The sequence below is a fragment of the Acomys russatus genome, chromosome 2 (assembly GCF_903995435.1).
Source record: "Acomys russatus chromosome 2, mAcoRus1.1, whole genome shotgun sequence".
NCBI lineage: Eukaryota > Metazoa > Chordata > Mammalia > Rodentia > Muridae > Acomys > Acomys russatus.
Genome location: NC_067138.1, coordinates 89,395,163 through 89,525,594, shown reverse-complemented (window position 1 = coordinate 89,525,594; position 130,432 = coordinate 89,395,163). Strand labels below are relative to the sequence as shown.

Below are 130,432 nucleotides of genomic sequence, written 5' to 3'. Positions count from 1 at the left end.
TGGAGAATTATAAATTCAAAATTTTTCACTTCTCTTTCTTTCTTTTTTCTTTTTCTGAGACAGGGTTTCTCTGTGTAACATTGGCTATCCTGGACTCACTTTGTAGACCAGGCTGGCCTCGACTCACAGCGATCTGCTTGCCTCTGCCTCCTGAGTGCTGGGATTACAGGCGTGTACCACCACTCCTGGCTCCTGTTTCACTTTTCAACTGAAGGTGCTACCTAGAAAGGGACAATTCTCTTTCAAATATATACATACAACTTTTAAAAAATATTCATTTTGGTTGTTCAAGGTCCTTTTTGATTGGAAAAGAACTTTAGGTAACTTTTCCATTTCTAAAAAAAAAAAAAAAATCATTGAGACTTTTGTAGAGACGCTGCTGAATCTGTAGATCACTGTGAGAGACTATTAAAATCTTAACATGTGATACAAATAGTCAAACACTAAGAATGTAACATTTATATAATTCTTGACTGTGTCATGGTTCTTCTTGCTATAGGTAATTTATTGTATATATGTGTAATAATATAAATGTCTATAAAAAATTTAAAAATATAATAAAAAATAAAATAGAGACCTTAACCTTTTTTTTTTCTTTTTTTGGTTTTTTGAGACAAGGTTTCTCTGTGTAGCCTTGGCTGTCCTAGACTCGCTTTGTAGACCAGTTTGGCTTCAAACTTACAGCAATCCACCTGTCTCTGCCTCCCAAGTGCTGGGATTAAAGGCATGCGCCACCACTGCCTGGCAAGCCTTAACCTTTTTAAACTTGTTAAAAAAAAAGCTTAATATGTTAAGTCTTCTAAATCATAAAAAATGGATTACCTTTCCATTTACCTAGAGTTTTAAAAATTATTTTCAGTAGTAGTTTTTAGTGTATGAGCCTTATATCTTCTTGTTAACTTTGTTCTAAGAAGCTTTTACTTTTTGGTTATTATAATAAAATTATTTTCATAACTTCCTTTTCAGATTGCTCATTGCCAATATATAAAGTTACAACTGAGATTGGGCTAGAGAGATGATTCAGCAGTTAAGAGCACTGGCTATTCTTGCATAGTACCTGGGTTCGGTTCCTACAACTATTCCTTTTGCTTTGTTTTACAAGTTTTTCTTTTAAAATTTTAAAATCCACACCTTTAATCCCAGCACTTGGGAGACAGAGGCAGGCAGCTCCCTGTGAGTCTGAGTTCGAGGCCAGCCTGGTCTACAAAGTAAGTCCAGGACAGCCAAGGCTGTACAGAGAAACCCTGTCTCAAAAAACAAACACAACACACACAATTTTTTTTTTTTTAAGAATCTGCTTTTCGCATGTTGATGTTTTTCGTTGTTGTTTTTGGGTTTTGTTTTGTTTTGTTTTTTGAGACAGGATTTCTCTGTGTAATAGCCCTGGCTGTCCTGAACTCATTTTATAGACCAGGCTGGCCTTGAACTCACAGAGACCCACTTGCCTCTGCCTCCCAAGTGCTGGGGTTAAAGGCGTGCGCCACCATGCCTGGCTGCCTGTTGATCTTATATTTTGTATTTTTACTGAACTTGATTACTAGCTCTCATAGGGTTTTTTTTTGTGGCTTCTTTGGTTGTTTTCTGTGTCTGATTGTGCCACCTATGGCTATATATGGCTTTCTCCTCTTTTGATTTGTGGGGCAGTATGTTTTCTTTTATTGCCCTGCCTAGAATTCCCAGCACAGCACTGAGAAGCCCTGCTGAAAGACAACACCCTGTTTGCTGAGTGTTTAATTTTTATATCACAAAAAGAGATTGGATTCTGTCAGATATCTCCCCTGTATTGAGATAATCATATACATGTGTGCTTCATCTCAACTCTTACTAGTGTTTTCGTGCCATGTAAATTGACCTCTGTGTAATGACCCAACTTTGAATCCATGCAGCCAACCCCAGCTTGCTGCTTTGGTTTGCTAGCGCTTCATTGAGAGGCTTTGCACTCATAAACACTAAATAAAATATTTATAAACATTATATCATACATATAAATAAAACTATTTATCTTCTACAAATAAAGGATTGTTAGCTGATGATAATAAAACGCAGATCTCTTCTCCCTGTTCGCCTGAAGACAAGACAGTGATTCACAAAGTCCAAGAGCCTTGTTCCGTCCCTCCCTCCTTTTCGTGCCTTAAGCCTGGATATAAATCCTGCTCTGCAGTGTTTGTTCATCAGCTCAGACAGAACGGCACCAACTTTAAGGCTCACCTTCCCGCAGTTTCCCATCTCTGATGTCTGGGACTGCTCTTGCTGGGTCCTGTCACTTCTTTAGCATATACTATTTGTTGGAATACACACCATGTAAGGTGGGCCTTTCAGGCCAGGCTGGAGTGACCTTTCTCTCAGGCATGTGAATAATCTTGACTTTTTTTCTCATTAACTGCCATGCCTTACAGGACTCTATCTCAACTACATGTTTATGAAGGTTGAGTATGGTGGAAGTTTTGGCTTCTTAAATAATGCTTTTGGGGCCAGGTGTGGTGGCACATGCCTTTAATCCCAGCACTCAGGAGGCAGAGGCAGGTGGGTCATTGTGAGTCTGAGACCAGCCTGGTCTACAAAGCTAGTCCAGGACTCCCAAGGCTACACAGAGAGACCCTGTGTCGAAAGACCAAAATGAAAACAAAACAAAACATGCTTTTGTGTTAGTCCCAAGTGTGAGATAGAGGGCTGCTTTTAGTTTGTCCACAGTTGATAATCACCTGTGTGGCTCGGAAAGGGACATGGTCTTTGCCAGCTGCAATTAGTTTAAATTCTGAGCACTCTGAGAGGGTATAAATACCAGAACCCTGGGGGAGGGAGGGAGAGAGAGAGAGAGAGAGAGAGAGAGAGAGAGAGAGAGAGAGAGAGAGAGAAGACATTTTGAGGGATACTTCCAGAAGATGGTCTGAAAGAGAGAAAGAAAAAAAATGTGAGGAGACAGGGGGTTGGATAAGACACTTTGAGGGAGGGAGGAGGCTTTGAGAAGGCCATCACAGGAGGAAGAAAGCTGTTGCATTTGCTGTTGCTGGACTGATGGACACCATGACCAAGGCAACTCTTATAAAAGAAAGCCTTTAACTGGAGGCTTGCGTACAGCTTTAGAGGGCTGGTGTTCATCATTGGGGCTGGACAGGATGGAAGTAGTAAAGAGACCTACATCTCCTTTCCCTTCTCACCTTCTTTCTCTCCTACCTCGTGTTTCGGGGGTTGGAAGGCAGGTAGAGGCATTAGGAACCCCAAATAAGAGATTATAAAGGGCGCTGCAGTTGAGGATGAATTAGGTCCCTCCCTGGATAAACTACTTTTCTACTGATGTGATAGAGCACCACAGCCCAGGCAGTGCATAGAAGGGAGTGTTGATTTGGGTTTACAGTTTGAGAGGGTGGAGTCCATGACGGCAGAGCTAAAGGCCTGGCAGAAAGAAGAGCTGAAACTGTCTCAAAACTGCAAGCAGGAGCCGGGCGTGGTGGTGCTCACCTTTAATCCCAGCACTTGGGAGGCAGAGGCAGGCGTATCGCTGTGAGTTCGAGACTGGCCTGGTCTACAAAGTGAGTCCAGTATAGCCAAGGCTACACAGAGAAACCTTGTCTCGAAAAACCAAAACCAAACCAAAACAAACAAACAAAAAAAACAAAAAACAAAAAACAAAAAAAAAAAAAAAAATGCAAGCAGGCAGAGGCTGCACCGGGGACAGCACGAGGCTTTTGAAACATCAAGCTTTCCATCCCCAACCTTAGTGACGCACCTCCCTCACAAGGCCACGCCTCCTAATCAGTCCTAAACAGTACTCTGGGACTAAGTACTCAAACACAGGAGCTTGTGTGGGCCGTTGTCATGTTGTCATGCAAACCATCACATTCCCCTTCAGCCAGAAGGCACAATGGTCTTCATTTCCTTTTTTTGGCTAAGGTATCAGGGCGATGCTTCTATGCCCACTTTTCCTTTTCACTGTGTGTTTTGCCACCACACCTGGTTTATTCACTGTGATTTTTGACTACTTAAAAAATCCAGACCCTGTCTCAAAAACCAAAAGCAAAAAAAAATCAGTAAGCTGGGAGTGGTGGCGAATGCAGGTAGATTGAGGCCAGCCTGGTCTACAAAGCTAGTCCAGGTCAGCCAAGGCTACACAGAGAAACTGTCTCAAAAAACCAAAACAACAACAATAATAAAAATTCAGCCAAAGTATCTTTTTTGTTGTTTTTATTTTGAGTGATGTTTACTCTGTAGACCAGGTTTGCTTTGAATTTACTAGACAGCTCAGGCTGACTCCTCTGTTTATTGCCTGGAATTACAGGCTACAACAATTATCTTACAGGTGTTTCTTATAATATTAGTGAAATTTTTGACTTATTAATTGGTAGTTTTAACTTACAAATACACACATACATACACACATTTGCATACGGGCCAGATAAAATACAATAGAATACAAAAATAAAGAAGTAATTAATTAAAACCAGAAAACAACTCTTTAAAAGCGATTGCTAAGGTGTTCTCTGGCTGCAGTGACCCATAGAAACAGGTGAAGACCTGTTCCTGGCTTCTGAACTTGGTAGGGAGTTTTGTTTTTCTTGGCACTCCAGCTAAAATAGGGAAAGAAAGACTTCAAAACAGCCCAGCATGTTTGCTCACACTGTAGTGGAACACAGACATATACATATTCACATATATATACAAACACACACACACACATTCAAAAGCAATAACTTCATGTGTGTCGTTTTTCTTTAATAAGTCTTTGATTATTTAACAACATTTAATGATAAAGTAATTTATAAGGGAGCCAGGAGTGGTGGTGGCGGCATTGGTACACGCCTTTAATCCCAGTGCTCGGGAGGCAGAGGCAGGTGGATCTCTGTGAGTTTGAGGCCAGCCTGGTCTACAAAGTGAGTCTAAGACAGCCAGAGCTATTACACAGAGAAACCCTGTCTCAAAAAAACCTAAAAATAAATAAATAAATAAATAAATAATTTATAAGTTGATTTTTTTTTCTACATTTTTGTGATGCCCTACATTTGCGTTTAAAGTCTTTTAATCACTATTCTGGTTAAATAAATGCTATTCCACAGTAGTTTTCAAATTTTTTAAAATCACATTTTAGTGTGTGTGTGTGTGTGTGTGTATGTGTGTGTGTGTATGTGTGTGTGTGTGTATGTGTATGTGTGTGTGTGTGTGTGTAAAATCTGTGAGAATTGGTTCTCTTCTTCCACCATGTGGGTCCCAGGGACTGAACTCAGGCTCTCAGGCTTGGGAAAGGCCTTAGCCCTTGAACCATTTCATATGCTCCCACAGTAACCTTTTTCTCAAGGGTCTTAACTGTTTGGTTTATTTGACAAATTTTCTCAAATAAAATTCTAATTTTTTTTAAAATTTGGGGTTTTCATTGGGCTCCAGGAATCTAGAAAGGATATGTTAAGCCAACTAGGCTTATTTGAAATGTTAACTTTTTTGCTTTTTTGGTGACACATTACCAAATGAGACATAATACTTAACTTTGAGTCATAGTTATATGAACATCTTAGACATATGTGTTTTAAATGTGAACGAGATACATAGCCGTCCAGAACATCTTGGTGCACATTGCCAGTCACAATTCCTGGTTAATGTGCACAGTGTGTGTCACAGAAACACTAGGATGTTCTCTCTAGTTGCTGATTGTATCAGACTACCACCGGACTGCCTGGCCCATGTTGCTCTAAGGTTTGGCCATCCACAGACAGTGATTTTATTTCAATTGTTACTATTGTGTTGTTGTAAAGAGACATCATGACCAAGGCAACTCTTATAAAAGAAAACCTTTAACTGGAGGCTTGCGTACAGCTTTAGCGGGTCAGCGTTCATCATTGGGGCTCAGACCACCACGCCCCGAAGACTAAGCATCCAGACAGACCAGCCTATGGGGGCCACTCCCATCCATGTGGGGCGGGACTAATGCAGTCTTAGGATCTTTATCAACTAGTTTTTTGTTTGGAACATTGATTTTGCTTGTTTAGTTTCCCAGGCTCAAGGAGACTTTACTGTTCTGAAAACTGTCAACAGTTTACAGCTATTCTGTAAGCATTAGAGTTTGGTGAGCAGAATCCAAATATTTGCTCCTCTCCTGCAGATTTTTGGTAATATTTTCAGTTTATGAAAATATTATTTACACAAATGAAGTAAGTACCTGTTATTTTGTTTGTTTGTTTGGTTGGTTTTGCTTTGTTTTTTCTAACAAGAGCCAGTTGGAAAAGCTGGCTGTCCCGCCTGAGCTTGACTAGCAGCTATGGTCTCAGATGTGACTAGATAACTTTAAGGAACTGAATTTAACTTCATGGTGCCAGTTTTAAAAAATCCCTTGGAACAATCTGCTTTGTAACCCTGCATACTTAGTTCATATAGTTGCCTTGTGATAAAGAATGTCACCTCATGCTTCAAAATATTTTAAAAACCCCAAGAAGATAGGGATTCAGCCAGGTATTGTAGATGAAATGTGATGGAGAGCCGTTGGCTTGGTTTTCTACTGTCTCTGTAGACCAGGCTGGCCTCGAACTCACAGCCATCTGCCTGCCTCTGTCTCCCAAGTGCTGGGATTAAAGGCGTGCACCACTGCCACCCTGCTTCAAAAGGCTTTGAAAGGCAACTCCAAGCTTCCTGATGGAAGGTTCTAGCAAAGCAGATTGTAGACAGTCTCCACCAATCACTCCTTCTAGATAAGCTTATGTAAATTCTCAGGCCAAGTTTAATGAAACATATTTGCAAATGATTATCTTGCTTTGATTATCTTTAATAAAAAAGGCAAATTGTCGTGTGTGTTTGGAAACAATTAAAGTGTTAGTTTCCTCACTCCCATCACTGTATATCAGACATTGCTGTGGAAGAGAAGCCAGGTAGGTCACCTATGCTTGAAGGGCACAGATTTCTTGCTATGCTTGAGAGCAGTGACTTTCAAAGGGTAATTCTGGAATTGACAGTGGCAGCAGCAGGAAACGGCTCTCGCCCCACACGTATCTAATCAGAAACTGTGGGCCTTGGGCTGTGGCTTGTGATGTGTTTTAACAGGCTCTTCAGGTACAGGCTCAAACTTGAGAACACTCACTTTAGAGACACTTGGGGCTTATCATTGGAGTGCTGAGCCAAAACTGATGTTTCTATATGCTTGTCTTGAAAAGAAGGCTCATATTACCGGACTCTTCTAGGATATTGTAGAAACTGCAGCCCAGAAAGATGTGTGGTTAATGCTATGCCTGAAAGATGCTAAATCCCAAAGATACAGTAGTCACACTTTTCTTAGGCAAGGGAGTGGAGGTTTATGAGGTAGGTACATGTGCATGTGACCGCTCTCTGGGTCAATGACACAGTCACTTCTGTGGTTGTGATTGGCCAGTGCCATGCTCTAAGATGACCAGTCTCAATTGAGAATGACCTTAGTAGCCAGTTTTGGCTGTAACTCCCTCATCCCCTTAGAAGCCACTGGACAAGGTGTTCCTGGTATTCCTCCGTTGGAACATCCCCTTTGGACAACTCTTACTTTTTTCTTTATGTCTACAGTCACACTTCTCACTCTTGTCCACATTTCCTCATTCTTCTTGGGAATGAGAGAGAGAGAACTCCAAGGCCAATGGCTTTGGTGGCTTGGGTAACCATTGGTTGCCTGGCACCCTGACTGCTGTGTTAAACTCGCTGAAAGCTGTGACTGTTGCTCTTGGGCCATATCCCTAACATCTGGGAAGTAAAGCAAAAGGGGTCCTGAGTCTGTGGCTACCCTGACTTCAAAGCAAGGTCCTACATCAAAGAATCAAACAAAAGGGCTGGAGAGATGGCTCAAGGGTGAAGAGCACTTGTGGCTCCTGCAGACAGCCTGGGTTCAGTTCCCAGGACCCACAAAATAGTTCACAAGCATCAGTAACTTCGGGGGACCCGAAGTTCCAGGGGACCCGACTGCTCTGAACTCCTTAGGCACCAGCATGCACACATACAGGCAGTCAGGCAAAGGACCAGACAAATAGCATAAATAAATTTAAAAGAAAGAAAGGCAGACAGACAGACATAATGAAAAAGAGATAATCAGAGGAAATTATTGGCTTATTATAACTATGCATACCACCGGGCATGGTGGCGCACACCTTTAATCCCAGCACTTGGGACGCAGAGGCAGGTGGATCGCTGTGAGTTTGAGGCCAGCCTGGTCTACAAAGTGAGTCTAGGACAGCCAAGGTTACATGGAGAAACCCTGTCTCGAAAAACCAAACTAAACAAACAAACAAAAAAACCCCAAATAACTATGCACACCATGCTACAAGATGCCTTTAAAGAATGTGGGAAATATTTGGAGTTGGGGACAGTAAGAGACCCTAGCATTTGTGGGCTCAGATATCAGAGTAGTCATAATAGAACAGAGAAAATCACATATTACCAAAGTGAATCTTTGGGTTGTTACTTTCTTCTTCTCTTCCTCCTCCTCCCCTTCTTCCTTCTCCTCCTCCTCTTCTTTCTTCTTTGGTTTTTTTCAAGACAAGGTTTCTCTGTGTAGCCTTGACTGTCCTGGACTCACTTTGTAGACCGGGCTGGCCTCAAACTCACAGAGATTCACCTGCCTCTGCCTCCCTGAGTGCTAGGATTGCCGTGTGAGCCACCATACCTGGCACTTTCTTCTTCTAAGGGTCTTCTCTAAGTCGGCAGGTGATTGGGAGGATGGGAAGGGAGGGAGGAGGAGGAGATGAGGTTGAGGAGGGGGAGGTAGAAAACAAACTGCAGTTAAGCAGGGCAAAATGTATGCTTACTGTTAAGTTCCAAACCCCAAAACATCTGCGGAGGTGCCTATTAACATATCAAAGCTGACCTGGCCTCTAGGTTCTCCCAGCATCCCTCAGTGCCTATGTGAACTCTCCAGCCCAGGAGCTGAGAAGCCCTTCCCTATGTAATCCAGACATTTTGGTTACCGTTGGTCTCTCTTGCTCCTTTTGGTCCCTCTCTTTGCCCTTTCCCTCTCCCCACATGGCTCAGATGTGTCTGCCTCTGCCTATGCTCTCCCCCATATCTGTAGTAAACTTTCTCTTCCACCATACCTAGGAGCAGCCATGTCCCTTCCCTTTTTTATTTCTTTTCTTCATTCACTTACCTTATGCCAAATCCTAAGTGTCTCACTTTTCATAATTTTTGGGGAAAAAAAACAAGTAGATGTTAAGGACAGTCATTCTGTTGGTCACATTGCCTTAGGAAACATCATCTTCTTTCCTTCAATTCCAGAGTGCTGGAATTATAGGTGCGTGCCGCCATGCCCATCCATAACCACGATTCACCACAAGCACTTGCATGGATTTGAGCTTTTCTTACACAAGGGAAGATGTAATTTTTATTTAAATCAAGCATCAACAAAACCCCTACACCAGCCAAGGGTAAAGAGTCCATGAAGACTAAGGATGAAGCTGTCCTCAGTATTAGATTCATTTTGAAACAAAGACTTTTTTTTTTTTTTTTCTAAGACAGGGTTTCTCTGTGTAGCCTTGGCTGTCCTGGACTTTGTAGACCAGGCTGGCCTGGAACTCACAAAGATCCACCTGCCTCTGCCTCCCAAGTGCTGGGATTAAAGGCGTGGCGACACGATGCCTGGCTAAGACTTCTTGAAGTATGTTTAGCTTTAAAGTGGACTAATTCCTACAGCATTCTTGCTTAATCCCTTGCTAGGTAAGACAGGAAATGGAGTGTCTGGGTAATCACACTTGCCTATGAGAGCGTATAACTCCTGGCAAGGAGAGCTCTGTTTACCAAATGAACCCACTCTAATTGTTCACGGCAAAGAACTGCTTTGTATGTATCACCCATGATCTTCTACAGCTGCTCTTGTGCTGCGAAAGAAAGCTGACAGCTGCTAAGAGCAAAACACCAGAGACTAGATATTTCAGGGGCTGCAACACATTTGTTACTTACAACTGAAGCACAAATAAATGACGTAAACTGATGGCACATAGGGCTTCAGACTTAATCACTGGTCTATACATTCAGCAAACCTGCACCCAAACCCAGCTTATAAGTTGAACATTTTTGAAAAAAATTGATCTTCATTATAACATAATTTTGTCACTAATTAGAGCCACATATTTTGAAGTCTCTAGAAAACTGGAGGAGTTGAAATTCACATGAAAATAACAAAGCATATGGGAAAGGGAGTCACCAATAAGATAATTTCCCATCAAAACATATTACATTAATTTAGGAAGCAATGAACTTTAAAGAGTGGTTTCGGACATGAGTAATAGTGTCGAGTCAGGTCCCAGACAGGAAATCTAGCCTTCAGAAAGTGAAACATGAACAGGAGGTAGAGGTAGGGTGAAATGCCTAAGAGGGGTGTCAGAAAATTTCGTAGGCATTAGATGACATCTAGCTCCACACGTCTGTTTCTAAGCAACTTAAGAATGTTTTTCTGATACCAGCTTCATATGTGTGTGTGTGTGTGTGTGTGTGTGTGTGTGTGTATAATCTGTACATATGTCTATATATAATTATAAAATTCACCCATTCTAAGAGTACAATGCAATAATTTCTTTTTGAGTCAAGGATCTATGTAGCTCGGGGTGGCCTCTAACTTGGATATATAGTGGAAGGTGACCTTGAACTTCTTTTTTTTGTTTTTTGTTTGTTTTTGTTTTTCGAGATAGGGTTTCTCTGTGTAGCCTTGGCCATCCTGGACTCACTTTGTAGACCAGGCTGGCCTCGAACTCACAGCGATCCACCTGCCTCTGCCTCCCGAGTGCTGGGATTAAAGGCGTGCGCCACCACGCCTGGCGACCTTGAACTTCTGATCCTTGTGTGTCTACATTCAGAGTTGAGATAAGAGGCCTGCCGTCATAGCCAGGCATGCTGGCACACACCTTTAGTCCCAGCACTCGGGAGGCAGAGGCAGGCAGATCTCTGTGAGTTCGAGGCCAGCCTGGTCTACAAAGCAAGTCCAGGACACCAAGGCTACACAGAGAAACCCTGTCTGGGTCTCAGCGGTACTAGGATACACCCAGGCTAGCTGTACTAGGATAGTCCTTTGTGCTAGTTGAGCATTTTCTTGGCTGAGCTACATCTCCAGGCAGCCAGAGTGCTTAACTAGTGTCTGTCACCTCAGTCAAGCCAATTCTTTTTGTGTTATTTCTGGGTTGGAGCTGCAACCAGCCCTAAGTCGTGACCTGCATCCCAGCAAGCCAAGTTCAATCACCTGGATTTTTCTAAGCCAAATGAATAATGAAAAGCAGAAAAAGGAGGTTAATTCAATGTGGCCGTGTTGAAAAGAGGGACAAAGAGATTCAGAGACGCCGCCAGGTCTGTCTTTGGCAGGGAGCTCCTGAGATGCAGTTAAAATTTCAGTAGAACAGCGCGCCAGAGCTATGTGAACCTGGGCAGTCCAGGTCAAGGTGTGGTCCTGCCCATCCTTGCTTTTGCAAAGCGCTGACTCCATGTAAATCTCTTTCTGAGAAAAGTTTCCCTTCGGGCTGGCTCCTGCTTTAGGTCAGTGGTTCTCGACCTTCCTAACGCTGCAACCCTTTAATACAGTTCCTCGTGTTGTGGTGACTCCCCAGCCATAAAATCATTTTTGTTGCTACTTCACAACTGTAATTTTGGTGCTGTTTTGATTCGTAATGTAAACACCTGTGTTTTCTGATGGTTGAGAATTGCTGTGTTAGGCTTTCTCTCCTTCCAAGATGAGATTCCTGACGGGAGTTCTGCTTTCTTGAGATCCATTGCTTTGATAGTCCGAGAAACAATGAGAGGGACACTTGTCGTCGTTTTTTTTTGTTTTAGCTGATTATCATCCCTGCCAGCAGTCTGGTTACAAAAAAACAAAAACAACAACAACAACAAAAACAATTTTTTTTAGTACCTAGGTGATACTAGAGTTTTGGGGAGTCCCTTCATTGTATCTAACCTATACTGAGGAAATCAAGGGGCTTCTTAGTTTCATCGATAAAATCAGTTAAGAATGGACTCAATCAGAAGTTAGAGGACACTTTTATGAGAGTTTAAAAGAAAAACCTCCAGGGCAGGTGAGTTGTAAATCTCAGCAGCTGCCTAGAGGAGGAAAATGGAAAGGATAAAGAAAAAAAAAAAAAAAAAAACAAAAACAAAAAAAACTAACCCACCATGGGGAGGAGCCACACTTAGAAAACATGGGTTTAGAAAGGAGAAAGGAAACGTGTTGCTTTTCTGAGTAATTTAGAAAAGTGGGCAGACTCAGGAAGCTGCACGTCTACTGCTCTGTAAGAAACTGTGGCGTGTGTTTGTGTGTGTGGTGTGTGTGTGTGTGTGTGTGTGTGTGTGTGTGTGTGTGTGTATTCTGGGAAGGAAAAGTGAATTATCTCACTAAAGAAAGAAGCATTCCACTTACTCCACTTACCTCTTTAACAGGGCTTCAGGTGAGCCCCGCCTTCCAAGGGGTGGGGTCTTACCCAGGTGGTTGCCACGCCTCCCAGAACTGTCAGCTCTCCAACCCTGCTAGAGATTGTATTCTTTTGGCCAGAAGTCTTTCCTTAAGAGGCCTTTACTGCTGCTGTGTCAAAGGTGCTTGGAGACAATAACATCATTAAGCTGGTATCAAGGATGTCATAGTGATTCACGGGAAATGTGTGTTAACAGGCATTCTCTCAGCTAGTCTGCTGAAACCCACAGGGAGCGAGAGAGGCTTGCTTACAGGCACAGAGAGACAGGCTAGCAGCCAGGTGCTGCAGCCAGACTGCCGCATCACTGTTTTACTTAGCTGTTTGTCCCTAGAAAAGGGGCTTAAACTCTGAGTTTCCGTTTACCCATCAGTGTCCCTCTTAGGGTTATAGAGAACGAGTGAGATAAAATAGGCAAGGACCCCAGCGTAGTTCTAGTGCACGATTAATTCTCAATGTAAAGTAGCTTGCTGTTTATATGTTTACAAACTGATGCACAGTATTTCATAAACCAGATACTGAATATGCAAATGACCTTATATAACAAGGGGGGGGGATAGTGTTAGAAGTTTGGTGTCTGTTGGACACCTTAGAACAGGGGATAGGAAATTTTGGAAATGCTCTATATGAATGGGATGTTTTGTAACAGTTGTCATCAAATTACACCCTTTGGGGAATTTAAAACAAAACTGACTGTCAACCCTAACATATGCAATTTTAACTTTTCCAACTAGATTGCTCAATTATTTTGCAAGCAGGAATCAATATCTAAACACAGTCAACAGATACTGGAAAAGGCACACGAGGGGCTTGGAGATACAGCCTTGAAGAAGAGAGCATCTCCTATCCTTATGGTTAATTCAAGCACGAATTATATCTATTCGGATTTACAAAAGGATTGAGTGAGATAGGTTGTAGGAAGGACCTTGTTCAGGCCTCTGAACTACACCGAAGCCGTTGCTTTGCAAGCACAGAAGCAAAAAGAGTTTCTATCTCTTGAAGAGGATGCTCTTGACACAGCGACTTGGGCATGTGATGTGTCAGATGTCTAGGTGACCAGTGACCCGTGGCTGTCCTCTAGCTGCATCTGCCAGAGGCTCGGCCCTCTGGGCGAAGTAAGCGCACTGGTTGCAGACCAAGGACCAGGTGGACCACTAGCCACAGATGGAGCGCAGCCACGACCTTGGGTTGTCAGCTCCGGGCACTTCAGTCTGGGTGCTAGGCTCCTGCCAACCCTCCAGGGAGGCGGGTACCCTAGAGGTCCTTTCCCGTAGCGCCCGCTGACTCTTCCGCCCCACCGAACCTGGTTGGTTGCTCTCTAAGGGGCCGCGTGCGGGGGCGGGGCTCTCCGGAGAGGGGGCGGGGCATTAGCCCGGCATCCGCTTGGGGACTGGGTGCGCAGTGGAGACCGCGGCGCCGGGGGGCGGGGACAGCTCGGTCGGGTTGCGCGGGGCGGCCCGGTGCCTCCTCCGTCGGCGCTGGGCTGAACCCAGAGCCGAGAAAGGAGTCGGTTCTGAGTTCCCTGTGGGTGAGCGGCCGCCGCGGAGGGGAACATGGCGCTCGTGGGCAGCCGAGTGGAACTGGACGCGGACGAGGTGCGAGGACAGGCAGAGCGGGCTGGTCCGGGCGCCGGCGGGCGTGGGAGGGATGCGGAGCCCCGCGGGGTCCCGGCTGTCCCGGAGGGTGGGCAGGGCTGTCCTCCACGCCAAGGAGCGTCCCGCGGGGCCGGGCAGCGCAGCCTGGAGCTGGCCTGAGCCTCCTTGGACCCTCCGGGCTTTTGCGGAACCATTCTGGACCCGATTGTCTCCTTCTGTGGAAGTTCCGCGGGTATCCGCCGGGCGAGCGGGCGGGCGGGCGAGCGGGGCAGGCTGCCTAGTCACCCCGGGGCCCAGGGCCGGAGCCTTAGCTCCGCGGCTGGGAAAGGTCCCTTCTGGTCCAGAATCGCCGGCGGCCTCGCCTGTCTAGGCTACCGAAGTGACCCTCCGGGTCTTCGCGCGGCGCCGGGGTCTGAAGTCTACCGGACGGGGGCGCCGGACCTGTTGATTCGAGCGCTTCCTTCAGTACTCCGCCGCTGCTGGGAGCGCTCTCAATGCTCTCAAGTAGAGGGTCAGGCTCCTGCCTCTGCTGCTGCTGCTGCTGCCATTTTACCTGACTTGAATTTTACGCTTTGTGGCCCGAGAAAGCTTTGGTTTCAACTGATGCAATAGATGGATGATTAGAGGAGGCGAGTTAGGATTCTGTTTTCACTGCCAGAAGATCCTGGTAACGAATAAGTGTGCTTTCAATGTTGGCCTTAAGAACCGACCCAAAGCTGAAGGACTTACGGCACTGACAGTTAAGGCGAGCCACAGCTTTCTTAGGACCTGCCTTGCAGTGAGGGCCCTAGACCACACACCAGGGAACTAGCGAATACCCAGGGCATGGGTATGTTGCAGGACCTTCTAACCACACACAAGTCAAACAACGAGAGAGCATATTTGTTATTATTTTCTTCTATGACGACTTTTATTTATAGCTTTAGGCTGTCTCTTTGGTATGACCTGTTGCCTGCCCTTTTTAATTTCTTAGCCCTAGAGCTTTTCTGGAATCCAGGTAACAACACCTTTACAGTTCCTTGACCACCATCACTTCCTCAAAAGTTTCTGCAGCTACCTTTTGTGGGCACGGTGCACTCTCTACAGTGTGGTCTCAGTTGTGTATCCCAGGCTTGTCTCCAGTTGCTTCCTTGTCTCTAATCACTTAATTTATTTATGTTGTAAACCAAGGAACAGACTCGAGCCTGGCGATGAAGGTCTGTAACCTCAACACTCAGGTGGCCGAGGCAGGAGAGTTCAAATTGAAGGCTACCCAAGACTACATGGTGCATTCAGGCCAGACTGGATGGCATAGAGAGACCCTGACACTCTCATCCACTAGCATGGATAGTTTCCTCCCTAATAAAGAAAAAAGAAAACCCAAGACTCAGAGCAGCTCATAACTGTGCAGTGGTATCTCTGCCCTTTCCTCATTGTTGGGGAAATGCACACATGGGTGTCAACTAGGATTGTCTTGGCATATCGAGACAAAGGTCACTCAGTGTCAACTGCCAATAAAACAAACTCAAGAGGAGATGATCGCTGGTGATAAAGGCTCAGCTCCTGGGGAAGTTAGGTGTCGGGCAGCAGGCAGCCTGTTACAGAGACTTGAATACATGTTTGTCAAGTGAATGCACGACTGCAGAAAATGTGTGGCTTGATCAGGCCTCAGTTTTTGCCTTTATCATCGATTGAATAGTTAAGCTCCTATCTCATGCTAGGTAGTCTTAGGTGATGGACAAGGCACAGAGAAACTCTTTGTTCATGCTATGTCTGCTTTTATCCCTCATGGAGTACAGGTATGTTGGCATAAATTTATCCCCCCTTTACTGAGTGCTTAAATACTCTGGGCCTAAATTTGGCACCTTAGAAAGAGAAGATACAGCTTTGGTGTTTAGGTCTCTCAGAGTGGGCGATGAGGTAAGGTAAGTCATGTGTGAAACAACAATTCAGGGAACAGTTTAGGGCAGAGAAGCAGGTGTGCATTAATGTGTGCATTTGGTAGTATTCTTGGCATACTTGTAAAAAGTCCTTCATTGTAAGTGGACTAAAGAAGTTGACCCTGCTGGGCTGCGGTGGCACAGGCCTCTTTAATCCTAGCACCTGGGAGTCAAAGGCAGGCAGATCTCTTGAGTTCAAGGCCAGCCTGGTCTACAGAGCCTGTTCCAGGACAGCCAGGGCTACACAGAGAAACCTTGTCTTACAGAAACCAACCAACCAACCACCAACCAACCATACTCAAAACTCAGCCGGGCGTGGTGGCGCACGTCTTTAATCCCAGCACTCTGGAGGCAGAGGCAGGTGGATCGCTGTGAGTTCAAGGCCAGCCTGGTCTACAAAGTGAGTCCAGGATGGCCAAGGCTACACAGAGAAACCCTGTCTCAAAAAACCAAAAAAAAAAAAACCCCAAAAAAAAACCCCCAAAAAACCAAAAACAAAACAACAACAACAACAAAAAAAACCAAACTCAAAACTCCTCAGGTGTGTAGCCAGAAGCAGCTTGTCCCAGGTTCCATATGCTTGACCACACTTGGCTCTCTTCTCGCCATTATTTGATGCTGGTGGGAAGGGAAGAGGGGCAAAGCAGCGCAGCCCAGAAAGCACCAGTCTCTTTGCCTCACCCGTGTGTGTATGTTTGGGATTAACTTGCCCGTGGTCATTCAGTCGTTGAAGTGGCAAATATCTGATTATCTTAGGTGCCAAGCTAGTGCTGATTGGGAGATCAGCAGAGCATAAGACAGAGGGGCCTTGTCCGTGACTGGTGACTTTGATTGACAAGTCACTCAGCCTTTGTGAGGAGTTAGGACTATGGACGTCTAAACGTTCTAGTGTTTTTGTTTTGTTTTGTTTTGGGTTATTTAAGACAGGGTTTCTCTGTGTAGCCTTGGCTGTCCTGGAACTCACTCTGTAGACCAGGCTGACCTCAAACTCAGAGATCCTTTGCCTCTGCCTCTGGAGTGCTGGGATTAAAAGTATGTGTCACCACTCCAGGCTGAGGTGTTGTTGGGGAGCTAGGGGGCAGGGCAGGGGAAGGGAGATCCTTTTTGAGGTCATGGCTAGTACTATGGGAATCCTTTCCTTCCTAAGTACCCACTACCATGGTAGTGGTGAGGACACTTTTATAGTATCCCTTGGGTGGATTTTTTTTTTGAAACAGATTTTTTTTTTTTTTTTTTTTAAGACAGGGTTTCTCTGTGTAGCCTTGACTATGCTGGACTTGCTTTGTAGACCAGACTGGCCTCGAACTCACAGTGATCTGCCTGCCTCTGCTTCTCAAGTGCTGGGATTAAAGGCGTGTGCCACCACTGCCTGGCTGAAACAGATTTTTAAACAAGATTGGAGATATTGTTCAGAGGTTAAGAGTACTGGCTGCTCTTCTAGAGGGCCCAGGTTCAATTCCCAGCACCCATATGGCATCTCACTGTGTTTCTCCGGTTGGTCGTAACCTCTTAGGCCTTAGTGATCCCCCTGCGTTAGCCTCCTAAGTAGTTGGGACAAGAGCCCTGGCTTCATTTTTATGATTTGGTTCTGATCTAGAAAATCCTCTCTTAATTGTTTTAAGATGGAGTAACAGGTGTGTGCTCTGCCAATGACATTTTAGTAAAACTGATTGCCACAGTTTTCTTAGAATGATGCTTGAAATGCATCCCTGGAGGAGAGAACTGCTGTCGTAGAAGAACACGTGGCTCAGTAAATGATGGTTAGTTACCCAGGTAACCAGGCCGCCTGTGGGTCAGGTGGGATTCAGGTAGAAGGACTCCATAAACGTAGGCTCCAGAGCAAGTGTAGTAAGACTCGGGTGCAGCTGGGTGTGGTGGTGCACACCTTTAATCCCAGCACTCAGGAGGCAGAGCCAGGCCCCGATCGCTGTGAGTTCGAGGCCAGCTTGGTCTACAAAGCTAGTCCAAGACAGACAAGGCTCCACAGAGAAACCTTGTCTCATAAAAACAAACAAAAAACAAACAAACAAACCCAAACAACAACAAACTGGGGTGCATTCAGTACAAGGAACAGTGAGTGTTGGGGACTAGGGTTAAAGAGGAGGTGTATTGGGGCTGATCAGAACTTGGCTTGGGTGGAAGTTGGTGTGGACTGGATTAGAAGCAAAGTCTTGGGGGCTGACACAGCAAAGGCAGGCTCAGATCCCATGAGATCTGTCTGCAGTGTTATACCAAGGAGCCTGGGTTCTGTCCTCTAAATAATGGACGCCCAAAGGTTTTTAACCAGGCAAGTACTGTTAGCAGCTCCACGCTCTCCTGCAGCAGCCCGAGGGGTCCCTCAGATTTTTAGGGACCTTAACTCAGGATTCTTGGCTTTGGCATGAGCCAGTGTGAAGTAGAGATGGGGTTTGTCAAAAGCAGAAAGATGCTGGAGGAGGAGAGCATGGCTCTGGCTTCTCAGAGGGGTGCAGCAAATTAAAAGATGTTTAGCATAGATTTAAGTGTGAGGATTAAGAGAGAGAGCCACTCAAGTTACTTTTAGGAGGTGGCAAAGAAACCCCTCCTGGTTTTATGAATGACACTGGGGTATCTCTGGAGATGCCCTGGATGCACTTGTAATCTGATAAAGTGTAATCTGATACATGGGGGTTGGCATGTATCTTTCCCTCCCTTCTTCTCCCCTCCCCTCCCCTCCCCTCCCCTCCCCTCCCCTCCCCTCCTCTTTCCTTCTTCCCTTTCTTTTTTATGAGACAAGGTCTCCCTATGTGGCCTTGGCTACCTTGGAACTTGCTATGTAGACCAGATTGGTCTCCTACTTACAGAAATCCACCTGTCTGCCTAGGAATTAAAGGCCCCTACCAAGCCTGGTGTGGTGGCCCATGCCTTTAATCCCAGCACTCCTGGAGGCAGAGACAGGCTGTGAGTTCAAGGCCAGCCTTATCTACAAAGTGAGTCAGGACAGCCAGGGCTACACAGAAAAACCCTGTTTCGAAAAACAAGCACACAAACAATAAAGAATAGAAAATAAAGCCTGTTGTCACCATACCTGGCAACACACCTCTTTATTTTTTTAATTACATTTAACTAATTAACTAGCTGATTAATTAATTTTGTTTTGGTTTTTCGAGACAGGGTTTCTCTGTGTAACAGCTCTGTCTGTCCTGGAACCCCCTCTCTAGTCCAGGCTGGCCTCGAACTCTAATTAATTTTGTTTTGGTTTTTCGAGACAGGGTTTCTCTGTGTAACAGCTCTGTCTGTCCTGGAACCCCCCTCTCTAGTCCAGGCTGGCCTCGAACTCATGGAGATCTGCTTGCCTCTGCCTCCCAAGTGTTGAGATCAAAGACTTGTGCCACCACTGCCTGGATCACATCTCCTTTTTTTTTTTTTTTTTAATTATAAATAGAGTTACTGGTACGATTTGTAGAAAATAGCAAGTATAAAACTATGGAAAGAGAAAGGCCTGATGCAAATGCTAATTGTGCAGAGTTCTTGGTTCTCAACCAGTGACAGGCTTCGACCACACTCTGAAGTGAAGACGCCTGTCCTTCCCACAAATTCTGTCTGTCTCTCCAGCCACAGGAAGATGAGGTTGGAGGCGGGAGGGGCAGGAGAGGAGGAGGTTAGGAAGAGGCCTGAAGTAGAACAGAGGTGTGCGGTTGGGGAGGGGAGGCTGAATCGTATGGCCTGATCTGGGAGAGCAAGGAGGAGGACTTGGCTTGAGGTAGAGGTGTGGGAGAAGGTGCCATGCAGTGGTAATTCTGGTTCCTGTGTAAGCTCAGGGTGGGTGGAGGTGGTGGCACCTAAGCAGAAGGGCTCACCCCCATTCCTATTGGATGGGGCATATGCAGGGAAGGAGGCAGGCAGGGTAAACACTGGGGCTCAGGAAGGGTTCCTTTACTGGGGGAAGCCTAGGCTTATAAGAAGGTTGCTTGTAAACTAGTGTTGCAGGTGTGTGGAAGGAAACAGCATCAGATACCATCAGTCAGCTCAGGTTAGCAAGCTGCCGTTTTGCTGAGATGTTGGGTGTAGAGTGTCTTGGAAGCCTAGCTAGTTTTGGAGTGCTACTTTCTCAGCAGAACTTTCCTTAGTGTCCCCTCTCCTCCACAGACTTGGGTACTTCCCTTCCCCGTTTCAGGTTGGTAGCACAGCGAGGATGATGTGGGCAGGTGTCAGCTCTTCGTAGATCTCTGCTCATGGGTCTGTTGCTGACATCTACAGCAAGAACCGGATGTTGGGAATCCCTCAACTCCTGGTTTCTCTCTTGCGGTCTTTGGACAGTTCCCTTGAACCTGCTCCTGGGGCCCGGATAGTGAATTGTGTGGAGTCTTCCGGAGTCACTTCATGTTCCCTGCCACACTTGTGAAGGTCAAGCAGGCCAGGCAGGGAGGAAGACAGGAGGGAGGAAGTCAACAGTTCTATCAGAACCCCCTTTCCATCCCTGGCTCCCTCTGAATGCACTAGACCTCTGCATCACTGTGGCAAGACAGCTGTGTTGGTGAGGTCATCACAGCTCTCTGAAGGGACTCTTGAGGGGTGTGTGTGTGTGTGTGTGTGTGTGTGTGTGTGTGTGTGTGTGTGTGTTGGTGGTGGTGCTTGGGAGTTCATAATGCTATTGTGAATCCTTAAACTCTTTACTTAAAGACCTAAACCCCTGTGCATGTGGGGTGTGTGTGTGTGTGTGTGTGTGTGTGTGTGTGTGTGTGTGTGTGTGTGTGTGTGTGTAGGACAAGTATCTTGGCCTTGATCATATTATACTGACACTTGTATAGGGTCTACATATTTACAAATATTTCAGTAAACGATACGCTGAGTATGTTCGTTGGATCGTATGGTAAGGGGTGAGTGGTGCAATCTGTCTTGGATGGGAAGTGCTAGGGATATGAAACTCCTTCTCTGGGTGGGGCTCTGGAGGGTGGGTGTGGGCGTGCTAAGAACCACACTGGGCAGGATGCCAGAGGCACTGGGGACACTAGGGGCACAGAGACGGCATGTCTCTGGGAGAAGGACATAGTTCTTATTTACAGGGTTGAGAAAGGGTGACTGTAGCCAGGACTGGGTGCGAAGGGAGTTCAGTATAGATGGTCAGCTGGGTTTGGTAGAAGGTGTGTCCTCACCCCAAGGGAAGGGAAGTCAAGACTTGGGTTCCAGACTGAGACCTTGTGGAAGGGTGGTGACTTAATCCCTTGGGCCTTGTCGTTGTTGTTTTTTTTGAGGGGGGTAAGGTGGGGGTGAGTGGGTTAGGGGGCTTGGTTTTTAATGGGCAGCAAGCAATTTGAAATGCATGCTGTGTCTGTAAATTCTTGCTAGTTTTGACATCTGTCATCTAGAAGGTGACATTTGAACAGGGCCTCTTCAGAGATGGAATTTCAGTAGCCAGTGTGGGAGCCGAGAGCCGGGAGGAGAGGTGCGGTGGAAATGAAGGAGTAGGTGGTGTGTGTCTGTCTGTGGCAGAGAGCGCTGGAGAACTGAGCTTAGGGCTGGGACTGTGTTTGGCCAGGTTTTGATAGGCCTTGAATAGCCTCGCTGAGCTTTTTCTTGTAGTTTCCTCCTTCCTTATCCCACCCACCCCCATGCTCTATGGGGCCTTTTAAAAATTTATTTTATTTTATTTTTGGTTTTTGAGACAAGGTTTCTCTATGTAGCCTTGGCTGTTCTGGTCTCTGTAGATCAGGCTGGTCTTGAACTCACACACGATCTACCTGCCTCTGCCTCCTGAGTGCTGGGATTAAAGGCGTGCACCACCACTGCCCAGTTCTATGGGGCCTTTTACTTTTGAGTCGTTTCTTTTGAGTCGATACTCCTGTAGAGTACTCTTCAGTGGGGAGATGTGCGAATCTTCCTCTAGCTGAGGACTGTTTTTCTTTTTACCTTTTCGGGGTAGAGTATACAGGACATTTTACTTTTTTGAGACAGGGTTTTTCTGTGTAGCTCTGGCTGCCCTGAAACTCTGGAACTTCATAGACCAGGCTGCCCTGAACTCAAGAGATCCTCCTGCCTCCGCCTCCTGTGTGCTGGGGTTAAAGCTGTGACGTGCACCACCGCCGCCCTGTCTGTGCAGCTTTATGTTTGTTTTGAGCCAGTGCTCCTGTGGATACTGTCTTGTCAGCCATCTACAGCATTATTTCAGAATGTGTTTTTCTGTACCAAACCTCTACCCGAAGATTCTTGATAAAATCCACAAATAATGAGCAGCAGTGGCTCTGTAGGACAGCAAGTTAGCGCGGTGGGAGGACCACTTGGAGTCTCATGGCTTCATCTCTATTGAAGGGATGTCAGTAAGGTGCTCAAGGTCTGACCCAAGGGGAAGCCAGGCCCAGAGCCCAGCTGCTTAACTGCTCCTCAGGGTTAGGGGCCTCACTACTCACATGGACGCCAGCCAGCGGGTGGCAGTCAGGGAGCAGCTACTGGACGGCCCTGCACTGAGTGGTCAATGGGCTTCTGGGGTAGGGCCTTGAAATCAGCCCTCAGCATCTTCCTTCAGGACTCACCCTTTCCTGACCAGCCTCCTTGCCTACTATGTGAGACCCTGAGGGTAGTTTCCTAGGTGCTCAGTGGCCTGTGACAGAGTGGGAGGAAAGGGAAACCTTGGCAGCAGGGACTCATGCTGGCCCTGTCCCAGAGACCGAGGCAGTCTGTGTAATTCCTCAGACGTGTCTGACCCTGCCAGGGTCCTGGCTCCCTAACCCCACCCAGGTTGCGTAGTCTTGAGCTCCGTCTTGTCTGTTCCTAGGAAATGGGATTGAGGACTGGGAAAGTGAAAGTAAAGGACACAGCAGGCTTTGTTGCTTCCTGTTTTAAAGACAGAACAAAAAAACTCCTCAAGGGGACAGCACAGGAGTATGGAGGTGGTCCTCAGTGTCAAAAAAAAAAAAAAAAAAAAAAGCTTTAGCTCTCACAGTAGGTCATAGCTGTAGTCCTAGCTACTTGGAAGGCTGAGGTGGGAGAATCACTTGTGCCCACAATTCCCAGGCCAGCTTAGCCCGGGCAGCATACTGAGTCCCTGTGCCCTATGGAAACTTAAGGGAAATGACTGAAGCACAGTAACACAGCTGTTGGCTGCAGAGAAAGTTAACTCTAAATTCAGTGCCCTTTCCAGTCAGTCGGGGGCCTGAGAACGCCCCTGGGAGGCCTGACGCAGGTGTTCACCTGCCCCTCTCTTGCCTGTTCTTGTATGTGAAGTTTTATGGGATTGCCACTGGGGCTGTCAGTTTACATACTGCCTGTGGCTACTTTTGCTCTACACCTGAGTAGCAGGGACATAGGTCTTTTGGTAATCAGTGCTTAAGGACTTGTAGGTCCTCTGCTGACCCTTGTACAGGGTGACTTCTAGGTATAAAGTTCATTTATATATGTTGTAAAGCCTGTGGATGGTCTGCTTACTTCCTTATTATTTTAGATGTCAAAACCTGGGAAAAACTAGTCTGTTTGCCACATCCTGTAAAGTGCTGTGTATAGATCTGGAAGTGTGTGTGTGTGTGTTTGGGTGGTTTCTTTTTTTTTTTTTTTTTTTTTTGAGACAAGGTTTCTCTGTGTAGCCCTGGCTGTCCTAGACTCGCTTTGTAGACCAGGCTGGCCTCGAACTCACAGCAATCGGCCTCCCTCTGCCTCCCGAGTGCTGGGATTAAAGGCGTGCGCCACCATACCCGGCCCCATGGAAGTGGGTGGTTTTGAATCCCTGCTTCCTGTAAGGCAGCAGCTAGGTTACTTAACCTCTGTTTCTTCATCTTAATGAGAAGAGTTCATCCCACCTCCTGAGATTACCATGAAGGTGTGAGGTCTAAGCAGAGCCAGAAAGCTGGGCATCAGCGCTGGCCTAATGCTGGTTCTTGGCGCTGTCCTCAAGAGCAGCTGGTAGGCATTGTTCCCCCAGACCCTGCGGGGCAGTCGTCTACAGAGGGAGTCCATTAGGACAATGCAGTTTCCTGTTAGGTTAGTTCCCAGGACTGCAGCTGGGTAACTGGTGCAGATTTATAGTCCTTAAGCTTTTCTGAGGGGGAAGAGTGAACTCAAAGGGCCATCTGTGCTAGCTCGGTCTGGTCCGCCATGGAACAGTGTTAGCATTTGTCTGCGGGGGAAGTGTCATGTCGGTGACTTGGAAGTGGCATCCACTCTTGCCCTGATATAGATAGATGCATGGCAGTGGTTTTAACCTCCCGGTGTTCTGGACATTGTGTTGTGCAGTCCCACTTCCACTGGTGGGTGTCAGGGTTCTTCCAGGGTTTTCCTGCAGAGCCCACCCCCAATGCCACACTTCCTCTAACAAGGCCACACCTCCTAATCCTTCCCGAACATTCGAACATTCCCTTGACTGGGGACCAAGCATGGAAACCTAAGCCCGTGGGAGCCGTTCTCATTCAAACCACCACAGTCCTCATGCTGTAATCGCTTCCTAAAGGCCCCACCTCTCGGGACAGTTGCGGAAGAGACTAGTGGTGTGTGCACTCTGAAGGGCCACCCCCCCAGGGTTTCTCTGTGTAGCCCTGGCTGTCTGGGACTCCCTTTGTAGACCAGGCTGGTGTCAGACTCAGAGATCCGCCTGCCTCTGCCTCCCCGAGTGCTGGGATCACAGGTGTGAGCCACCACGCCATGGCTTGGAGGGCCATTTTAATCACTGGCAGTTAAAGTGTAAGAGCCCAAAGGGCAAAGGAGGTGACAGTGTGTAAGGACTCTCAGGCCCTGGAGGGCAGTCTGGGCTCTCACCTTCTGAAAAGTCTTGTCTGGCCTTCTCATTGCCTTTGAGGTAAAGTGCGGTCATTTTGTCAGTGTGGCTCAGTGGTTTCCACACTTGAATATATGTAAAAGTTTCCTTGATGGGGAGCCTGTGGCTTGTGAAGGTGAGGGTGCCTGGGTTTTCCCACCAGGGATTCTTCTTACTCAGTGGCTCTGGGGTGAGTCCTAGGAACTTGGGTTGCTCACGTGGACTTTTTGCATTGGCCATTCCAGAGTGCTTATTGCTCCTTGTCTCATGGCCAAAGGTGGTCCTTCCTCAGAGCCACTTGCTTCCTCCGCTCTTCCCACCCGGGCGGAGCAAGTCTTTCATCATCATCATCATCACCATCACCATCATCATCATCCTTCAACCCCTGCAGATGCTAGCCTTCCCATAGCTTCCCCGGCTGACCACCCAGCTATCTAGCAAAGAGAGGGAGTGTGTGTGTGTGTATGTGTGTGTGTATCTGGAGGTATCCTGGGGTTCAGCAGGAACTCTGGCCTTTCTTCCCAGAAAAATGTAGCCCTTCCTAACAGCATGGTGTCTCCTCTCATCCAGGAGAGAGACTTTCCTTCCTGGAGTCAGTCAGATTTTTCTGTTGCTGCCCTAAAGGCACCTGACACAGCCTAAGGGAGGAAGGGCTGCTTCGGCTGTCTGCTGTCTGACAGGGTTCCTTTTGTCACCTGGCTTTGGGTCTCCGGGCCTGTAGTGAGGCAGCATGCTGTGGCTGTGGGAAAGTGCTGCAGAGTCTTTGGTATTCAGGAAACAGAGACAAGGTGATAGGGACACCTTGACAGAGAAAGGGTCTAGGTCAGTGACTTCGTCTATGTCCTGTCTTTTACTTTTCGTCACCTCCCAGTAATGCCTCCTTATATGAGATCACAAAGGATTAACCCTTTGATTAGGTCTGGGTCCATAGGAGCCAAACACTTCCTGAATGCTCAGCGGCCAGTGGCCAAGCCCCTGAAAATGAGCCTCTGGGGGGGACAGTTCACATTCGGACCCTAATGCCTACATGACCATTAGTGTTAATTTAGTCCAGGCTATCCCACCCCAGCTTCCCATTTACGAGACATGTCTGCAGTCTCAGCACTGCAGCTGGGGAGATGGGAGGATTGGCAGTACACAGTCATCCTCGCTCGGCGACGTAGACCTAGGGACAGCCTGGGCTACGTGAGGCCTCGTCTCAAGAACAGACAAGCAGACAAGCAAGCAAACCAGCCAACCAGCTAGCTTTACTGAGCTGTGATTTACATGCCATCGCCTCCCTTCCTCTTCCAGTGCCAGGACTCACCTGAGCAGTGACACACTCCTTTTGTGTGTGCACAGTGACTTTTGTCTTAGTTGTGTGGCTGTTACCCCAATAAGGAAATTTCTTGTCACCTCATAAAGATTGTGTTGTATTCCCATTTCTTCTTATCTCAGCTTGTTTGTTTTTGCTTTTGGTTTGGGTTTTGGTGTTTGGTTTTCCAAGACAGTGTTTCTCTATTTTCTTCCTGGCTGTCCTGGACGTGACTTTGTAGACCAGGCCTCGAACTCACAGTGAATCGCCCGCCTCCTAAGTGCCTCCCGTTTGAAAGTACACAAGCCCAGTCCACATGAGAATTAGGGTCTGTGTATCACGTGACAGTAGGTTAGATGTGGACATTTCAAGGTTGTTTAAAGAACCTTTGTCATGTGCCAAAGACCACAAAGCCCTGGTTTTCAGCTGAGGCCACTGGAAACCGTCATCTTTTTGTAATCTTCTGAAGCAAACAGAGCGCGTTGCTGATGGGTTGAAAATAGCACCACAAACCCAAAGGGAGCCTGACGTCAGCCTTCATCCTCCTTTTCCACCTCTTAGTTTGCCCTTTCTCAGCCATCAGCCACTGCTGTGGAGTGGCTCCATTCTCTTTGCTGTCACTGTGGCCCCCAACACAGTCCTATACAGCGGTCTCACATGTCCGTCCCCGGCCCCCAGAACACCCTGTTGATGTCCTTGTCTCTTCATTGTTCTCTGTGATCTGCTCTCCACTCTATGTCCCCACCAATCTTTTTCAGACACTGATTACATGTTTCTTCCTAGTTTATCGACTTTTAGTGACTGTCCATAGTAATTAGAAGAAAACCTTGTCACCAGAATAGAATAGTCCGGGTTTTTGTCCTCCCCCAGCTGTCTCCTGCCCTTCTCTGTCTCTTTTCCCTCTCACACCCCAGCTCCCATTCAGTTTCTTGGACATACTAAGTTATTCCCAACCTCAGTGCTCTTATGTAAGCGCTTCCTGGTTTGGCTGACTCAGCCCTGGCCAATTCCTGAACTTCCTATCCTTACCACAGAGTTCAAATTTCCAAAGAGGCTGTGCTGGCTAGTTTTATGTCAACATGACACAAGCTAGAGTCATCAGAGAACAGAGTGTCTCAATTGAGGAAATGTCTCCACAAGATCAGGCTATAGTCAAGGCTGTAGAGCATTTTCTTACCAACTGAAAGCCACTTCATTGTGGCTAGGGCCACCCCTTTGCTGGAGGCCCTGGGTTCTGTAAGGAAGCAGGCTGAGTAAGCCTCAGAGAGCAAGCCAGAAAGCAGCACTCCTTCGTGGCCTCTGCATCATCCCCTGCCCAGTTTGAATTCCTGTCCTGACTTCCTTCAGTGATTGACTATAATGTAGACGCGGAAGCAGAGTAAACTCTCCCATCTCTCCTTTTGGTCATGGGGTTTAGCACCGTACTGACTACGACCCTAAGATAGAAGCTTTGCTTGCTTCCGACTGTCAAACCAGCTGGGTCTTTACTGCCGAGCCCATTGCTTTCTCTTAGCTGTGGTTATTATCTGCATAATCTTGTTTGTTTATATCCTTTTCGTTATCTGTCTCTTCTATCTAATTTTCATTCAGGAAACAGCAGTTGCTTTAGGCAGTTTAAGGAGGAAATGAGGTACTTGGAAGGGTCACCAGAGTGGTCTAGGCTCTTGTTTATAAATGACCTCCAGTTCTAGTGAGAAGTGACCTACTTAGGAACACCCGGGTGCTCTGAGCTATGCTGTTCAGCTTTCCATTGCTGTGACAAGATTCCTGCAATAAACTACTTATGAGAGGAACTGTTTATTTTTGTTTCAGCCTGTGGTCAGCTATCCATTGCTCTTTGGGCCCCAGGTGAGACAGAACATTCTAGTGGGAAGATAGGATGGAGCGATACTGCTGCTCCAGACCAGGTGGTGGCCAGGAAGAGAGAGAAGTTCCAATATCCCCTGCAAGGGCATGCTCTCTCCACAAGTCTCCACCTCTCACCGGCTCCACCACAGCCCAGGAGGACTTCAGTACTAGCACAGTCCTGTCAGCGAGGACCAAGCCTTCAACATAGGAGCCTCTGGGGATATTTAAGACACAAACCATGCCTGGGGCTAAGCCTTCATGGCACTCTGCAGTGAGCCTGAGGAAATGCCCACATACTGCTATTGACGTAGCTTGTTCTCACGTCTGCTGGGCAGCAGGAAGAGCCAGAAAGGGAGGACTCTGTGTTTTGTGTTTTCACTACCTATTCCTGGCTAGCCTAGAAACTTAGGTTCCTTTATCCTCTAGTCCTCACCTTCAGAGTCTTGGGTTACAGGTGTGTGCCGCTATGCCCAGTATGCACAGGTGTATCTTAGCAGGTGGAACCTAATCCACACCTGGGCATTTGGAAGAGTTGAGAGATTAGCTACTGGCTGGTGACGAAGTCAACTTCAGATAGCAGCAAGCCAAACACACTCTCAAAGTCCATTTGAGAAGTATATTACTGAGTCAGATATGAGAGTCAGTGGCTGCGTACCTCAGTGAACATTAAGATGACTGGGAAAGTAATTGTAAAGTTCAGATATACCTCAGATTGACAGGGCTAAGAATTCTGACATAGGAATTCTTATGACGAGAAAGTACTAAGCACTAGAGTTTTCTCCTGAGGGAAGATTGTGAGAACTTACACGTCATCTGGGCCATATTTCGGACAGTTTGAGCACCACAGTGGTTAAAGACACTAGATGTATTGTAGAACACTGGAAACTGGAGGGACCTTTGAGTCCATGCTGACATGGAAGATAAACAAAAGCTAGGTCTGTAGGGGAAGGAGAAGAGGTTGGCTGTGGTAGAATAACCTAGGAAGGTTGGAGCAGGGGCTGCTGCAGTGCTCAGGGGCTGTTTGTTGTTAGATTGCGTCAGGAGTCTGCTGTGGAGGCCAAAGGTTGCTTGTGATCTCAGAGCTTCAGAGGCCAGGTCAGGATGGCACATTTGGGCGAGGACTGTGGTAGGCACAGGAGCTTACGTGCTCTTCTTCCAACAAACTTTTAAAATTGATTAATTAACTAACTAAATAAATCATTGTGCGAATATGTGTGGCACTCAGAGGACAGCTTGTGGGAGTCAGTTCCGTCCTTTCACCGTGTGGATTTCAGGGGTTGAACTCAGATCTGCAGGTGTGATGGCAAGCACCCTTATTTGCTGAGCCAAATAAAAAAACAAAAAAGCAAGCAAACAAAAAAAAAAAAACCCACCCCAAAATAAATAATAATGAAAAATGCAGATAATGGTATAAAAATTCCAGAGTAGTGAAGGCAGGAGAGGCATGACAGCCGAGTGCAATAGCCGGCTCTATCCCAGAGCCTGTACTGCAGGATTAGAACGTGCTGTGAAGATGTTATTGGGTCAGCTGACACATAGTAACACAGCTGGGCAGTGGCATGAAGTAGTCTAGTTTACAGCACCGGGCTGTGTAAGAGGTGAGCACACGCTGCAGGATGTAGACCACGCTTACCTGTAGGTATGCCACACCTGGCTCTCAGATGTGGGTAGCTAGGCAGGAAGCAAAGGAAGGAGTGGGGGAGAAGGAGGAGCAAGTTATGAAACCACTGTGGCAAAGTGCCAAAGGTAGGAGACGTTGGGTGACGCACAGGTGTGCCCTGTGCTAGTAACCTGGTGACTAGTGTGTAAATTTGCAATTCTTTTCAAATAACATTTTTTTAAAAGTTGCCAGAGTGAAAAGGAACAGGGTGAGCCGGGCGTGGTGGCGCACGCCTTTAATCCCAGCACTCGGGAGGCAGAGGCAGGCGGATCGTTGTGAGTTCGAGGCCAGCTTGGTCTACAAAGTGAGTCCAGGATGGCCAAGGCTACACAGAGAAACCCTGTCTCGAAAAACCAAAAAAAAAAAAAAAAAGAAAAGAAAAGGAACAGGGTGAATGGCAGTGTCCTCTGGCCTTACTGTGCCCGTGCTTTCTCCTGGCATGCTGGATCTACTCCTTAAAAAACAGTGTCCCCTTTTATAGGTGTGGTCCAGTTTCTCCCTGGAAGCCCAGGTGCCACCTGGCCGGAAGTGAGCACTCCTCCCACAGGAGGGCCCGCATGCTCTCCGCTTCCTGGTGGAAAAGGGTGAAGCGCAGGGTCAAAGGTTCTGTCTCGCCCGGGTTTGTTTGGGAATCTCACATCAGGCATCCTAGTCAAAATCACTTCCCAGTCCTCCTCTCTCCATCCCCCCTTAAAAAAAAGGGGGGGGGGAAGGAGGAGAAGAAGAAGATTCATTTTGTGTTGGCCATATACTCACTGGACTGTGGCCAGTGGCCAGCTCCCCCTAGGGAGGGTGAGTCTTCTCTGCCTGCATCCACACCTGACCATGGACTGAGGAGAGCAGTGGGCAGCCAGAGGGGCAGGGATAGCTCTCCCATCCCACGCCCAGCTCACTTCATCTGTTTTTTTCTCCTAAGACTACGCATACTGAGGGATCCGTGTGTATGAATATTTTTATTATATTTATTTACTGTGTATGTGTTTGCATGTGTGTGTGTGTGCAGTTGTACATGTGCGTGAGCGTGTGAACACCTTCATGCCATGGCATGAGTATGGAGGTGACAGGGCAACTTACAGAAGTCTCTCTTTCTACCATATGGGGCCTGGGAACTGAACATTAGCCTTGGCAGCAAATCGCCTCTACCCACTGAACCATATTTTAGTAGTATGAAGTTGAAACATTATTGTGGTTGAGTTCTGTTGTTTAATTTTAAAATATTCCCTTTAGTGGTAGTTTCAAACCAGATAGTTTAAAACACTGAAACTAAGTCTTTTGGTTCTGCTTGTTCTTTTTGTGTAAAATTATTCCTCTGCCCCCTCCCCGCTCAATGCGCACTCAAAATAGTCAGCCCTAGCTGTTGTATGAACTGTGGGTAGGCAAGGTATTGGTTGATATAATAAGTAGTTTGCAAGGTTTACTTTACAACCATAAAAATGTTAGCCAAGCAATAACAATGTAATCCCAGCCCTTTGGAGGCAGAGGCAGGATCTCTGTGAGGTTCTTACAGAGAAACCCTGTCTTGAAAAACCTAAAAAAAGAAAGAAAGTGAAATAGTTTGCTCATGTATGCTAAATAAATTCAGTATATACAATTGTAAAAGACTTATGCACCTTTTGCAAAGGTACTTTACTATACTCTATATACTGCAGTGCACATCTTTTGGAGCGTCTTTTATATATTCTTTAGCAATTTTAAACATGGCCATAATGGATCTTGATCATATCCTCTCCTAAATGTAGAACACATTTTATAGATACACATTATAGCACATAATATATTACACATAATAAACATTACAATATATATGTTATATATATTTTTATAGCACATCTTATATGTACTCATTGCTGTGTGGAGTCACTGTATGAGTTTTGTTTTGGCAATTTAGATTATTTGTTTTGTGGTAATTTTGATTGTGAGTGTTTTTTTTTTTTTTTTTTTTTTAAGTGCTGCCCTTAGAACTTCTCCCTTGTGTTGCAACATCTCCTTATAAAGTTAACTTTCACTTTTAAAATCATGTTAATCTGTGGGTGATGGAAGCTAAAGCCTTGCTGTCCCACTCTTTTCATGAGAGCGACATCTGGTGGTTGGTTTATAATCTCTTACCGCCCCTCTGCGTGTTGGAAATGCCAAAGAATCTTTGCTGGGTAGTCACACCAGGCGCCATGCAGGGTCAGACTGGTGGCGCTGACACCCGTACACTCCCAGAAGCCCGGTGCTCCATCTGGATGCATCACTGAGATTTGATTGTATGTTTGAGAAGGTTTCTTTCTGAAATGTAATCCAAAGAGTTTATGTCTTTGAATCTGTGCCAGCCTGTGTTTTACTCCTGAGGAGGCTGGGCCTCAAAAAGGTTGGGTGTGTCTGCCAAGGCCATACTGCTCCCTGGGGCGCTGAGGTCACATGAGTCACTGTTTCCATGCTGGGAAGTCAGCTGTATAAGAAGGGAATGGACCGGAAAGATGCTGAGGCAAAGGCATTTAAGAAGGAGGAAGAGAAGGCAGTTAACATTTGGGAGTATCTCTTTGCTACAGATATACCTCCCCCCTGATTTTTCCCCTCCTTCTCGGGACAGGCTCAGAATCGTGGGTACGAAGTATGATGAGGGATTCTCGCTGTCTCCAGGAGTGACCTGACTCGTCTCATTTCTGAGGACGAATGTCTCATGTAACTATTGCTGGAGCCTGGTTTGAGTCAGGCCTGTTCTGTATGCATCAACGCACCAGAATCCATACAGAACTCCTGGGAGGGGCTTGGCGTTCCCATCATAGCAGCAGGAAATGGGGGATTAAAGGGCCAGACTAGCTTCAGGTCAAACCTAGAATGAAGGTGCACACCCAGACAGTCTGCCTCCCAAGCTAAGTTGTATTTTCTACCATCCTCTACTGGCAGTGCAATTAAGTCACTAATGCATATTTACTATAGTGCTGTGGTCAGAGACAAACTTGCCCCTTAGACGTTAGAGCATGTGACCCATGGACTTTCCACAGAGCCCTGTACAAACTTGCAGGAGCGCACTTTGCTAGGGAGTTTGGGCAAAGGGGGGGGGGGCGAGTCGCTCATGCGATTGTCTTGTGATCACACCAGCAGGCACTGACTGTCCTTGACTCTGATCACTCTGTCCTGATAACCGTCTCCTGTAGGTATGTGAGTGAGCCTTTCCCTCCAGGTCACAATGCTAATGGTGGAATGGGTGGAAAAGTTTGCTCTGATGAAGGAAAAGGGAAAAGAAGAGAGTGTCAGATAGCCAACCTGAGTGTGCTTGGTGTCCCGTCCCGAGGGGCAAGTCGAGCAGGGTCCCTGAAGGAGGGAGTGGGGGATTGAGGGGACAGAGACACAAAGAATGGAGCCAAGACAGGTCCTGATGAAGGCTCAACTTTAGTTAAGCAAGCACGGCTTATATAGCAAAACACCACAAGCTCTTACACCTGCGTTTGGAACATTGCTGGTTTTGTGAAAAACAACTTTGGCTCAACTGTCAGCCATGGCTATAAGCGCAGTGATGTCTACTAGCATGGCTCTCCACAGTTTGGCTTGTGTCTCATCCTTCTGTCCGGAAATGATGGACCATCGTGCAGTAGGGTGCACTTGACCCACACCTCCAGGCTCAGTAGGACCTCCATGCCACTCTAGAAGGGCCATTTTATACCATCATCAAGTGTCCTATTCAGTTACCTTTGCACATTTCTTCCGTGCTCCTGATAGGAACAGTTAAGCTCAAGGTGGAAGGCTCTTCTGCATGTTAGCGCCATTCCCCTTCTTGGTGGGTGAAGTGCCAGCTCCATGCTGTTGACAGGGCTGCACGGGTTCTACATATGTGAAGGGAGCTCATGACGTCGTGTGGGAGTCATGTCTGGGCCGCTTTAGTAGATGACTGAATCACCCAAACATAACCAAAATGAAGCAGCTGCCTAGGAAAAGTGTATACATTTATCTGATTATTTTTATTTATTCATTTTTACATCTCCACCACTCAATTTATTATGTATTTCTTAATAATATCATCTTTTGCCAGGTGGTGGTGGCGCACGCCTTTAATCCTAGCACTGGGGAGGCAGAGGCAGGTGGATCGTTGTGAGTTCCAGGCCAGCCTGGTCTACAAACCAAGTCTACGACAGCCAAGGCTACACAGAGAAACTCTGTCTCAAAAAACAAAACAAAAATAATATCATCTTTTATATATTTTTATTTTTATATGTTTAAAAATATAATTTCATCACTTAAAAATTTTTTATTTGAGTAATTTATTCAGATTTCAATCTAATTTGTTATCCCTACTTGATTTTTTAAAATAGTCTTTTTTTTTTCTCTTGGTAAAGCTTTTTTAAGACAGGTTCTCTTTACAGAGATTGGCTGTCCTCTCTGTGTAGATCAGGCTGGTCTTGAACTTATGAAGATCCAACTGGCTCTGCCTCCCAAGTGCTAGGATTAAATGCATGTGCTACAATGCCTGGCTATAGTTTCTGTATTTATAGAAAGTGACCACTCTCATCATTTCCATCGGAATGATTTTGTACTAGACTTTTACTATCATATTTGCGATTTTAAAAACTTATTTTATTATGTTATTTGTAAAAATGAAGCTTAAAGCACTTAGGAGGCTGAAGGGGTGGGCCTGGCGGGCAGATCCGTTGAGCTCCAGTGTTCAAATCTGCCTAGAAAATGCAGTCAAAGGTTGTCTGAAGGAAAAGAAAGAAGCTGGACACTGTAGCTTTTAATTTCTGAGTTGGAGGCCAGCCTGGTCTACACAGTAAATTTTAGGTCAGCTAGGGTGAAACTTTGTCTCAAAATCAAACCAACCCCAGAGAACTTGCCCTCCTTTCTGGACGGTAGCTAGAGAGCAGGGCATTGTAAGGTGACCTTTGCAGAGTGTGCGCGTTCAGTCACAAAACTGTCCAAGCCGCGCTTTGTCTTCAGGTAGGTGATGTTGCTATTCCGCGATCAGCATTTTGTTGTAAAGAACGTTTCTGTGTTTTGAGATAGGGTCTTGCTGCTTACTTAGTTCTTGAATCTTCAGTCTTCCTGCCTCGTTCTCTTTAGTGCTGAGATTAGAAGCGTCTGCCACCACATGTGATTGAAATTTTTTTCTGAAGCCTGTTTCTCTTAGCTGAAAGCTTTCAATATTTTCCCCTTCATAATTGTCAGATTTGCAGACTTGTGGGTCAGAGGCTCCACTGTGCTGCCTGCTTTTCTTCCTTTTAGTCTGCTCTAGTTGAGTTGAGTCTGTAGCCTTTGAAACCTTGAGAAGGTGGCATTTTTCTCCACTGTCAGAGCTAGGAGCAGTGACAGATGGTGGTCTGGAGGCTTTGATGAAGAGCTCTGTGGTTCGCTTCAGGCTTACCAAAGACTTCCTTTCATTTATTTTCTTTCCATTTTGGGGGGGGGGGATAGAATTTTGCTATTGGCTGGCCTGGAACACACTTATCTAATAATGTTCTTACATTAGATAATAGAATTTAAAATGACTCAGAAACCAATTTTGAAGTTTAAGAGGGAAAACAAACAGACAGACAAAGAAACAACAAAAAACAGGGCTAGCAAGCTGCCAGGCCAGGGTGGGTAAGGAGAAAGTCAAGTCCTTTAAGTTACAGGCCAGAGAAGCTGGCAGGCTCATTAATGGAAGTTTGAAAGCAGCTTAATAGAGTTTGGTGTGTTTATTGAGAGAGGAGATGCTCAGGGCATCAGTCAAGCTGATTTAGGACTTTGGCTGGTATCTGGAAAGGAGATGGAAAGAAAAAGCCATGATTGTGAGTTAGGATTTGGAGCCTCAGGCAGGCTTAGCAAGCGAGCAGTGCAGGTCCTCTGCAGCTGAGGTCCACTGCAGCTGCATCCAGATGGTGCTCCTGGCTGGAAAAGTGCATATCTCACTGAGGGGACAGTTGCTACTCCCATTAAAAAAAACTTTTTTTTAAAAGAAAAGATTTATTTTCATTTATGTATATCTCTGTGTGTGCACATGGGTTCAAGGTGCCCACAAAGTCTCAAAGAGAGTGTTGGAGCCTTGGAGCTGGAGTTGCAGGTGGTTGTGAGCGCCCTGAAGTAGATGCTGAGACCCAAACCCAGGCAGGAGTTCCGCGCTTTCCTGGCACCTGAGCATCTCTGCAGCCTCACACTTATCTTTTAATATCTTTCAGGTAATGCACAGACTTCCCGAAGGGTTTTTCCTTGTCCAAGTGATTGACAGGCCCACATGGGTTAACCCTTAAAGGGAAGGGAGTGATCTTATAATATTTTGGGCAGTTTAGAATAGCGTGTTTAAAAAAAAAAAAAAAAAAAAAAAGAATAGCGTGTCACCACTCAGGGCTAGAGATACAATTCAGGTCCCATTCTTTTGACCAAAAGTCACAAAACAGAGCTGATTAAAAAGCATGAAAACAAAACAAAACACAGAGTGCTTTACCTAGAGGAAGTTGCCTTCTTTCTCTCTCTCTCTCTCTCTCTCTCTCTCTCTCTCTCTCACTCAGATTTATTTATTTAATTTATGTATACAAGTGCTCTATCTGCACGTACACCTGCAAGCCAGAAGAGGGCATCAGATCACATAATAGATGATTGTGAGCCACCATGTGGTTGCCGGGAATTGAACTCAGGTTACGAGGCCCTGGTGTTTCCGACCTTAATGCAGGCAGTTGTGGTGCTTCCTGCTTTCCCATAGTATTTTAAATCCCAAGGAGTGCAATTGTGCTATTTTCTCTTTCTTATAAATAGTTATTTGCCAAGTGAACAAGGAAGATGATTATAGATTATAAGTATCGTGGATAAAATAAGTCAGATGATGACAAATTATAAGTTGCTATTCTTGGTAATTTTAGTTAGTGTGATCAAAGACGTAACCTTGAGGAAATAACTTTCTGAGCTGAGAGTCAGCCCTGGGCCCTCGAGGTACACGGGAGGGAGATAGAACTGAGCACTGCTTGTTAGAGGGGCAGAGAAGAACGATCTGCACCCACAGTACTGTGCTGTAGGCAAGCCTGTGGAGCATTGTCTTAATTAGTGATCGATGGGGGAGGGCCTGGACCATTGTGGGTGGTGCCATCCCTCAGCATGTGGTCTTGGGTTCTATGGGAAAGCAGGCTGAGCAAGCCACAGTGAGTAAGCTGATAAGCAGCACCCCTCCAGGGCCTCTCTATCAGCTCCTGCCTCCAGGTACCTACCCAGCTTGAGTTCCTATCCTGACTTCCTTCAGTGTTGAACAGTGATGTTAGAAGTGTAAGCCAAATAAATAAATCCTTTCCTCCCCAAGTCTCATCACAATGATAGCAACTGTAACCAGGACAGAGCATGTTGATGCTTTTGAGCAGGCTACTGGCATGCAGCCAAGCCTGGTGGTGGTGAGAAGCCTAGCTCAGGATCAGAGGATTGGCAGGTGGGTCTGAGATGAAGGCCTGGAGGAAGCTAACGTGGCTACTCATGGAGAAAGTGAAGACTGTTTTGGGCATGTCTTCTAGTTACTCATGGAATGTTCTACATTTGGGGTGAGTGGAACTGAGGAGTACAAGCAACTGTATGAAAGAAGCCACACTCTTGAATCAGGAGACTTTGACTGTGGCTGAGTATTTTTTACCAGTCTCAGTGACAGTAAAAGCAGAAAGAAAGAAATCTCATTCAAATTCACAGTGGTTTCTGTTGATGGGATTCCGCTAGGAGTTGTCGCCCCACGCCTGTCCATCCTTCTCCTGCCCCCCACCCGATGCAGACTCATTTCTTTTCACATTTGAAATTCTTCATTTTTGAGAAACTCACTGTATTTTTTACTTCTTTCCAGGACATCTTTGAAGATGCCTTGGAGACCATCTCCAGGTAAGTAATAATATAATTAAAAAAAAAAAAAAAAAAAAGGTGAAGCCAGGTGGTGGTTGCTCATGCCCCTTTATTTCCAACACTCGGGAGGCAGAGGCACAGAGGTCTCTGGGAGTTTGAGACCAGCCTGGTCTACAGAACAAGTTCCAGGACAGCCAAGGGCTACACAGAGAAACCCTGTCTTGAAACAGAGAAGCAAAGAGCAAACAAAAAAGTGTATTGCAGTGAGAAATTGGTGGTTCTTGTGTATAAAATGTCAGTATTCCCTTCTCAGTTTTTTGAGAGTAGTGACCACTGTCTGGAAGAAGTCACCAACGAAAGAGGTTAGGATGTGATTCCATGTAAGGATCTACCTAACATTCCCAACTCTATGTTACTTCTTGCATTGCTAAGTAAAAGAATGCTTTCTAGCAGATTTTTGTTTATAGCTAATGTTCTAAACATTTGTCCTTATTGTTTACACAATTAGATTTATTATAGGGTGTTGCTTTTGGTTAATATGTAATTTTAACTACATGTTTAAGCCTGGGTTGTTTTTGTAATGTGTTTTAAAATGATTAAATAAAATTAGATGAAGTAGGACACTGTAGTTAGCCACCTCTCTATTGTTAGACATTTAAGCTGTTACTAGTTTTAAAACTTACTATTATTTTTTAGCCAGGTGGTAGTGGTGCACACTTTTAATCCCAGCACTTGGGAGGCAGAGGCAGGTAGATCTCTGAGTTTAAGGCAAGCCTGATCTACAGAGTGAGTTCCAGGATGGACAGGGCTACACAGAGACACTTCTCAATTCCTGGAACTTTCAAAAGCAGAAACTGTCACCGAGGCCGTGGGAGGGTACTGCTTATTGAGTCAGTCCCCATGGCTAGCTCAGCCTGCTTTGTACTTGAACCCAGGGATGGCCCCACCCACAGTGGGCTGGGCCTTCTCCATCAATTACTAATTAAGAAAATGCTCTACAGGCCTACCTACAGCCCAATATTATGGAGGCATTTTCTCAGTTCTTCCTTTTAAATAACGCTAGTCTGTGCCGAATTGACATACGATTAGCTATTATACACTTCTTAAATGATACTGTTTTAGTGCTTAAAGCATTTTTGTTCTCATTTTTTTTTTTTTTTTATTATAAGACATTTGTATAACTTCTTAGAATCTGTTTAAAGACAGGGCCTCTAACACTTTATCTTCCTGTCTCAGCCTCTAGACTAGTGTGAGGATTGCAGCTAAGTGCGCCCAGCCTGGTCTTCTCTTGTGTTCTTGTTTATAAGAACTTTAAATTATATGCATCTTAATCTTTCATTTGCTATAGTGTACTCAATACTTTTATGTTAGAATTTTTACTTTGTCCACCATTTTTAATGTTTTTGTTGTTGATTGGCTATGAGACTAAAAATCAAACAAACTAACCACTTCAGTCATAGTGAGGATCGTGACAAGTGCACAGAGAGCTCCCATGCACCCTGTGCTGACTTCCTCATTATTCATTTCTCAACTAGCACATTACATTTGCCACACTGAGTCAACATGGGCCGTGCTAGAATTCGGATCTGGCATGTCCCCTACATGGCTCATGTTGTGGGCTCTGTCCTCAGCCTGCTGCTCTTGCAAAGTACTGGGAAATTTTAAGATATGGGGCATGCTAATGGAGGAAATTATGGTTCCCCTGACTTCCCCTTCCCTTTTTGCCTCCTGGCTACCATAAGTGAATGGCTGTCTTTTGTCCTGTACCTCTACCAAGATGTATTGCCTTGCCACAGACCCAGAAGTAGGACCTGTGAAGTAAGCCTCCATAGTGTGAGCCGAAACAAACCTTTCATCATCATCATCATCATTATTATTATTAATTTATTTTTTGGTGTTTTTGTTTTTTTTTTTTATTTAGACGGGGTTTCTCTGTGTAGCCTTGGCTGTCCTGGACTCACTTTGTAGACTAGGCTGGTCTTGAACTCATAGTGATCTACCTGCCTCTGTCTCCCAAGAGCTGGGATTATAGGTGTGCGCCACTGCACCTGGCTAACCTTTCCTTATTTTAAGTTGACTGATTTCCAGCACTTGTTACAGTAACAGAAAGCCAGTACTGATCGTTTTTAGTTACTATCGTCTGTTCATTGTTTTTATTTCTTTAGGTTTCACTTAGTGTCCCCTTTTCTCTTGTCATTCCAACCATCATTTCATGCTACATTTAGTCAGCATTTCTCCTTACTTAGGCTATTTATTATTGTTGTTGTTGTTGTTGTTGTTATTATTTGTTTTTTTTTAAAAAGACCTCACTCTGTAGTCTTGGCTTGCCTGATGAAAAGTAGAGGCATATAGAGTGTATCCTTTAAAGAAATTTAAATTATTCATGAGTTTTGTGACTTGTGTAGATTAGGAATCACACTCTTAGGGATATATGGTCAGTTCAGTCCATCTCATAACATGTATTGATCTGCCACATGCATTACACACGGCTCTCTACTCACTCTCATATAGGATTCTGGTTCTTGGTTGAGCCATTTGATGCTGGCATGTGTTCCTTTGTGTACTCACGACAGGCTATTCTTTCCCAGTGATTGTACATACTGTTTATGGTGGTACATGAAATAGTTCGTTCACAAATCACTTTGACACGGCATGGGAAGAGCACATAAAATGCTTTGTCTAGGAATGTGTGATACAAAGTGTGCTGAGGCTATGTAAAGGCTTGAGCTACCTCCTCAGTAGACAGGTGTGGCGGTACAAACTTGTAATTTCAGTACTCAAGTGGGTTAAGTTCACGATCATCCTTGGGCACAAAGCAAGCTTGAGGCTAGCCTAGGCTGTGTGAGAACCTGACTTGAAAAGAAAGTCTTTGGGGCTAGAGAGATGGTTGTGGATAAAGACCAAAAAAATTGTCCAGGCGTGGTGGTGCACATCTTTAATCCCAGCACTCGGGGAGGCAGAGGCAGGTGGATCGCTGTGAGTTCAAGGCCAGCCTGGTCTACAAAGCAAGTCCAGGACAGCCAAGGCTACACAGAGAAACCCTGTCTCGAAAAAACAAGAAAGCAAAAACAACAACAACAACTCAAAAATTGATTAATCCACTTTTTCTTTTCATGGTAGTTAAAAGGAGTCTGGAGGACGTAGTATATTTATGTTCAAAGACTGTTAGAACAGTCTTTGGGTTTAATGTGTTCTCAGCAGTGGCTTCTTAGGCCATAGAACCCTATTAAAAGTTAGAATTAGCTGTGTGGTGGTGGTGATGCTTTTAATCCCAATTCTTAGGAGGCAGAGGCAGGTGGAGCTCTGTGAGTTTCAGGACATCTAGGGCTTCACAGAGAAACCCTCCCTGTCTTGTGGGAAAAATTTTGAGTTACCTCCAAGTAGGAGTTTTTAGGTGTTTAATGGGCCACGGAGGGTATATGAATAAGTGATGGATGTACGGATGTGCAAGAGCTTCTGAGAACTTCCCATACTGGAGGGGGTGAAATAGGCAGGTATTTTTAGATAGGCAATTAGAAGCTTACAATGGAAATAAAAATATTTCGTGGACATCTTTCCTTTCACACACCTATTCATTTTATAATAAAATGTTAAAGTTTTTGGTTTTTCAAGACAGGGTTTTTCTGTGTAACAGTCCTGGCTGTCCTGAGCTCCCTTTGTAGACCAGACTGGCCTCAAACTCACAGAGATCTGCCTACTTCTGCCTCCCAAGTGCTGGATACACTTGTTCTTTTCAACCATAAGTTGTAGATTAGTATGGAATAACATAGGGCCGCCACCCCGCCCCCATCCCGTCCCATCCCATCCCATCCCATTTAGTTTGAACGGTTGGTGGTAATGTGTTGTGAGTGTCTATTTTAAGTTCTTAATGGTAAATGTTGGCAAATAATTGTTAGAAAATAGTTGTCTTTTTCATATTGGCTTGGTTCATCACACACTTCTTCAGGGATGACCATGGCACTGCAGAGGAGAGCAGTGACCTGAAGTAAAGGTGGCACATGCTGCCAGCGCTTCACAGTGCCTTGCGTTACCTTGTGGTTCCAAGCGAGGAGCAAAAGCCTGTCTCTTTGTCTTTATTTCCATGGTAGAGGAGGCAAACCCATCAAATGCACTTTCTTTCGTAAGAGCATGAGAGTGGAGTCCTTCTGAGCTAATTGCCCTCCAGAAGCCCTGCCTCCTACCCTGGCACCTGGGGATTAGGCTCTGCATAGGAATTTTGGAAGTCCACACATATTCAGGCTAAAGCATGCATTCTTGAGGAAGTGTACTCAAAGGATACTATAGTGTAAGGATTTGCACTATATTTAAAAAAAAAAAAAATCCAGTCAAGAGATGGTTAAATGGTTAAAAGAGTAAACTGCTCTTCCAGAGGACCTGGGTTTGCTTCCTAGCATCTACACAGCACTCGTAACCATCAGTGACTCCAGCGCCAGGTGCTCTAATAGCCCCTCTGGCTCCTGAGAGTACCAGCCACACCCGTGGAGCACAGACACACACGGAGGCAAAACACTAAGCCATGTAAGATGGCAATCCTGCCAGCACGGGGCACTTACCAAGAACGACTAACGTGGTCTTTTAAAATGTATACTTTTCACAAAATGATGGTTTTTGGCTGGCTATGTTTGTCTGCCCTCATAGATAATGCCATAGTGTCGAGTGCTAAGGTATCATTTGTGCCATTTCCCAGCCATTGGCTGACTTGATTTTTATTTGAGCTTTATGTAAATGGCCTGTTAATTCTTAAGTGATAAGATGAGCTCATTGCCTTTCAACTTCTACTGTCTTCTCGCTGTCTTTCCCCGACTCTTCATTCCCTTTCTACCTTTGATAAAATAGTCACTTAAAATGACTACTAAAACATCTAAAAGTAGATACTTGAGAATTTCATTGTTTGAAATGTGTCACCACTGCTGCTTTGAAAATTAACCACCATCTCTCTAACTCTTCCTATCTCTGCCTTCTTCTCTCACTATGCCTATAGAACAACACACGCAGAACTCCTTAACGACTTAGAGATACTTGGCTAAGCATCATTTTATATGTGTAGTTTAATATTGTTTATCATACACATTTAATAACCGGTAACGAATTAGAAGGACTCACAGTCGATGGAGGCTGAAGAGGCGTTAGGGGACTTATATGACTTTCATTATTGTGCAAAGTAATTTCCATGCTATTTATTTTATTTTTGTTGTCCAGAATGGAAGTGTTTAAGGCAGCAAGGGGGTCTTCTTTTACCTGTAATCAGAATGTTCTGACTACGTGCACCCGCAGCTCTGATAGGCGCTCTTCAGGGTTGTGTCCTACAGACATTTCAGGTAGAAGATTTTGGCTTCTGTCTGCTTTGGCAGCCTTACCTTTGCTTTTGTGTAACTAACTGTTTCGCACATCAGCTCTCCCATTGATTTAAGGGGTTGTTTGGCATTTAAGAATTGTGGTCCGATCTAAAAGAAATAAGTCCAGAAGAATGTATGATTTGGGTCATTTCCTTTCTTAGCTGTTTGAAGCAACATCTGTGCTTTAAATGAGCCCCATTGAGGCTTCAGTACAGTGGGATTCTTTACAGATAGATCTGTCCTGTACTGTCATTGTCGTCTCCGCCTCCTCCTCCTTCTCGTTCTTCTTCTTCCTCTTCTTTGTCTTCTCTTCCTCTGCCTCTACCACCTCCTCCTTCTCCTTCTTTTTTTTTTTTTTTAAAGGCAGGGTTTCTCTGTGTAGCCTTGGCTGTCCTGGATTAACTTTGTAGACCAGGCTGGCCTCGAACTCACAGAGATCCTCCTGCTTCTGCCTCCTGAGTGCTGGGATTACAGGTGCGTGCCACTGTGCCTGGCTTGATCCTAAATTTATAACTTAGTAACTAAAACAGTATATGATGCTCTTGCATAATTCCATGTAAGAACTATTTTGTAGTACATACCTTTAACCTATGAAATAGTTGATTTGAAAGCATTTTGTTAACTTAGATATAAAAAAGTTGCACAAATAAATGCCAATCAATGTGTAATACATACTGAGAAAGCACGTCTGTTTTTATTGACCCATTATACCACTGGAGATGTGAGACATTTTGATTATTTTAGTGTAGCTTCATAATGGTTCTAAAATGAAAAAAATTTTTTTTCATAAACAGAAAAAATGTTCTTCTAGATTTAACAAACAAGAGAACTTAATTTTGCATGTTTCCCCGTTTCTGAGATTGACCCCATCAGACCATGGGTAAGAGAATGCCTGCTTTGTGAGATGGTACATGGTCTCCTCTTCCTCCTTCTGCTCCTCTTCCTCCTGTTCTTCCTCCTGCACCACCTAGTATTCTCCCACTACTAATTTTATGAAATTTGTGTAGCCTTGGCTGTCCTGGACTCGCTTTGTAGACCAGGCTGGCCTCGAACTCACAGCGATCCACCTGCCTCTGCCTCCCAAGGGCTGGGATTAAAGGTGTGCGCCACCACCGCCAGGCTAATTTTATGAATTTATAAGACACTAGGCTTAGCAGACATCAGTCTAGCACATTCTCTACTTCATAGGGCGTTTATAGTTTGGGGAACAAAGCTGACTGTATATGGATAAAGGTTCTAGGAAGTTCTGTCTCCCTTGGTTGTTTTTTGTTGTGGTGGTAAAATACACACTATAGCAACTTAGAGAAGAGTCTGTTTTGGCTCACACTTCCACAGGGGAAGTGCATGTGGTGTAAAAGGTGCGCCAACTGGAGCAGGAAGCTACCAGATCACATCTCCAAACACATGCAAAAAGCAAAGAGAGTGAACCAGGCGTGGGGACAGGCTGTAAACTCTCAAAGCCCACCCCAGTGACCTACTTCCTCCAGCAAGGCTCCTAATCTTTCCAAACAGTGCCACCACTTGGGGACCAGGTGTTTAGTACTGAGCCTGTGGGGGACAGTCTCCTTCAAACTGCCACACCCTCCTTGACATCTTCCTTCAACCAAGCCTCAGTGTCAGCACTCCTGGGGTGAATGCACAAACACATGTGGGTTGGGTGGCTTATAATACTAGAGAGCATATTGGGAAGTCTATAGTAACTTTTTTTTTTTTTTTCTGAGGCAGTCTTATGTAGCCTAGGTTGGCCTGGAACTCACCGTGTAGCTGAGACTACCCTTAAAAATCTTAATTCTCCTGCCTCCATCTCCCACATTCTGGGGTTGCAGCTGTGTGACACCACATCCAGCTACACTGGGTCCCCTAAGTTCTACATGAGCAGGAGGCCTCGTTAGAGGGAAGCAAAGCCACGGAAGGCCTGGCTTCCTGAGAGCCTTCGCTCCTCAGACTGAGACATTGCAGGCCAACTTCCGAAGCTTGCTTATTTAGGGTCTCTGGACTGGAGTTCTTTAAGCATGATGCTTTTGGTACTGTCTTAGCCAAATCTGCCTCAAGAGCTGGGCTTAGGAACACACAGGAAGAGGAGGCAGAAGGATTGGGAGTTCCAGGCTAGCGTGGGCTACAGAGTAGGGCTCCATCTCAACAATCAGAACAGAAGAGACACCCGCAACAACCGAACCACAACTCTGAACTCAAGCCCACTTGAAATAATATTTATTAAATGCCAATTTGAAATTGACCTTTTCAGCAAACATATGACTGTCATGTGATATGTACTTGTCACTAAAATAGACCGCTACACTGAAAACTGTAGAGAAACCGATTTTCCCTTAGTCCGTGTCCCTCAAGTGTGTTTTTAAAAAGTCCATGGATAGAAAATGTAACTCAATCCTAGGAATAACAACCTGTTCTTACAGTTTTCTTAAAACAAGAAAGTAATTCATGTTATTTCTTGATAGATGGAGAAATGCTCAGGTTAGGTGAAACTCACTGGAAGAGCCTGTGGTTTTTTATAAACCCAGTCCCTCTGTACCTGTCTTGCCTGTTCCTGTAGGATAACTAAACAGTGATGGATTAGGACTAGGCTGCAGCAGGGATTGGGAAAAAAAAAAATCTCCCAGCATCCCTTCCTGCGGAAGCAGCCTCCACAGCAGCGAGTGTAGCTGCCACCGAAGCTGACAGGTCTAAATTCACCCTGCAGTGCTTTGGGAGGCTGTCGGGGTCTGGCAATTAAAAGTCTCTTTGGAGCCCGGGAAATGAAGGAGATGTTGAAGATTTCTGTTGTTTTTTATAGAGAGGAATGACTCTTAGGGTTGGCTTTTAAAAAGATCTTGCAGAAGAGAGGGAAGGACATCTTCATAGTGGAACCGTGTTCTTTCCTCCGAAGTTACAGTGGCCGTGAGCCCGTGAGTATGTTATATTTATTTAGTGGTTCCAGGGGGATGTGATTGCAAGGTTCTCTAAGTCTGTGAGGATTTGTTAAAAGAAAGCTTTGGAGGAAAAAAACCAAAGAGTTCAGTTTCACTAGAGACCTGCAGGTTTTGTTAGATGACATTGTCCTCTTAGCGGCTTCCTGTCTGCTTGCTGAGGCTTCCCACGCCCCCTCCCCCTTTTGAATCTTCTGAGGGCGAGTGCCGTAATTGCTGAAAGCAGCACGCCCCTGTCTGTGCGCCCGCTCGCCCGCATGCCCGGCCCGTGCTGCAGAGGCTGTGGTCTTTCTGGGTGCCACGGCTGGCTGACCGGGTGCTGCAAGGTGTGCCCTGGGGCTCCCGGGAGACTCACAGCGGAACAAAGGCAGCAGGCGGGGGTTCACTTGTGGTGTCTGTGTTTGCCTTCCGTCCTCTGCTGCCTTCTTCCTAGCATTTTGTTTTTTCTTGCTATGGTAATTAAGACCTTAATGATGAGTAAAGTGCTGTTCATTGAGAAGCAGCCGCATCAGTTATCCTAGACCTCCGCCTGGGTGGTGCTGGCCTCAGCCAGTCTCTGTGGCAGCTGGTAGTGAGTGTAAAGCGAGCTCTGCTTCATGACCTTTCTAGGTTGTGCATTGGAGTCACTGCTGATCTGTGTGTGTGACGCAGATCTTGAACTCAGGACATCTGTCCTGAGTCATCGCGTCCCACTTTCCCCTCTCCCGTCACCAGAGGCTACACTGCTTCTTTGCTGGACTGGCGAATGCACCTGAGCATTTTGTTAGCACAGAGGTTGATTTTGGATTCCTCCTTTGACCCTCATGTGTTCTTGATTGGCCTTTGTGAACTGATTTCATATCATTTGGCCATCGATCGGATCCTCCCTGTATCGTAAAACCACATTAAAGTGATTGTTAAAAGTGATACAGTCAGAGGTTGGTGGTCAAAATACTTTTAAATTCCAACTGGTAGCATCGTCTTTGCACATGGAACAAAGATTGACTGAGGCTGATGTGTATATGGACTTTCTGGTGCTGGTATTTGGTTGATTTCCTGCAGAGTAAAAATAAATGAGGGATTTTTCTAAAACAGAAAAAAAAAAAAAAATCCCTGCCACCTAGAGATCAAACATCTGCTGTTTTTATTTTTAAACATTTTGTCATACCTAAGTACAGTGACTTGAATTTAATTAGGAAGGCTTGCTAAATTTAGGACACCCCGACTTTAAGCTTACAAAAGAACATTCATTCATTCATTCAGAAATATTCACATTTGTTGCAAAGCTTTCTCCAAGCTCTGGGGATATGATGCTGAAGAAAATACTGTATTTGGACTCCTGGAACAGATATTTTTAGCAGGTTAAGGAGGCAGTTAAAAACTAATTACCAAGTTATTTCATTAGAGTGGTGGTGAGCTCTTCAGCTATATAACTAAAGGCTACTTTATGAGCAGCCTTATATGGGACACATAAATGCTTGAAACTAGTGCTGCCCCAGAGCTCCAGTCATGGAGCCTTTGGGTGCGTAGCTGGAGGGGGATGCTAGAAATATTTTTATTAGTCCAACAAGCATGAAATAGGCACTGTTTTCTTTTCATTTTTTCCAGAGACAGGGTTTCTCTGTGTAGTCATGGCTGTCTTGGACTCACTCTGTAGATCAGGCTGGCCTCCAACTCACAGAGATCCGCCTGCCTCTGCCTCTTGAGTGCTGGGATTAAAGGCGTGCACCACCACGTCAGCTGTAATAGGCACTGTTAACTAGAGGCTTTACATTAGAAAGAACTGGTTTCTGCTTTGGTTGGTTCACCGGGGAAGGGAGGGAAATTGGTTGTTATGTCCATTCTGTGCCACCATTTCCTATCTTAGGGGAGATGATAGAACTAGATCCTTCTTCAGATGTTTTCAGGGCGAGGCCTCCGCCATCACCTCCTCCTCCTCTTCTTCTCCTTTCTTAAAAGTATAGCAACTGTTCTGTCACTGTACATCACCAATGAGGAAAATGAGGTACACAAAGGTCAGACCCACTGCTCAGGGTCATTCAGAGTGTGATTACAATGACGTGGTCAGCCCCATTGACCCTGGGTCATTCCAAGTGCTGACTGTAATGGCATGGCTTATAAGCTGGCAAACTGGTGCTCCTTGGGGTGATGGCGTTGTGTCTCTTAGCTGGAAGTTGAGTGGAGGAAACGTCCCACAATTCTTTCTTCTGGTAGACACACTCTACTGTGTTTCTGGATATCATGCATCATGAAAAATAATAGAAGTTATTATTTCCTTTGGCTCCAAGCCCAGCTCTTCCTATCATTTGCACTCGTGTTCCTCTACCTGACATATGCTTACATCCTCGGCTCCTTTTAGAAAGGTGAAACCTGGGTGCGGACAGGCTGAGCTTCAGTGGCAGGCCACTGCTAGACATGGGAGAGGCTCACCCGAGAAAATGAGTGGGAGTGGGAGGCGGGAGCAGCCAACATTTCTTGTGCTTTATGTTCAGATTGCTGTCTGCCAAGTCCTGAGAGCTGGCACCCTTAGCAGTGCTCCCAGAGACCCCAGCAGGACGTCAGTTTCTGCAGTGTAGTGCTGAGGGTGGCTTTTCAACAGAGGCATTCGAGCAGGTCTTCCTTGACCTGCCTGCCAATTTCTAGATGGTGACACTGCTTCTTGGTGGGAACTATGACAAAGACCTTGGGAGCCTATGGCCTCTGTTAACACCACACTCCACACATCGGTTGCCTTTGTGGTTCCAGCTGGTCACACACCTCAAACCCTGCAGTTTTGGCTAGGCTGTCTCTCACCCTGCAGGCAGGCAGTTCTTGCTTTACCTGTTAACACTTTGTGTTTCCAGGCTTCCTCCTGGCTTTGCTCTTTTAAAGCTTCTTTGAATCTTGACTGCTGGGTTCATCCTAGGACTTGCCCACACAAGTGTTAACTGCCTTTGCCCTGAAGACGTCAACATGTTGGACAGGACAGGCCTGTGGGTGTTCGAGACCCCTCTCCAGACTAATGGTCTACTGGAGACCTAGTGCTCGGCATGTGGATTTCTGGGAGTGTCATGTGCAGTTTCCCCTTCTTTTGACATTTCATTAGCCCACAGGTCTGGACAGCTCTTAGTGCCAATCACATGGCACGAATGGATTTCTTTACTGATTATTTTACATTAGTGCACTATAGAACGCTTGTAGAATCATCTCAGGTGGCTGCATTTTAGAAAGAGAAAAGCATGGGGCTAAGACTTGAATTTCACCTGTGGTTGGGGCTGTGGTCATTATCTTCTTAGACAGAGAGTCAGGCAGCTGTTGAGCCTTTCAATTATCCAGGATGTAACATAACACATTTACCTGCTGCTCACCTCCTTAATAGCTCTGGTCTCCCTCCACCTCTTAAAGCGATAGCATCTGGTTACGGAAGCCATTCCATCTTTGTATCACAAGCTAGGAGAGTGAATGTTGGGGCTTAATCTCTCATGCATTTATATGCCTCTTTCCACGCTAATTTACCCACCAGCATCTCTGCACTAATCCGCTCCTGCGTTTACTTCATCACCGCTCACCGCAACTGAAATACAAGTCACAGGGCAGAGACACAAGATAGGCTGAGAAAATGGCTTTTGGATGGCCGCCGCTTTTTTTTCCTCTCTCTCCGGAATTACGGGGTGAATGAAAGGAAAACGTGTCTGTGCAATTGCTGCTTAAAGACGTCTAGTTATTCTTTGTTTCAGTTGTGAGTTTTTTCTTTTTTTAAAGACTGAACAACTTCTCCCAGACCTTGCCACACTGAAAGCCTGCATTTGCTGTGCACCGTGCAAATATTTGCTTCTGTGCTGGGAAGGACACAGTCATTGGCCAAACACTGCTTTTCACAGCCTCTGCCCAGGAACTGCTGAGTGGCAGGAACGTCCTGGGCCATGTAATGGGGAGCTCTTGGTTCTCCTCACCTCAAGTGGCCTAATAGCATCCCCACCGTGTGCAGCCCCTTAACTGTATTTATGTGATGTCTCAGTTTAAAAGTTTACAAGCGGAGCAAGTGCATCTCTTCGTGGGAGCCTGTCCCGCCCCCCCCCCCCCCCCCAGCAGACTGAGCCTGTTCTTCCCTGCTCTTGATGAGGCCCACCATCAAAATTGCTGACGCACCTGGGGTGACAATCCAGTTTTGCGTGTGTCACAGCACACCGTGGCCTCCTCTGTCTTGGAGGTATTCTGGTGAGAAAGGACAAGTCAGAGATGAAGGAAATTTACTGCTAGGAGTGATTATTTTTTCTTCAATTTGCCTTTAACTTATAAGAATGAGCCACGGGACCTGGAAGACAAACCAGGAGCTGTGTACATCGGCCAATCTGCCACCCCGTTGTTGATTTTTCAAATGACATAGGAAATTAGATTTTCTGTGTAAGGACAGAGTTGGGAAGGTCTAGGTTCCTGCTCTTGGGTGTTTGCAGCTTCTTCGGGGGAGGAAAACAGCACTCCGTGGGGGATAGTTTCTGTTCCCTTAGTGAGTCAGGTCTGAACGGGTTTATGCTCTATGTGGAAATGAGCTTGTGTTCTTTTCAGACCGTCTCGCTTTGCTGTAAAGCCCCCGTTCCCATTCCCACCAGGAACAGAAAACAGGGGCACTGAGCTGGCAGCTAAGTTGAAGGAAGGATGGTGGCGAGCAAGGGTGACTGCCAGGTGAAGTGGGAACTGAAACTCTGCAGCTGAATCTACCTCCTTCTCCTTCCAGGGAGAAGCTGAGGCGGTGTAGGGAGGAGCCCCCGCTTAGCCACTGCTGTGCAGCCTTCACACAGCCAGGCTGCCTGTGTGGCTGTGGGTGACTGTGGAGGGCAGTGGCTGAGGGGGACTGTGGAGGGCAGTGGCTGTGGGGGACTGTGGAGGGCAGTGGCTGAGGGGGACTGTGGAGGACAGTGGCTGAGGGGGACTGTGGAGGGCAGTGGCTGAGGGGGACTGTGGAGGGCAGTGGCTGAGGGGGACTGTGGAGGGCAGTGGCTGAGGGGGACTGTGGAGGGCAGTGGCTGAGGGGGACTGTGGAGGGCAGTGGCTGAGGGGGACTGTGGAGGGCAGTGGCTGTGGGGGACTGTGGAGGGCAGTGGCTGTGGGGGACTGTGGACGTGGTGGCTGAGGGGGACTGTGGAGGGCGGTGGCTGTGGGGGACTGTGGAGGCAGTGGCTGAGGGGGACTGTGGAGGCAGTGGCTGAGGGGGACTGTGGAGGGCGGTGGCTGTGGCAGCTGTAGGTACCTTTGGAGCTTATGAGTGGATGCAGCCCTGATCCTGGGGTTTAGCGCCTTCTCTTGGTATTGGTTGGTTGGCCCACAAGGATCCTGGATCCTAAAGAGCTTTCCCTGCTTTGTTACTGAAGTTTTTTATGTGCTTTTGTTTTCTCAGGTTTTTTTTTTTTTTTTTGCCTATGCGTCTTGCTGCTCTGAAGTTAAAAACTTTATGTCCTTGGGAACCAGCCTTGCCTGTTGGGTTTTGACTGAATTTCCAATAGTTGGTCTAAACACAGTGAGTGTGTTAGGTTGGTGGGTAGACTTGGGTGGCTGGTCTGCTCAGAGGAGGGTAGTGTCACCCTTCACTTGTCCCCTGGTTTCTTTATCCAGTCAGCATAATGCCAGTTGAAGGTTCCTACTTGCAAAGCCCAGGGCTAGGTGCTGAGACGCCACTCTTCTTCTAGATGTTTGCTGTCCCAGGAAGAGACAGTTACTTAGGACTTATTTCATTTTGTTCATCCTAGATGTTCTGTCTCTGTTAACACGGCTTAAGTGGTGTGAGCAGCATTTCACTACCATGTTGCTAAATCACATCTTTCTTTGAAATTATTTTATTTATTACCATCATGTATGTGTGTGTGAGTGCGTGTGTGGGTCAGAGAACCATTTTGGGAGTCTGTATTCTCCTTCCACTGTACCATGGGCTCCAGGGATAAAATTCAGGTTGTCATGCAGTGTGTTGAGCACTCTTACCTGCTGAGCCATCTCTATGGATGACAAATCATTGCTTCTTTATACAGCATTTATCATTTGGATTTTGTTTTGTGTGTTTTCAGGCAGTGTATCTCTATAGAGTCTGGGCCAGCCTCAAATTCAAACCTTGCTGACTTTTATGTAGTCTCAGTGTACAAGGTGTTCTGGTCTCCAAACAGGAAATTAAGGCTGATAGTGCACCGTTATTTACTGTCCCTCCAGGGCTACTTCCTTCAGTAAAGAGTAGGTTCAGCTGCGCCCCGCCCACCCCCTTGGGAAGTCTGGTCTTGGGAGGCTGAGGCTGGAAGAAGACTGAGAGTTCAAAGGCCTGACTGGGTAATTTAGTGAAACCTGTCTTGGAATTTATAGCCTGAGGATATAGCTCAGTGTAGAGTGCGAAGTGCAGCCCAATCCCCAGCATCAGTAAAAGGGGAATAAATCATAATTCATTTTCAGCAAAGGCAGTCAACGGTAAGAAACCACACTGAAGTGGTAAATTAATAAAATTGAAAACAGTTCAGAAGGATAAAAACAAACTGTTTTAGTTTAATTCTTAAAATAGTGAAGAAGTACGTTATAGTGGAGGAAACAGAAAAGATCAAATTAGAAAAACAAACAAACAAACAAACAAACCCACACCATTTCTGAATTGTCTGAACTGATGTGGAAGAAACATTCGGCAGAGACGCACCCTGTCCTCACCTGGAAGAGCTAAAGCAATACATTATGCCGTGCTTGCCCATTTTTAAGCTCCATTTTGAGCTGTGTGCGCGATAGGCATGGGATGTTTAGAGTTTATTTTCTTAAATTAATACTTGAATGTTTCTTTAGTGATTTGAGTTCAAACATTCCCTTTCCTGATTATGAAAACAATGTATGATCATGTCTGAAAATTTGGACAAGACAGACACAGGTACAAGGAACGCAGCCTAGCTAAGTCCCAGTGATAACCTTAAGAATTTTAGTTTGGGTCTAGGAGATTTGTAGTAAGTCGTAGAGGAAGGGTATCTCGGTTATCAACACTTTACTCTCGCATCTATTGTTTTCTTATTTCAGGATATAACAACTATGTTCTAATCACCCTGTGGCTTTATCGATTTTATTTTTATGTAAAGCGTCAGGGTGAGAAGGAGGGGGAAAGCTGGAGTGAGGGTTTTCTGATTCTGATGGCAGTGCTGATAGGCCAGGTGGAGAGTGGTGAAGGCTGAGGGTAAAGCACTGTTGATTGACATTCTGAGTTCTGGGCTGTTGGTGTTCTTGCTCCTCCCCATCTTCCCAGCCGGGTATCTTTGCTTCTGATTTAAAAGGGAGGATTTGTTTTCATTTGTATGTATTCTCTGTGTCTGTGGTGTAAGCATGGGTGCAGGTGCTAACAGAGGCAAGGAGAGGGTGTCAGGTCCCTGGGAGCTGCAGTTACAGGCAGTTGTGGAATCTGAGAATGGAGTTAGGTCTCTGAAAATGCAGTAAGTGTTTTGAACCACCGAGCGGTCTCTCCAGCCTCTCTCTCTCTGTCTCTTTCTCTCTCTGTGTGTGTGTGTGTGTGTGTGTGTGTGTCTCCCTCCTGCCCTCCTCCCCCTCTGCTTTTTTGAGACAGGGTTTCTCTGTGTAGCCTTGGCTGTCCTGGACTCACTTTGTAGACCAGGCTGGCCTTGAACTCCCAAGAGATCCACTTGCCTCTGCCCCCCCCCCCCCCCCCCCCCCCCGAGTGCTGGGATTAAAGGCATGCACCACCACAGCCTGTCTTTTCGATTAAAAGAAATTATTTGTGTGCCTGTGTGTGCATCACACCTGCTATGACATATGTGGTGGTTCGAGGACAACTTTTGGAAGCCAGTTTTCTCCTTTCACTGGCTTGGTTCTGTGGATGGAATTCAGGTCATCAGGCCTGGTGGCAGCACCTTTAACCACTGAGCCTTCTTTGATATTTTTGAGATTGAGTCTCATGTGTCCCAGGCTGGCACTTTGTAGCTGAGGCTATCCTAACTCCTGATCTTCCAGCCTTTACCTCCCAGCCACCAGGATAACAGGTCTGTGCCACCATGCCTGGCTTTGCTCTTCCTTTCTCGTCCTCATCATCAGCACCCCATGTTTCATTAATCACTGGCCATGAGCTTGGCTATTGGAAGAACCCACCTGTTGGGCTGACCTTGGCTTGTGAGCAGTTTTAGCTGTTTGTATGGTCAGTAATAAGAAGCAGTGGATGCCCAGGGCAAGGGTGGGCCTGTCAGGGTCCTATGTATCATATCTCCAGAGGGCGTTGTAGTGTATATTGGTCTTTCCTACAACCTATCAGGTGGCCTCTCCTGAGGAGAAGCTGAACACTGATGAAAAAGCTCAAAGAATGTTAGATGCATTGTATTAATTTTTGAAATGTTATTGTTTTCTTTTTAAAATGGTCTAGCTTTTATTTCATTTTTTTTTTCTAGGAATGTAGCATATTGTTTTGGATTTGGGAGCAAGTTAAATTTAAATTGGTCCTGCTAATTATAATTTAAGAGGAAAGCATAAAAATAATAGCTGTGAACTTTTGAAATAGTTCTATGTAGTATTAGAGTGGCTGGGTGGTGGTGATGCACGCCTTTAATCCCAGCACTTGGGAGGCAGAGGCAGGCAGATCACTGTGAGTTTGAGGCCAGCATGGTCTACAAAGCGAGTCTAGGACAGCCAAGGATACACAGAGAAACCCTGTCTTGAAAAACAAAACAAAACAAAAACAAACAAACAAACAAAAAACAAAAAAAAGAAAGAAAAAAGAAAAATAGAGTGATACTGAAATCAATAATAAGACAGATAACTCAATTAGAAGTATGAAAATTATCTGGATAGTTCTCAAAGACGATACGCAGCTGGCCAAGTAAGTGCCTGAATAGATTCTCCATGTCACCAGCCATTAGGCAAATGCAAGTCAGAAGCACAGGACAAGGGCCTGGCTCAGTAGTGTTTGCTGCATAAGCCTACGGTTTGCGTCCTGAGCACCCCAGTGCTCATTACCAAAATCCCCAACTCACAAGCAGTTACCACAGTTACCAAAATGACAACTATCAGCCAAACTGTAAAGAAACTGAAGCTGTTTTCCCCCAAAAGACAGGGTCTCTCTGAGTAGCCCTGGCTGTCCTGGAACTCGCTCTGTAGACCAGGCTGGCCTCGAACTCAGCAGTCCACTTCCTCTGCCTCCCAAGTGCTGGGATTAAAAGTGTGCACCACCATTGCCAGGCATGAGCTGTCATACTTTATGGGTTAGGTTATAAAATCATACAGTTACTTTGGGTATCAATTCTTCAGTGTCAGATGCGGAATTATCATATGATCCAGTTTATTCTATTCACATAAAACTCGTACATGAATATTAATGACAGCAGTCTCCATGATATATAAAAAAAAAAGTCCCATACATTATGAACAAATGGAATGACAACCAAATTTGGCGTGCCTTTGCAGTGACACTATTATTGGATATGACGGAGTATTGCTACCTGTACATACAACGGGAATGGGTCTTGGAAACAAGGAAAGTGAAAAAAAAAAAAAAAGCCAGTCATCCAAAACAACATGTATGATAGTTGATATTCACCCAGAAAAGTCAAGTGCAGATGCAAAAAGATTAGTGTTTGCTTTGAATTAGAGCTCACGTGGGACATGGAGAATGACAGTGAACAGGTGGGCACCTTTGGGTGACCGGATGTTGTAAGTCAGATTGTTTGATAGTTAGATACCTTTGGGAATTATATCTCAAAAATCTGTTAACAACATTTAGAAAAAATTACAGTGTCTAAAACAATGCAAAATAAAGGCATATTTTCCTTCCATATTAATACTTGTAGTTAGAACATAATGTGTCACCTTCTTTAGTCTCTGTCAATCAAATGAGAGTGGTTCCCCCCCACTATTTGATTTAAGAAAAAAAGAAAAAAAGAAAAAAAAAAAAGAGAAAGCGTTCAGGTAAAATTTAAAAGTTGAACTACTTACAGATTTTTAAATAGAGCAACATAAATTTTAGTGTTGCTCTTTTACAATACATGGACATCAGCACAGTGTTAATATACTGCTAGCCTTTATTGAAGGAAATAAGCAAAGACTTGAATAAGTCTCTGTATTAGTCAGTTTTACATTATTTCAACAAAACACCCGAGTTAGCTAATTCATATAGAGAAAAAGGTCACTTAGTTCAAGGTCCTAGATCAGAAGTCCCATTAGTCTTGACCTGTGGCCATGTAGCAGATGGACAGAATATTATGGTGGTAGTTTGTATGGGAACATAGTCACATCCTCAACAGGGGTAGAGAAGGGATGGGCCCACTAGGCTTGTTCCTTTTGTAACATTGTTCCCGAGAAACTCAAAGGTTACAGTAGAACTGCCTGACACCTCCAGTGATCAGTGCTGTTCCTCTGGATCCTACCTCCCAAGGGCCCACCATTTCCCAGCTGGGACTAGTTCTTTAATTACAATGGACTTTGGAGAGGGCAGAGCCGACTTGAACATACCAATGTATATAGACAGAAGAAGCGCAATATTATAAAGAACATTTTGGCAGATTTCTGTAATAATATAATGAAATCTGAATAAAAAACACAGCAAGACTTTTTTGTATAACTTTATAATAATTATGGCTGTCAAAATCGCAGCAATGAGAATGACAATATAATAAAAAGATCCCAAATACCAGTTAACAAAGCAGATGACTTGCTTCTATTTGTCTCCACTTATCAAAAAGCTGAGGTGACGGTAAGTGTGTGAAGTGTAGTGGGCAGTGGATACGGGGAATAGAAGCATGCTCAGAACCAGGCTGAACACGTGGAGACTTGCTATCTGTTAGGGCTTGCAGCATTAGTGCAGCGTTGCCACAGATAATAACTGCAGCATCAGCACATGCTGCAGGCTCGCTGATCAACAGGGAGGTCATCAAGGTGGTTAGATGCTCCCCAAAGCACTTGGGAAATGGAAGACAAAATGTTGAGTTAAGATTTATTAAACACAAAATGCTTTGCTAGTTTATCACTGGGTAGGTGATAAAACTATAGCATTTTCAGAAATTTGTGTACTTATTGGAGTAAAATAGCTGCAAGCTAATGTAAAGTTTTTGTTTTGTTTTCTTTTGTTTTTCTGAGACAGGGTTTCTCTGTGTAGCCCTGGCTATCCTGTTCTGTAGACCAGGCTGGCCTCCAACTCACAGAGATCCATCTGCCTGCCTCTGCCTCCCAAGTGCTGGGATTAAAGGTGTGCGCCACCGTCGCCTAGCTAATGTGAAGTTTTAAAAAGAGATGTATTTGTTTTATGTGTATGAGTGTCTTGCCTGTGTGTACATGTGTATACCATGTGTGTGAGCCTGGTGTGTACATGTGTATACCATGTGTGTGAGCCTGGTGTGTACATGTGTATACCATGTGTGTGAGCCTGGTGTGTACATGTGTATACCATGTGTGTGAGCCTGGTGTGTACATGTGTATACCATGTGTGTGAGCCTGGTGTGTACATGTGTATACCATGTGTGTGAGCCTGGTGTGTACATGTGTATACCATGTGTGTGAGCCTGGTGTGTACATGTGTGTACCACGTGTGTGAGCCTGGTGTGTACATGTGTGTACCATGTGTGTGAGCCTGGTGTGTACATGTGTATACCATGTGTGTGAGCCTGGTGTGTACATGTGTATACCATGTGTGTGAGCCTGGTGTGTACATGTGTATACCATGTGTGGTGAGCCTGGTGGTATGTTACCATGTGTGTGAGCCTGGTGTGTACATGTGTATACCATGTGTGTGAGCCTGGTGTGTACATGTGTATACCATGTGTGTGAGCCTGGTGTGTACATGTATATACCATGTGTGTGAGCCTGGTGTGTACATGTATATACCATGTGTGTGAGCCTGGTGTTCAACCAAGATCAAAAGAGGATGTTTGGTCCTCTGGGGACTGGAGCCATGGGCCGCTGTGAGCCATCATGCGGGTGCTGAGAATCGAACCTGGGTGTTCTCTCAGAGCGGCAGGCTAACCCTGAGCTACCTCTCCAGCCCTTGTGTTCTATTTTCTAGAACATAACCTTAGCATTAAGTGGCCAGCCAGGCAAAGGCTAGCAGATGTCCAGAGGACGAACATTTCTGTGTGCCTGTCAGTGCTTTAGGATTTTGAGAGGACTTCTGTCTTCTTTTGTCTGGAGGACGAGTAATTGATTGCCTGCCTTTGCAGGAGTTGGGGGTGGGAGTTAAATGTGGTTCACACTGTACCCAAAACCATATTCCAGATATAATGTATGCGTGCTGTGCTATTTTTCTCTTTCATACATTTGAAACATTTTTAGCATAAAAAGGGGGAGAAAAATAGGTTCTTGATGCTTGTTTTGATGAGAGCCTGGGCTGGGAAGTGTCATGCTGAAAAGGATGTGATGGAGGTCACCCAGGTCCTGAGGGAGGCAGGGTTCTGCACTGTCAGCACCCAGCGCCCAGTTTCTTTCCTGATTCTCCAGAGGCCCTTCATCCTGAGAAGGCGATACATCCTGATCACTCTGCCAAGTAACTTTTCTACGGAGCAAAAGCAGAAACCTCAGAGGGAGAGCTGGAGGTTAAGGGCCTTTGGTAGAATGGTGCCTGCCACCATAAGGATGAAGTTTTGGCTCCTGTGGAAAAGGATGCTGTGGCCGTTGGTGCCATTTTATGACCAGATCCCTGGAGCAGTCCACATAGGAGAGGAGACTGGCAGACACGCATATCTTACTGTCGATGCTTGCAACTGAGGCGGGTTACAGCACACATACATTCTAACCGAGAACAGCAACTGATCCTGAGCAGATCCTGTTGATTAAAAGTGCTGTTTGTGGTATGATAGGCCTGGTGTGATATTAATGTAAACTTTAAAACATTTCCGGGACATCAGTGTGTATAAAAACATAATGGGTGAGAAGGGTATCATTTAAATGTTTGTCACCAGATTCAGGTCTGGCCGTTCACCTAAGCCAACACCGGAAATAAGAAGCTGATGGGAGGGCAATCATTTTGTTGAAGAGCTGGCATTCAGGACTGGCATGGGGACATACACCTGCAAACCTGGCACTCACAAGGCTGAGGTGAGGGTTGTGGTCAAGGCCAGTCTGGCTATTGAGAAAACTTTTGTCTTTAAAAAAAAAAGAAAAGAAAAGAAAAAACAACCCCAAACAAACAAGAAGTGGGGCTGGAGTGATGGCTTACTGGTTAAGGACACTGGCTGCTCTTTCAGAGGACCTGAGTTGGATTCCTGTCACCTACCTGGCAGCTCACAGCCATCTGTATGTACCTCTAGACTCAAAGGATAGACACCCATATGCATGCAGGCAAAGCACCCGTACGCATTAAAACAATAACAAACCCCAGCATCCTAGGAAGATGACTAGCTTTTGCCTCAGATTCCATATTACAAATATAATAAATATTTTAATAATGTTCTAATAAAAGCAGAGCCATGCTTGGTGTCTCACATTTCCAATCTCAGCTCTTGGGAGGCTGAAGCAAGAACATTGCTGTGAGTCTGAGGCCGCCTGAGCTACGGAGACAGACCCTAACATAAAACTGAAAAATCTGGAAGACTGTACATATAATGATATGGCTTAACCATAGTGACACTTGTGATCCCAGCATTTGGCACGTCGAGAGAGGAGGCTCGCTGGAAATTTGAGACCACCCTGATCTATATAGTGAGTTCCAGGCCAGTCAGGACTATGTAGCCAGACCCTGCCTGTCCCTGCCCTCTTCCTCAAGGGGGGGGGGGGGGGGGGAAGGAGATAGATGGCTGTGAGCCAGCAGTTATTTTTGTTTTGTTTTTTATATTTTTTTTCGAGACAAGGTTTTCTGTGTAGCTGTCATAGAATCACTCACCAGGCTGACCTTGAACTCACAGAGATCTGCCTGCCTCTGTCTCCTGAGTGCTAGGATTAAAGGCATGCGCCACTAGGCCAGCAGTTTTTAATCTGTGGGTCATGACCCCTTGGTGGGGGGAGTCGCATATCAGATATTTACGTTATGATTTATAACTGTAGCAAAATTATAGTTATGAAGTAGCAATGATATGGTTATGGATCACTTCAACATGAACTGTATTAAAGGGTTGCAGCATTTGGAAGGTTGAGAACCACCGCTGTGGGCGACTTTAATATACTTTTTGTATGTTAAAATATAAGGAAAATCAGTAAATCTCCCAGTGGCTTTATTTCCTAAATGTTTAACACAAATAGAGTTGTATTGCTTTTCAGTTGAAATAGAGATGAGCTGTGTGATACGACTAGTGGACACGTAGTGTTCTCTTGTTCAGCTCTTTCTCCCAGAGCGAAGAACTAAAACCCTCACTGTTTTTCAATCAACAGATCTCCGACGGACATGGCAACAGGCAGCTTTCATTTTGCACCATGTGACACCAAACGGACATCCAAACAGCTGGGAGCATCTGCTGTGGGAAGGTCAGAAGGGTGTGTGGGGACTGTTGGGGACTCCATGGAGACTAGCACATTTGTGAGGTGGGGGTGGGCCTAGGCAATGAGAGAGTCCATTTTACAGGTTAGAGAAGATGACGCATGCCAGGGGACCCAGTGGTGTAGTAAGAGCAAAGCTAGATTCAACTTTGGTTACACAGCTGCTTGGCCCTCAAAAGCCATTAGCGTTATTTTGTGTATGCGCACGAGTGTGAGAGTGTGTGCCATAGCACACGTGTGTAAGGCAGAGGACAACCCGCAGGAGTCACTTCTCTCCTTTCACTGTGTGGGTCCCAGGAATTGAAGTCATGTCCTCAGGCTTGGCAGCAGGCACATTTTACTGGCTTATTTTTAAACTTTAAGACTTTTGCAGCTGGGCGTGGTGGCGCACGCCTTTAATCCCAGCAGAGGCAGGTGGATCTCTGAGTTCGAGGCCAGCCTGGTCTACAAAATGAGTCCAGGACAGCCAAAGTTACACAGAGAAACCCTGTCTAAAAGAAAAAAAAAAAAAAAAAGAGACTTTTGCTTTATTTGTTTTGTTTGTAGCTGGGCAGGCCTGGCATTAGCTATGTAGTTAAAGATGAGCTTGAATTCTTGATCCTTCTGCATGAAGTTCTGGAATTACAGCAACCACACATGACCTATATTATATCTTAAAAACCAATGTTGTGTTAGTGTTATTTTTCTTTTTTATATTCTTCCACATCCTTGGCTTAAGGATATATTTTAAGAACTATATCCAGAGGCTGGAGAGATGGCTCAGAGGTTAAGAGTGCTGGCTGTTCTTTCAGGGGTCCTGAGTTCAATTCCCAGCATCCACATGGTGGCTCACAACCATCTATAATGAGATCTAGTGCTCTCTTTTGGCGTGCAGGCACACATGGGGGCAGAATACTGTCTAAATAATAAATAAATAAAATCTTAAAAAAAAAAGAAAGAACTATATCTATTGTAGACACCCAGGAGCCACAGAAAGCACAAAGAAAATGAGATGCGATACCAGAACAGTGTATTCTTCTTAGACTTACTAATTAATTGCTTTAATTGGGACCATGTTACATTGTTCTGTAGGCTGCTTTTTAAATTTACATATCATTATATTTTCCCTTTCTAATAGTTTTTTTTCCCACAATATCATATTTAATTGCCAATTATTGTTCTTTCCAATCATTCTAGAATTAACAGATTTCTGGATGTATAAGTTGGTTTTTTAAAAGTATGTGTGTGTGTGTGTGTGAGTGTGTGTGTATGCATGCAGGTGTGTGTGTTTGTGTGGTGAGTATGGGTGCTGGTGTGTTGTGGTATGGGTGTGGAGGTCAGAGAACAAGCTCAGATGTCAGTTCTTACCCCTCACTCTGAAGCAGGATGTCTCGGCGGCTGCTTACCCCAGGCTAGCTGGCCACCAGCTCTAGGGATTTATGGGTCTCCACTCCACAACAGTGCTGGGACGTAGGTTACAGTGTCTGGTTTTATGTGGGTTCTGGGGATGTGAACTCAGCCTTATCCCCAAGCCACTTCCTTAGCCCGAGTTGTTCTTTTATGGGTTTCAAGACATTTTGTTAAAGAAGTCTTAGCACCCATGGAAAAGTCCTTTACATTCTTCCTTACCGGTTTGTGGCGCTTTTGCATTTGTCTAGCGGGTCTTCATTTTAGATTTGACATTGGAAGTCGCTGTTCACAAGTGTGCTCCTTATACTCATGGATTTGGCGAAGTTGTCTTAATATGGAAGGGGTTGAAGGATGGAGATGAAGTTGGAAATAGCTTGTAAGAATCTTAAAAATTGGGCTGGAGAGATGGCTCAGAGGTTAAGAGCACTGTCTGCTCTTCCAGAGGTCCTGAGTTCAATTCCCAGCAACTACATGGTGGCTCACAACCATCTATAATGTGATCCGATGACCTCTTCTGCCATTGCTGGCATACATGCAGACAGAGCACTGTATTCTTAATAATAAATAAATAAAATCTTAAAAAAAAAAAAAAGAATCTTAAAAGTTTATTTTCCACATTACTTTTTAAAATTCCAAATGCCTTTGCCGGGCGTGGTGGCACACGCCTTTAATCCCAGCACTCGGGAGGCAGAGGCGGGCAGATTGATGTGAGTTCGAGGCCAGCCTGGTCTACAGAGCAAGTCATAGACAAGGCTTCACAGAGAAACCCTGACTCGAAAAACAAAACAAAACAAAAAAAATAAAAATAAAAATTCCAAACGCCCTTGGTCAACAAAATGTGACTTTTTTCTAGAAATCTTCTCTTCTCATAGTTATCCTCAAATCCTTCCGTTGCCTAGGTAACTACAGCATCAACATTTATAAAGCTGTGCTTGAAAGCTGTAGTACAATAAAAATCGTTGAAAGCAGTAGTGAATAAAGGTCACAGGTTAACTGGGGTTATGGCTCAGGAATCTTAACTTGGAGCCCGGGGCCACAAGTGCAATTTCTGGGAGATAGCATGATAAAAGAAAGGAGAGGTGGGATGGGCAGGGGACCTCTGGGAAGAGGGAAGCATCGTGGGGAGAATGGAAGTTCAGCAAGAGCCACAGACGTGGCGCTTGTGGGGTGGGACTGAGCAGTGGCCACAAGATGGACAAGGATTTGAGAGCGGGCGAGTTCTGGAATCGGGTCTGTAAGGTAGATGTTCTAAAGAGGCACGGATGCATGCAGGCTGAGAAGCGTCCTTTGTATTTTGGGCTTAGTTCTTAAAGAGAATGGAGGAAGTTGGGGCAGGAGGGGATGTTGTGCCAATCAGTTTCTGCAACTATAAAGACTGCCTGAGGCCATCAACTCAGAAAGGTTTATTTTGTTTCTAGCCCATGATGGGCCAGCCCTACTGCTTTTGGCTCTGTGGTGAGGCTGCACATTGTAAGGGCATGTGGTGTCCGTGGCAGGCCAATACTGCACTTACATCATGGCCAGGGCAGGGGACAGGAGAGGGAGCCAGGACACCACAGTCCCACTTTACCACATGGGTCTTAGGGGACATTCCAGATGCCTCCCCCCACCATGTCATGGCTAGCAGAGGGTAAGTTACTTCCTTGTTTAGTTTGCTGAAGTAAAGATGATTGAGATTTGCACATATGTCTGAGTTGGAAGAGGAAAGGTTAGAGATACACATCCAGGAATATGTGGAGGTCAGATGTGGGAAAAGATATAGGGATGCTTCCATATGGCATTAACAGTTGTAGATTTCATAGACTCAGCAATGTCCCCACCCCATCCTCATCAGAAGATACTGTGCTGATGTCACTGAAGCGTCAGCCTGTCGGAGTCTGTGGGTGTCTTTGGGGGCATCCCAGCACTGTGAAGACAATTGCAGACACTGCAGGAAGTAGAATTCCAGATGTTTAGTAGGACAAGGTTCCCAAATGGTGAGTCATTGGTTATGGCAGAATATTGAGTGGACGCTAGTGTGGAAAGAGGAGGCTCCATTTGCATTGCTTTGGAAAGAGTGCAGCATAGGGAGCCACTGCTTGTTAAGAACATAGGTTCAGTTTTGCGGGGTGTAAAAGTTGTAGAGATTTCACAGTAGTGTGCGATACTGCGCAGTGCTGTACTGTACTCTAAGTGGTTATGATATGTCATTACAATCTTATTATGTATTATTGTTAGTATGTATTACTTTAAAAAAGAATGAAGGATAGATTGCTCAAACCATTGAGCCTAACTTAGTTCCCCTTTTCCTTTTAGTTAATTAATAACTTAGTTAATAGCATATTTGTGGGGGGAGGGGTTGCACATTTGACGCTCACAGGACAACCTCAGCTGCCTGTCTTAGGGAGCCTTCTATATTTTGTTTGAGGAAGGACCCCTCACTGGGCTGCAGTTTGACTACGTAGGCTGGGCTAGTTGGTCTGTGAACTTTCAGGAACCTGCTTCTTTCTACCTTCTGTGTCATTGTTGCTGTGATTAGAGGTGTGCTCCATTGCATCCTGCTTTTTACATGGTTTCTGGGGGTCGAGTTTGCAAGCCACTAGCTTTGCTGACTGACCTGTCTCTAAAGTCTTTGTCATCTTGGATAAGAGGTCTCACCATGCCCCGATGTTATTTCTATGGAAAACTCCTCAGACTTTCTGAACTTTCATTCATTTTCTCTTCCATATTTACATTTTATTGTGTCCCTACTCTAGCGCCGACTTGTCTGGTATTATACAGTTGGGTGGATCTGTGAACAAATGACTCCGAATTACTGAAGGCAGTTAAGTTATTAATGGCACAATGGTACTAACAGGAGGCATTATCCAAGGATTTCTGCAAGACACTAATCTCAGTGCATCACATGTATTAACAGTGACATTCATGTGGGCACTTTTACTAGATGTATCTTATGAATTAGGAAACTGAGTATTAGGGAAGAAAAAGGACTTGTTATGGTCAAATGTAGGATTGGGGTGAGGTCAGGAAAGAGCCAAGATCTCATTCACTACAGGCATACAGCATTTGCAGTCACGCATGCTGAGTGATTGTTAAAGGGAGAAATTGGGTTGGGATGTAAGGGACACTGCTAACATCATCCCGGGTATTTGTTAGAAATTATTTTGTATGGTTTTCAAAAACATAAGACTAAAACAATCTCCCTACCTTGTATTATGTCATGTACATTAGAAATATATACATTATTTTGTATTGATTTTAAAAACATAAGACTAAATCATCCCACATCATGTACATTAGAAATAGAAAGGAATCTTTGCTTCACTGAAGATACGTAGCAAGAAATGGGGACAGCCCCAGCAGGTTGCGAATGGGAGCCTGTGGGCTGAGCCTCCACAGCGGCTAATTCACACGGAGCTGGAGCATTCACAAGCATGCCCCAGGCAACCTTCGCCGCCTCTGTGGGTTGTGAAAGCACCTGGGTGTAGATGGCCAGGGACCCAGAGCATGTAAACACTCACCTTTACTTCTAGTTGAAGATTCATTTCATTCTATCATGCCCCGCTTGAGGGGAATCCGTGTTGATGAGCTTCTCCAGAGATGCCTGCTGAGTTTTAAATGGTCTTGCTCATTATTCTAGTCTGATTGGACAGCTTTGGTGGGACTACGTTTCCTGGGCCTTAGTCTGAGGAGACAGTGTTGTGAATATAGACAGTGTTGTGAATATCTGTTTAGGAAGAGACATCTGGGAGCTGTACAGAGGACGAATTAAGGCAGAATTGGGCTTTCATTTGAGACACTGCCAAGCCTACTGAGTCAGAAGCTCTTGAGTGGGGGGGGGGGGTCCAGCAGCCTGCGTTAACAAGCTCTCAAAGGTGTGCCTAAGGCTTAAGATGGAGAATCACCAAGTCAAAACATTTGTCACCAGGAAAGTCTTCCTGGGAGAGCATTAGAGTTTGGGTCAGAAGGGGTAACCTTCTCCATTCATGTGATGGCCTTGGAGACAGTGAGGGCTGAATGTCTCCAAGAGGAATCCTGACCAACACGGAAGTGTTAGAACACTTGGTAGCAGCACTGGTCGTCTGCTGGGAGTAGACTTGCCGGTTCTGTCCCAAGCAAACCTCATACAAGACAACTTTGAAGGGCCACAGCCTCTTCGTTTGTTTGTCCTGGGCTGGGACAGGTGTAGTGGATCATGTGGCAGCTGAGATGCAGAAGTGGCTGTTGTTTGGCAAAGCCTTCTGGTCACCGCCTATTTCCTGGGAGTAGAAGATGAGCCTCCTAGCGTCTTGGAACTGGGGGAGTGGGATGCAAGGCAGGTGAGAGAGAAGTCTGGAGCACACAGGGCGGGGAAGTGAAAGAAGGCTTTGTTTGTTTGTTTGTTTTTATAAAGACAGGGTAACCATGGCTGGCCTGGAGCTGGCGATGTAGATCAGGCTGGTTTCAACTCTCAAAGGTCTGCCTGCCTCTGCCTTCCAAGTGCTGGGGCTAAAGTACTCCACCAAGTCCGCTGCGGGCATCTTTCCATCACTGTGCTCATCAGAATTAGGCCTGTGTGTGGCCCTCCCCTTGCACATCTTAATCCAGCTCGTGTTTGTTATGGGCAGTGTTTGTGGGTGGAACTCTTCCTTACAACAGCCCAGGAAATAGATTGCCACATTCTCATTTTACAGATAAGAAAGTTGAGACCCATCTCTGTTAATACACAGAGTTGGTGTTCCTGGGACTTTTGAAATGATGCCCCAGAACATAGGTGTGGTAATGCATGCCTGTTATCCTAGTACTGAGGAAGCCAAGGCAGGATTACCATCATCAGTTGTAGGCTGGCCTGGGTTACATAGTGAGTTTTAGGCCAGGGCTACATTAAAAAAAAAAAAAAAAAGGGACACTATAGATGTTCCATTTAGGAGTGGATATTCAAGAGTCATTACCAGGCACAAGTTCCTACAGTCAGCATGGCTCCTTGGAACAAGAAGCTTCTTTGACTAGAGCTTATATCTGCATAAATACAGTTACTTAGAAAACACTTTGAAGGCACATCATATCCCATTAGTAAAACAACAGCAGTAGCTTTCTCACTATGGCTTATGATCTCCTAGCCATGGACTTTGGACTAATTGACAGTACCACTGCATTTCTTCTTGGAGATTAGGCATCAAATTGCACTATGATACATCTTGCACGCGCGCACACGTGCGTGCACACACGCACACGCACACACACACAGGCTACATAAGACCGTTGATAATGATTCTCCTCTATGATACATCTTGCGCGTGTGCACACACACACACACTCACACGCACACACACATGCTACATAAGACCGTTGATAATGATTCTCCTCTATGATACATCTTGCGCGTGTGCACACACACACACACGCACACACACACACGCTACATAAGACCGTTGATAATGATTCTCCTTTAGCCGCCTGTGTAGCACCTTGCAACATTTTGAAGGCTAGCCAGCAGGGAGGTCGCTTCCAGGCTCAGGCAATACCATGGAAGGCGCAGAAAGAACATAGGGTGACAAGAGGGGACTAGGCTCTGTGAACCACTGCCTTGTGCAATGGCATGACTACTGCACTCCGAGCAGCTGCAATGACCTGCCGTAGACTGGGCCCAGTTACACCCTGGGTTGGAAAGGGAGAGTCATGGGACTCCAGACCTGGTGGAGTTTTATACACTAGCAGTTGCTTGGAGGAGCAGGCTTTTTTTTTTTTTCTTTAGCAGTATAGCCATTGGTAAAGTATCTACACTCTTGTGAGCCAACTCTCATCTATGCTCCTGTAAAAGATTTTTATAGGAGCATAGATGAGAGTTGGCTCACAAGAGTGTAGATATTTTTTTATTCGGGAGGCAGAGGCAGGCGGATAGCTGTGAGTTCGAGGCCAGCCTGGTCTACAAAGTGAGTCCAGGATGGCCAAGGCTACACAGAGAGACCCTGTCTCGAAAAACCAAAAAAAAAAAAAAAAAAAAAAAAAAAAAGATTTTTATATCTGGTCACACACACAAAAAAGAAAAGACAGGAAGGTAGAGGTGACAAGTCAGAAAATGGAAAAGGATTATTAATGAGAGTAAGGATGAGAAAAATGAAAAAAACAGGGTGAACACAACCAAAATACATGTATGTATTTTGTATGTGTGTATATATGCATGTTTGAATATGTTATGGTATGCTAATAAATTTATTCTAAAAAAAAAAAAAAAAAAGGACGATAAAAGGAAATGGGAGGTCAGAGAGACCTGGGCTCTGAAGCTCCTTAAGTAGTCAGCATGTCAGCTTCTCCTTTGGGGTATCATTTTCTCTGATTTTATTTTCCTTTTGGAGAACAGGGAGAAACTTTCTTTGAAGTACCCTGACTGCTGAGGGAAACTGCTCCACAGAGAATGCGGTGCTATGTGTCTCCTCGGTATATACTCACCACTTAGGAAGATGACCGAGAGCATAGAGACTAGAGTGGGAGGGTGGAGACTAGAGTGGAGGGTAGAGACTAGAGTGGGAGGGGTGGAGATTAGAGTGGGAGGGTGGAGACTAGAGTGGGAGGGTGGAGACTAGAGTGGGAGGGTGGAGGCTAGAGTGGGGGGGTGGAGGCTAGAGTGGGGGGGTAGAGACTAGCGTGGGAGGGTAGAGGCAAGAGTGGGAGGGTAGAGACTAGTGTGGGAGGGTAGACGCAAGAGTGGGAGGGTAGAGACTAGAGTGGGAGGGTAGAGGCAAGAGTGGGAGGGTAGAGACTAGAGTGGGAGGGTGGAGACTAGAGTGGGAGGGTGGAGACTAGAGAGTGGGAGGGTGGAGACTAGAGTGGGAGGGTGGAGACTAGAGTGGGGGGGTGGAGACTAGAGTGGGAGGGTGGAGACTAGAGTGGGGGGGTGGGGACTAGAGTGGGGGCGTAGAGACTAGAGTGGAGGGTGGAGACTAGAGTGGGAGGGTGGAGACTAGAGTGGGGGGGTGGAGACTAGAGTGGGGGGTGGAGACTAGTGTGGAAGGGTAGAAGACGAGAGTGGGAGGGTGGAGGCTAGAGTGGGAGGTTGAAGGCTAGAGTGGGAGGGTAGAGACTAGAGTGGGAGGGTAGAGACTAGAGTGGGAGGGTGGAGACTAGAGAGTGGGAGGGTGGAGACTAGAGAGTGGGAGGGTGGAGACTAGAGTGGGAGTGTAGAGACTAGAGTGGGAGGGTGGAGACTAGAGTGGGAGGGTGGAGACTAGAGTGGGAGGGTGGAGACTAGAGTGGGGGGGGGTGGAGACTAGAGTGGGAGGGTGGGGATTAGAGTGGGAGGGTGGAGACTAGAGTGGGAGGGTGGGGATTAGAGTGGGAGGGTGGAGACTAGAGTGGGAGCGTGGAGACTAGAGCGGGAGGGTAGAGGCTAGAGAGTGGGAGGGTGGAGACTAGAGTGGGAGGGTGGAGACTAGAGTGGGCCCTGATTCCCTCCACAGCCCACAAGGACTTGTCTGGAAATGGAGTTCAGAGTGTCATGCCTAAGGCTATAGCACTTGGGGAGACAAGGCAGGAGAATGGCCTTGAGTTCCAGGCCAGCCTGGGCTAGAATGGGAGACCCCATTTCAAAGAGCAAGTCCAAGCTGAGTAAAGCCATTAGTTGTGTCTGGCTCCACCTCTCTCTCTCCTCTGCGGAGGTTTATCTGCCTTTCAATCTTAATGGGAGTGACTAGATACTCCCTGTTCATCCTTGACACGCACCTGTGTGTGCAGCACACGTCTGTGCCTTTTGCCCCGCCCATCTGTTTCTTACAGGCCTTCCAGAGGGTAGGGTACCCTCCTTTGCCCCAGCATTGAGAAGTGGCCAAGGGGGAATTTCAACTGGTCTCCATAGCCCCCTCCCCCTACTTCCTGGGACAGGGTGCTAATGATAAAAGGTACAAAAATCCTATGTCTTTTTGTTTTTTTTTTCCTTCAGTTCATCAGCCAAGGTGGATCTCAAGAGTGGCCTAGAAGAGTGTGCAGAAGCACTGAACTTATTTCTCAGTAACAAATTTAAAGATGCCTTAGAGTTGCTTCGCCCATGGTAATTAACTCCATGTCTCCTTAGAGAAGCTATTTTCATGTATTTCTCTGATGTCATGTTTGTGTGTTAATATGTACATGCCTCAATATTTGTAAGCTAATTTGATTGAGACCCCATCCCATCAATCAGCTTTAAAGAGATGTCTTTTCAGATTTAATCAGTAGAAAATTGTAGTTTCTGTGGTTTTGGAGTGGTCACAGCTGAGCCCTCCCTCTAAGCATCACTGAATTTCCTTTGAAGTGATCAGGGGAGGAGTACAGAGAAGCTGTCTCAGCGCCCAAATCAAACCTAAACCTAGCAGGAATATGGGGGTGGGGCTCACTGCTTCTGTCACGGAAGTTTTCAGGCTTGGCAGCATCCTGCCCACATAGCGTGCTCCCTGACCTTAGCTCTCCCTGCATGGGGCGGACTTTGCAGAACTCATCTCATTTTGCAGGGGTCTCTAGACTCAGCTGCTAGAGGAAGACTTGATGCCTAAGTTGGAGAATCCTATCCCTCATGTCAGGTGGCCAGTGGTGTCCCTCTGACTTCATCTGTCATCTCTGGACCTGCCTCCTTTGTATCTTCTGTCTGCCCGGCTTTGCCACTCTTGAGCTCTCTTGCCTTCTGACTCAGTGTCTCTACCTATGTCCTTTATTTCATTTTATTTTATTTTCCAAACAGATCTCCTTTTCATCTCTACCATCTGCTTGTAAAATAGGATACAAATAAGTTATTAGTTTCACAGTCTCTGATCTTTATGCCTGGTTCACTGTTAAAAGTCCCTTCCACCCACTTGAGAGAGAGGCTTGAGCTGCTACTGATGACTTCTGGGGTGAGTGGGCTGTGCCTGCGTCAAGGACAAAGGCTCTCCAGACTCTGTCCCAGGCGAATGAAAGAAGTGGTCCTTAGGAAAGCCTCAGGATGTTGAGCCACAGCTTAAAACACATTGCTATGTTAAACATGAACAGTCAGCACTGGAGGCTTGCAGCCTCAGGCACGTGACAGCTTGATAAGGTCAGCTATCAGGAGCTTTAATCAGGACTCCCAGACCCTAAGTTTGCTTTGGTCGGGTACATGGGTGCTCTGTGCTCTTGACCCAGTTCATTGCAAGAGTCTTGCTTCCTCTTAGCCTTTGGCTAGAGAGGAGAGAACAGTTTCAAAGACACCTTTTCTCTGTATCACACAAAAATTTCCAGATTTTCTCCTTCCTTCCTTCCTTCCTTCCTTCTTCCTTCCTTCCTTCCTTCCTTCCTTCCTTCCTTCCTTCCTTCCTCCCTCCCTCCCTCCCTCCCTCCCTCCCTCCCTTCCTTCCTCATTTTTTTCTTTCCTGTTTTTGAGATGGTTTACATAGTTCAGACTGGCCTCAAACTCACAGATGACCTGGAATTCTTGAACTCTTGTCTCTACTTCTCAGGACACTTGAATCGGAGTTGTGTGCCTCCAAGCCTCACTCATTTCAGATTTTAAGGTGGTACACCGGCACCTATTTAACTGGGGGAAAAAAAAATTGGTTTGCTTTCAGACTTTTTCTAGGAAACAAGTCCGTAGGCTGCCCCCTTGTGCTGAATCATGGAAAGGCATGTTGTCCAAGCAGCTTATTCTGCCGTGCTGCTCTAAGTTGCTTCTTCAGTTTATTTTATTTTTTTTTGTTTGTTTTTGTTTCTTCTTCTTGAGTTTTTAAAGCAGGCTTTTCAGAGCTTGTATCATTTCAGTCCCTGTGGAGCAGCAGGCGAGACGTGCACAGTGAAGATTTGGTATTGCTGGTATCAAAAAAAGACCTAGGCTTTTGTTTCCTTTCCTTTCATTGTATTGAGATGCACTAACTGGCTGTGTTTTTTCTAGGGCCAAGGAGAGCATGTACCACGCTTTGGGCTACAGTACCATTGTGGTGTTGCAGGCTGTCATGACCTTTGAGCAACAGGACATCCAGAATGGCATTTCCGCCATGAAGGACGCTTTGCAAACCTGCCAAAAGTATGACTGAGTAGTTTATATGTAAGACACCAAACCTTCCTGCCATAGTACTAAGTGAATGCAGCCTGCTGAACTAAGGTGTCTGGGTTTGAGGCTATCCAGAATTATGGAGCAGGATTTCAGCTGCATAGTTTCTTGGCCAGTTCAGTTCTATGCAGTGGGATTCAAGAACTCTTACTGGGTGTTATAATATGGCTCTCGATTAGCGACTGTACCCTCTGCTGGAAACCTGGGGCCTGAGCTGTGCTGAAAGTCTGAAGGAGGCTTCAGAAGGGTTTGCAGAGGGCATTTTTCTAGTTCTTTTGAGGTAGGTCAGTTCAGAGCTGTCAGGTTAAGTGGGAAGTGTGCTGCTTCCTGAGGATCTTTGGATACTCCTAGTTGGTCAGAATGAGAGTGTTGGCTTTTTTAAAAAAAATATTTATTTATTTATTAATTATGTCTGCAGTGTTCTCCCTACAGGCCAGAAGAGGGCACCAGATCTCATTATAGATGGTTGTGAGTCACCATGTGGGTGCTAGGAATTGAACTCAGGACCTTTGGAAGAGCTCTTAACTCCTGAGTCATCTCTCCAGCCCGAGTATGTCAACTTTAAACTTTAGAATGTAGAAGGCCTTACTGAAAGCTATTATTTGTACTGGTGAATTTTTCAGTGGCTAAGATGAATCTTCATGCAATTATGCTGTAAATTCTCAAATGAAGAGCTTTTTCCTAACAGTGCACTTTTTTTTCATCCATGGAAACGCTTACCACAGAAATTCTGCTCTTACCCAGAAAAATGAGGGGAGGCTGTGCTCAGTGGGTGTGTGGGCTCCCCTACACCACACTTGGTTGGTTGAGTGCCCGTGGTTGGCAGCACAGGACCAGTCACTGTGTGTGCAGCCCTGGGCGAGGAGGGCTTGGCCTTGCAGAGGGGCTTGGCATTCCAGCGTGGCGACTTGTGCTGATTGAAGTGACTCTCAGGGACAGTGAGCTTCAATTTACCCTGTCGTCTTCCCTTCGGTTCCCTTTCCCCTGTCTGTCCCCAATGCAGGTACAGGAAGAAGTGCACAGTTGTAGAGTCCTTCTCAAGTCTCCTTTCCCGAGGGTCACTGGAACAGCTGAGTGAAGGTACGAGCGCATTGGGAGCTTGCTCTCCCTTTCTTTTAGAGGCGCGGATCCCCGATCTGTCACTGAAGGGTAGAGAGTGAATCGAGTGTCCTTTCCTCTTCCCCGACTCACCTTGGTGAGTGGCTGATTTTGAAGCTGTGGACACATTTAGGACAAACACAAATGTGTATAAGGGTCACATGGAGGTTTGTTTTTCATTTGCCTTTTGTTTTCTTGCAAGCACATGTGCTACAATGTGACCTTGATGCACATCAGTGTGTGTACGTGCATTGAATATGTTCAGAGCCGTTCAGTTATAAGTGGGACAGTACCATACTATACTTGTTTCTTCCTCATTGAAGGGCAGTTTTATGGCTTTAACCTCACTGCTAGCAAATATTGCTGTCCTAAAATCCTTGTACATATGTTTTGTGTATTCTTTCAAGTATTTTAGAAGACAGTTTCCTAAAAGTAAAATGACTAGAACAAAGGGCTTGAAATTTTACAATATTTACAGATACTGGCATTTTTCCCCTCAAAAAATTATATTCAACCATCTTGGAGAGTTTCATTTTCTACAGACTATTAATGTTTTTCCAAGGTAAAATTACTGTTTTGTTTTTCAGACAGGGTCTTTCTATGTACTCCTTCACTGGTCTGGACTCATTATGCAGACCAGGCTGGTCTTGAACTCACAGAGATCCACCTACCCCTGCCTCTTTAGTGCTAAGATTAAAGGCGTGTGCCCACATATCCAGATACTGGTTATACATTTAAGAATGGCAATGCTTGTCTACATAGCTGGTGAAGGTGTTTGGTTTGTGGGCTTTAAGGACAGTCAGGAGACTAGGAAAGCACTCAACCTGATGATGGCAGAACGCGCTGTTGTTGGTCCATATTCCCTCTAAGATGAGAGCAGAAGTGGCCCTCCTCAGCCCTATCCAGAACATAGTCTACCACCAAGGGGCATCCAGAAACTCTGCAGAAGCTGCGCTGCCTCAGGAGACTGTGTGTCCGTATTGTTATTTTCAAGCCTGTTCCTAGAAGAGGTAGTACAAAAGACTAGAGTAGCCACAGCTAAGGAAAGCAAGCAGGGTCTGTGGTGGCTGTCAAGGAAGAAGTCCTGATGTCAAGTGTACATCGCCCATGCCTCGAGTGGCATTTACCACGGCCTTTGTCCTGTAGGCCTGTTGTCAGCTTGTGTGGGGTACTGGAGAAGTTAGGTACCTTGAGTGACATGACCTTTGAGTGTTGATTACTGAAGAGAACTCTGAAATGTCACAGGTCTTTAGGACTTACTGAAAAAGAGTATAGTATTGCGTCACTCATGACAGAGACATGGTATTTGGCTGGCTATTGCTTGTTAGCAATTGAAACCCATTGTTTTTGTCAGAAACTGACCTCTAAGCACCCATAAGAACAAGCGCTGGTACTAACAGGCCTAACGCACCACAGAGAAACAGTCCATGAAAGATTGAATTGGGCCCAGGATGACGCTTACATTTGTGTTTTCCTTCCTGGTACCCTCTTTGTGGCAGGCAAGTTGCATTGGAGAGTTTCAAACTTTTGTTTTAAGAGGAATAACATAGTACTTTTGGTGTGAGTGGAAATAATTTTAAAATATAATAATGTTCTATTTTTGAAGTGTTTTCTGTGTGCCAGGCACACTCTTCTGCTTTCCTTAACATTAACTGACTTAATGTGTTTAACTGATGTTCACAGAATGTAAGTGGGAGGCCATGGTGACCCAGCTCTCAGCAGCATTTAAATTGCTCTGCTTACCCTGACCCCCCCCCCCCACCCCCGTGTCTCCATGCTCTCCCATAGAGTGCTAGGGAACATCTTACATGGCCGATGGAAACATTGAATTAGCACATCTGGAAAAATGATGACAGCATGTTTTTCCCCATTGCCTTTAAACCGAGCACTTTAGGCAGTCTAGTCCTTCTGCTAATTATTGCAAAATTAACTAGCTCACGTCTGTAGCTTGTTCTAAATGTTAACCATCTTTAGACTGTTACCGAAGGCTGTACTTAGCTAGCTTTTGAGTGCACCGTGAATGTGTTTCATGGACTAAGGAATTTGTAATTAGGAGGTATGCCGGCGAAGACGTTATCCAATGCAACTCAGTCATGACGAGGGAATAAAGCTCAAAAAAATTAAGTTGCATATTACTCACAGGGCCTTTGGCTGTTACTGCACCCCAAACAGGCTTTGTGTCTGAGGGAATGGTTTAGTGTGCTTTCTATTAGTGTGGACGGGGCTACAGTCTGTTATCAGGGGAAGCCAAGCCAGGAGCCTGGAGGCAGGAACTGAGGCAGAGACCACACCGGGGAGGAGTGCTGTGATCTCGGCTGGTGGCAATGCCAGGCTGCACACAGACAGCACCATGTCCTGGTATTGTCCTCTACCCATCTGCCTGTGCGTTGCTGGGGAACTTCCCTGCATATTACTTCTCATAAGCTGAACATTTAAGTTAAGTCTGTAGGAGAGAGCCCATGGGTTATGTGTGCGCAATGAAGAAAAACATCAGTTCTTAGCTAGTTTGGTCATCACTGTTCTCAGTGGCACAGATTGACCCGAGTTGTCCCACCAGTTAGGACAACTGAAAAGACCCTGTGCCTTCTGAACCTTACCAGCAAGCACAGACACGGGCCAAAAGCAGTAATAGTGGAAGTTGCCAGCATTCAAGGCTTCCTGTGTCTGCTAAGCACCCATTTAGTCCTTGGCTGCAAAGTAGAGACATTGTTAGTGGACCGTATAAATGAGGAGACCAGCAGAGAGGGAGGGCAGCCCACGCAGCTAGCACGCAGCAGAGGGGGAGGGCAGCCCACGCAGCAGAGAGGGAGGGCAGCCCACGCAGCTAGCACGCAGCAGAGGGGGAGGGCAGCCCACGCAGCTAGCACGCAGCAGAGGGGGAGGGCAGCCCACGCAGCTAGCATGCAGCAGAGGGGGAGGCAGCCCACGCAGCTAGCACTCAGCAGAGGGGGAGGGCAGCCCGCGGGCAGCTAGCACGCAGCTTGCTTACTTAAATAATACCAGTTTGCATCCAGTGAAGAGGGGATCTGATGCTTTTGTTTATGTAGAAACATAAAGATCTCGTTCCCTCATCTCTGCAAATGTAGTGGGTTGTCTAGGGTGCCAGGGCATGTTGGGGTGGTGTATGCATCCCTGGGCTGGCATGGCTTTGGTAGCTCCTTTTTTGAGCACCCATTGCTCATGGTCAGCTGAGCACACTGTATATCGGAAAGCACAGCTCCTGTTCTGTTGTGTCTTAGCACCCTGACTTGTGCACACTGGGCAGCATTTTTCTACATCTCTAGGGAGCGCTGCTTTCTGTCTGATCAGCGCCATGGTAACCATTCCTTCAGAGTTTAGAGGCTAGGATTCATAAGTTTAACGACCTTTTTCAATCTATACTGCTCTATATTTATGCTACTATTTTTAAAGGTAGCTTTCTTCTCTCAAAACGGCATTTGAACGTCCTCAGTCAGGCATGGTGACTTATGCCTATAATCACAGTACTAAGATGCTGAGGCAGGAGGATTGCTGTGAGTTCAAGGACAGTGTGGACTACTTAGTGAGTTCCAGACCTACTTGGGGTCCAAGATGAGACCCTGTCTCAAACCAACAGTTGGGTTTCCTCTTCTTCCCAAGTCTCAATTTGCTGTTAATGTTGATTGGGACTGAACATGGCTTCCCTCAACAGTTCACAAATTCCAGGAAAATCTTATACTAGGACTAAGAACAAGTCATTCTGTTTCTCTGAAGCATAGAAGCAATCTAGGCCTGCATGTCTCTCTTGGGCTCACTTATCTTCAAGCCTTTTCAGAATGTCTTAGAGCAATGATGTGTCTTAATATAATCGTTATTTTGTTTTTAATAGAGGAAATGCATGCTGAAATCTGCTATGCCGAGTGTCTCCTACAGAAAGCAGCACTCACGTTTGTGCAGGTAATAAACGTCTGGCTGAATATTGGTGCTGGGTGGGAAGGCTGCCAGCGTTGTGCAGAAAACGGTAAACGCCGTCCATCCTGTGTTAGCACTGAGACCTGGAGTGGTAATGGAAGATATTTGTTATCCTGGTAACGCTTGCCTGAAGGAAGGCTCCAGAGAGCTGTGCTCCCACGCAGAGGCACTTAGTGCCTGTTTCAAATGGCTTTTAGGATACGTCTTAGTGTGAGAACGAAGAGGACTCCAGTTTGCACATGTGAGCTGCGGGGCTCAGGAGGCCCTCTAACCTCTGCGTGTCCCTTTTGTGTCACCTGCTTCTGCTAAGGGCAGTTACAGCATGCATGTCCACTCTTCTCAAGGACCCTTCACAGTTCACCCACTCCCACCCTTTTAAATATGCATCCCCTTTCCCGTTTCTATTTCGAGACAGGGTCTCACTATGTAGCCCTGACTAGCCTGGAACTAACTCTCTATATGACCAAGCTGACCTTGAACTTATGAAGATCACCTGTGCCTGCCTCCCCAGTGCTGACCAGGTTTTAAAAGTCAAGGTACTTAAATTTCTTATGAGATAGTTACATTTCACCTGTGGCCTACACGGCTGTGTTCATTCTTTTAGAAACATGAATTTTATGTTACATAAAATGATGGCTATCATGAAGGATAAAAAGCAAGCGGAAAACAATTTCAAACTTCTACATTATTTTGAAATTTACTTCTCTGTTTTTTGGGTGGTGGTAGTGGTGGTGGCATTTTTTTCCCCTGCAGGTGGACATGTTAGCTTAGATTCTGATTCAGTAAAGTTAAATCAGTGTGGTCCTTTTACCCTGATCCCTGAAGCCCTGATGGGTTGACAACAGCAGCCTTACATGATGTCAGGAACAGCAAAATGTGAGTCATGGAGGCCCCTGATTTTTTTTCTTACATAGATTCCAAGTGGGGATTTGACAATCAAGTGTTAGGTTTACAACTTTATTTTATAACTGATGATTTGAAATTAAATATCTTGGAAGTGTCCACCACCTCCCCGGCATGTCTGCCTGAGGCCACTTCCTATCTGCTTTGGCTGTTATGGACCTGCAGCTCCACCCCCTTCCTGGTTTCTTTTTACTTTTAGTTCATCCTGTATTCTGTGATTGAGGACTCGATCAGAAATGAGCCCCTTACCTTGGTATTTTCTGCTTCTGCATTTCATGGCTTTCATGGACTCTTGTCAGTGCTCCGTATCAGAATATCTCACATTGGCAAAGAGTTTCCAAGGTGTACCGGGGCGTCCCCCGCAAGTCACCTGCTTCTCCCCTTACAGTTGACCTTAGGTGCTAGTGACCCTAGGCGCAGGGGTCAAGGCCATTTCCCTCCTGCTGTAGCTGCTTCCTTCTCTGCTGTAGCTGCTTTGTGAGCTCTCTTTAATGCTCCCTGCTGTGCCCAGCTGAGGCTTTCTTTGCATATAGGACTCAGGGCTGCTTTGCCTTCCTTCACCTGCTCTTTCCTTGATGCTTCCAGAAGGGTTTTCTGGCTGACTTCATGCCCCACCGTGTGTTTTCTTGACACCCCGTGTGTGTCTCCATCACTGTCTAGTCACTTAGCATATCATGTTGCTTTTGCATCCAGATGCCCAACACAAAATAAGCATTTGGTCAGTGTTTGCTGTACCATGGAATGAAATGCCCTTATTTGGCTTTAATCTAACCAAAGAAATTTCTTTTTGGTGTGTGTAAACATAAGATTTCTTAAAATAAGAATACAAACATTTAAGTTGCATAGTGAATTTTGTATTTACTGTTTTGTATAATGGTAGGACTGTTACATGTTTAAGTAGCTAATGAGAGTAGTAAACTAAAACCAGTTTCTCTTTCACTTCAAAAGTATACGAGATCTTTAGACCAGCAAATCTTAGGAGTGTGGAGTGAGGGACTGTTCTCTTGTCATAAACATAATGTCCTTCGGTTGCTTATCTGGTATAATTTATCAGGAGACCCTTTTAGAATGCTGGTCCTGAAAATGCCATTCATTTAGGCCAGCTGTCTCAATTTCATGATTGATAACCCTCAAGCAAAGAGAAATGAAATGGTCCCCTACCCCCAAATTGCATATTAGTGACAACCACTTCAGCATTTGGATCAGTGATTTTTGGTCTGCAAATTTATAGTAATGAAATTTACAGTGTTAAGTAGAGTGCTTGTCCAAGCACCACTGAAAAAGAACTGTTATCCACTTACTGGGTATGGCGGATGGAAAGTTTGGCCTTAGAGCAGATTTGTATAGTCAAGTGTTGTGGGTACCACTGAGCCCAAAAGCCTGCTGCCCAGTAGATTGTTATGGTTATTGAGGTAGCTTTGGGTTACATTTGGCTCCAAATTTTTAAGGATTACTTCCTTAAGGTAGTAGAAGCTTTTTAAAAATGTGTTTTCACTATCTTCAAACTTGAAAGGAAATGACACATTTCAAATGCAAAGCAAGAATCATGTGTTTATTTCAAAATTATGCATCTAAAATACAGAATTTGGGACTACAGATGCAGCTTAGTGGTAGAGTGCTTTTTTTCCCAGCATGCCCTAGGTTCCATTTTCAGCACCACACTGCATGCGCGCGCGCGCACACACACACACACACACACACACACACTTTTCTCTCATTATGCAAATACATACTGTTTTCCCCCTAAGTGCTCTAATTATTTAATTGTATTATTTTCAGGATGAAAATATGATCAACTTCATCAAAGGTGGACTCAAAATTAGAACAAGTTACCAAATATATAAGTAAGTTGCAAAGTAAAATGTGACTGAAAGTGAAATTAAATATTTTTGAAGACAGGCTCTTATTCTATAGAGGGGTTAGCCTGGAACTCTTGATTTTCCTGCCTCAGCTTCCCAAAATGTTGGGATTGTAGTCTTGTGCTACTATCCCACTAAGACTGGCTTTTAAAGTTATCCTTGGACTGTACAATTTTGTTCATAAAATTCTTTTTTTTTTTTTAAGATTTTATTTATTTATTATGTATATAATGTTCTGCCTGCATGTACACCTGCTCGCCAGAAGAGGGCACCAGATCTCATTATAGATGGTTGTGAGCCACCATGTGGTTACTGGGAATTGAACTCAGGACCTCAAGAAGAGCAGACAGTGCTCTTAACCTCTGAGCCATCTCTCCATCCCCCAAAATGTGTTTATTTATTTTTGGTTTTTCAAGACAGAGTTTCTCTGTGTAGCCTTGGCTGTCCTGGACTTGCTTTGTAGGCCAGGCTAATCTTGAACTCACAGTGATCTACCTGCCACTGCCTCCCGAGTGCTGGGATTAAAGGCATGCGCCACCACGCCACGTTGTTCATAAAATTCTTATGAACTCAATATGGCTAGACTTCTTCATTTGGTGTTAGTAAGTGTACTTGATTCCTGCCCCTGTGTACTCAGTGCTGTTGGACAACAAGACTTAAATTTATGTGCACTTGTAAGAGCAAATATTGCAAGCGAAAGTGGCAGACACAGTTTCTGGTCAGGTAGCCTTTATTTATCTCTCCTAAGAATTACTTGTATATTTTGTATTTAAGTTGTTACTTATGTATTGTTTTCTTGAGACAGGGTTTCACTATATAGCACAGCCTAGCTTTAAACCTCTGATCCCCCTGCCTCAGACTTCGGAGTGCTGGGATTACAAGGACGTGCCATTACATTTGCCTTGCTTTAATAAAAACTTTAAAAACTATTATAATTTTGTGACCCTAGTTGTTATGGTTAATGCAGTGATTATAATGTCTTTCTTGGCTTACTGCAGTTAGCTTAGAATTAATATAGTACGGTTATGTGTACACTGTAAGAGCTTTGTAAGGACATAGTCTCACTTAACACCAGTTGGCCTTTGTTCTAGCTTCCTTTCTGTTGCTGTGGTAAACAGACCAAACAACGCAGGGGATGGAAGGGCTTATTTGACTTACACTGTAAGACACAGTCCACTATTGAGGGAAGTCAGAGCAGGACCTCCAGCAAGAACTCGAAGCAGAAACCTTAAAGAAGCAACGCTTGCTGGCTCACGTGTAGGCTCACGCTCCACTTTCTTACCGCCCAGGGCCTTCCTGGGGAATGTTGCTGCCCACAGTGGGCTGGGTCTTCCTACAGCAGTTAGTGATCCAGACAGTCTCCCACAGACTTGTTCACAGGCCGGTCTGTTTTTGGTAATCCCTCAGTTGAGACTCCATCCTCAGGTGACTATAGGCTGTGCCAAGATGATGATTTATAGGGCAGCCTTTTAACCTGTTCTTGCGATGTGTTCTATGTGTGCGTCATTAAACACGTAACACAGCGTCCTCTTTTTGTTTTAAAGGCCCTTGTCGTACTCCGCTCTGCTAACCACTGTATTTGACGTCATTTTTGTTTACTTTTCTACTGACGGACTTCCTTTAGCATTTCTCATAGTATCAACTTTCAATATTTTCTTATTTTTTTAAAAAATTGGTTTATTTTGGCTTTTACCTTCAAGGATATTCTTGCAACCTATAATGTTCTGAATTGTTAGGATGTTTGTTTTTTCAGCCCTTTCAAGCCACCACTCCATTGCATGAGTGCTTGTATTGTTCAGGACCTCAGCTGTTTGTGTAATTGTGTCATATTTAATGCATCATTCTTTTCGTCTCCTTGAAGAATATATTGTATCTTTGAGTTTCAGCAGTTTGACTGTTGGGGTTAGACTTTTGTTGCCATTATCTCCTCAAAGGCTTTTGTTTTTCTGGCATCTTTGCTCACTATTTCCTCTGAGCCCCCAATTACACACTAGTCAGCCTGATTGTGTTCAATGAGTTACGTACAGACCCTCTTTTTAATTTTTATTTTTGATTAGAACTAACATATGGGTCATCTTGGAGTCAGTTTCTATTCAGTGCTTTTTCTGTTGACTGTATGTCATGTTCTCAAGTAGATAATTTAAAAACCATAACCTAGATATTGATGTATTTGTAGAGATGCTGGACTGTCATCCTTTCTCTGAAGTGTGCCAAGCTCTGTTCTGGCAAGCATTTGATTTGCTTAGACTTGGGCTCCAGATTCTTACTGTTGCGGTGACATTGCCCCTGGATCTCGGCTGTCTTGCTCCTGCTGCCTCTTGGACCCTCCTCTAGTCACCCAGCTTATGGGTCAGCCAGGACTTCAGTGTTGTTTTGACATAGATATTGGTGCTCACGTTAGTGTAGTTCTCTCATCTGTATATCCACCCAGCCCCTCTAGCTGTCTTCTGACTGTCACCAAGCGAGACTGTGCCTTACCAGCTGTGTTCTGTGCACCCCATGTAGAGTGGGACACACTTTCAGGCACATAGACACACAGATATAAAGTTAATTCATGAGCTATTTCCTGCTTTCACATTTAACTCTTCTCTGGTTTTTGCCTACCCCGCCCACCAGCATCTTCAGTTTCTAAGCCTTCCAAGACATTTTAAGTATATGTATTTTTTTGTGTATTTTTCAGGGTTTATAATTGTTATGTGTGAGAAAGCAAATCTAACATAAGTTTCCTGGCATTACTGGGAACAAATCCCATTACCAGAAGTAGAGCCCAAACCATCATTTTAAGAGGCACTTTTACTCATTATGTAAACCTGGAATCCAGTTTAAAAAAAAAAAAATCTTGCAAGAGAGAGTAGATTTGGGAAACTCTTCATAATGTTTTTAGATTTCCTTTCCAAGTATTTTTTTTAGAAGATTAAAGAGTTGGTTGCTTTCCTAGTCATCAAAACTTTAAAAAACATTTAAGTAGACCTATGGTAGCAAAGACACCTGTGTTAGTGCAGTGACAGGGCTTTGAAACAGGGCTTTGTTGTGCTTGGGTGCTTGTGTGTGTGCATGTACTTATACACAAGGGTATTTAGCTAGAAGTTCACACTATACTGAATTCCTAGTTACACACGAATCCTTTCAGAATAGTGGAGAAAGAGACATATTTTAAGTAAATAATTTTTTGAAAACTGTTTTTTTAAAAGATTTATTTATTTATTATTATGTATACAGTACTCTGCTTGCATGTACTCCTGCAAGCCATAAGAGGGTGCCCTATCACATTACAGATGGTTATGAGCCACCATGTAGTTGCTGAGAATTTAACTCTGGCCCTTTGGAAGAGCGGGCGGCGCTCTTAACCACTGAGCCATTTCTCCAGCCCCCAAAACTGTTTTAATTACAAAAATAAATGTCAATAAGATTTGGTATTTTAAAAGTTTTTTTTCAGGAGGCAGAGGCAGGGAGATATCCGAGTTCAAGTATAGCCTGGTCTACAGAGCAAGTTCTAGGACAGCCAGGACTACACAGAAAAACCCTGTCTGGAAAAATAAAAAACAAAACAAACAAAATTTTAAGTTATTAGGAAGGAACGTAGGGAAATATTTTATGATCTTAAAATTAAAAGCTTGGGGCTGGAGACATGCCTCAGGGGTTAAGAGCACTTACTGATTGTCATAGGACCACTCAGAGTGGCTCACAAATCTGTGCTGCAGACACACACACACACACACACACACACACACACACACACGTGCTAAAACTATTAGAAATCTTTTAAACTTGACAGTTTTCTACTTTGAAATAGTTTTATTATAAATAATTTTCATATATCTTTATTCAGACTTAGGGATCTGATGCCTCTGGCCTCCTCGGGTACCATACACACAGAAGTACACCCACATGCCGACATACACTACAAAAAATTTAAAAAAATTTTTTTCTTTGAGGTGTTTGTCATTATAAAGGATTTTCATAGATCTTAGGCTTAGATGAAAAAAATGTATGCTATATAACCACAGCTTAGTTATTAAACTGCCATCTGCTGCCATTACAGTGTCCACCTGTCCCGTCAGTGCTCCTTTTATTCTACGGCCTAACCTGGATTTACATTAAGTTGTCATGTCCCCTTAATCTCTGTCTGTTTTGAGATGGGTCTGACTCTGTAGCCCAGACTGGCCTTGAGCTCACTTCGTAGCCCAGGCTGGTTGTGGACTCCTGGAAATCCCCCTGTGTTCAGCCTCCTTGGGTGTTGGGATTACAAGCATGTGCCACCATGCCTGTGTTTATTTTTATTTTTTAAGAGAAAATGAGTATGATATCATGGCTCTAAGCAGATGAGAACATGGGATGGTTGTGAGTTAGAAGGAGTTTGCATCCAATCAGTTCCTCCCGTCAGTTAATACTGTTTATAACCCAGCTTAGCCTTGAGCTTGCTAGATTTGGCTCGAGTGCTATATTAGTGATAGGAGATCACCTGATTTCACCTTACTGTTTTGTTGTGTTGCTCTTTGTGCCACTGGGGATGGACCCCTGGGCCCATGGACGATATGCAGGTGTCCTGGCACGGAGGCACACCCTCTGCTTTAACTTCTCAAAAGGCTGCTTCCCAGTTTAGTAAGCAGTTAAACCTTTCTGCCAATTTACATGCCTTTGATTGTTTGTCTTCTGAAGATGACTTGAGGTCTGGGGATGTAGCTTAGTAGTAGAATACTTTCCCAATGTGGGAAAGCCTTGGGTTCAGCCACCACAGCTACCACCACCTCCACCATCACCACCATCACCACTACCACCTCCACCATCACCACCACCACCTCCAGCATCACCACCACCACCTCCTCCACCATCACCACCACCACCTCCAGCATCACCACCACCACCACCACCACCACCACCACCACCACCACCTCCAGCATCACCACTACCACCTCCACTATCACCACCACCACCTCCACCACCACCACCACCATCACCACCATCACCACCACCACCACCTCCACCACCACCACCACCACCACCACCACCACCACCTCCACCACCACCACCACCACCACCACCACCACCACCACCACCACCACCACCACCACCACCTCCAGCATCACCACTACCACCTCCACTATCACCACCACCACCTCCACCATCACCACCACCTCCACCACCACCACCACCTCCACCACCACCACCTCCACCACCACCACCACCTCCACCATCACCACCACCACCTCCAGCATCACCACCACCTCCACCACCACCACCACCTCCACCACCACCTCCAGCATCACCACCACCACCTCCACCACCACCACCACCACCACCACCACCACCACCTCCACCATCACCACCACCACCACCACCATCACCACCACCACCACCAGCACCACCACCACCACCACCACCACCACCACCTCCACCATCACCACCACCACCTCCAGCATCACCACCACCACCTCCACCACCACCACCACCATCACCACCACCACCTCCACCATCAATGCAAGGCTGCAAAGTGTACGCAGCTGCTGAGACCTGAGTACTGGAAAGCTGAGATCACAACCCTGAGGCTCTGTGGCTCCTAACCGAGCTTGCCGATGGTTGCTCCCTCTATCCTAAACACTCTAGACATAGGCATTTTCTTTCTCCTTAGTGAGAATTACTCAGTAGCTCAGGAGCAGACTAACTTAAAAATTGTAATTTGCATTTTTGTAATATTTTAGGTAATGGCGTTTATAGTATACGGGTGTAAAATTTGACTGACTTTTATTTGTCGGACTCATGGAGAACTTATTCTTTGCCCTTTTCTCTCCATCCAGAGAGTGCCTTTCCATCCTGCACGTGATTCAGAAGAACAAAGATGAGCAGCACTTCTTCTATGAGTTCGAAGGAGGCGTCAAGCTCGGAACCGGGGCCTTTAATTTGGTAAGAAAACATTTATTTAGGAACCAGAGCCTTTTGTAGATGAGACCAAGCATCCGCCATCTCTCTTCTGTATTTGAGCTTCATCCTGAGCCTCTGTCTGCGCTTGGTGGATGAGCTGCTGGAGTGGACTGGCTTTCTGTGCTGTGAATGTTGCAGAATTCCACACATGCCCAGAGCAGCTTTAGGTCACACAGGGCAGGGGAGTGCGTAGCACCCTGTTGGACTGGTAAGCCTTCTAGTAATCAGGAGCCTAGAGTCTAGTTCTGTTTCTGCATCGGAAATGCTTGTCGTGGTGGTGATAACGGTGGCTCTGGAGTTGAGACGGGACTGAGGCGACGAGGAACAGTTGTTGATGATCTCTGGGGAGATGCAGAGTCAGTAAGACTGTCAGAGTACAAGGTGTTATTTACAGATTTGGAAATTTCACAAAGATTTCACAAAAATTGGAAAATGAAGTAGTGAAAAGAGTCATATTTAGCATATAGCACATAGGGGTATGTTTATGAGCCCATGAGCAATGCAGTGTCTGGGGTCAGGATGGACTGGCTTTTCCCCATGGACTGCCCATTCTGTCTGTATGGTTGTTAAAACCCTCATAATTCACCCTGGACACTAGGTCTCCCCATTCAGAGAGAGATTTCCTAAGCCTCTTCCCCCTAAGTCCCTGGCCATCTAGCCCCAACCCACTGGCTACAGCCATGAATTGGTATATACCACACATATGCCATTTCTGGGAGACTGTTCTCCACTGTCCTTCAAGGATGGCCCAGGAAGGAGCGGAGCTGCTGGGCCCGCCCACTTGTATTAGTGTGGAGTCATAACCCATGTCACTAAGTTTGTACCTTCTAGAAAGGAAGCTGAGGAATCTGTGCCTCAACTGGCAATGGTGGCTCGTGTCTGTGATCCAGAACTTTGGTGGCAGGTGGTCACTGTAAGTTCAAGGCCAGCTTAAACTACAGATGACGCCCTATCCCAAGAAAATGAGGCAAAATGGAAATTAAGAATAAATTCTTGCCCACAATTATTTGCATGTCACGAGAAGAGCCGAGTCAATGTTCAGAGGATCATGGGAAAGCCAGACTTTATTGTCTCCTGACAGAGTCGTAATCAGTTTAGATTTGGTTTGGCTTATGGGGGCTTTTGAACAGTTTAGGGTGAACCGCTGGGCTGTCTGTAGTTGGAGTCTCTAACATAAGTGCACTTATGTTTCTATTTTTTCTTACAGATGCTGTCTCTTTTACCAGCAAGAATCATTAGGCTACTAGAATTCATTGGATTTTCTGGAAACAGGGTACAAATGACATTTTGTCTTAATTTTTGCAGAAATTTCTATAGTTCTCTGTTGTAGTGTTCTTCCCCACCCAGCTTCTTTTCAAACAATGTTCTCTCACGAGTGCCTCATTTCTTAGGTTTGAGATAAATGCTACCTCTTCCACAGAGTGCTCCCTCAGACTTCCCCAGTGAGGCTCAAGTGTTTTTAACCTTCAGAACCATGTATTCATCTTTCTGATGATGGTGCTTTTCTCTTCCCATAAAACTGCGAGTTCTGGCTCCACCTGCCCTGTGGGCTGGCGAGGTCTCTGCAGGCGTGAGAGCCTGAGTCCTACCTTCCCTGTGGAGCAGTGAGGTCTGCTGGCGTGGGAGCCTGAGTCCCACCTTCCCTGTGGGGCAGTGAGGTCTCTGCAGGCGTGGGAGCCTGAGTCCCACCTTCCCTGTGGAGCGGCAAAGGTCTGCAGGTGTGGGAGCCTGAGTCCCACCTTCCCTGTGGAGCGGCGAGGTCTGCAGGTGTGGAAGCCTGAGTCTTACCTTCCCTGTGGGGCAGTGAGGTCTCTGCAGGCGTGGGAGCCTGAGTCCCACCTTCCCTGTGGAGTGGTGAGGTCTCTGCAGGCGTGGGAGCCTGAGTCCCACCTTCCCTGTGGAGCGGCAAGGTCTGCAGGTGTGGGAGCCTGAGTCCCACCTTCCCTGTGGAGCGGCGAGGTCTGCAGGTGTGGAAGCCTGAGTCTTACCTTCCCTGTGGGGCAGTGAGGTCTCTGCAGGCGTGGGAGCCTGAGTCCCACCTTCCCTGTGGAGCGGTGAGGTCTGCAGGCGTGGGAGCCTGAGTCCCACCTTCCCTGTGGGGCAGTGAGGTCTCTGCAGGCGTGGGAGCCTGAGTCCCACCTTCCCTGTGGGGCAGTGAGGTCTCTGCAGGCGTGGGAGCCTGAGTCCCACCTTCCCTGTGGAGCGGTGAGGTCTGCAGGCGTGGGAGCCTGAGTCCCACCTTCCCTGTGGAGCGGTGAGGTCTGCAGGCGTGGGAGCCTGAGTCCCACCTTCCCTGTGGGGCAGTGAGGTCTCTGCAGGCGTGGGAGCCTGAGTCCCACCTTCCCTGTGGAGCGGCAAGGTCTGCAGGTGTGGGAGCCTGAGTCCCACCTTCCCTGTGGAGCGGCGAGGTCTGCAGGTGTGGAAGCCTGAGTCTTACCTTCCCTGTGGGGCAGTGAGGTCTCTGCAGGCGTGGGAGCCTGAGTCCCACCTTCCCTGTGGAGTGGTGAGGTCTCTGCAGGCGTGGGAGCCTGAGTCCCACCTTCTTTGTGGAGCGGTGAGGTCTGCAGGCGTGGGAGCCTGAGTCCCACCTTCCCTGTGGAGCTGTGAGGTCTGCAGGCGTGGGAGCCTGAGTCCCACCTTCCCTGTGGGGCAGTGAGGTCTCTGCAGGCGTGGGAGCCTGAGTCCCACCTTCCCTGTGGGGCAGTGAGGTCTCTGCAGGCGTGGGAGCCTGAGTCCCACCTTCCCTGTGGAGCGGTGAGGTCTGCAGGCGTGGGAGCCTGAGTCCCACCTTCCCTGTGGGGCAGTGAGGTCTACAGGCATGGGAGCCTGAGTCCTACCTTCCCTGTGGGGCAGTGAGGTCTCTGCAGGCATGGGAGCCTGAGTCCTACCTTCCCTGTGGGGCAGTGAGGTCTGCAGGCATGGGAGCCTGGGTTCTTGCCCATCACAGTGCGGTGGGCTTGAACCTCAGGGGAGCTTTTCTGTGATGCTAGGGATGAAAGCCAGGCCTGGCTTTACCCATGCTTGGGTAAGTGCTCTGACGTTGAGACCAGTTCCTAGCAGCTCAGCCTGTAAATCCATAACTTTATCAAAGAAATACACTATTTCTTGTATTCTAGAATCATATAATCGGTATGTGTTAGTTTGATCTTCGTTGCTATGGTGAGGCAGTCTGAGTGAAAACAATGGCGGGGAGGAAAGGATTTATTCCGTCCATTATTGAGGGAAGTCAGGGTAGGCACTAAAGGCAAGAGCTGTGAGGGAAGTCAGGGTAGGCACTAAAGGCAAGAGCTGTGAGGGAAGTCAGGGTAGGCACTAAAGGCAAGAGCTGTGAGGGAAGTCAGGGTAGGCACTAAAGGCAAGAGCTGTGAGGGAAGTCAGGGTAGGCACTAAAGGCAAGAGCTGTGAGGGAGTCAGGGTAGGCACTAAAGGCAAGAGCTGTGAGGGAAGTCTCTTTGCTCACTTGCTGCCTTGCTTGCTCGGGTTCATGCTTGGCTAGCTTTCTTACACAGTCAGCAACACCTGCCTAGGGACTGGCTGTGTTCTTGCATCAAGCATTGTCCCGAAAGACATGCCTACAGACCAGTGTGAACTAGGCTTTTCTCAGTGCCAGCTTTCCTCTCAGGTGGCTCTAGGCCTGTATTAAGTGGACAATAAAGCTAACTGGGACCATTATAAAAGGACCTATCAGACTGTCTTATGCCACTTTAAAAACATGAAGTTTGTTTCTGTCTAAATAGTACCATTATTTCAAGCTGTTAAAAAAGAAAACCCTGCATTTGTGGGGGGCAGGACTTGTGAATGACGTGAAATTTTCCAAATGTACCTTTTTTCAGTAGCGTTTTCTCTCTCTGTGATCCACTCACTCCCCGCAGGACCTGGGCCTTCTGCAGCTAAGGGAAGGTGCTTCCGGGAGCAGCATGCGCTCCCCACTCTGCTGCCTCACAATCCTGGCTTTCCACACCTACATCTCCCTGATCCTCGGTAAGAGCTCGCGCTGTCTGTCTGTCTGCTTTTGATTTGTGAGTTAAGACGGAAGACAGCAAAGTTGATCACAGTGATCGTTGGCAGAGGCACTTGACTGGTTGTTTTCACTTGCGTCTGTGTATATGTTTTATGCATCTGTGTGTGTGTGTGTGTGTGTGTGTGTGTGTGTACACCATATGCATGCTTGGTGCCCACAGAAGTGTAAGAGGTATTAGACCCCCTGGTACTGGAGTTAGTTATGGATGGTTGTGAGCTGCCATGTGGGTGCTAAGAGTTGAACCTGGGTCCTCTTTAAGAGCAGCCAGTGCTCATAACTACTGAGCACTCACCAATCCTTCATTAATAAACATTATGAATCCATTCTCAGATAAGAGGTATGTATTAGGCTGCTGCATTGGATCACACTCATGTTAGATTTTTCCTTTTTTTTTTTTTTTTTTGTAGAAAATTAAATTTGGAGGTAAAGTAAGTTACCATGGACTTGAAAAGTAGAAATGTCAAAGGGAGTCTGAGATAGCCACCCCAATTCTTCAGTATTTGCCCCAGAGCTCTTGAAGTCACTCACTTCTCAGATGAAAACACAAAATAATCACATTTACCTTGTCCCTGAGTGTTTGCTGTGTCCTGGGGAAATTTGGGGTCGGGGGGATGTTGCTTGTAATCTGTACCATGTTTTGTGAGCACTGAGCGCTGTCTGTTCGATTTCTAGGTACAGGAGAAGTCAATGTTGTGGAAGCGGAGAGTCTCCTTGCACCCTTCCTTCAGCAGTTTCCAAATGTATGCTTACTGTTTCATGGTCGGCTTCGGCTGGGACTCAGCGCCACTGTCTGCTGAAGTGTGTTCTCTCCTCTCTTCACAGGGCTCCCTCATTCTGTTCTATCATGCCCGAATTGAGCTGCTGAAAGGCAGTGTGGAAAAGGTAGCTATTTCAGCAAGGGGTACTGAGGGAGGGGGCATCCCATGTCACTCAGCATACGGAAATTTGGCTATGTGGACTAGGAAAAGTAAAGAAACAGGAATATCATTCTGAAAAGCTAGGCTTTTCCTTTGTGCATATATGTTGCCACATTTAATAACTTACTTCAATGCATGTTTACACATAACATGCCTGAAGTAGTTCATATGGAATGTATAGATATTTTTTAGAAAGAATGTATAAAATAATACATGGGCAATCTAAGGAGTTTCAGAAAACTTGGACCATTATCTATTTCTGCATTGATTTGGGGACCTGTCTATTACCTGTGATTCAAATGCACTGGTTCCTTGTCAAAGGAACTAGGTAATTCATTCTTTTGAAGCACGCATGCACGCACGCACGCACGCACGCCTATGATATCTTTCCACACAAATGAAATCAAACATTCCTAGATCTTCCTCCAGGTCTGTACATTTGAGTCTCCCTCTGTTCACTTTGATGGCTGGATTTCCTTCTGTGAAATGAATATTTTATACTTACTAAAGAGATCTGCTACTGGTGACTGACCATTAAGACATCATCCTCTTGTGTACATTTCTGTGCCCAGATACATTGGTATAGAATTCTGGGTTAGATGATGCTTGCATTTTTGACACATCCAGGCTAATTGCCTTTCTTAAGAATCTTTCAATATGCACTTCTGTAAAGAAATGATAACAGACTGCAGAGATGCCTCAGTGGTTAAGAGCAGTTGCGGTTCTTGCAGAGGACCCAGGTTCAGTTCCCAGCACCCACATCAGGTGGCTCACACATGCCTATGACTCTAGTTCCTCTTCTGGCTTCTAGGGACCAGACATGCACGTGGTGGCCATATAGAAGTGCCGCAGGCACTTACATGTATACATAAAAAAAATAAGTGTATCTTTAAACTTATGAGAATCTGTATTTCTAATGCTCTGTCAACTTGGGGAATCTCTATCCTTCAATTTTTTGCCCATGTGATGAGTGTAAAGAAAGGATTGAAATTCTGACTTAATTTTATTATTAATATTATTCGTTGTGTACTGGTCAAATCTAGGGCCTTGTGGGCAAGTGTTTTACCACTAAGCTACATTCCTAGCCCAGAGTTTCAAATTTAGTTGCCCAGCTTGTGACTTTGTTATGTGTTTATTCATTATTATTTTCTATGATTTGTCTGGTTACGCCTTTACCAGTTTTTCTGACAAGGAGTTAACCTTTGCCTGTTATGTAGGCAGTGACACCGTCTCTTTGCCTGCTCAGTGCCTGAAATTTTGTTTAAAGTGTGTTTTGTCCAGTGGAAGTTCTTACACTATTATAGTCTGTATTTTATGAAAGAGTGTTAGCATGTCTGTCTCACTCAGAGAGCGGCCTTCCTATTCTTGAGTTATAAAGTACAAGGTCCCCTCATGAAGAGAGACAAAGCAGCAGACTCTGTGTCATCACACGTAAAGAACGTAATGTCATACCGAGTGGCTTATGAGTGACGCTTTTGTTCCTCTTGTACAAAGTGTCTTATGTATTTTTCCATTAGGTTATTACCTCCTTGTCTAATATCTGGATGATCAGCTTTATGCAATTGACTTATAGGCTCAAGAAACGTTTCGAAAATGCATTTCAGTTCAAGAAGAGTGGAAACAGTTTCACCATCTCTGTTACTGGGAATTAATGTGGATTTATATATACCAACAAGATTGGATGCAAGCATATTATTATTCAGACCTACTTTGCAAAGAGAGTAAATGGTCCAAGGTAAATATTCTGCTTTTGTCAGTGTTCTCTGTTTGCTACATTTAAGATTGATTTTTCAAGACTGTGGCGTGGACACTTAGGAGGAAGTGGGCGGTGATATGGCGTGGACACTCAGGAGGAAGTGGGCGGTGAGTGGCTAGTACGTAATTGCAGGTGCTGTCCTCAGCATTCAGGCTTTAAAATATAACCCCCCCCCACACACACAAGTGCTCTCCAACTACAGCATGAGCTGCGTGTGTGATTACAGTCCTGTGTATCAATACTGTAATTTTGTGGGTTTTGTAGACTCTTAGCACCTAGTAATCAAGCTTTTGGTGATAATTAAAGTTAATTCAGAACCACTTTTGAGAAACTGGGAGGAAGAGATCATGATCTTTTGTTTGTTCTGCCCATTTTCTTACCTGTAATGACAGTTCTGCCATAGGAGAATGGTTATATTAACTGAAAAATGTTGTTGTCATCTGAAATAGACTTTAAAAAAGAATAGTGACTGATATTTTTAATCAGTATTGAAAATTGTGCAATGTATTGGAATACCTATTTTTTTTCTTTTCCTTTTATTTTTGGTCTTTTGAGACAGAATCTTCATAGCCAAAGGCTAGCTTGGAACTCGCTATGATTCCTAGGTTGGCCTTGAACTTGTGGCAACCCTCCTATTCAGCTTTCCAAGTGCTGGGACTGAGATAGATACGTCATTGGACCCAGCTTCATCATTTCATCAGAGCATTTTATCACTTCAGTTAGAGCAGAGAATAAAGCCTCTGTTTGTTTAATTTAAACATTTCTTTTCTTTTTTATACAATGTACTTTTATCATGTTTTCCCCTCCTTCAACTCCTCCCTGCCTACTCAACTTTATGTTCTCTCCCTCTCTTGTTAAACACACACACACACACACACACACCACAAAAAATGAAAATCAAACACACAACAGATTAATAAGCCAAAATTCTCAGGGAAAAAAAAAAAAAGCTAGTCCAAAACCCCAAAACAACGAAAACAAAACCCAGCCAAAACAAAAAAATGTAGCAAAAAAAAAAAAAAAACCCCAAAAACATGGAGATGGTTTTATGTTGGTCAGTTTCTCCCAGGCATGGGGCTACATCCTGTCTGGTCAATATACCTGGTAGCATTCCAAGTTTTCCTCTTTCTATCAGGTGTCACTTGCAAAAAACTTCTTCGGTAAGGGTGAGGCCATGTTCACTTAACCCTCTGAGTACTGGGAGGCTGATGAGACAGACAGTAACTTTGTCTGTATTTCCAGCATATAAGATGACTTTTAACCCTGAAAATTCTGTGCCAAAGTCGAGGGTCTTCTTATACACGGGTACTTACCTGCAGCTTGCTTCCCCTTGCTTCCTATGTTCTGCTCATATAATGGGGGAGCATGGATCAGGGAGGAGCTAGCTGCACACACCTTCCTGTGCCTTGAGGAGGAGAAAGCGAGTGTGGATTGGCTCTCCACCAGAACCCGCCCATTCCACTTGGAGGGCTGCATATCTTGGGGTTGATTGTGGAGCACACCTTAAAGGGCCGGTGTAGGCCAGCGCTGGCTATCATTTAATAAAGCGCCTGGCTGTCCGTGTCCTGCCTGCAAATAGACACATGCCCGAATCTGCTGCACAGGGTGTGTGTTGGGAGAGGGGTAGTCTTATATGGTGAGTATACTCCAATATATTTTAAACTGGAAAAGTTGGGGGTCATCTTATATGCTAGAAAATATGGTATATGAGTGCTCTATTTGCATTTATACCTGCACGCCAGAAGAGGGCATGGGATTGGATGGTAGATGGGTGTGAGCCGCCATGTGGTTGCTGGGAATTGAACTCAGGACCTCTGGAAGAGCAGACAGTGCCCTTAACTGCTGAGCCATCTCTCCAGCCCACTTCATACCTTTTAATGTGATGTCTGGACAGTTTCTAGGTCACTTCTAGTTTGCAAGGTTAAAATGTCATGCTCCTGTGAATATTCTCTCATGAGTCCCTTGTCTTTTTCCCCTCAAGGCAACATATGTGTTCTTGAAAGCTGCCATTTTGAGCATGCTTCCAGAGGAGGATGTGGCAGTGACTAACGAGAATGTCGTGGCTCTGTTCAGGTGAGCACGGCACTTTGTATCACAGAGACACATGTGAGCTTTTCCCTTCATGCTCTACAGCCATAGGTCTTAATTTCTCTACTCACTGATATGGACACACTTAGAATAATGTATTTAGCTGAGGGCTAACATGTCATTCTTTGGGATGATTTTCAGATGTGTTTGCGTGTCTGGGAGTCAGGAAGATGTACCGTTATCTTTGCATCCTAGAATTAGGGTTCAGTTCCCAGGGTTTTGCACCTGCGCTCTCATACTGGCGCTCTTTTCCTCCTTGTGTGGTTCTTTCAGTGATTGTTACTGGGTTTATACATTCATAGACTTATGCACAAGAAGCAACCCCACGGACCTGTAGTCTCACATCCCAGTTTCACTTCATGTGCTTAGATTGTGCGTGTGTGTGTTGTGTGTACACATCATGTATAGGTGCGTGTGTGTATGTGTGTCTGTATACCCATAGATGTGCAGACGACAGTGGACGACATCAGGAGTCCCAGTCTACTCTCTGCCTTTTCCGCTCTAGAAAAGGGTCTTACTGAACCTGGATCCAGACTGCTGCCTAACAAAGTTTGGTGACTTTATGGTCTTCACCTTTCCATTTCACTGGGTTACAGACGTGTAGATAGAAGCCAACCTGTGTTCTGAGCACAGCCAGCACTCTTACTTGCTGAGCCATCTCCAAGACCAAGTTCCTTAGAATTTTGAAAATTCTAAATCCTATATTATGCCTGGTTAGCTATATATATATATATCTTTTGAGACACATTATAGATCTATGCAGTAGCTGCAGATAGTAACAGGAAATATACTAATTTATACTCTTCTCTCTTGGCTGGATAAATACTTTGAGCTCTTTTAATTTATACTTTTCCCTCTTCGCTGGATAAATACTTTGAGCTCTTTTCTGTTTATTTATGGAAATTGACAATTTTATACTTAGATTACCCTGGACTAAGTTTGACAGAGGTAAGACACTAGCTAAGCTGACTAGAAGGAAATGTGTCAATTAGTGGCTCTCATGAGTTGTGCGTCTATATTACTTGAATGCGCATCACCATCCAGATTGCATTCCCAACCCTAGGACTGCTGACTCAGGTCTGGGAAGCATCCAACACTGTGCATGCAGGACAGGGTTCCTGCTGCTGCTGGCCTGTGAGGTAGGTCTGAGAACCTCGGTTGTGAGTACTGTGTGTGCTCACTGGCCTTTCCATGGGTTCTTCACAGACAGGTCGACGGCTTGAAGCAGAGAATCGCGGGCAAATCTCTCCCAACTGAGAAGTTTGCTGTGAGGAAGGCACGGAGGTACTCCCCATCCTCAGGCGCCCCAGGCAAGCTCGTCCTGCCAGCCCTGGTATCTGCTTTTATTCGTTGTTTACAATCTAGAGATAAATTCACTGTTGAGAGCATCAGGGAATGTATTTACCTTTGCTTGTGAACCTAAAGCTCAGTTGAAAATTATATATTTTTATATTTATTCATAAATTGATTTTAAAAAATGAACATTTTCCCTGATGTGTTTTGATGAGTTAGTATGTTCTAGACATGCTTGGTTTTCATTATAATGGTAAGTAGTCTCATTAATACCAGGTTTCAAATGAAGAAATTTGAATACAAACGGAGAAGGTAATGTCACTAAAGTGGAATTGAATTACAAAATAAATGACAAATTCAAAATTATCTTTTCTAAATAACTACATAAAAAAGTAAAAGGAAACCTTTAAAAATAATTTTCAAGAATATACTCTGTATAATATGGGCATGGTGGCCAAGGCCAGAGAATTGCTGCAAATTTGAGGCCAGCCTGGGCTGCAGAGTGAGACCCTGTCTTACAAAACCAGCTGCTTTCCCCACTGTAAAATATTATTTCTAACCCATGTAAACAAAACTTTGCTGGGTTTGTTGTTGTTGTTGTTTTGTTTTTGTTTTTTGTTGTTGTTCTTTGAGACAGGGTTTCTCTATGTGTATTCCTGGCTGTTCTGGACTCACTTTGTAGACCAGGCTGGCCTCGAACTCAGAGCAATCCCTCTTCCTTTGCCTCCCAATTGCTGAGATTAAAGGTGTGCGCCACCACACCCGACAAAATTTTTCTGTTTTGATGTGGAATTGTAAACAAAGGCGAACTCATTCCTGAGCTGTGCCACGCCCTTTTGCATTGCAGCCTTCCTACCAGAAAGGAGCTCACCCTCATAATCACCCAACTGTTTTGGCAAAGCCCTGTGAAAAACACAGTTTGACTTGAAGTTTCAAAACAGAGCCTTTTGGGAGTGCTGACTATGGTACACTGCTGTGACTCTCCAGCCTGGGCACAGGACAGCTGTTCAGTGCACACCCGTATCACAGTCCTCCTGTGTGATTAATCATTTTGGGGTCTTATTTAATCATTCTCCTTTGAACGGCGTTTTCAAGTTTTTTCTGTCACAGACATGACACAGTGAGCATTACATTACATGTACATGTAATTCTCTAAGAATGCTTTCAAAGAAATGGAATTCTTAGTTTAAGATTTAGTGTTAATGTTTGGGTAGATAGTGATAAATTTCTCCCCCCCTCCCTGAAAAAAACAAAAAACAAAAAACCGGTATCAATTCAAACGACTGCTAATACTTTCCTCTTTTAGTTTGCACGTCTGTGCTGACACTTTTGAGTGTGTTCGTGTTCTCCTTCAGTTTTTGTTGTTTCTGTATTGTTGTTCATGGCCTTTAGTTTCATTGAGCTATTTTTATGTTGTTGCTGACTCTCAGAAGGTCTTCAGGTATTTTAAGAGGAATAAAAGCATAGCCTCTGACAGCGGTCAAATAGGAACTAGCCTACAACCCCAAGATTAGACTAATGGGGTCAGATAGAAATGTAATGGACCTGGGGTTGTGTCCTGAGCACAGACATGACAAGAACACTCTGCTAAACACAAAGACCTCTCTTCCAGTTGATGCCTGTTGTTGCCTAATTAGCTTTAGCCCTGTTCCTTATTCATTTATATCAAGTGGTCTGCACTGAGAAGGTTTTTCTGTGTCAACGAACTTTCCAGAAACTCTACTGAACCATTGTATTTCTTTGTCTACGTTAGTACTTAGACACTGGTGTGTATAAGAGTCTATTATACTTTGAATCAACTGAAGGTTGGTGGATATAAAGTAACAAAGAATTGACTAGAATTGGTCATACCTACGGTTGTTGCCACAACCTGTTTTTCCTAAAAATATCAAACCAAGTTTGCCGCTCCCTTTGATAAATATTACATCAATAAAAAAATTTAAATCATCATCAATTTGAAAATACTATTACTGAATTGTGCTTTCAGCTTCCAGTGCTGTAAAGCAAACCTGACACCATCATTTCCTGCCTCATTTCCATGGCTGCTTTTCTAGAGGGTTATCAAATAATATCTGTCGTAACTGAAAATTTATGCTCATCATATACCCTTCAAAATATGAACTGCACTATCTGGACATTAGAGAAATATTTCTAAGCAAAAACACATTTGCTTTTGATCCAAAAAAAATTCTCATCTGTTAGCCCATTAAATATAATCTGCAATGAGAAGTCATTAGTTTACATTTCAGGAGCTGTCATTCAGCCATATGGCCTTTAAACAACGTGTTTTCTGCATATTGGATCGCATTACTGGGCCGACACATGTTTTTAATGATATAAAAGAACCTGAGCCCAGTAAAATAAATATTCCAATGATCATTTCTAGTAATATGCTTGGAAACACTTTATGTAAACAAGTAGCAGACATTTTAAAATATTTCCCTTTACTTAAAAGTAACAACAAAGATTTACATTAAACAAAATTGTTCATGGTGTCAGCTTAAAAATATTATTTCACTTCTGTATCTATCTGCTATCTAAAGGACTGTCTGCTAGTAGATGGTTAGTATGTGTTTGTTGAATGAATGAATGAGTTTTAGTAAGAGTATAAGATACAGCTTTCTTATCTCAGAGCATAAAAGACAAAAGTCACATAGTAAATCCAGGGGACATTATGCCACTAAATGAAGAAAGGTGAGAAGCAAACCCCTGACTGTTGTGTTGAAGTCCTTAACAAGCATCTCACGTTGCTGCCAATGGTTTCCCACCCTTCCTCCTCAGGAAATGATGTATGTCTGGAATGGCTTTTCAATAGTGGGCAAAAGAAAGGACCTTTCTGAAAGCCTCTTGGTGACTGTGGAGAAGGCTGAGGCGGCTTTACAAAGTCAAAGTAAGTGCGCAGAGTCCTCGTCTCTGTTCCCTGGTGCACATTTGCCTGTGCTGTCTAGTGCATCTCAAGAGCAGTGTTTGAGCTTCTGCTTGTCATCAAGACAAAGGGAGGACAGCCACCTTACTACACCACCTGGCCTTGAGAACGTGTTCTAAACAAAGGACATCTGCCACAAAAGACCTTGTTGGGTGTGATTCTATTTTTATTCATAACCATTGTGGGCCAGTGATTAGCATTTTTGTTGTTAAGAAACTGCCCTTTTTAGTCTCATTTTCTGCTATTGTAATAGAATATCAGAAGCTAGGTGATCTTTGAAGAAAAGAAGTGTGCTTCCCACAGATCTGGAGACTAGGGGGTGCAGGATCAAGGCGATGATGAGGACCTTCTTGCAGCATGGCAGACGGCATGGCGTGCAGGGAGAGCTAGGCACACAGCACACATTGCCACCCTCTTCAAGTTCCTACCTCCACACTGTCTCGGTGGCAGTTGAATCTCAGTTTTTTGAAGGGGACACTCAAACCATTCGTACTACTGTTTTGTGTTTTGAGTGGCACCATTGCTGTATATTCTGACCCACTATACGTTCTGTGCTGTCTTCTAGACTCCATGGACAGACACACAGACATAAATGGAAGCAAAACACTCACACGAATAAAACAAAATTAAATAGTAGCCAGTCTAATGGATATAAGGTAATCTTTGCTACTTTATTGTGAAATTATTTTTTTAAAGAAAAATGTCTTATTTTGTATGGAAATCAACACTACCACATAAATTTGAAATTGGAATAAAATGGAAATATATTAAAGTTTACCTTAAAATAAGATTTAGGGGCTAGAGAGAGGACACAATGGTTGAGAATACTTCCTACTCCTGGAGAGGACCCAGGTTCCATTCCTATCACCCATAGGGTAGCTTAAAACTGGGTGTAACACCAGTTTCGGGGGATCTGACACTTCTTCTGGCCCCCATAGGCACATGGTGGTAGATGTTACATGCAGACAAATCACTCCTGCCCATAAAATAAAAACCAATATATTTTAAAAATGAGATTTCCTGGGGTTGGGGATTTAGCCCAGTGGTAGAGCGCTTGCCTAATAAGTGCAGGGCCCTGGGTTTGGTCCTCAGCTCTGAAAAAGGAAAGATTTCCTGAGATGGACTTATGCAAAATATTTAAAAATTTGAACAAATTGAGTTCTACTCATTGTTGATCAGTGAATTTGACTAGTTTATCAGTTTGCTTATTCAAATTCCCTTAGTGTTTCCGTAGCTGACATAGACTTAGAATGGAGGAAGGAAGGTAGCCTTGTTATGGGAATTATCTAGATTAAAGCCCGCATGTCTACAGATTAAATGGAGGAATGATTGCTGATGTGAAAACTGGAAAGTAAAGGAAAACCTTTTGAGGGATTATGTGAAAACGTTTGTTCCCCCTTCCAGAAAAATAGCCAGTATTCCCCCTCGGTCCTCTGCTCCCCACAGACTCAGTAGGACACATTTCCACGCATGAACCTCCAGTCTCTGTGATGTACCTCCCCCTCCCCCCACCCCAAGCCACAAGAATGGAGCCCTTGTCAGTCATAGGCCCCAAATTCTCCAATGGCCACTGGGCTCTTCTCTGACGAGAAAGAATGATGCTTGCATTGGCTGCGCATACATGGAGAGTAAAACCCAAGTCGCTGCCTTTTCAGTTCTGCCTCTAACGGCGTCTTCATGTGAGAGGTCTGAACAAGGTCTGGGTAAAAGAACTGAGACAGGAACAGATACACACCAGGCTTGATCACAGCCCAGTCGCTCTACATTTTTCCTCTGGGTAAAAGAATTTGTTTATTGGTAGGATCACCAGTTAGCTGCACATTGTTGATAATGGTTTTCAGGACCACTGTTTTATAGAGGAACAGTATCTTCTCCGCCCCCCAAACTCCTGACTCTTAGTAATTAAGCTTCCGCTTTTCAGAGTGAGGGGTGGGGAGTCTGTGATTGGAAAGTGAGTGAAGTTGTAAGCCTGGGGTGGTGGGGGCCTTCCCCCACGTGGTTCTGGCTTTTGTTTTATCAGTTGTGGATTAAACAGAGGGTAGAGGGTACTGTTGGCCAGAGTAAGTAAAGATTGGTCACCCACACAAAGGACACACCAAGATGCAAGAGCACGTGGTGACATGCTTAGAGTTGGCACGTGGTATTAATTTCTGTGGTTTCCCTTGGAAGTCTAACTAGATTCATCACGTAGCCGGAAGCTGGCAGCAGACCCACTTTGTCTGTCATTGCAGTTAATTTGTGTGGCGACATGGTATAGCGAATAGAGTCGGTGACATAAAGGGATCTCAGTCTGGTGGCCTCTCACGTTCCAGTCAGCTTTCATGTTTCCCTGCTGGCGCACTGCAGCGCGATCCTAAAATGCTCAGTGTAGATATTTTTGTAGTTTTCAAACTTCCTTCCTTCTCAGTCTGCCCACATTTAGGGCATTCCTCAGCCCCACTGTGCTGCATAGGAGCCTGGGCAGCACGACTGTGCCTTAAAAAAACAAAACTTTTCAAACACTGTTTATTTTTCTGTGTGGGTGGAGGTCAGAGGACATATTGTGGGCACTGGTTCTCTCCTTCCACCATGTGGGTTCTTGGAATCAAACTCAGGCATCAGGGTTAGTAGCAAGCACACCTTCAGCCGCTGAGCCATCTCGCTAGCCTTGCTGCGTGATTTTTTTTTTTTTTTAATTCAAACGGAAGGAGGAAACTTGAAATCTTCCTCTTTCGTGAGATGGCGAATAATGACAGGGAGTAGTCACGTGACCTTGTGCTGTGGTCAGAGAAGAGTGTGGCTTTGCTTCTGAGGTTTGTGGAGGATGTGGAACGTAAACCCCTTTGTCGCATTGCCAACTTAAGATCGCCACAGAGTGACTTTACTGGTTTTCCAATGGTAGTTGTCTGGGTCACCTCAAGAACCATCATTCATTGAGCAAGCAGATGTTGTCATGACATAAGCTGTTAGAAAACTGTTTCTTAAAGTTCAGTAGAGTGTACAGAAGTGACACTAAAAAGCAGCATCCAGTGTGGACCTAAGGCTTTGGGCATAGGCCTGGCCAACCTCTTCTCATCAGACATCTCTGATAGGAGCATGGATTAAGGGTGGGAGGGCGGAGGGGAGGGTAGTTCTAAATAAATAGTAGGAAAGGTCAGAGCTGTTGGTATCTGTGGGTTTCCTAGTAACATAGCAGCAGCTGACAGAAGTCAATCTCAAATGTTTAAACACTTAGAAGTGCAGGAAGCCAGCCCCTTTCAGGCGGGTAAGTGGCACTTGTAACCTCCTATAGGTGAGGCGCTACCAACTGAAACACTGGCATGTGTCACTAGTGATGTCTGAGGCTCGAACCCAGAGCCTGAGACTCTGAGAACGAAGACTTTGAGGAGCTAGTCAGTTTCCTTTACCACCCCTCCGCACTGTTGTCACAGCCTGACACGTGTAAATTAGCAGTCTGTCTTGGAATGGCTTCTTTGCATGTCACTTGGAAAAGAAAAATGCAGAAAACCCTTCACGCACAGAACACGTGGCATGGCTACCTTTGTCACATAGCCGCTGCGCCATGTGGTTCACTCTGCTTAGTATGTACCCAAGCTGAGCTGTGGAGGGCGGGGCGCAAGCAGGGGAAGAGCATCCTTGACGTTCTCCAGGAGCGTGGAAGTGCTGGAGGCTTTAGGTGCCTTTCCCGTTTTTCAGAACCGTTTCATGGCATAATTTCCCCCCAAAAGAACATAACCTGGGATAACTGATAGGTTGTAAACAGAATATGATCTGGGAGAGAGGTTTCTGCTTCCTGCGTTTGGAACGGGTGGGAGGCCATCTGCTTCTCCATATGGAAGTGCTATCCTCCCCTGTGCGGGCGCCAGCATAGTTAGAAGCCAAAACAACAGGAGGAGACAGCCTGGTTCCTCCTCCTTTACCTCTGAGGGAATTAATGAAGCTCATTCTTAATTTAGAGTTCAGATTTCCTCTTGTAGCTAAGATCACAAAATTCAGAATGACCACCTGAAAAATGTGCCTGTGAACCCCCCTCCTCCATTAAGAAAGGGTGTAGAATGAATAAGCTCATTTTTCTGAACAACTGTTTTCATTGTGTTTTATGTAGTGGGTTAAAAAACGGTCTTCCTAAAACCCAATATCAGTTAGTTTTCCCCTTTATTAGAATTTTTTTGAAAATATTTTTGGTCCAGAGTCGCACCTCAGAGAGTTTGCCTCATGTAGATGAGCACCACAAAGACCAGTGAGCTTTGTGTTCTTGTTTTAAGACTTTATTGACTACTCTGTGGATGATGAGTGCTTGGTGAAATTACTGAAAGGATGCTGCCTCAAGAACTTACAGCGGCCCTTGCAAGCTGAGCTGTGTTTCAACCACGTTGTAGAAAGGTAAGGTCAGCCTGAGTGCAAGTCGCGGCTTCAGGGGAATCTCTGGGACAAAGTGATGCTCCAAGTCTCTATCCTCATGAACAAGCTGTGATTGGCTTGGAATATGGCTTTACCTGTTTTCGCAAATGTAAGTGTATGGCCAGGCTGTTTGCAGTCAGCTGCTGAGACCTCAGACTCACTTAGTTTCCCTGTCTCCGTCTTCCCTGTCTCTTTCTGTCTCTGTCTGTCTGCCTCTGTCTCTGTCTTTCTCTCTGTGTCTCTCTGTCTCTCTCTCTTTCCCTCCCTCCCTCCCTCCCTCTCTCTCTTGTATTCTGCATGTATTCGAGCTCCCTGCATGACAGAGACAATATAACCTGGCCTTTGAGTGTTCCATCATGGTAATTTGGCAGGGAAGAAGGACTGCACTTGTTTTTTGCCAAAGGACATTTCTTCTGTGTGTGGTGACTTTTTTTTCTTTTTTTTAAAGCAATGACAGTGCTGTCCTGATACTTTTCAGAGAGTTAGAGCAAGGGTGAATGCCTGTCTGAACTGGTAGCCATTGAGTTCCCGCTAAAGACTGAAGCCACTCAGAATGTGGGCCCAATAGCAGTGGTCTCCCTGCTTTTCATAAAGATGCTGGAAGCTGCATCTAATGTCAGAGCTCCTGATTTTTAAATATTGCTCAATGTTTTTGAAAATACTGCAAGCTAAAAAGATGGAGGCCATACAGAGTGCCTCTTGACATCCTGTTGTTCATGCCATGTGCCTTTCCATGCACAGCCACCTGGATCCCTTCCTCATGACAGTTTTATGAGAGTATAAGACACTTGATACCCTATGAGCATATACAGGGGGAAGTAATCCCCCTCAGGAACAGTCATAGGGGAGGGGAATAAGGGGAAAATGGGAGGGAGGGAAGAATGGGAGGATACAAGGGATGGGATAACCATTGAGATGTAACAAGAATAAATGAATAAAAAAAAAGAAAAAAAAAAACACAATAAGGTTCCCAAATAAGGTAATATACAATATTTGGTGAACATATTAAAGAAGTGTATGTGCACGTTTAGTTTATTGGTGTTTTCATAAAGCTCAAGGGCCGTGACAGTAGTACCACGTGTGCTGCTTGCTTTGTTTTGTTGTGACTCCTTGTCACAGTTTTTGACTGTGAAATCACCTTCAGTGGGGCTGAGGAAGACTTCTATACCACCTACCTTGGCCTCAGCAAAAGCCATTCTCATGTTAATACTATTCATTGTTCAACACAGTTTACATTTGAAATGCAAGTTTCTGTGAGGACTGGACTATTTGTTGTTAATCGCCGAGGAGACATGTTTTGTTTTTCTTTATGTCAAAAGTATGGGCAGAAGGAGGCCAGTGGCTGTGTTTTTCCATGAGTTTCTTCTAATCTGCCCTTTCTCCAAAGGACAGATCCTATGTTCCAAGCTTACGGGCTCTCAGCTCCAACCACCTGCTTCTGTGGGTCTAGGGCCTCATCTCCTGTGTGGCTGTTGGACACCAAGTCTCAGGCCTCAGCAGACACCAGAGCTCAACACAGCTAGTCCTGCTGTCCTGCTCAGTATTCTCTTTGGCATCTGAGAGTAGCTTGGGTTATAGTCTGGTAAACCGAGCTGTAGATTATTATTGTTCTATTTATTTTAAACTTTATTATAAAAAGTTGCAAATAAGAAGAAAACACTGAAATTAACATGACACAAGTGCCGTACAAGTCAGTGACTAGTCAGGATGGAAACTGGGACCTCGCGCTGTATTTTATACTTTTGATAATAAATATATTTTTTATGCATTTATCCATCACCAAAAGTGAAAAATTCTTTATGGTTAGAATACAGAAACAATTCACTCTAGATTTAAAGGACTATTTGTTACTCAGGTTTTTTCCTGAGCTTCTAGTTTTCATAATGACACTGAAACCGGACTGCCAGCCACCTAGTCACTGACATTTTGAAGAATTGTAAGACTTAAAGTGTGAAGGAAATTGATGCTTAGTTAAGGACAAAATCAATGTTCTTCCCCAACATAGAATGACACACTCATGAAGATGGCCTTGTTTTCGTCTTGCTGAAGGTCTGTGTGCGTTGATCTGCCTGGGAGGTGGTAGCATACCTGTGCTGACCTTACCCCATGGAACAAAAGATCAGTGTGTGAAAGCATCCTTTGCCCTATAGATTGTTAGGTACCATATCTGTGAGGCAGCAGCCGTCCTCTGGCGGTGGTCCCGGTGTTGTCTGGGAAATGAAGAATGATACGTGTTTCAGATGGTTCTTTTTGTGTCCTGTTAAGACTTACTTGACTTTTCTTTGCTCTTTTAGTGAAAAGCTACTGAAGTATGACCACTATCTGGTGCCATTCACTCTGTTTGAGTTGGCATTTTTGTACAAAAGCCAAGGGGAAATTGACAAGGCCATAAAGGCCCTAGAAACTGCCAGGTGAGTACTGAAGGTAACTTGTCTTGGTGACGTGGAGTGGAAGACATCAGTGCCGTTGTAACAGCAGCAGTGGTGTTGCACTCCTTAAAGCAGGAGAGCTAAGGCAGGGTCAGCAGAACCCTTTCACTAACCTGGGCTTGTTTTTGACTGTCGGCTTTTGCTGGAGTGGCTCTGTTTCTAGCCCCTTAGTCCATTGCTCTATGGATTGTGTGCACCTAGCTGACCAATCAGCTTCAGCTTCTTCTCCTTTGTATCTGGAGTTAGCAAACTTTTCTGCAAATGGCCAAGCAGTAGGTATTTTGGCTTTAGAGTGTAAGGTGTCCTCTGACAGTACTTAACATTTTGTAAGCCTCTGTAGTATAGACGGTAAGTGAAAAATAAGACTCTCTGATCATGTGACGCCCTTCCCCTGCATCCATGAAGACCCTCTGATCATGTGACGCCCTTCCCCTGCATCCATGTCTTCTATGGCAGCTCTAGCTGCCATTTCTGCTGGAGAGTGACTCAGACTTGTGATCATAGCCCACTCTCAGTAAGGCAGAACCCTGTGGTCTGCGTGTCTGGAACACTTGGGCAGAAAGAATGCCATAAAAGTGCTAGTTCAGTTGAGTGTAGTAGCTCACACAAGTACAGCATTATCCCTTCTGTAAGCGCAGGCAGGAGGAGCACTGCCCCAAGTGTGAGGCCAACCTGGGCTACAGAGTGAGACCTTGTGTCAACAAACAAAACAAAAACAAAACAAAAAAATCTACGTCATAGTTTAGTAGTCACTTGTTTATTTCGTCAGACTCACTGAGTACCTGTCATATGCCAGATAGAGTGAAGGCCGCTGCCGTGAGTGCAGCCTGGAGTGCTCTGCAGGGTTAGCTGGAGGCAGAGAGCAGTGTATTCTGCTGAAGTGTGCATCCCTAATCTGTCGTGCCTGGATGTTAATTGAGTTGTGTCTTTGGAGGAGGAGGAAGAGGAGGAGGAGAAAGTGTAGCTGACACTGCATAAGTGAGGTAGTTTTGGAGAGGTGGGTCACCATGTCACCATATACAAGATGTGGCCGTGGAGCCTCTGGGTCGTGCGGTGCGGTTCATAGATGGAATGCGATGCTTTTCACTACGAGTGGGACAGTCAGAGCAGCCGTCTTTGGGATAGAAAGAGATGTACCTCTCTTAGGGCCGCAGTACTTGGAGGTGGCGGCTAGGTACCCACATGGAGAGGCTGAGCTGGGCGTGAGATGTGCTAAAGTCAGGGCCACATGACCATGAGCCAAAGTCTCCAGCACAGATAGAGCGATTCATAGTCAAAGCCATCATCCTAGAGGTCCTTAGGGGAAGCTAGAGAGTGAGGGATAGTGATCTCAGACAGCACCTGGGACAGTCAAGCCTCAAGATTTAGCTGTAAAGTCTGGAAGATTAAGATTTTGATCAGACTAAGTGGAGTTAAGAGGATGGGAAATTGTTGTTTAATTTTCTACATATGTCAAGGGTTAATTAAGGTTGTTTCAAAACAAGTGCAACACATGGCTCAGAGAGTCAAGAGCTTGCCCACCAACCTGAAGACCTGAGTTCAATTCCCGGAGCCCACATAAAGCTAGACGGAAAAAACCAACTCCACAGAGCAGTGCTCTGTGGCATGCGCACCCCACCAGTACACCATTTACACGTCCAGTGGTAACAGTGATAAAGCCATCATGGAGTCTCTGAATTTATCCCACTAGTTATCAGCTAAGAAGCACTCAAATAGGAAAAGCAAAAAACTCTGGAAATAGTGAGAATGGTTGCCTATGAGGGCAGCTGCCAGAGAGTCAGGCAACAAGACCAGAGGCGGAGGGGTCATGCATTCCTTGGCAGGGTGATGGGCAGAGAAACAGACTTAGCTACTGTAGGTAAGATGCTAGGGGTTTGCTTTAAATGGAGTGCTGGAAGGAGGAAGAAGCTTTAGGGACATGCTGCTCCTAGTATTTCTTAACAGAGAAATGGGCAATGCAGCAAGAAGCCACTTTTGAAGCTAAGTTGTTGAGGCCCGAGAACAACTGACATTTCAGCTGTGATGTCTGTGCACGTTCAGACAGAGCTATGAGGGCGCTGTGCTGTCAACGCTGCTGCTGCAGACACTCACTGTTGGAACAGAGTCAGCGCTGCTCAGGGCAGATGGAACAGCAGGTGACAGAAAGACAGCTCTCTACCACCAAAAAGCACGCAGAGCCACCGCTAACGTAGCCAGGACTGGTAGGGCAAACATAAACATGCTTTCCTGAGATTTCAGAACCATCTCTGTCTGCAGCTCCCCTTCATAGGATGGGCTTTTCAAAGTGGCCAGAGATCGTGGCCAGACATTAAGGAAATACTCAGTTATTCTTTGGTAAATCTAAGTAACAGGTTCATTTTAATTTGTGAATGTCAGAATATATCATATTGACACTCATCAAAGTTACCAAGAAAGTGTAAAAATAAAAAAAGATAGAAACACTACTTACTTCAGAGGAGGCATTGGCTGCCTGTCTGCTGAGGCAGAGTATGAAACCAGGAGACCTAAATCGAAGCTGCCTCATCCACTCTGCCAACTCCTAACAAGGTCAACATGAGTGATTTAAGTGTGTGCCTTAGTTAGGGTTTCTATTGCTGTGAAGAAACACCATGACCATGGTGACTTTTTTTTATTTTTTGTTTTTTGTTTTTTTGGTTTTTTTTGAGACAGGGTCTCTCTCTGTAGCCTTGCCTGTCCTGGACTCGCTTTGTAGATCAGACTGTCCTCAAACTCACAGCAATCCACTTGCCTCTGTCTCCCAAGTGCTCCCCACTCTTGGTGCATGGCGACTTTTATAAAGGAAAACATTGATTTGGGGCTGGCTCACTGTTCCCAGGTTTAGTCCAGCATCATGATGGCTGAGACATGGCGGGATGCAGGCACACATGGTGCTGAAGAAGGAGCTTGAGAGTTCTACATCTCCATCAGAGGCCCTGGACCTCAAAGCCTGCCCCCAGTGACACACTTCCTCCCACAGGCCACACCTTCTAATAGTGCCACTCGCCATGGGCCTCTGGGGCCATTTTCACTCAAACCACCACAGTCAGATTTTTTTGAGTAATCTTTGGCTTTTGTGCCCCCCGCTTTTCTTTCCACTGGTTCTGGGGATTGATCCCAGAGTCTCTGTGTTCCAGGCAGGTTCTCTTCCACTGTGCTCCACCCCTCTTCTTCTATGGCCCCGCCTGACACTGGCCTAATTGAGCCATTGATGACAAAGCCACCAATACCTTGCATGAGAACTGGAAGAAATGGTTTTGGGGTAACAGGGTAATCCTGCTGTCTTTGTTAGGGTAATTTCAGGTGGGTGTCAAGGTGTTTTTCTTCTGTTGAATAATGGATTGTTCGTCATCACTATGTTATATGAACCTGCCGGAACATTTTCCTCTTAAATACGAAAGTTGAGCTATTGAGCAATACTTAACAAAATGTGCCATGCCCTCATGCCCTTGCTGTAGTTGTGGTATGGTAATTCGAATGCTACTCATAGTGTGACCTTTTAAGTCACCACCAGAGAAGCTTCTCAAAAGCAAGAATGCAGACTCACTGTTCACTTTGCCCCACAGAAAGAATCTGCTTTTTACTCAGTTTTGTTAATACACATTAAAGTTAGAAAGTAAACAGGCGATCAGAGGGAGGTGGCGGGGGGAGAGGCAGGGCCCTGCTGGACAGAGAGGTGGATGCTGACAGTGCAATTTTATCATTCATTGTCTTCAGAAACAACTACAAAGATTACTCCTTGGAGTCCAGACTACACTTCAGAATTCAAGCAGCTCTTCACCTCTGGAAGAAACCGTCCTCAGACTGATCCGGAACACACAGGATGGTGTCCTCCCCAGTCAACACTGATTCTTGCTGTGGACATCAGTCCCTGTGGCAAGGTGGAGCCGCGACCCTTCAAATAAGAAACAGAAAACCTATTGTCAGGCCTTTCCTGTCATTGGAGTGGCTTACTGTTGGTCTATATATTTTCCCCTATGGAATGACATTCAATACTGTATAGAAATTCTTGTACTGTGTCTTTAAAAAGAATTTCACATTAGATTTCAATTGAGAGGTGAAATCTTTTAAAAGACCATCAAGTACAATAAAGTCTAGTTAGATTATTTATTTTTTTAATGTGAGAATTAGTAATGTTCAAGTAGCAAATAGCTTTATCAGCTGAGCCATTTCTAGATTGGCTTGCCCTTTAGACTTCAGATATATTTTATTGCTTAGTATTTAAATCTCACAGCTAAAATAATATAATAGTGGCTTCCGGAAGATTCTGGATGAGTGAAGCAGAGGGCCTGAGGTGGGTAAAGTGTTCCTAGGCTGACGGGACCTGTATCTCTACAAGATGGTGCAGTTGTAAGATCTCGGGTTTCCACTCTTCTCGTTGGTTGAAGGTGGTAGCATTTTCCAGAAACTATCCTGTATTTGAATGTATGCATATCTGACCCAGTAATAGCATTCAGTCATTTCTTATGTATGTAAGGGAAGAAAGGGCTGTGTTTTAGAACTCCCTAACCTTAGTGCTGAATCCTGAAGTACAGGCTTTGACTACCTTTCTTATAGGAAGGAAAGCTGCTGCTTTAAATGACATGTAAAATACCAGTCATCTGTACACTTATGATGCCGCTGACCCAGCGCTGATGGTTCCTTTTAAGGATCTGGGCTGCCCTTTGGTTCTCTGAGTAGAAAACAGAGTCAGAGCATCAGCAGATGTCCTTCCCGCAGCCTTCACGCCTGAAGACCACCATATCTTCCTCATTTGTGAAATAGAGAAAGAACAGGTGGCTTTAAAGTTCTCTTTGAGTTTTATAACCCTGACTCTGTGGATTAGGCATTTTCAACAATGTCTAGCATTTAATACAAACTCTTTCCATTTAGAATGGTTCATAGTGTTTTTTTTCCCTCTCCTCCCAATCACCTGCCCGTTGTAGGTATTACAGCTGGGGGCCAGAGTCCATCCAGTGATGAAAAACAGTTCGTGAGTCCATGAATCGGGGCTTTTGTCCCATTTCTACTGATTCAAAGGCCAGTAACTTGTCTAGATGGTAGATAGCTCCACCTCTCCAAGACAGAGCCCCAAGTTTGTAGGTAGGAGTCCCTCTCTGTTGGTTAATAGTTAACAACATGAAGCCAACAACTTACACTTTCTAGGACTTGGATTTTCCAATGGGAATGACAGGTAGCACTCAGTGCTCTGAGGCCTCAGTTAGTTTGTGCATTCTGTAGCTTTCTGTACACTGGGGAGGCTGTGCACCCATGGGTGAGTCTGATAGGTGTGGCTTTGTGCGTGGCTTACAGAACCTGCATGAGAGTATCAGCTGAGTCCTTGGTCTCCGCTGTACAGCGAAATGAGTATGAGCATTCAGAAACCTTTCAGCTTATGCATTTAGAGTGACAATGGCCCAGATGGTAGAGTGGCTCCTGCTGTCCCCCATGCTCAGCTGACACTGGTGTTGTGTTATTGTACCATTTCTTTAGGACCATTGTTCAGATAATATGGGGCAGATGTCATTATATCACATTCATGTGAATTGCACAACTAACTACAGATAGAAGGGGGAAATTGTCACAATACTATAGAAATATGTTTGAGAATTATATATGTGTATGTATGTGTGCATATATATATATATAACTTTGAAGAAAAGTTTATAAATTCTTTAAGAGAGATTTGATAATATTTTTAAAGCATGATATATTCATATGATTAAATAATATAGCCAAGCTTGGTGGCACAAACCTTTAATCTCAGTACTTGGGAGGCAGAGGCAGGCATATCCCTGAGTTTAAGGCCAGCCCGGTGTGCATAATGAATTCCATCAGCCAGAGCTACACAGTGAAACCATGTCTCTAAACCCAAAACTAATCAAACAAAAAGAATATATATTCATACTTTGTGAGAAACTGTCAGAACTCATAGTCTGTAACAGTAAATTCCCATTCTGGTATAAAATGAAAAAAAAAAAAAAAAAGCTAAAAAATGACTATTTTAGGAGCTGGAGATATGGCTCAGTAGTTAAGAACACTTCTTGCTTTTCCAGAGGACCAGTGTTTGCTTCCCAGCACTCACGTCAGGTGGTTCTCAGCTGTCTGTAACGCCAGAACATCTGACACCCACTTCTGGCCTCTGTAGGCACCCCAACACACATGCCATATAGTCACAAAGAAACACACACATACACATAAGTAGATAATACCAAACAAATTCCCCTGTGCTGTTAGATTTTGTTTTGTAGCCTTTTGTTTTAATTGCTCATACTCTTCCTGTCAGTTAGAGCTGTGTGTCTAGTGGCTTTATTAATACTGCAGTTTACTGTCATGTTCAAGATACTGTGCTGGCACCAGTTTCTTAGGATATTTCTAAGAATCATCTTTTAAAGGCTGTTCTGTGATTTAGGATGGTTTGTGAAGAGTGAGTGTCTAAGAGACAATGTTTTATGTAATCACTTCTTTGAGAAGCATGGGGAGTGGGCTGGCTTTCCAGCGTTTCTGATGACAGTTTAGATAGCCACTGGCAAAGTTGCCTGTTTTATTTTTAAATTGTGAGGCAGTGTTCTGATTGGCACTCTGTAAATAATCAAAGTTGTGCTTCAGAGCCTTGGTGGGAAGGAAAGCTTGACCTTTGCTTGACAGTTAGCGGAAAGCTAACTACATCAACTCCTGTGTGTATCTATCTGAACGCTTGCTCTGCCTCCACATAGGAGACGCTCCCAACTTACAGAGTGGGCAGTTCAGTGGCTGTCCACCTCTTCTGAGGACCGGAGGAGACAAAGAAGGAGGAGCTACAGGGAGATAGAGTCCAGAACCCTAGATGTGAGGGACAGTCTGCACTCAGGAGAGCAATCCAGCAGGCAGCCAGCTCTGTGGAGAAGGGTGAGTTTAGCAGTTGTGGGTGGCTGTCATTCCTGCCTGGGCAGGGTCTGGGTTAGGTGAATTGGAAGTCAGGTCATTCGACAGTTCTTTGATCAGGCTGTAAGTTCTGAGGTGTGGAAGGGTGAAAAGGAAGTCCCCCCTCTTCAAATAGAAGTACATGTTCTTTTGTCAGCAATTCTACTGTGATGGGCACCAGCAGCACCTGCTGTCAAGGCTTGTCCTGTTCTATCTCATCTGTCCTGTGATGTCTGTTGTGACTATACCTTAGTAGAGCCCTACTCCCTGGACAGTAAAAATAATCTAAAAAGTCTTTATGACCAAGTGGAAAAATTAATTCTAGAATTATTCTAGTTAATTCTCTAGACATTTGGTTTTTTCTATTGCCTTTTTACTGCCTTGTTGTAGTTTCTGTGTTCCTGAATTTCCAATTCTAGTGCATGTAGTTGAATTAGTTAATGAAATTAGTTAATGAATTGATGGAAATCCTAAGCATTTGTGATTCCCCAGGTTTGGGATGGATCTTAGAAAATTCTGTTGTCCTTTAAGCATATTGCGTCTTCTGTCCCTCTCTGTTGTGCAGTAGCCACTTGACGCCTGCAGCTACTACACTCCTGAGACGCTCATGGCTGGTGGGCCTCCCTTCTTACCTGTAGCAGTTCACAAAGCCTTGCTGGGTTCTTGTCCCCTGGCATTCTGATATTACCTGCTGTCTGCTGTGACTACCGTTCCTCATCTGTTACATCAACTTGTTGCAAACATCTCTCAGTAGTTTCCTTGGTCTGTCCTGTGTATTTGGCAGATCTTACAGCTCCGTGGCTTGTGTGAACATTGGTCTTACCCACTTCACGCCCTGTGAACTCCCTGTGTGCCCATCTAAAAGTCCTTATGTTTAAGATGACTAGGTTAGTCTTATTTTATAAACCTTCTTTGTATGTCACAATTGTTAGGGCTGTAAAAACATTCATAGATTACATGAGTAAAATAATTTGTGGAAACTTTGTAATACTTTTGCGTTATCAACATGCTAACATTGACCCTCCTAACTAGCCCAATATACTGTTTAAAGATTATTAGGCACAATTTATCCACGTAGGCAATAATGTGGATAGTGATTTAACTAAACTTAAATATCTTATGCCTTCCAATTGCCTATTATGAACATTTTGAGTGTGTGAGCCTATGTGACATACAAAAATGTGAATGTTAATGTCTTTAAGCACCTTGGATTAGCTACAGTGATAGATCTAATGTATCAGTAGACTGGTCTATAGATAAGCAATATAAGATAACCCACATTGGATAACCCTTCATGACATTTTAGGAATGAAAGGGTTTCTCCAAATTGCTCTCTGTCCCACAGCCCAATTATTTACGTATTTTTCTTTATGTGTTAAATTGCTAGAACCCTGTCTCATTTTGGTTTATTGTATTTGGTGTTAGCTTTTGTTATTTTAGAATGTTGATCTTGAAATGTAATATAAAGGGCACATCAGACTTTATCAGTAAGGAATACAGACCTCGTGTTGAATGGTTCTATCTGATCTGGGCAGATTTCATATGTGAGGACAATTTAAGACCATCTCAGTCCAGTTATAAAACTTCATTACTGCAGAAAGACATGACAGAAGAACTATTCTATGTATTGAGATGGCTGAGCAGGTTCTCAGTCCGAACCACACAAAAGGATATGTAGACTTAGCATTGGAGGAAACCTCAGCCCCATTTCCTCCTGATTGCAGGGTACAGTGACATGGGCTCGGTACAGTGACATGTGCTCAGCACAGTGATATTGCAACAGGGCTTCGTGTGGGAAGATCAAAATGGCTGCCTCACCGTATTAAATAATAAAGAATGTCTGCTCATGCCTACAGGGTGAATTTCATCTGGTTTCCTTGTTTGTGGTGCTAGAAATGGAACCCCAAAAGCTAATGTATGCCTAGTAAATACTCTTCAACCAAGCCACACCCTCAGCTCCAGGCTGAATGTTAAATAGGAAAAGTTATGGTAACAACAAACTTAATGACAACAAACACACAGTGCACCTAGTATGCTAATCCAGTCATTCTTAGATGTGTATAATTTAAAGGACGAATTCAGGAACATGTGCATACTACATTGGGAACATTTGTTTTATTGCACCTTAACTTTTTTTTTTTTCCTTTTGTTTAACTTTGAATTAAAATTCTTGGTAGTTTGGGCACCAAAAGAAAAAGAAATTTGTTTTCAGTGGACCAGAACTTATAATATGGGTGTCTGAATAACTGAACACATTAAAGAATATGAATTACCTTTATTTTGGAAGGAGTCGCATTATTTTGAATGTAAAGTATACTCAGTTTGAAGTTGTGGTCCATTCCGCTTGAGAGATTATACAGACATCTTACTCCAGTCTTATCTTTAAAGGAGCAGAATGCCCAGGTCACAATTTTGGAGACAGTAAACAAATATAAATGATTTTCACAAATTCCCTTTTTTTCTTGAAGTGCTTCCTCCCCCCGCCCCCTGTCCAGTAGACAGATCTCCTCTTGTCCACTCCTGTACTAGGACTTAAACCAAGGGTACAGGCACACGTACTAAGTAAGCACTGGACCACTGAGAACCCAGAACAAGTAATTTTTCTAAAGGAGGTAATTTACGCGGAGAGAGAGATTATGGTAAGCATCTTAAATCTCAGGCTTTTGATTCTGTTTAATGACATGAAAATAACTGTTGGGTCTAGATTGCCCATGGTTATAGAGAATGACTGTGTGTCTCTGTACAGGAAAGCACTTCCCGGACAGTAGTGTGCGGTGCTGCACTGAGTTACCGGGTCATGGAAATTCTAGAGCCAGGTGTTTATTTTTTCATCATCTTTCCTTTTGTTGACTATGGGCATCTGAACACCTGAATGAATATCAGCTGTCTCTTTATAGATTACTATTTTAAAATATTTATTTCAAATGTTCATAGAACAGTCAATTTTTGATGCAAGTTATATACAAAGGCAAATATATATATTTAGTAACTGAGATGTATTATTTTATTGCACAACTTATTTTCCAAAGCAAGTTTACTTTGTAGATGTTTGTCTTTTGAGATTTTTTTCCCCCTCAAAATATAAAATGTAAGCCTGTTTTCTCTTCCGGTGTAAGTGGCTTTCATGATAATATTTGCTTTTCACTTATTTTTAGATTTAGCAAAAGTAAGACATTTGTAAACAACTTTGGAGTTTCCAGTTGAATCACTGGAGCTCCTATCTGTTCTTAGGATTCAGTGTCATGTGGTCAAACTTGGTAGCATTCCCTTGTCTCAGTTTCCTTTCCTCATTGCACTTGAGTGTGGTCTCCTGTTGTTCATTTTCAGCAATCAGTTTTAGAGAGGAAAACTGTTGGAGAAATTGAAGAGGTTTGAAGAGGTTAGAACTCTTTATAAAGTGGACACGTTATTAACATCCGTCCACTAATCAATGGCTTAGGTTCGGGTCCTAGAGAGGAAGAGACAATCTAGAAACTTTTCCATCAGTCTAGAAGAAGAAAAGTATGAACTGATATTTTTCATGTAAAAGCTGTGTTCCCCATGACTTTTCATATGTTGATTTTATGTTATCACCTGTTTTCAACATGAAGACAACAGTTCCTGTTTCTATTTTTACTACTTAGACAGTTTTGAAAACAGATGTGATATTAGAAATTGTATTTTTAAGTGCAAATAAATCAATTTGAAAGTCAGTGTTTTCCCTTTCCTTCCTTTGTACCTCACAGAAGGCTCTGTGTTATTAGATATATATTTAAGTTGCCAGATTGTTTTCAGAATTCTTTATTTTCATATTGTAACCAGTTTACCTACAATGTGCAATTGAATTGTTATTTAAATAAATGGCACTTGATGGAATTACAGTCTTGTTCTAGTTGGTCTACATGTGAAAGCTGGGCACAGCACCCATTTGGCTGACCCTTAATTGTCATGTGATTTAGGCTTGACTTTTTGTTTCTTGGCGAGACTTCTCCTCTCAACCTAAGAGGCAGGAGTTGAAGCCCACCCCCCCTTTAAAAAAAGGATTTACTTATTATTTATACAGTGTTCTGACTGTTTGTATGCCTGCAGGCCAGAAGAGGGCACCAGATTGCACTATAGATGGTTGTGAGCCACCACTGTGGTTTCTGGGAATTGAACTCAGGACCTTTGGAAGAACAACCAGTGTTCTTAACCTCTGAGCCAACCTCCCCACCCCAATGAAGGCCCTTTTTAAAGCCATACTCCTGGCTGAGCCCTGGACATGAAGTGAGAAATGGGATGGATCACTTGCCCTGAGGGAGGGTTGCTGGCTCTTTCATCGTTGTCTAATCCTTCAAGTAGCCCAGAGGATTAAACTAGCTGCTGACACGTCCAGTTGAAGCATTCACTGCAGCAAGAAGACCAAGAACTGGTCTCTGAAAAGCAGGTGTGTTTTAGACTAGACTTGCCTAGATCGTTGCCTGCGCTTTCCTTATCAAATCGCTTGACTGGCCAAACTCCGCTCAACTCTAATGTAAAATCGGAATGACTTCCTACTCCATTCAGTCTAAGGAGAACCAATCAAGGGACATGCGAGTACCACACGGTGGACTAGTCTTAACATCAAATTCTTTTTCTGTACCACAAGCTGGCTCCTTTGTCTAGAATTTAGGCTTTCATTTAGGCTTTCATTTGCCCACTGACAAAAGAAATGGAGAGATGCAATCCAGATGTGCGCTAGAAAAATAAAGAAATGAGGATGATGACCAGTTAACCTGCCTGTGCGTTGTCATTCTTTAGCCATTCTAATGTGTCCTTTGGAATTTAGGGAGACCTAACTATGTATTTCCTAAATCATGGCTCTACAATAAGCTATATTAGTCCCTTTGAGATGAGAGCTGTAGTTTTTTGTGTGTGGACAATAGATCTATAGACACACTAGTTATAGCTCTTGGGTCTTGAAAACGACAAGTTAGTCTAAAAGCAACAACATGCAAAACAGACACTGAGTAGAAAAGGGGTCTTAAGGGACCCAGGCTGCTTATATGGGGCCCTTTAGGATATCCCTGATTTCAGAAAGGACACATTTCTGGAGGTCACTTCCTTTAGGTTACTGCTTACAGTTTCTAGGAACAAACAAACAAAACTCCTCTTTCCAACACACTCCATCTATCTGTCTTCATTTCGACCAGTGAGTCCAGTCTGCATTGCCCTCATCTAGTTCTGAACTGCCAGAGTCCCCAGCCTGCAGGACATATTTTACGTGTGATTTCAGTGTTAGGGACTTACGGAGGGTGGGGCAGAGACAGGATGTTTGTGCATGGTGGTGCTTAGTAATTAGGAGGCAGAAGTAGACAGGTCTTTGTTACGTAGTGAGTTCCAGCCGGGGCCATATAGTGAGACTGTGCCAAACAACAGAAACAAAAGAGAAAAAACAAACCAAGAGTGTCCCTTTTCATGGGGCTTGGTGGCCAGTAGAATGGGAAGCCATGAAGATTTTTGCAACGTAGGAACTGATCATCTGTTAATCCTCAGGCGGGCTGGTGGCCGGTTGTTTTTTGTTTGTTTGTTTGTTTGTTTGTTTAAGTTTAGTTACTTGACAACGGCCAACCCCATGCTCGTTATCTACTCCTGCTCTCCTGCTACAAAAGCCATTTCAACAAGAACCTGAGGGCTTCAAACTTCGAATGTTTACTATCTGGTTCTTAAAAGGCACTCAGTTACCCTGCCTTCTATAGAAGCTGATAGCTGAAATAGGGAAAAAAAAAAAAAAAAAAAAAAAAAAAAAAGAGTTGAGTAAAGAGAACTGGAACCTTAAAGTAGGGAAGGGCATCAGCTGTGGTTGTAATCTCCACTCCCTGAAGAGGTGAAACTAGAAAGCACAGTTGGTTGGGAGAGCAGCTAAACAGAGATCAAGGGTAGGGCGGTTCAGGCCAATGAGACATGGGAAGGCTTTGATACCTTATGTATTCTAGTCATTGAACGGATGTGTAACTGGCCTGGAGGGAGAGAGGGGGGACCTTAGCAGATAGTGAGTAAGTTAGTGAAATAAGCAAAAAGGCAGAGACTCTTAGCTAGCAAACTTTATTTATTTATTTAATTTTTAAAAATATTTATTATGTATACAGTGCACATTAGATCACATTATAGATAGTTGTGAGCCAACATGTGGTTACTGCAAATTGAACTCAGGACCTCTGGAAAAGCAGTCAGTGCTCTTAACCGCTGAGCCATCTCTCCAGCCCCTCAGCTAGCAAACTTATCCTGTAACACAAGATATTCCAGAGTCAGGGAGGATAATTTCTCACGTGCTACCGGCAACAGTCAGCCTCATTTCCCTCGGTCTGCCATCTAGTGGGTGACACAAGAGGGGCCAGGCAGATGCTGCATCCTCAGTGGATTTCTGTCATAGCTGAGGTGTCCCAAAGGCAGGGAGCCTGAATGCTTTATAGTAGATAGCAAGCAAACCTCCCTGTCCTTGGAAGAGAGAGATTATCTTTGTCAAACCGGACAGGAAAGAAATCAGAATATTTTGCTTTTATCTTGACAGCTGATCAGGGTCTGAACACTTTAAGCAAGACAGCCTGGAGCAAAATTAGTGTTTTTGTTTTGTTTTGTTTTTCCCTTGGAGGAATAGCAAAGAGTGAGAATATAAACCCTGTGGAGGATTCTCACAGTGAGGAGCAGAAGACACTGTGTAGTATAGTGGAGCCACTTTAAGAATGTTCCCTCTGCAGCAAGGAGCCATTTGTTTTCAGGGAGTGAGTGGACTGAGCTGGGAGTGATTAGGCGAGTCTGTCCTGGGCGTCCTGTTGGCGCTAGGCTTGTAGACAGGGCCAACGCTGGAAGATTGAAGCCTATAGCGGAAGTTAGCCAGGAAGTAACAACCTCCAGGACATCCAGAGTGTGGCATCTGGAGTTTGGGTCGGAAAACTGGAAAAATGGAGTGATGTCGGCCAAGATGGGCGATGCGGCCAGTAGTGGACTCATGGAGAAGGTTCTATGTAAGAGCACAGCTGTCACCTCAAAGGAAAAGTAGTTTATTCCAGAGCCAAATATGAGTGAGCATGACCCATGAACACAGATTCAGTTACCCCAAGTTCCATGTTCCGAGGCAGCAATTTTATAAGCTTTTTATAGTAACAGAACAAAAGAAAGCCAGTCATAAGGCATTTTTCAAATACTCTGGTGGTTACATGAGGTAGGCGGGTTCTAGAAAGGAGGGGAGGACTTTGCTGTCTCACAACACATTAGCCTGTTGATGATTGGAAAACCATGGTTTTGTTTTGTTTTTCTTTGTTAAAGTCATTCCAAAGGAATTTTTTTTTTAAAATTTTTATTTGTTAGAATGTTAGGTCCTAGACAGACGTGGGAAAGAGGGAGCTAGATGGCCCAAGATAAATTGTAACCAGGCTCTGGACACATGGCATTTTAATCTCTCTACTGCATGGCTGTCCTGCTTTACTTGGCTGGTTCAGCTTGAGCATCAGGTGGAGATCTTTCAGCTGTTTTGAGATTGTGAAGGCAGGTGTGTAAATGACTCTAGAATTTGGGGTTGAGGTTTGGGAGCCCTCAACAGCATGGCATGAAAAACCAGGTGATTACAAGTGTCCATGCTTCCGACGAAAGCTTTGAAGGTGCTATCAGCTGATGTGCTCTGAGCTCAGTCTCCAGGTGAACACAGCTGTCACCAGGGTGGCTCAGACCTGACAGCACTCAGAGGCCTTGGTGGCTACACCTGGAGAGAGGCCACACGGGAACACAAACACACGCCATTCTGTGTTAGCTCCTTTCCTTGCGTTCAAACACTGAAGGTTTGAATGGGGTCCCCCAATCATCTTGTCAACTCATCAGGTGTAGTGTGAACCTGACACCCTGTGCAAGAGGCCACGGTCTGGACGCACGCTGGATTCTGTGCTGCTGCAGCTCCTCAGACCTTTGTCAAGGACCCAGCGGAGCTCTGTGCCCTAATGGTTTTGATCTGTGGGCCTAGCCTCCTGGGATGTTGTGGCATCTCCCACTGTCTGCTCAGGGCCATTTAAAGCCTTTTTTTTTTTTTTTTTTTTTTTTTTTTTTTAAGAAGCAGCAGCCATCAAGTTTGAAAAGCAGTTGTTATTTCCATTGGTCTTTAAAGGAAAACCTTTTCTATGCGTTTAACGTCCTATAATCGAAGTTGAACAGCATTCCTCAAGCAGTTCCCTTCCATCACCTAAATTTAATAAAAGAAAAGCATGTGACAGGAGACTGGAAAACTACAGAAAAGCATATGACATTTTATCAGTAATTAGGACCTGGGCTTAATTATATATTCCATGGGCCCTGAAAGCCAAACTGAGCCTGTTAGATTGGATAAAATAAAACACCACTAGTACCAAGGCCACGTATAAAACACGAGTTCTGTTGATAAAACTTGGAGGGCCTTTGTCTGAGGTTCTGAAGACTCCCATATATCTAAAAGAGTCAGAGTATCACTTGAGCTTTAAGTAGATGGGGAAATCTAGCATAAAAATCTCAAATCTTAATTAAGAAAATTTGGCGAAGTCGAACAAGAAGCCGCTGCAGGGGGTGGGGGAAGGTTTATTTGCATTTTTAGCCCCACTCTGAAAGCCGCAGAATGCCTTTGGAGCAGAATGCAGCAAATTTGATGAGAATCTTGTTCTCTGAGCAACCAATTGTATCAACATTGCCGCGTGCCACCGCCGCAGCCAGCGTGCCAAAAATAACATGAAAGGAACGTCCGCAAATCTATTTAGAAGTACGCCAGTAATTTCTGCTTTTGTGATCATTTCCAAGAATACTCCTAGCCAAACATTAAATGGAAAACAGGAAGAACTCATTCTGGTCCTGCAAGCTTCATTTTTTTCCTTTTACTTCACTTATTAGTGATTTGTATGGCTCTACTATAAATAGTTCCACAGCGAGCCCAAAGCACTTAAATGACAACGAGAGCACGTTCCTCTTTAGTTTCAGTTAAAATCTCGGGATACTAACCATTTCTGGATCTGTCCTTCATTATCAAATGATAAATCTTAAAAAAAAAAAAAAAAAAAAAAAAAAAGACGATCTGTTTGGCTAACTTTGAGGAAAATACAGGCATGGAACTAAACCTTTTTGTCCATGGCATGACTTTTCCAAACAGAGACAGACTCCTTTATTTCGGGAAAATACGTTCTTAAATGATGGCTGTGATGCTTTGGTATTTTCCCATTTCCTTTCCTTGTTCCCACAGTTCCCTTACTAGGCATATCTGGGGACCATGCAAACCTTTATGATGCTCGTCAGTCTCTTAGGAAATGTGTCTCTTTGGACATCTAAGAGCTTGGGGATTCTTTTATTGTCCCCTGATCACCGCCTGAGGTTTATGCACAGCTTTTATCCGGTATGAGCAGGAACACACTCCTTCGCCTCTCTTCCTTTCCCAGGCGCTCTTCCTAAGGTCAAATCTGGGAAGGCTTTACCTTATGGGGACTTAGTGTCGGAAAGATGAAGGCTTAAGTGGAAGAGGCTTGTGTTAGTTAGTTTTCTGTTGCTGTAATAAAACACCATGACTAAAAACAACCGAGGGAAGAAAGGCTTTATCTTTGCTCACAGTTCAAGACGGATAAGGGGCATACGACAGAGAAGGCGGGGCATGGTGACAGGCAGGAGGCTGATTGGTCACATTTTCATCCATACACAGGAAGTAGTAAGAGAACAGGAAGCAGAGTGGGGCTATAAACACTCAAAGCCTGCCGCCAGTGATGAACTTCTTTCAACAGTGCATGTCTCCTAATAGTTTCCAAATACTGTCACCCATTGAGGATCAAGTGTTCAAATACATGATCCTGAGTTGTGTGCGAGTGTGTGTGTGTGGGGGGGGGGGGGGCGGCGGCGGCGCATTTCTCATTTAAACCACCACAGAGTTGTATGATATTTTATGTTAGTGAGACTAGCCCTTGGAAAAGATGTAGGCCTCATGCTTAGAAAGGCACACAGCTTTAATCCCAGCAGGTGGGAGGTAGAGGCAGGTGGACATCTGAATTTGAGGCAAGTGTGGTCTATAGAGTGAGTTCCAGGACTCCATAACTACACAGAGAATCCCTGTCTTGAAAAACAAACAAACAAGCAAAACAATAGAAAAGGAAGGAAGGGAGGGAGGGAGGGAGAGAGGCAGGCAGGCATGGTGGCTCACGCCTGCAATCCTAACAGTCGGGAGACTAAGGCAGAACGTTAAGGCCAGCCTGAACAATACAGTGAGACTTTATCTCAAAGAAAGAAAAGGAGGAGAAAACTAAAAGATAGAAGAAGTGGAGGAGGAGAAGGAGGAGAGACTACCTGGTAAGGCTTGGATCGATCATCAGACAAAGGTAGAGTTGTTTGGTATGGTGCTCTTTTAGCCACATTCACCAGAGTCGTTCATCACCAGGCCAGATGCCATCCCTTAGCCACTGGCAATGAGTGTCTGGAGGACTGGCCATAGTGCGGCTTCATGTAGTAATTCTAAGATTTTCACATCTCAAAAAAAAAAAAATTTTTTTTTTAAGGAATGGGGAGGGAGAAAGGGAGAGAGTAGAATGCACCAAAGTCATCTTTGAATATTATTGCTGTCTAAGCATCAAAGGAGGCAGTGGAGAGACAGGGTTTCACATTGGTGCACCTCTGTGTCCCTCCAAGATGACCTCTTCTTTCTCTCTAGGAGAACTCCATGCCCTTACACTTAGTTATTTGTCCACATAAGAAATAGTAAGCGCCCATGACTAGAACTATACACTCATCGGGTCGAGTATGGGTGATGAAGTGACCCAAACCTTTGGAAAAATGGTCCCAAAAGGTGAGTTATTGAGGGGTAGGACAAGGCATTAGAGATAAAGAAGACAAAATCAAAATATAGGATCAGGAGGTTTTTGAATAAGCTTATGCCAAGCAAGTCTATTAAGGAGTATAGCACGTATATAGGGGGAGTATGGTCCAAGGTCAGCAAAGAGTTAAATCAAATAACACTGACAAATACAGCACACCTCAGACACAGCTAGCTGTCTTAGGATTGATATACACATCTTCCGTGGGAGAAAGTGGGGTGCCCAGGAACCTGAACCTCAACTCCTTCCAGGCCCTAGCCCCAGCCCTAGCCTGGACCTCGCCAAGTCTGCCCCTGAGCAAGGATTCAGAATTTCCATTCCTTTTGTCTTTTCATCAGGTCCTCTTGGAAAACCTTGGGTCAGTCTAGCTCCCAACAGAGAAGCACAAGTTTCCAATAACAGACATGAAAGCTCCATGTTCCCCAATTGGTTAGAGAGCAACAAGCCAAGGTCAGGTCAACCGAATTTCTTGCCATGCATTTTCCTGTTTTTTTTTAAATATCCAATTCATAGGGATGCCCAAGACAAAGTGAGAAGTTAGGACCTTAGAGTGGGCCATTCGGATCTGGGATGATCAGAACAAGAGAATGTTCCTTGTGGGCTGTGGGTACACGTGGGTTTCGTACTTTGCGTTGGTATTGAACTTGAAGGGGGAGATGGGCAGGTGGGCCTGCTTCCCCCTAGCAGATTACCTTTCCTTCCTGATTCCTCTATTGTCTTCGCTCACCATATTCTCTCCCATTTTCTCAGAATATTCAAGACACATTTGCATTTCTCTTAAAAAATGATGGCCTGAAATTTTCCAAATCTTAGACATTCTAACAGATGTGACTTTACTGTATTCCTTTCTCACCCATTTCACTGTAGAGTTGGTTTCCTGATTTTATTTGAGCCATCTTTTGCCGTACAGTAAAAGGTTCTGTATAATTACTCCAAAGGAAACCAGGTCCCTGTTCTATGGCCAGCAAATTTCCTCTTCCAGATGGTCTGTAGCAATCAGCCAGCTACCAACCGGCCCCTCATCCCCGCCTCTGTGCACTGTGCATGCTGCTGGCAATCCCTGGCTCTCCAGCTGCCTCAGCTCTTCTGGCAGTAGCACCTTCCTTGGGGAGGATGTGGAGAGGAAGCAAAGGCTGCCTCCTTTCCTGTCTTTGCTGGCTGTGTTGCTACAGCGTGTCATCGGCCGCTCACATTAAGCTGGCGATTGGCGTGAGGTTGGGTTTCCAAGCTTCTGTCTGAAGAGTCATGGAGGTCTTGCCTGCCTTTGGAGTTGTGACTTTCTCACTCATTTTGTGAGTGTGTTTGGATTTAACATAATGGAGGGAGTCTGCACTAGGATCTGCTCTGCTACTTACACGCTTTGCATTCAGTTGGGGAGTCTCTAGAGCCTTTCATTCCATACTCAAGTCTTTAGTCTTAGGCCTCAGCTCATGTTTGTGGCAAATAGTTGAGATGATTTTTGTTACATTGTCCCAAGTAGATGTTTTTTTCCTTTTCTGTGATGCTTTGTTTTGCTATAGTTGGTTGTGGAAATACACTGAACATGATTGGACATGTACGTACTCAAACAAGACTATACAATTACAGGCAAATATACATGACCAAGAAGATGAAAACAGCTACTTATAGAAGAAAACACAGATACCCGAAAGGAAACTCCTGTTAGGACATTCCATTCTTTCTCTGATGTCTTTAGAACCCGGCAGTGCAAAGAGTCCCCTCGGTTCCAGGGCAATCACCATGCTTCCCGTTCTCCTCTTAGGATGGTCTGGCTGAGTCTGTATCTAGAACAGAGGCAAAGAGGATGCCTGAGGCTGCAGCTGTTTCCCTTTCAGTCTTTTCCCTTTAGGAAGGCTCAGTAGCAGGACGTGGGCTGTTAGGTCTAGAATGAAATGCGCCTCCATCATGTGCCGGCCTCCGCTGGACAGCACTTTGCTGCACCTAACAAGCTGGGGGTGTGAACCCTGGAGGATATTTCTAGGTAGGTCTGTCTAAGATAGTTTACTTGGGCAGTTTTAATTAGGTCACCTGGGCAGCTGGTATGACAGAAGGGACGGGGGTGGTGACAACAGCTCTAGAAAAGCAGCAGTTCCCTGCTTGGTGTCACGGCAAACAACTAAGGTATGTGCATAGTTTCAGTGAATTCTGGCACCTTATTTGGCACTGGATGTCTCAGTATTTCATTTTCTAAAAATTTTATTTTAATTATGTGTGTGTGTGTGTGTGTGTGTGTGTATGTGTGTGTGTGAGTGCTTTGCCTGCGTGTATGTATGTAGATTACATGCTTGACTGGCAAGGTCAGACTTGGATATCAAATCCCTGAAACTGGAATTGCAGACAGCTGTGAGCTGCCATGTGGGTGATAGGAAATGAACCAGGATCCTCTAGAAGAGCAGTGGGTGCTCTTAGCCACTGAGTCATCTCTTCAGCCCCACAAGCCCTTTTAGAAGCACTTCTCAATGTGCATTCTGGAATCAAAGCTAAGGGAAGAGAGTAGTCTGGTTGACGGGAGGACATTGTTCCTTAGCTACCTCCCCTCAGGAGACACTAGTGACTTCGATCACCAGTTGGGTTTCTCATGGTGTCTGAAGGAGGTGAGAAATGAACAGTTGAGCTGTGTCCTACTCTGGGGATGCTGATGGCTTCAAGACCAGTCTTTAGTGTGACTGTGTGAGCTGTTGCATGACCTGAGGTGAGTTTGTTCCCATTGAGTCTACGCAAAGGTTAATGCATACAGACTGTCTTTTTTGGGGGGCCTGGGCTCCTCTCTGACTGTGAGATCTTGAATATGGCCAAAGAGCAAAGAGTTACACCATCAGGCCAGGAGGCTGACTTCCTAGCTAGAGGAGGGTTAGATTCATCATGGATGATCATGGCAACATCTGCTTTAGAATCTTGTTTGGTGAGCCAGCAAGATGGCTCAGTGGATAATTGGTAGCCACTAAGTCTGAGAACCTTACTTAGGTCCTAGCACCTACATAAAAAGCCAGATACAGTGGCCTGCGCTTGCAATCTCTGTACTCTTAGGGGACTATGGGAGGCAGAGAATTGCCAGGAATCTCACAGGCTAGCTGGCCTGGAGAGAGCAGCATGCCACAGACAAGAGATGAGATAGAAAGTGAGCCGACTCCTAGAAACATGTCCACTGACCTCCACACTTGCGCTGTGGCCTGTACACACATGTCACACATACACACAATCACACACACATACATGCATACACATGCACAGACACACACATAGTAAATAAAAAACTCTTTAAAACAATCTGTGTCATCTGATCCTTGTGCAGCAGAGGTCCATGCTCCTTACACAGCCTTCCCGACTACTTGAGCTAGACTGTGGGTGCCTGGATTCAACTCCTACCTCTTCCCTGTGGACTGGACCACAGGTTGGCATTTACCAATTGCCTCTTCCCTCAGCTTTTTTCTTGGGTAAGTTCTCATCAGTCATCATCTCTACAGAAGTTGAAGTATCTAGTTAGTCCCTGGACAAGACACAAGAGAATTTAACATAGGAAAGTCACAGACATCAGTGGGAGATGCAGAAGATTTGACCGAAAGTAGAGGCTGCACCATACTTGTGAATTTAAAAATGAAACGTGGCAGTGGTGTTCATTTTTCTCAAATCATCCTCCCACCTGCAATAAGAACACTGGTGCCACATAAGTCAGTTTTAACACAGAATCTTGTATGGACCTGGTTTGAAGATGAACCGTGAGCCCAGTCATAGAGCTTCACATGTGCTATTTTTAGTCCCATAATTACTTGGGCTAGGGGTTGGGGTGTCTAGTATCAGCAGCTCCTGGACTTTGTTGTTATGGCAAAGATGGTAATGCGATGGCATTAATTTTCAAAGTTTGATTTTAGATTAAGTTAAGAATGAGTATGAGAGTATGAAAGTATGAGAAATCATCTCTTGACCTAATTAAATAGCTCAAACAATTAAAAGACAAAAACAAACAAACAAACAAACACAACCCCAAAACACTGGTGGGAGGGAATAAACAAGCAAGAAAACTGGAAAGTTAGGAAAGTTAAAAGTCTCTTGTCCAGGAGCTAATGGAATATAAAGCTACCAAACCTTGGGCAAGCATGCTGTATATGAACAGGAAAAGGGAACGAGAGTTCTTTCACAAGAGTCACCTAAGACCATTGAAAAACACAGATATTTATATTACAATTAATAGCAGTACCAAAATTACAGTTATGAAGCAGAAATGAAAATAGATTTATGGTTGGGGGGTTACCACAACACGATGGTCACAGCATTAAGAACTTTGAGAACCATCTTGCTCAGTGAAAGAAACCATTTAAAAAGCCCATCTGTGCTATGATTTAGTTGATATGGAATATCCAAAATAGAAAAGTAGCTTAGTGATTGTCCAGGAGAGCGAAGTGGGACATGACTCTATAGATGCTGCGTTTCATTGTGAGGGGTGATGAGATATTTAATATTAGACAGTGGTGATGGTTGAATAATTTTGTGATAATATTAAGACCCACTGATCTGCAAAGTTTATGCTTTGTGTGTTACTCTAAGTCTGTTTTGTGTTGCTCTAAGAGATTACTGGAGGCATTAGTGCTTTATAAAGAAAAGAGGTTTGGGATTCATAATGCTGGTGGCTGTAGAGTCAAAATAGCAGGATGCTGCATTATATCAGGAAAGAGAAGCAGAAAGGCAAACAATCACATCAGCAACAATGTGTATACACCAGGAAGCAAGGACCACAGGTGTTGGGTTTACTCTTTAGTGACCTGCAAGAATTATGTAAATCTTCCCAGGCATGGCCTCTTTCAGATGGACCACCTCTCTGTGGAGCCTCACTGGCAACTGTGCTTAGCTTCTAAAACAGCCAAACCACAGAATGTTGTATCTCTGTGACTAGATACTGGAGAGACTGATGGTGACATCCATCAGAATAAATGTAGATGAACTAGTTCATCACACCATGTAAGACGCACACCAATACCTTCTCTAAAGCAGCATGGTCTCTTCGTGTATTTTCCTTTGAGAAATACTATAGAAGACTCTACTATAAGGACACTTTTATATGTCAAAATGTCATAAAATTAAACAGTAATGATGTGGGGGCATATTTTTCTTTACTGTGTAACAAAGTTTTAAACTTTTAGCATCACGATAGAGCAAACATTCTAACGCTAGTAGGAAAAAAAGAGATACGAGCTATTTATGACTTTATAAGAAATAGAAATCACTACCAACAGGCAGGAGGAAAAAAGTAAAGGTTAAATCGGGAGCTCTTCCTTCCGCCAGACTAATAGTGACTCCACTTCACAGACAAGTGTGTTTGCTTGTTTGTTTCATTCCCAGCACAGTTGGAAACAAAATGGAGTCTAGATTTATAATTAAAATGTTGCAACAGGAGGAGACGTCTGTATGGCTGTTGGGTGTCACCTGATTTAGAAAATGCTCCAAGGACAGGAGCGATAGCTCAGTTGACAAAGTGCTTCCAACAAAAGCAAAAGGACCTGATTTCCATCTCTGCCCCCAAAAAAAGAGCTGGTGTGCTGGTGTGCATGCATGTGCATGTGTGCGCGCGTGTGTGTGTCTGTGTATGTGTGTGTGCACACGCATGCGTGCATGCATGTGTGCATGTGAGTGTGTGTCTGTGTATGTGTGTAAATGTGTGTGTATGTGCATGTGAGCGTGTGTGTGTGTGTGTGTGTGTGTGTGTAGAGCTGGCTCAGTGGTTAAGAACACTGGCTGTCCAATTCTTAGCACTCCTGTAGTGGCTTACAACTATCTAACTCTAGTTCTAGTGGGTTTGATGGCCTCTTCTATCCTCCACAGGCACCAGGCACATATGTGTTGCACAGACAGACAGATGTGCATACAAAGCACCCATACACATGGAATAATAATAATAATAATAATAATAATAATAATAATAATAATAATAATAATAATATAATAATAATAATAGAGTGAGATATACAGAGGAGATCTGTAATCCCATGCTGGGAGGCAGAGAGGGGAGGGCTTGCTGGTCAGTTTCATTCAGGGCAATGAGAGACCTTGTCTCCAGAAATAAGGTGGAGTTTTCTCTGGGAGAAAGAGGAGTTGTTTTCATCAATGGTGCAGCTAGTAGTAAGTAAATTGCCATTGCTTAAGTAAATAACCCTGGGTGCATGTTTATGTAAGCAAACATAACTGAATGCAATGGGAGGTGCAGGCATGCATGTGCACATACATATACATGCACATGAATGTATGCACACATGCACACACAGGTGTGTGACATGGAAATAAGAAAGGGTCTTGTTGGGAAGAAGGGGTTCAGAAAAAGGGAGGAAGAGAGGGTAATGGGAGTTATGATCAAAGTACATAATACTCACACATATAAGAAATAGTGAAAGGATAGGGAAAAAAGAGCCACAACAAACAAAGACAAGGTGAGGAGATTGAGGATAAAATCCAGTATCAACCTCTGGCCTCCACAGGCACGTGTTCTGTCCCACAGCATGCCAATGGGTACACACACACACACACACACACACACACACACACAGAGAGAGAGAGAGAGAGAGAGAGAGAGAGAGAGAGAGAGAGAGAGAAAGACAGACACACAGAGAGAGAGAGAGACAGAGAGAGAGACAGAGAGGAGAGAGAGAGACAGAGAGAGAGAGAGAGAGACAGAAAGAGAGACAGAGAGGGAGACAGAGACAGAGAGACAGAGACAGAGACACAGAGAGAGAGAGAAAGAGACAGACAGACAGACAGAGAGAATATAAAATAGCACCTGTGCATGCTTTCTACCTTTCAGTTTAATTATTAAAATTTAACCTGATAGAAGCTTGAATGTTAGCTTTGAAAACCCTACTGTATTTTTGGAATTTTGTAACGTGTAATGTACTAACAAGGGCTCAACATGATGTAGTGTTATAATGTGGTACCTACCCTTTATCTCATGAAAGCAGGAGGCTGCATCACCTCTAAGAGATGCTGAGTGGTATAAGCAGGGCTCTTACCTTTTTTCATCTGAGTTGATTGCAGACTCTCTGTAAGTGGAAGCAATGAAGATGAAGTCCACAGACATCCTCTCTCCATACCCTGCTGTTCAGGCTCAGGAGACCGTGAAGACATAATGCTAGAGTTCGTCTTTATTTACAAGCTACTAACAACTGCTTAGGCCCATCCTGCCCTCCTCCAACCCACGCACATTTGGGACTATGGTGTCTCAAACATAGTCCAGAAACAGGGAAACCTGGAGAGTTCTGCTTGATTTTAAATCTGACCCAGGAAAACACAATCCCTTCCTTACATATGGGACCTTAGTTAATTCACAAGTAATCATTTATTGTTAGGTCTTGGCATTGCCTTAGTGTGGATGAATGGCCCATGCCTTCCTACGCAACATGTCAGCATCTTGTCTGACCTGGGTAATTGTGAGCAAGGGGGGTTCTGGGTAGATGTTGCAACGATGGTGTGTGGGAACATCTACACAAAGTTTAGGGCAAGCAGGAGTTGGCCTTCTCTCTCTCTCTCTCTCTCTCTCTCTCTCTCTCTCTCTCTCTCTCTCTCTCTCTCTCTCTCTCTCTCATCCTTGCTGCCTAGCTCAGGCTGAAGCAGAATAATAAGGCTGCTTCATCAGAAATCTGTGCTAATTAGCCACAATTTCCCAGCCTCCTTGGACTGCTTTGAACACTAATTACTGGGAACCAGAGAGTGTAAGAAAATACACACCCTGCGGACACCTAGTTAACACCCACCCCTCTATCAGGTGAGGATGGGACAGGCCGTTTAATTTCCCCAAAGAGAATCCTTTGGCTTTTCCCCTCCTCATCTTTTAAGTTTTTCTTTCTTAACAGCTTTGTTAATTTAGGTTAAGTGGTTTGGTTGCCATGGAAACCAGTATTTCTCTCAGGCTGATTGTGTCAAAGGCATCATTAATCTGTTTTCTCAACTGCCTCTTCCTCATCCATCTAATTGCAGCACCCGCCCCCCTTCCTCCTCCCTTTGGATGACATCATTTTGGACATTTTTAGGACACCATATGTGAGATTCATCACAATTTATCTTCTATTCAAATTCCATATCACTACATTAATTGTGGTATTGCCATTGCAA

The 130,432-nt window shown here is 44.8% G+C and overlaps 1 protein-coding gene and 1 long non-coding RNA gene across 2 annotated transcripts; one reads left to right on the top strand and one right to left on the bottom strand.

Moving 5' to 3' along the window:
- Positions 1–45,365: 45,365 nt before the first annotated feature.
- Positions 45,366–109,382, top strand: Ttc39b (tetratricopeptide repeat domain 39B). The gene is made up of 19 exons (XM_051163821.1): positions 45,366–45,391; positions 59,669–59,770; positions 69,057–69,164; positions 70,989–71,120; positions 72,151–72,227; positions 76,093–76,160; positions 78,858–78,922; positions 84,733–84,838; positions 86,064–86,129; positions 88,729–88,837; positions 89,550–89,617; positions 89,700–89,759; positions 91,368–91,529; positions 93,532–93,623; positions 94,845–94,971; positions 97,713–97,821; positions 102,102–102,219; positions 104,532–104,648; positions 108,381–109,382. Exons 2-19 carry the CDS (start codon positions 59,682–59,684, stop codon positions 108,469–108,471), a joined length of 1,764 nt encoding a protein of 587 aa, XP_051019778.1. The 5' UTR covers positions 45,366–45,391; positions 59,669–59,681; the 3' UTR covers positions 108,472–109,382.
- LOC127204637 (uncharacterized) lies at positions 83,564–84,458 on the bottom strand. The gene is made up of 3 exons (XR_007832496.1): positions 84,385–84,458; positions 84,124–84,162; positions 83,564–83,685 (listed from the first exon to the last, which is right to left on the bottom strand). It is a non-coding gene; the product is annotated as an uncharacterized LOC127204637 (long non-coding RNA).
- Positions 109,383–130,432: the final 21,050 nt, after the last annotated feature.

Bases quoted from the DNA above. Each gene is read 5' to 3' on its own strand.
- Ttc39b (XM_051163821.1), top strand. From the start codon at position 59,682: ATGGCAACAGGCAGCTTTCATTTTGCACCATGTGACACCAAACGGACA. The intron at 94,972-97,712 runs GTATCTGCTTTT...CTTCCTCCTCAG, and splicing joins AGCTCGTCCTGCCAGCCCTG to GAAATGATGTATGTCTGGAA. The intron at 104,649-108,380 runs GTGAGTACTGAA...CATTGTCTTCAG, and splicing joins AAGGCCCTAGAAACTGCCAG to AAACAACTACAAAGATTACT.